At 40.3% G+C, this 142,833-nt stretch overlaps 8 protein-coding genes and 2 long non-coding RNA genes across 23 annotated transcripts; 6 read left to right on the top strand and 4 right to left on the bottom strand.

Moving 5' to 3' along the window:
• Positions 1–5,634: 5,634 nt before the first annotated feature.
• runx1 (RUNX family transcription factor 1) lies at positions 5,635–19,063 on the top strand. Of its 3 annotated transcripts, none has more exons than XM_086038163.1 (8): positions 5,635–5,960; positions 6,842–7,008; positions 7,090–7,200; positions 9,866–10,022; positions 11,739–11,843; positions 13,178–13,426; positions 15,044–15,190; positions 15,266–19,063. In XM_086038163.1, exons 1-8 carry the CDS (start codon positions 5,933–5,935, stop codon positions 15,796–15,798), a joined length of 1,497 nt encoding a protein of 498 aa, XP_085894289.1. In that variant the 5' UTR covers positions 5,635–5,932; the 3' UTR covers positions 15,799–19,063. The 3 variants fall into 3 exon arrangements, with proteins under 3 accessions (XP_085894289.1, XP_085894460.1, XP_085894379.1); XM_086038334.1 differs by having other exon boundaries at positions 15,341–19,063; XM_086038253.1 differs by having other exon boundaries at positions 6,869–7,008.
• A 1,717-nt stretch (positions 19,064–20,780) lies between these two features.
• Positions 20,781–28,534, top strand: donson (DNA replication fork stabilization factor DONSON). 3 transcript variants are annotated; one of them, XM_086038926.1, is made up of 12 exons: positions 20,781–21,322; positions 22,465–22,539; positions 23,499–23,699; positions 23,766–23,944; positions 24,172–24,247; positions 25,146–25,248; positions 25,313–25,400; positions 26,204–26,365; positions 26,856–27,054; positions 27,418–27,487; positions 27,575–27,705; positions 27,781–28,534. In XM_086038926.1, exons 1-12 carry the CDS (start codon positions 20,840–20,842, stop codon positions 27,919–27,921), a joined length of 1,908 nt encoding a protein of 635 aa, XP_085895052.1. In that variant the 5' UTR covers positions 20,781–20,839; the 3' UTR covers positions 27,922–28,534. The 3 variants fall into 3 exon arrangements, with proteins under 3 accessions (XP_085895052.1, XP_085895126.1, XP_085895215.1); XM_086039000.1 differs by having other exon boundaries at positions 26,225–26,365; XM_086039089.1 differs by having other exon boundaries at positions 26,228–26,365.
• A 54-nt stretch (positions 28,535–28,588) lies between these two features.
• On the bottom strand, positions 28,589–35,697 carry LOC147152888 (serine/threonine-protein kinase 24-like). Its single transcript, XM_086039219.1, has 11 exons — positions 35,020–35,697; positions 34,558–34,788; positions 34,391–34,447; positions 33,573–33,681; positions 32,921–33,078; positions 31,903–32,088; positions 31,675–31,823; positions 31,043–31,166; positions 30,633–30,701; positions 30,418–30,554; positions 28,589–30,336 (listed from the first exon to the last, which is right to left on the bottom strand). The coding sequence occupies exons 1-11, from the start codon at positions 35,053–35,055 to the stop codon at positions 30,300–30,302; spliced, it is 1,293 nt and encodes a 430-aa protein (XP_085895345.1). The 5' UTR covers positions 35,056–35,697; the 3' UTR covers positions 28,589–30,299.
• Positions 34,757–67,830, top strand: LOC147152889 (sodium-driven chloride bicarbonate exchanger-like). 5 transcript variants are annotated; one of them, XM_086038794.1, is made up of 27 exons: positions 34,757–35,740; positions 35,855–35,892; positions 43,673–43,702; positions 51,124–51,205; positions 53,671–53,814; positions 53,913–54,054; positions 54,441–54,601; positions 54,862–55,050; positions 55,424–55,512; positions 56,756–56,913; positions 57,007–57,094; positions 57,332–57,478; positions 58,649–58,749; positions 59,326–59,500; positions 60,936–61,069; positions 61,161–61,406; positions 62,047–62,152; positions 62,553–62,714; positions 62,807–62,920; positions 63,034–63,195; positions 63,280–63,531; positions 63,611–63,679; positions 64,316–64,489; positions 64,641–64,763; positions 64,895–64,959; positions 65,079–65,183; positions 66,624–67,830. In XM_086038794.1, exons 4-27 carry the CDS (start codon positions 51,169–51,171, stop codon positions 66,697–66,699), a joined length of 3,219 nt encoding a protein of 1,072 aa, XP_085894920.1. In that variant the 5' UTR covers positions 34,757–35,740; positions 35,855–35,892; positions 43,673–43,702; positions 51,124–51,168; the 3' UTR covers positions 66,700–67,830. The 5 variants fall into 5 exon arrangements, with proteins under 5 accessions (XP_085894920.1, XP_085894581.1, XP_085894666.1 ...); XM_086038713.1 differs by lacking the exons at positions 34,757–35,740; positions 35,855–35,892 and adding exons at positions 38,148–38,641; positions 65,778–65,815; XM_086038455.1 differs by lacking the exons at positions 34,757–35,740; positions 35,855–35,892 and adding an exon at positions 38,147–38,641.
• Positions 67,831–68,688: 858 nt separating this feature from the next.
• Positions 68,689–74,279, bottom strand: LOC147152890 (glucagon-1-like). Of its 3 annotated transcripts, XM_086039470.1 has the most exons (7): positions 74,208–74,279; positions 72,232–72,363; positions 72,042–72,139; positions 71,831–71,959; positions 70,070–70,186; positions 68,976–69,122; positions 68,689–68,907 (listed from the first exon to the last, which is right to left on the bottom strand). In XM_086039470.1, exons 3-7 carry the CDS (start codon positions 72,128–72,130, stop codon positions 68,883–68,885), a joined length of 507 nt encoding a protein of 168 aa, XP_085895596.1. In that variant the 5' UTR covers positions 72,131–72,139; positions 72,232–72,363; positions 74,208–74,279; the 3' UTR covers positions 68,689–68,882. The 3 variants fall into 3 exon arrangements, with proteins under 3 accessions (XP_085895596.1, XP_085895588.1, XP_085895577.1); XM_086039462.1 differs by lacking the exon at positions 74,208–74,279 and having other exon boundaries at positions 72,232–72,409; XM_086039451.1 differs by lacking the exons at positions 72,232–72,363; positions 74,208–74,279 and having other exon boundaries at positions 72,042–72,148.
• On the top strand, positions 68,769–73,253 carry LOC147152891 (uncharacterized). The gene is made up of 5 exons (XR_015088016.1): positions 68,769–69,009; positions 69,510–69,680; positions 69,959–70,131; positions 72,034–72,171; positions 72,248–73,253. It is a non-coding gene; the product is annotated as an uncharacterized LOC147152891 (long non-coding RNA).
• A 518-nt stretch (positions 74,280–74,797) lies between the features above and the next one.
• Positions 74,798–83,246, bottom strand: LOC147152892 (dipeptidyl peptidase 4-like). Its single transcript, XM_086039342.1, has 26 exons — positions 83,118–83,246; positions 82,950–83,037; positions 82,192–82,290; positions 81,999–82,090; positions 81,784–81,858; positions 80,364–80,416; positions 80,219–80,291; positions 79,940–80,060; positions 79,555–79,709; positions 79,297–79,394; positions 79,089–79,218; positions 78,476–78,514; positions 78,269–78,367; positions 78,109–78,179; positions 77,628–77,681; positions 77,440–77,552; positions 77,312–77,359; positions 77,136–77,234; positions 76,793–76,862; positions 76,512–76,706; positions 76,384–76,438; positions 76,210–76,309; positions 75,789–75,847; positions 75,645–75,717; positions 75,448–75,521; positions 74,798–75,372 (listed from the first exon to the last, which is right to left on the bottom strand). The coding sequence occupies exons 1-26, from the start codon at positions 83,118–83,120 to the stop codon at positions 75,280–75,282; spliced, it is 2,229 nt and encodes a 742-aa protein (XP_085895468.1). The 5' UTR covers positions 83,121–83,246; the 3' UTR covers positions 74,798–75,279.
• Positions 83,247–83,726: 480 nt separating this feature from the next.
• Positions 83,727–88,865, top strand: LOC147152893 (uncharacterized). The gene is made up of 3 exons (XR_015088094.1): positions 83,727–85,015; positions 85,099–88,016; positions 88,522–88,865. It is a non-coding gene; the product is annotated as an uncharacterized LOC147152893 (long non-coding RNA).
• Positions 88,866–91,100: 2,235 nt separating this feature from the next.
• LOC147152894 (grancalcin-like) lies at positions 91,101–96,708 on the top strand. Its single transcript, XM_086040085.1, has 9 exons — positions 91,101–91,463; positions 91,547–91,580; positions 93,395–93,613; positions 93,698–93,767; positions 93,844–93,887; positions 93,970–94,117; positions 94,806–94,919; positions 94,993–95,051; positions 96,075–96,708. Exons 2-9 carry the CDS (start codon positions 91,557–91,559, stop codon positions 96,099–96,101), a joined length of 705 nt encoding a protein of 234 aa, XP_085896211.1. The 5' UTR covers positions 91,101–91,463; positions 91,547–91,556; the 3' UTR covers positions 96,102–96,708.
• A 1,716-nt stretch (positions 96,709–98,424) lies between these two features.
• LOC147152895 (voltage-gated inwardly rectifying potassium channel KCNH7-like) lies at positions 98,425–124,089 on the bottom strand. 4 transcript variants are annotated; one of them, XM_086039784.1, is made up of 17 exons: positions 123,805–124,089; positions 122,355–122,585; positions 115,726–115,881; positions 114,687–115,166; positions 113,267–113,287; positions 112,165–112,379; positions 110,443–110,868; positions 109,253–109,484; positions 109,008–109,175; positions 108,465–108,664; positions 105,613–105,856; positions 103,779–103,984; positions 102,374–102,461; positions 101,878–102,144; positions 100,628–100,787; positions 100,344–100,528; positions 98,425–99,259 (listed from the first exon to the last, which is right to left on the bottom strand). In XM_086039784.1, the coding sequence occupies exons 1-17, from the start codon at positions 123,878–123,880 to the stop codon at positions 99,129–99,131; spliced, it is 3,486 nt and encodes a 1,161-aa protein (XP_085895910.1). In that variant the 5' UTR covers positions 123,881–124,089; the 3' UTR covers positions 98,425–99,128. The 4 variants fall into 4 exon arrangements, with proteins under 4 accessions (XP_085895910.1, XP_085895815.1, XP_085896076.1 ...); XM_086039689.1 differs by having other exon boundaries at positions 105,613–105,865; XM_086039950.1 differs by having other exon boundaries at positions 100,609–100,787; positions 105,613–105,867; positions 108,464–108,664.
• Positions 124,090–142,833: the final 18,744 nt, after the last annotated feature.

Here is a 142,833-nt window from a genome sequence, read left to right on the forward strand (position 1 = left end):
TCTTCACCTCATCCCCACTCGCCACACCACCGCCTCCCGGTCAATCTCTCGGTCGGTTTCGGCCAAGTTGTGTTCCGTAGAGCTGTTTGTGACGGTGGCACACCAATATTGATCCGGGTCCTGCCGTTGTCACTGCCCTCAGGCTGGTCCAGCCAAGGGGACACGTAGCTGCTGGCTTTTTATTGTGCGTTCAAGAAAAATCCATTCATCCATTTTCCAGCTTGTCCTCATAAAAGGTCAACTGGAGCCTATCCCAGCCGTCTTCAGGTGAAAGGTAGACTACACCCTGGATTGGTCGTCAGACCCCCCCCAGAGGGCACCTAGAAGCGGACAAGCATTGACACTTACATTCACACCGTTCGGCACTGAGTGTGAGTCAGGCGAATGTACAAATGCAATATCAGTGACTTCTGTGGGAAGTATTGAAGCACAAATACTTTGTTACTGCACTGAAGGAGATGCTTGCCTACGTTTGAATTCAGATATCTGTACTTTTTACTCCCTACTTTGTGAAAGTAGGCTTGTTATTTTTCACAACAGCCACAGCTGTCAACATGGTGTTAAAAAAAGAAAAGGATGTACACAGAGATAGGTAAGGTCAACTGTGGTTGAGATTTTGGGGTCTTATAATGCAGGGAAAAAAACTGGGATAGCAGCGACATGGAGGAACGCAAACCGGGGACTATTAATGATGATTGCATCAGATTCAAAGCAAAAATATTCCACATCCATGGCCTTATTTGAAATAATTGTTTGAAGTTGTCAGCCACAAGGATGATCTGCATTGTGTTTTGCGCCAGCCTAAAAACCACCAACTTCTGTTGAATCTGGAAAAAAAACCCAACATAACATTAGTTTGTATTTTTAAGTCGATATCATTGGCTAATTTCTCATTGCTTACTCAATTCACAACATTAGCAAAGCTATGGGAAAATATGGTTTTGATAGCATAAAAGTCGAAGAACCTGATTTTATTTTCTTCTTCTCATTAAGACCACTGCGAAAGTTATTCAAATAGAGAAACAATTTTGTGACTAAAAAAGTTATCAACAGTTATCAAAACTGGTATTGCACATATTTGATGTGTTGAATCTCAACTTTTTTTTTCACTTATGTTAAATTGAATTGAAGTTGAATCAGTACTTCTACTTGAGTCAGAACAGTCTTTTTTCAAGAAGTACTGCACCTGCTGTGCTCATACAGTATTAGAGCACCAATATTGTGGAAAATCAAGCTTTTATTATTAGGAAAGTACACTTCAAACAAGAGCATATATACCTGATTTTAACGCTACGATATATTACGATATCGATCAAATGCCCAACTCCTAGTCATCAGTGCAAACTCTACCTTCAGCACCATGGACAGCATCACACAAATCCATAGCCGACATTCATGATTTGGTGCGGATTTTACGTGGTCTCCCTGTGCTTGCACGGGCTCACTACGAGTACCAATCCCATAGTCCAAAACACGTATGTTAGCCTACCTCAGAGTCTAAATTTCCAACAAACCAAAACAACAAACAAAAACAAAAAAGAGTTTTTCATACCGCTGCTTTAATATAAGGTGTTTTTGGTGTTTGTATTTGTCAGCGTCCTCAGTTTTAAAGTGGAATTTCCAAATAGGATGAAAATGAAAGGGAAGGGCTTAGAGAATATGGGAGTGACCCAAAAAAAATGGAGAATACGGCCCTGACTGGCAAGTGAAAATGAAATTAGCAGCTGCGAAAGCGCCTGAGGGCAAAGTGGACTTGTGTCCCCTGTGGCTACGAGCTTTAGAGGCGAAGATGAATTCAGCTTGACTGGCTGCTCTTTTTCCTTCACATTTTAGTGTTTTTTTTATGCTAGAGGGGGAAGGATGGCGAGGTGAATGAGAGTATAAAAACTGCTGATGAAGGTGGCTGACCTCTCCTTCTTCAGAGTTGATCATCTCCCTAAATTTTTATTAATCTAATCTCCTTTGTTTTTGTCTCACATGTTCTTTGTCGGGTTTGTTAAAATCAGCTATTTTCATCGTGCTCGGCTTGGAAATTAGAGGAGCGGCCATCACCTGCCGAGGATCCCAGCATGAACCCGGGAGCTTTCTCTGGTTCCGGTCCGCTGTCCTTGGCCATGTTCTTGATGAGGAAGGGCCGATCAGGCAGCGAACTCTTTGGTAAAGCCGCAAACTTCTCTCATTGATCTGATTTTCTCATGCGCATACTGAGAATTTTCAAGTACGATAAAGCCTTGAACGCTCTCTCACGGGGGCGGCGTGCCGGGGCTTTGTTTATGATGCCACCAAAAGATGAATAACTCAAACATGATCAAATGCTGTGTATTTTAAGAATCAATGACAGATGTAAGGTGATTTTAGTTAGTTCTTTTTTTTGTTTTGTTTCAGGAGCAGGAAAACTTTGTTGTAACTTCACTCATGATACATACAATATACTCTTCCGCATTACATTACACACACCTCATAGAAATTAGCACATACATTTAGGTCACACTAAACATTCTCATGTCATCTTCATATTGTCCGCAAGTTAAATAAGCCACGGGACGGTAACCCTAACTTTACTTAGTTCCCACCAGTAATAAAATCTTGCTTAAAAAGCTACATTTATGCTGACACTAATCAATGGGGGGGAAATGTAAGTAATGTTTTGGAATGTGCAATTTGCACGTTCAAACTACAGATTCATGTTGGACGGAATGATTTCCATTAACAGGCTACCAGACGGCAGAAGTTCAAAATCCGGAAAAAGAATTTGGGAGGAATGCTCACAGATTCTAAATGACTGCTTTGCCACATTTTCCTCAAATGTGTCCTTATTCCGATCACCTTCATGGTAACTTTCACGCCTTTCCAATTGGTGTCTTGTGTTGGTTTGAAAGGTGATAAAACAGGGTGTTACTTTGTAGAACAGTATCTGATCACTCTGCCCACAACAGCACTGTAGTAAATTTGCATTTTAGTAAAAGATCTAATGGTCAAATTTAAAATGTTATCAATAATTGCGCAATCAATTTGTGTTGTTTTCAAATACATATAAAGACTACATTATAACTTCATTTTTCTCTTTTTTGTGAGTAAATAGGGCCGTTATCAAGATAGTAGAATATAAATATTTCCAAAGGCAAATCACATCCCGTTCTGCTCTAGGCCAGACAAGAAAAGAGGCGTTTACATTTTTTATCATTCCCCTTTGGCCACAGGGGCAGACTGGCGTTTTCTCAAAACTCTTCCGACAGCAGCTGTAAGGCAATAGAATGTTGACTTCACTGAAATCATACGCACTCACTTCAATGATGTACTCAATATAAAGTTTGGTGTGCCAAATATGTAATATTTAGCGGACAAAGTACTGTCAACAATCTGTTCAACAAAAGTTTAGATCGGAAACTAGGACAAAGCATGTTTTTGAAATTATTGACCCAACAGTAATTCTTCATATGATGTCTGTATTTTTTCATTTAGATATGTGTGTATCATCAGGAACAACTACTACCACCAATGCATATGGTAAAACTCTTTCCACAGCATACTGGTAACCGAACGGATCACTCGCTGTATAGTTTGTGGGGTAGAAAGATCTAATGGTGATGATCATTTATACATATTCATCAAATCAGCATACCAGTAGATGTCTGCTCATAGCAATACAAAGATATATTAAAACTTCTGTGTGACGGAAAGGATTTTCAGACTATAACCATCTTCATTGGCCACTGTATTTTATAGCAAATGTGTTTTTACACCTCAGAATTTCCCAACACAAATGTCAATAAAATAGCTAAGAGGAAAACATCACAGTGTGTAATTGAATTTAGTACCATATGTTGACTTTGTTGAACACAGCTATGCCTTCGATCCCTCACTGTCCCCTATTGGCCGTAAACCGGTATTGGTCTGCTTTAACTGCAGGGCAGAGGCGTTCAAATGTGTGCGTTTGGGGAAATGTAGACAAAAACAAAAAACAAAACAAAAACAGATTTACCCTCACCTTGCCTTGTGATATTTCATCCATGCACCACACATGTACCATTGTAGACCAATAACAGAATGACGACTTTGATTGAAGCGAGCAGTTGAACAGTGTCAATTGGAGCTCTCGTGTTGTTTCCTTAACAAGAAAGCCGCAGTCGATTTTTGGAAGCTGGCCTCTCTGCTGGGAATTGGAATGTTTCGCCCCGTCTTTGCATGGATAAGCCAGCTCTATTGCACTCTTCAAATTTCTATACATTAGCTTCTCTGCAAACTTTCTATTTTATATTATTGTGAGCACCACAGGGGTTCCGCATGCTCATTCAAAAGTGATATGACGTTCGGAGAAATTATGAATACAGAAGAGCTGATACTGAACTGAAAGGCCATATTATTATATGTAATGTGGAAAATGATGAGAAGAATTACTGAATTATAGTAGTAATAATGTAACTGTTGTTAAATTCAGTGATCTTGATGAGGATTTGAACACATTTCCTGAAGGAACAGATCAATTTGAAGTTGCAATTGTTAATTTGGGTTGAGAAATGTGGAAGATGGAGGTACATATGTAAACTGTCTCTTCATTTGTGAATTTTAATGTGGAAATGTGGAATTCTGAAAATGTGGGAAGTTTAGGAATGTGGAAAGTAGCTCCATGTATGTCCTGAATGAGCTAGCTGCTCATGGGAATGGTTGGAATCAGTTGAGAAATGTGGAAGGATTTGGTACATTTCTGATATGTCTCCATTCATTTGGGTTTTTTTTTCATGGAAAATATTGAATACTGAACATGTGGAAATTTAGGAAATATGCAAAATAGGTCTGTAGATGTCTGGAATGCAGGGAACATTTGAAGGTGGACTGGGTTGAATTGGTGGAGAAATGTGGAAGGTTGAGATAAAACAGTTAGCATTCCTGACTTAATTTGATTTTTTTTCTTAGGAAATTGTAGACTACATAAAATGCGGGAAATTTGGGAAATGTGGAAAAATAACTGCAGGCATCAAGAATGAGATGAACACATTGCAATTCAAATGGTTTGAATCGAGAGAGAAATGAGTAACAGATAGCTAAAATTGCAATTTCCATTTATTTGGGTACTTAGTCAAATATGTGAAAAATGTGAAATACTAACAAAAAAGTAATTTTGGGAATATGAAAATGATTTTTTCAAGAAGTTATGAATGACCTGAAAGTTGGAATGGTTTGGAAAATAATTGAATAAGTAGAGCAAGACGAAAGTGTGAGGTAAACTTGAATAATGTCTCCCATATTTTCAAATGCATTTTTTTTTTTCAGGAAAATGTGGAACTATGGGAAAAGTAGGGATTTCGGGAATGTAAAAAATATATATAGTTGTCTGCATGTCGTGTTTTAGAAGGACGAAAGTGGAGCTTTCTTGATGCTCTTCAGTGGAAGGACATTGTCCGCCCCCGCCCCGCCCCCCTCGACCTAGCCAGCCCACTTCCCCATCCTTACGGACGGACATGAAGCTGATTGGCCCCTTTCAGCTTCCATCTTAGAGCTCGGCAGCTCAGCAACCAATTAGATGGCAGCAGTGAGCAACCGCCGCACTTGCCCGGATGAGACACAAACGTGGGGTGTTCCGGTAAAAATTCAGTGGCTGTGAGCGTCAATAGTCATTTACTGGGAAGACACACACATACGCACACACGCGCGGGTGTTGGTTGCTAATATGACCACTTTTCCATGTTGAAACAAGCTACGTTCTCGTTCTTCGCTATTGTTGTCGTCTGCGTGTGCAGCAGGCTTGAGGTCGTTTCGAAGATTGTGGCAACTATATATATTTTTTATTACTGGCGGCGTGGAGGGGGAACAAACTAAAGGAAGTAGTTTTTGAAAGCCGCACCGGTTGTAACGGACTTAAATCATCCAGAAGAGGACAGAAAAGGAGCAAAAGGAGACTTGTCTGGACGTTTATTGACTGAAAGTCGCACAAATGGTCTTCCTTTGGGACGCCAAATACGGTACACCAGTCATTATCTTTATTCATTATTATTTATATTATTACATCATACAGAGTTGAAGAAAAATGTACTCACTCTATGACTGATCGTTACTCATATATTGCGTTTCGAGTGTTTTTGACAGATACAATTGCTTAATGAGGTAAATTGAAGGACAGGCATAAAATTTAACACAAAAGGAAAAACACACAAAATATATAATGGGTATCTAAACAATGATTATTCATCACACAATGTATTTGTTACTTGGGGGTGGGGGTAAAAAAATCTATTTTGACATCATACTTAAAAATAATTCAACCTCTTGACGCTAATGTGTTAAAATATGAATTAATTCAAATTAATTGAAAGCAGTGTAGGTGCTAAGGCAGAACTGAATTAGCTATGCTATGTTAAAATGAATGTACTATTTCTGTAATAGATATCTATTTTATGAATCTTATGAGGTAGTACAGTAATATTTATTATAATAAGTACTATATTATAGTCTCATGTCAAAGTTAAATTGTGCCCCACTGCAAATTACACCCACTTTAATAAACATATTGCAACTGTCAGTCAGGATTGAGTACAGTATTATTATCTTTGTATATGAAGGAGGTTTTGATGCCGATGTATTAGTTGTCATTATGATATGATATATGATATTATGTGTAACTAATATTGTGGGCAGTTTGTACTGTGCGCCAAGTCTGTAGACTGAGCAGTAATTTTAGCTCTGAGTCACCAACATGACTTAAAAAATTTTTTTTCAAATGTCATGAAATTGCTTCAAATTGTTGCCTTCATTCTGAAAACGTCCCACTGTTTATATTCCATGTCGACATATATTTCTTGTGTTTATGTTTCCAGCTATTTGTAATTTTTTTCTATTTTCATAGTGATTTGCCAATCAACATTTCTTCCAGACCCCTGCCCTGGCCGGCGCTACACGCCCCCATCCACCACCCTCGCCTCCGGGGGAAAGATGGCTGAGGCCCTGGGTGCCCAGGAGGCTGGAGGCGGAGCATCCCTGGTGGGCAAGTTGCGCATGGCCGATCGTGACATGGTAGGCTGAACGCTTGTGGATCCTTGTTCATGCTTTTATAATGTTTTAGAAAAACTAAATACTCGATCATTTACCTCGCAGGTGCTGTCAGATCATCCGGGCGAGCTGGTGAAGACAGACAGTCCCAACTTCTTGTGTTCAGTGCTGCCCACACACTGGAGGTGCAACAAAACCCTGCCTATCGCTTTTAAGGTCAGAAAGCCCGTGTTCTCTATTTTCCCCACATTTGGATGATGATATGCTGTTTGTTACAACACCTTCTATCAAGAGTGTCATTTGTTGTGAATCACAGCAGTTATTACAGGAAACACGTCATCGTCTTGTCATGTTATTACATATTGCTGGATAAGATACATTTTTCTGAAGTCACAAAAAATATTGTTCAATTATTGTTCAACTAATTTTAAAAAGAGGTATGGTCAACAGTTGCTAACAATATAGCAATGCTATTAAAAGTGAAGACTATTTACAATTTATTCAAGCAAGGAAGCACATGGTTTGCTTTAGTGGGCCGTATCAAGTGATGTGATGTGCCGCATCTGGCCCCCGGGCCTTCAGTTTGACGCCCGTGCTTTAGCTCATTGTGATTCCAAACTACCATGTCAGTGTGCTGTGAGAGATCCTCATGCATGAAATCATCCAATTTCACTTAATTGATTTAAAAAGTCTCTATTTAGCACAAATACTGCAATTGATCTTTGTCTAACTGTCTACACCAATGACATATAGTGACAGGCAAAACAATTATATTCTCTTCCACGAGATGGTGTAAGATACATTCAACCCGTGGATCCACCTATTAACGTTCACACACCAGAATATTATCTTTGAGTTTTGTAGTTAGTGTGTTAGTATATCGAGACAAAATCTGTATTTCCCTATATATATTTTTGTGTCATTTTTCTTTGCCATGAGCTATTCCAAATGTAAAATATGTGCCTTAGCTCAATAACGGTTGGGAAACACTGGTCTACAATGTCCGAATTTGGTAACAATATGTAACAATCCAACATTTACCCTGATGTTGTTAGAAAGAGAATAGTCTCTCTGTGTTTATCATGGACACCATCATCATCATCATCATCATCAACTTAGCTTGGCTATTACCTTGTCAACGGTCGCTTAACAGTAAACTACAAGTAACATATAGTAACTGCAAAAAAAAAAAAAAAAAAGCAATAATTTAACTGCTACGCTATCAAACACACATTTGAGTCTCCATTTTATGTATGTAGTGTATTCCAGTACTTATATTTTCATGGGTTAATGGTCTCGTAATATCCTGTTGATGCTTGTGCACGTCTTTCCTGCACTTTCAGGCCAAAAATGCATTTGTGGCAAAAGTGGCTTTTAGCCGCAGACCCGACTCATTTAGTGGGTTTGCTGCATTAGCTCGCTCGCGGGCCCTCACACTTGCGAACATGTGTGTGCTGTGTTATGCATCCTAATGAAGTGCCACTTATATATTCCTGATAACAGATTATTGTTATGATGCACATATAACATGGATATATATATATATATATATATATATATATATATATATATATATATATATATATATATATATATATATATATATATATATATATATATAGAGAGAGAGAGAGAGAGAGAGAGAGAGAGAGAGAGAGAGAGAGATGTATGAGTATTCAACAGCCACACTCATGTGTCCAATTAACTTTGTTTTCTTCATACATAAAAAAAAGGTCACTGAAATTGTTCACCTTTAATTTATTGCTAAAATATATATATAGCAGTGTATATAAATGTATGCTGAGTAATTATACATGACTTTTTATATAATATACTGTATTCATTTGGAAACAACTGTTACAATATAGCTTTCTGTTGAATGTGATAAGGCAAATAGTTTAAGATTTGTCATGATTTTGTGGTGGCCTGCAGCCCTGTACCCCACTTGGAAAAATCGACCACTGCACTAAGCAGCCGTTAAATCACATCTCCACGTTCAAAACCAAAACAGAAGCAATCTGAATGAAGCCTTGAACCACACACTTGAGCACATTCAGAAAGCAAATTATCAGCTTTTACGATGGTTGATGCCGCTACCATAGATGTCAGCCCAAATGTTTGGCAGACAATGTTTTTAAAGAAAGTGTTTCATATTTATGACACATTTTGTTATTGTAAAACTCAAATGAAGTATTGATGAGATGAAAACACAAATCACTTCGATAATGTTTCATATTTTTGAGAAAAACAGCAATTAAATAATACCCAAATATTAATATCCTATCTCTTTTTCTAAAAATCATCAAATTGACATCTCAAACATTGGGCAAAGGCTGATATTTAAAAGATTGGATTTTTGTGATACTCTGTTACTGTCCTCTTTGTATTGGTTGTTGAAGGTTTAAGCTGACAAGTTGAGTGTTTACTTCATCAGGATCACCTGCGTAATGTTTTTTTCACAAATCTGACCTTGACGCAAAGCAGAAAATGAAACAATCATGGTTTCACATTTTTACTCTGAAGCGAAATAATCTTTCCTTGCATAGCGAGAAAAGCTAATTGAATTAGCTTTCAATTAATGCTACAGTATTAAACCAATTTACTTTTTTTTTTTAATTACTTTTGTCATAGTATTAGTGGTAGTTGTTGTGAGCACATCAATGGAGGATGCTGTTTTTTTAATCATGACATAGGGCGAGTCAAATGCTATTTATAGTATATTCCAAGGACCGCAAAAAACTGATGGAGGGCCTTATGTGGCCCCCAAGCCATAGTTTGAACCCCATCATTCAAACACATTGACCATTATGATTCATCCTATGCCCAAGTCATTTGTTATTCATTGATGATCGATTAAACATTTTTTCTGGGACGTGATCAGGTGGTTGCGCTTGGCGAGGTCCCCGACGGTACCATGGTGACAGTGATGGCGGGCAATGACGAGAACTACTCAGCAGAGCTCCGGAACGCCACGGCTGCTATTAAAAACCAAGTAGCCCGATTCAATGACCTGCGCTTCGTCGGCCGCAGCGGGAGAGGTATGATGTTGCTTACTTGTGCAAAACTAGACGCACGTGCCAAAACACCTTTTGTGCACAAATACATACCACGCTGACATATACACGGGGGAAAGTGCAAGTGAATAAAAGTCAGTTTTCAAAACTACTTCCCGACTGGGCCCCCCACCCCCATTTCCTCCTCTATTAAGAGACATACACACACATGCACGCACGCGCCCAACAGTTAGGCAAATAGTTCAACATATCTATTTAAAACAGCAGTGTGTGTAGGTACAATATGTGGCAATGTGTTTTAAAACAGAAAAAGAAAACAAAGAGATTTTATTTGCATACATGCAAATGCACCTAGGCTTAATATTACTTTTTGTCTTCACTTTTTGCAAAGGAATAACACATTGGATGTTTTTCTTCAGACTTTTGTTTGGAATAGAATGTGCGCTGTTCCCATGGATTTGCACACACAGTAATCAAAGCTATAAATATTTATTTTAGTTAATCATACTGTTTCAGTGGTAACCAGCAAATTTTAAGCAGAGACGATTTTATGTGTCACAAAATGTATTTTTTTTTTCCTGATTTGATTTTTTTTTCTAGCACATCAGGTTTTTGAGATGTTTTCATTTGTTTTGTTTGACCTATAGCTGACGCATTACAGATTTTTACCATGCATTGTTATTTATAGCTATGACGTTTTAGAAAAAAAAAAAACCTGTTGTCGAACGTAACCCTTTCTTCATACATGTTACAACATATGTATATATGACATTATATTTTTGTGTGAAACCTGATGTGCTGGCGTAAAATCGAGGACAGATTTGGAATCAGCGCAAAAAAATCGTCTAGAAAAGTTTACTTCCACCTCGGATTTAAAAATGTAAAAAAAAATTGTTGAGCAGTGTTACTACTCCAAACAAAACTGTATCCATTCACTAAGTATAAATATCTACAGCCCATGAAAGACATGGTTCCCTATAAAATTGTAATTGTTAAAATTGTTAGATAAATTACCAGGTAACATGAATTCATGTATAACATTTGTTTGGAACTTTAAAAGACAAGACAGGCATTTTATCCCAACATGATGAACATCACTGCTTAAGAACAATTAAAATGAACGCATATTTCGCAAATTCCAACCATAATGTGAACACGCAACATACAAATGTTCAGGAATCAGGATGGGTCACCAAAAGACGACTAAAGGAAGTAAGCTGGCAATTGGAATGAACGCATTTACACATTTGTAAACTGTTTTGGTAGCTCTGATGACGTTAAGATGATGAAGGAAAGATGAACTTAGTCATCATTAGTCAGAGCTTCCTGTTTTGCAAAAGTTGTTAGTGTCACGTCTTTGTTTTTTATTGTTTAAATGCTACCAAACCTGAACCGCGTATTCAAGACAGACAGACGCTATAGTGCGAAACAATCACGTTTTTGTCATTAAGTGTGGACGCAGCATGGTAGGAAATTTTGATCTGATAATACTAGCTGATGTGATTTTTGCTGATCCATGTCGCCCCCTTTTTTTCTCTTCCTCGAGTTCGATAAACAGATTTTGGTAACAAATTTGTGTGTATGTTAAGAGACACAACTTCACAGCATAATTAGGACTATTTAAATCAAATGTGATCAAAAAGCGTTTCAACAAATAGAGGACACTTGACAGATGTTCCCATTTTGTTATAGATACACTAATTCACCTCTTGATATCTTTATTCCCTTCACTTTTCACAGGCAAGAGTTTTACCCTGACCATCACAGTGTTCACAAACCCCTCTCAGGTGGCGACATACCAGAGAGCCATCAAAATCACAGTGGATGGTCCCAGAGAGCCACGACGTGAGTAACACATCAAATATCACGTGGCACCCCTCTGGGCTCTTTGAATTCTCCATTACTTTCGTAACACGTCATTTTCAAACGGTCATTTCAAGGTCAAGACCACATTTTGTGGCATCAATTCTAGTGTGAATAAGTCCCGTTGTTTTCTTGTTGGCTAAGCTACAAACTTGGAATCGTTGCTTCAGAATCGACAGCTAAGTGAGTCACCGATGCAAATGCCAACTTCCTCTATCACTCCAGCTTTGCTCTTTCAGTTTGGGCACGACCGTCACTGGTCTCTCACGCACTGCAACATACAAGTGCACGAGCATATGCAGTGAAGCCTTGCCGATTCGCGTTTCACTATCCGCAGTTCACCTTTTCGTCAGTTCTTCTGTGGAATCTATCCTCAGTCATTCACCCCAAAACGTTTGTTTTTTTTAAAGTTGTAAGATGAATTTGAAATCATATTAAAGTGTTTTGGGGTAATATTTTGTGGAATATTTACGGTTTAAACTATTAACATATACAATTACAGTCACTTTAGATTGGCGTCAATCACTCACCCTTTACCACAAGTTCAGAGTTACCCCTCGACTGATTTCACCAATTTGTTCCAAAACCTTCTTCTGTTATTTTCTGAAGAACTTGGCTATTCGCTGTTTTTGTACACTTTCTGAAACACGATGAGATGTCGCAAGATAGCGCCAAAGCCATGTCTAGTAGAAAAGTAGTTCTTTGGCACCATCTTGTGACATCTGGGTGCCAAGGAACCATGTTGAAGTGAGGAGACGAGACAGGTCTCCTAGAAAGGTAGTGTTTGGGCGCCATCTTCTGGCATCTATAGGAAGTTATAAACCTTGTTGTGAGAGTTGGTTAATCACGGTCTCTTTTTAACTAATCATGGCCTGCCAGTTTTGTCCCTATCGATATAAGGAGGAAAATGGTTTGGCCAGTCTAGAAGAAAAATTGTGATTTGGTGCCACTTGTGGCACGCATAGGCAATTTCAAACTGTTTAATGGGGTCGCGTCAATTGCGCTTTTTCACTATTCACGGCAGGGCTCGGTCCGTATGCATATAAGGAGAAAGGGGCTTTGACCTGTCTAATAGAAAAGAAGTGCTTTGGCGCCATCTTGTGGCATCAATTTCAACAATTCTGAACTTTTTTGGTGTCAATTACTCCCAGTTTTTCACTATTTGTGGCAAAGCTATATAATAGCGGGGGGATGACTGTACACACACACCCATTAGGAGCTTTGACGTGCAACCAGCACCACAGACAATGTGCACGTGCGCATAAACACACAAAGCCAGAAACTGTATTAAGCTCAGTAATAAAATCCTCTCTTAGGTCATCGCCAGAAGATGGATGACATCAAGCCTGGATCGTTGGCCTTTTCGGAGAGACTCACAGAGCTGGAGCAGCTGAGGCGGAGCTCCATGAGAGTGACTCCCCCACACCACCATCATCCTCATCCACATCCTCATCATCATCATCATCATCATCATCAGCCCTCCGCTTGTAACACGCGTCAGTCGACGGCGGCCACATTGCACTCGGCTTCGTTTTCCAGCCCCGCCCACACCCAGATGGCGACTGGTAAGAACTACAACGTGACACAAAATAGCCATTGGTAATGTCCACGTTTTCTAGGTGTAGTTCTCTGTCACAGAAAGAGATTTTTGGATTTGGAAAGGCTTCTGTTGCAAGCTAGGAGCTAAGTTCAAAAGTCAAAGCTGCATCTGTCAGCAGACATGATGAAACAATTTTGTTTATCACAACAAAAGCAGGTAGGACTCAAATGAATGCCACACACACATTCACACACAAATGCATCAAAGTTAATCTTTTCGTCAATCTCGTTGTTCCCCGTTACTGTTTGCGTTTGTGTCATCACGGAACCTCGCTGAGACACTAAACGATGGTATCGTTTCCTCTTATTTGCCCGGTAGTGACGCTGATAATATCAACCTAAAAGTGAAGTCACACACGTGCAAAATATACATGTCCAACAAAAAGGGAACACGCTCATTGTTGTGTAACTTCCAGCCGGTTACACTTCCAGGTTAGCAACCTGTCCTGTTTTGATGTAATTAATCAATTCAAGAGATTGCTCACAATAATTTCACAATCAATATGTAACACTTTGGTTCTCTAAATCTCTGCCAGTGTTTACATTTTCCAAAGATCGATTCTACAACCATCCTAGGAAATCACAACATCCCATTATTGTTGAGCTATTTTTAGAACAGACCCACTGGCTACTCACGTGGTCCCGGGGGTCTACCATGTGCCGGCAAGTAACATGTTTGTGACCCCTGCACGACGGTGCACTATTCTGCAGTAAGGCGAATACTGTAATCAGTCACGATTTTCAAGTAGAATATGTCATTCACTAAAGGTGCACTTTGAAGGGGAGGTCGAGTCAAATGCGTTCTTTACAATAATATGCTGGATGCGCCCCACTAGTCTAAACACGGCATTCTGATAAATATTGCATTGCATGTCTGAATTAAGCAGCAAAATCCAGTCGTTTTTAATCCATCTCAGGGGTTGTCCATTTTGCCGCTTGCTGTCGACGGAAAATGACACCTAACGGACGAACGATGCCGCTTACTCGCCGTAGAGAGAAGTGAAGTCACCGGCGGCCATCTTGCATTGCCACTCACTAATCGTGCCTAATTTGAATAGAGTGATTTCTCTGATTTCTCTCTTATAAAGTATATCTGTGAGTGCTACTCAAAGTTTCGTCAGCATCATATTGTCACAACCATCAACAATGAAATGAAGACAAAGTCCATCAGAACAAAAGTCGCTGCAAATATTATTCCATCATATACAGTACACTGTACGCATACACAGTGTATGTCGGTGCTTAGGTCTAAGCTTGCGAACGTCACATGACCAAAACCAGAAAACAGTTGAGCCGTGATTGGTGATTGGCCCTAAGGCACTGTGACGTCATGTTCAGTCGACAGCAAGTAGCAAAATGGCCGCCTCTGAGATGTTTAAAAGCAGATGGATTTTTGCTGCTTAATTCATATTCCACAAATACAATATTTTCAGAATGCCGAGTTTAGACTTGTGGGGGTGCATAGAACAATATTTATTATCAAGAAAATATTTGACTTCCTCTTTTAGAGTTGATAACTCAGAAACTAAAATCCAAATGGTGTGGCAAGTAATTCATATCTTGTCATTCTGTCCTTCTCCTAGAAGGGCGACAGATGCAGTCATCTCCATCATGGTCCTACGACCAATCCTATCCCTATCTTGGACAGATAACCACACCTACCATCCACTCGACCAATCCCCTTTCACCAAGTCGCTCATCGCTAAGCGACCTGTCCTCGCGTCTGACAGGTAACATACACATCCAAAGCTTACGATAACACCAAAAGAACCAAATCATCAGCCTTGAACTTTGCCCTCATTCAGGTCCCGACCTGACCGCATTTAGTGACCCAAGGATGACCTTGGAACGATCTTTCACCTCTGTCCCCTCCTTGCCAGACACCCGCTTCTCGGACCCGCGCGTACATTACCCCCCCACGGCTGCCTTCACCTACACGCCCCCCCACAATCCCGTCTCCAACGGCGCCCTCGGCATCACCATGGCGACAGCTATGGCAACCACACCCGCCGGGAGGTATCACACTTACCTGCCGCCTCCATACCCGTCAAATACGCCGCACCAGGGCCAGAACAGGCCTTTTCAATCCACCTCCTCGCCCTATCACGTGTACTACTCCACGGCTGCCGGATCGTACCAGTTCTCCATGATGGCCGGGGGAGGCGGCGGCGACGCTCGTTCACCTCCGAGAATCTTACCTCCTTGCACCAACGCCTCAACAGGCTCCCCGCTCCTGCACCCGTCTTTGCCCAATCAGAATGAGGGCGTGGCTGTGGAGGTGGAGTCCAGTCATAGTAGCTCCCCGGCAAATGCGGAGGCTGTTTGGAGACCGTACTGACGGCTATTCAACAAACATTTTCATCAACACCAAATGTGACTGTGCCATCATTACTAGGGTTTGATGGTTGTGCGAAGGTCAGCGCTCAGCAATTCTACTGATTTTCAGGACTGTCCAAACAAAGATGCGTGAGGTCAAAGCTCATATTTGTACATTTATATTTTTCAGCTGATCTTCAAGCGGATTATATTATTACAGTGGTACATTGACTCCAGAGTTGACCAGACTCGTATCTCAGACCACTTGAGTCTCAAATCAACTTCCCCCTTAAAATTAATAGAAATGGCATTCAGCCCTTCTAAAGCACCAAAAAACACCCACAATTTTTCGGTGTGTGTTTTTAAAGGGGCCTAACTCATTAATCGGCCGGCCAATTTAATCAGTTAATATTGGCTGAGTCGCGATTGTGGAATAAAAATTAAGAAGACATATCCACCTATTTTCAGCCAAGCAAGGAGGTTGACATTTTATGTTGACTAAAATTGACATCAAAGTAAACATGGGCTCGCCTTGCGAACATCATGTGACCAAACCCAAAAAACAGGTGAGCCGCAACTGAGCGTCACTTGACTTTCCTCTTTAACACATTACATCATAAAACAAAGATAAATACCTTCAAACATCCCCCCAAAAAATAATCAGCCAACCTCTGCCTACTTTTCCCTCTGTTGTAAAGTTAAACAAACACTAAAGGGCAAAGTATTGTAAAACAGTCACATGTTCTGCCTGTGTGTCATATCTTTATTGTGAGGAATCAGAGACGTTTAGGAATCAGAAAATAATTTGTTTTATTCCCTTATATATTTTTTTTTTAATTAATCGTCCAATTGTTCGGTTATCGGAATTGTATTCTGACAAAATCCATCGGCCTCAAAAAAATTCAAATTGGTCGGGCCCTTGTTTTTAATAAGAAATAGCACTGTACTGCATTAAAAAAAACATAGAGAGATGATAATATTAAAATAGAAATTAACAGTTTTTCCTTAGATAATCTAAAGCCTTTAATTTGATTCTTTTAAATCGGAAGCCAAGTCCAAAATTGTTTTCGCTATAATATGTGCCCCCACTAGTCTAGTCACCTGTTTTCTGCGTTTGGTCACGTGACGTTCGCTATGCAAGCCAGTGCCGTAAATCGGTGTTTTTCAAACCGTGTGTGTGCCGCGAGATATTGTCAGGTGTGTCGTGGGAAATTATCTGATTTGTGTGCCTGTGCGGTCTAGCGCCTGGCAGCGTGCGAAATTATCTAATTTGTGTGCCTGTGCGGTCTAGCGCCTGGCATCATAATCATGTCTTTGCTACACTGTAGTGCTCTTCCATACCAGCAGGTAGCAGCAGCAGCAGGTAGCTAATTGTCTTTGTTTAGAGAAAAGAGAATTAGTGCCACATGTTTTTCCAAACAGGCCCATGTTTCACATTGCGTAAGTATCAATGTGAAACATTAAAAAATATATTTTCTTTGTGTTTGTTTAATTCCTATTCAAGACGTTATAATATAACGTCATTCTTCAATGTTAAAAAATGCTTATATAAACAATATAACACTTACGGTGTATTTCTAAAATAAGCTTTTTTTTTTTTTACAATTTCAGCTGCTGGTGTGCCGCAGGATTTTTTCAATGAAATAAATGTGCCTTGACTCAAATAAGTTTGAAAAACACTGGTGTAAGTAAGCCCTGGCTGAAGAATGTAGTTCGAGTTCATCGTGGGGTGGACCTAAACGTTTGATTCCGCCTACATGAATTCTCAACATTATTGCCTTCTGCTTTTCTTTTTGTTCAACTATTTCCTTGGCAGCTTCAATGATGGGCCGTCTTATGACGTTACATTTTAAAAACACTTCATTTCACATTGAAAATGACAAATTATCAACTGACTGAAACCTAAAGATTAACCTCAACTATACAGGGAGTATGCCCTCTGCTGGGAATATGTCGTACTACATGTCCCACTCATTTCAGTGAAGGACCCACAACTATTAAACCCAGCCGCCTCAACACTCAGAACCAACATCAACTCCCCATTTTTAGGGCCCCTGAACACGCTTTACAAGCCTTCGTGGCTCTGCAACTCTCTGTTCACCTAGAATGGACGTCAAATGGCCGTTTCGACCACTTTCGCCCAATATTTCATAGCTCCGTCTCAACTGACTGAGGGTTGAGAGTCTATGTTCTTTTTTTTATTTTATTTTTTTTTATAAATATGTCTTTATTTAACATATGCCAAATGCAAAAAAGTGTCAAAAAGTAAGCGTGACGTCATAAAACGCTGCATCATTAAAACCGCCAAGGAATTAGATTAACAAAAACGAATAGAAAAGGTGCTTAGAATCAGTGCAGCCGGAGTCAAAGGTTTAGGTCCAGCCCACGATAAGCCACGACTCTACGTTCTGCAGCCAGGGCTAGCTTTGACGTCAATTTCAGTGGACCACAGGGTGTATAAAAAGTCAGCCTCCTTGGATGGCTGAGAATGGGTGTATTATTCTGCTTAATTCTTATTCCACGAACACAATGTTAATCACAGTACCGTGTTTAAACTAATGTGAGCACATGGAACATATCATTGCAATGAAAATTTCTGACTTAACTTTCACTTTACTGTTTTCACTGATTTTTGTCTTTTTCATCACGCTTTCCTCACTTTCAGCAGCTTCTCCATCTTTTCAGCATCAGCGCTTCAAAATAATTTTACCGCCCTTAGCTGGTGTCGACTCATTCTTCTGCTTCAGCATAGAAGACCAACTACGCTCCATTGGTTTGCCACGTTGACTATACTTTGATCATGTTATTCTGTGGTTTGACACTATAATACAATGGACGTCATCTTTATCTTCCCACAACCCAAATTCTGAGAATCCATGCTTGGAACATAGAACTTTGGCAAAAAATACCTGCACAAAAACGTAGAATGTGAGCACAAAACACAAATTATCTGTACTTTCACTTGCACAACTGGTGGAGGAGATGTGAAGTTCGCTGCCGCTATCTAGTGGCGTAATCGTTGCGACACCAAAAAAATGGACCAAGCGACGTACAAGTTGGGGCACTGGTAGGTCAACGTACCACTGTATTAGTATTATTATTATTTTGTTGAATTCAGGTTGGGCAGCACAGAGTGCGAGTGGGTAGCACGTCTGCCTCATTCTGAGGTCTGGGCTTAAATCTGCTCAGGCCTTATTGTGTGGAGTTTGCATGTTCTCCGCATGCTTGTGTGGGTTTTCCTACCACCTTCTAAAAACATGCATGTTCGGTTAAATAAAACTCTAAATTAAAAAATGCGTAAAAAATGCTGTTTTCTTACAAATAATGCTATCTTGTAAATTCTGTTTCCAAGTCATGTAAATACCTGGAAATAAAAGCCGAAATGTTGGTTTGTTGTCTCATATCATCATCACGCTCTTATGATAATGGCCTTTGTCATATTTTATCAAATAAAATAAAATTAAATTAAATTAAGCATCTCTTCTGGATTCTGGCCACCCCTTGGCTATATCCTCAAACAGAGGAACATCCTTTATTGTACCCCTCAAATGAATATAATCAGCATTTAGTTCCGTTTTTTTCCGCTGTCTGGGGAAAAAACGGAATCAATGTTAATACTGGCCATTATTTTAGGAAGGGGCACGGCAATATTGATCTTTTGACGTCAAATCCAAATGTCTTCAGTCTACAACAAAACAAAAACAAACAAATAAACAAAAGGAAATGGACTCATACTTTCCAATACTTTGGGAGGGAAGTGTAGCCGCGCTGGTTGATATAAATACTGCTTATATCATGCATGATATACAGTACATGTACTGTAAATGTTGCTAATATGTTGTGAGAGGACCCATCTGATGATGCGCCTGGCCCATGCCCAACTTACTTCAGCCCCTCCAGAATTTTATTTGATATTCTTAAATATATTAATAAATTAATATCAGACCCCCTGTATATCAGCCAAGCCTCCCTTTACTCCCGGGAGAGAAAAGCTGTTCTGCGCCGAACGAAATTAAACTTTCGGAAATATGGCCAAGAAATTCACTGTTCATCATACCATATTAACACATTTCCAGTTATTGGTATTCAGAAACAGCTAAATAATGATAATAATATCCATCCATCCATTATCTATACCGCTTATCCTCACAAGGGTCGCGGGTGTGCTGAAGCCTATCCCAGCTGTCATCGGGCAGTAGGCGGGATACACCCTGAACTGGTTGCCAGCCAATCGCAGGGCAATAATAATAATATCCATCCATCCATCCATTATCTATACCGCTTATCCTCACAAGGGTCGCAGGCATACTGGAGCCTATCCCAGCTGTCTTCGGGCAGTAGGCGGGGGACACCCTGAATTGGTTGCCAGTCAATCGCAGGGCACACAGAGACAAACAAACTACCGCACTCACAATCAAACCTAGGGGCAATTTAGAGTGTCCAATCAACTTACCATGCATGTTTTTGGAATGTGGGAGGAAACCGGAGTGCCCGGAGAAAACCCACGCAGGCACGGGGAGAACATGCAAACTCCACACAGGGAGGCCGGAGCCGGGATCGAACCCACGACCTCAGAACTGTGAGGCGGACGTGCTAACCAGTCGTGTCATCCATGCCGCCTAGTAATAATAATAATGATAATAATAATAATAACAATAATAATAATAATAATAACAATAATAATAATAAAGGGTACTATTTAAAACGATAATTTCCTACTTAAAACTTTTCACAGATGGCTCCAAAACCAAATGTATGGATATTCTAGTGATCATAGAGGCATTGCATGAGAAAACAATATATCGCTGGCGTGGAGTCGAAACCTCTTATGTCACAATTTGGTAAATTTAACATTTTTTCACAAATTAACGGTTGGGTGGATAAATGATGTATATTAATTCACACTCCGAGCCGATTGGTGGCGATAATGCGCATGGACGCTGGCCAACCGCCATTTTACAAAAAATAAGAAGACGACGAATACGAAGAAGAAGAAATGTTCTACGTCATTCCGTGAGGCGCCAGGTTTTCAAAGCATCGATTGGTCTGTGGACCAATTTTTCATGACTTTTTCGTTTAAGTTTTGGATTTACCGGTCAAACTTGCTATCGCCAGTCGCCACAATGTCCGAAGAGTTGGGCTATTCTCCCAGCTTCAAACGGCCTTCGGACATTATGCGAATGCGAAGGAAAAGAGCCCGAAGCGAAGCTTTCTCCTCTAGCCCGAGCAGTGACACCAGCGGTACCGAGCAAAGTGCCTCTTCACCGTCATCGTCTTGTGTCCGGCCCTTCTCGCCCGGGCCGCTTTTCTTCAATAACCACACACGCTCCGGTGGTGGGGTGAAACGCAGGAACCCGTTCGCAAACATTGAGAACAGACACAGCCCGAGGAAGAAATGTCTTATTTTCGACGACGAAGCGGGTGGTCAAAAGGCAGAACCGCCGACAACAAGGGACGGAGATTTCACAACAAAAGTGGACGACTTGACTTTCTCCGAACTGATGAGCAAAGTCGAAGATGTGGGACGACAAGAAAACGACCAACAGGTTATTGAGTCAAGGCACATATTTTACATTCGAACAGTCTCACGGGGCACGTACACTTCCAGACACAAAATGTCACAAAAGTACGGATATAACCTCGTCCTAATATACTCACAAACATACAGTGGTGCGTTGACTACAAGAATACAGTAGTTCGTTTGTAACATAAAATACTTGTATACCAAGTCATCTGTCCGCATTAAAATGGAAATGCCAGTAATCCGTTCCAGCCCCCGATAAAAGACCCCGAAAATTACAGTATTGCACATTATAAACCACAATTTAAAACAACTGTCAATCATGATGCCATGGTTCTTTATACAGGTCAATGGCACGGTCAGGTTCACCGAATACAAATATTTCCCTTTTATTCTCATTTAGGTTAAAAAAATTAAATATCAGCCCATCTCACTTCCTTCAAACAGTTTTGAAAAGACTGGAATGAGCCACCTTTGAATCATGTAAGCAACATTTATATCTGTATTTTGTCAGCAAAACAATGAAAGGAAATTTGACATTTCCTAAAAATTGAGCCAAGTGGTAACATATACAGTATAAGAAAACAAAACTAGGCCTAGTATACTAGTATAATATATGCAAACGTACGTAAATGAAGAACGTGGTAACATCAGTAACGTTAGTCATTTTTTGCAGAAGATAAAGAATACATGCATGTGACTTTTGTTAAATTAACCGTCTGTGTGTATTTCTGCACCATTTGTGCTTAAATGGTTTTAACATCGATGATAGTTTTGTTTTCCTGTCTTCTCCATGCTGTTTTGCATTGTGTGTTGGCATTAAGCTTGTGGACTTTTTAAGGTGTTTGGTTAAGTACAGAAAATGGAATGCTCTTTGTTTTATGTTTAGTTTGACAGTAAACATCAACTGGGAGTGGTGATGACATCTCAATTTACTCAAAAGTTCACTTGGTGTGAATTTTCTGGGACTGTTGAATTGAACACAAATCTATGATCCTGTTGTATGAATGGCAACAGGGGGATACGATGGTTCATTTGACCTCCTGCCATCTGGTTGAGGAGTACGAATGTGCCAGGGAGCCCCAGTTTGAGAACTAAGCATTTGGTTATGTGTCATTGCACCTGCTGTACGTTTAAGGTCGTCTCCATCTTTCTTTCCCATGCTAGAAATGTTTTTCTCGCTCTGAAGATGACTCTCTCTTTGAGGAAAGCGAGGAAGATGTTAAAACACCACTACTGAAGGTAAATCGGAAAAATATTTGCTGGTATGACTGATTTATGGGAGCTTTTATTGGTTAGATTAGAACATAGTTTTGTTCATGTGAGCAATAATCTGTTTAATTTGGTTGTGTGGGTGTGTGCATGGTTTCTGTAGAGCACAAAGTACGAATAAAATAAACATGAGCAGTTGCATGTAATGTTTCTCCCCCCAAAAATTTAACTGCACTAATAAACTAACCACCAGAAGGTGCTGGAACTGCACAAATGGAATAAAACTTGGCTTTTAAACAGATTTGCTGCTATTAATATCGTGACATGACGACAAGGATATAGGGGCAAATTTAATATCGCAATACCACAGTATTAGCGATATTGTGACATCCCAAGTATTCACCCACATGATTATTCTTCCTCGTCTCTTGTACATCTTGTACAAAAGAATTACAAAACCTTTTTCTACGTCTATATATTTCCTCCTTTTTACATGGTGCCCCTAGTGTCCAGACTGAGACATCACAGTCAGGTCTTCAGAACCTTCCGACAAGTTTGTGTTCCTAAAATTCCTCCTCATGGACCGCTTTAGTGGTTAACCCACAGGTGTGAAACTCCGGTCCTTGAGGGCCACTGTCCTGCATGTTTTATATGTTTCCCTTCCTCCAACACACCTGATTGAAATGAACTGCTTCATCAGCAAGCTCTGCAGGAGCCTGATAAAGATCCTGATCATTTGAATCAAGTGTGTTAGAGCTCTGTGTTGTATTTATTTAAATTATTTATTATTTTACACTTTCCTGCATTGATTAAAATGTGCTTATACCACCTGATATTTTCAGTCGGATTTAATTTGGCCACTGGAAATTTGTGTTTTTATTTTTATTAACTTTTTTTTTTCTCATTCGAATTCAAATTTCTTGAGGGTCATCAGAGTTTGGAGGTTCCAGTGCATTTATGTTACGTGTTTCTCCTGTCTCTTCCTCCAGAGTCCACAGGCCATTTCTCCTCTCTCCATAGCGCCCCCTGTGTGCACAGAGTATCCAGCCGACTGGAGCTTGAAGACCCGTCTCCTTTTTACATCCTCGCTGTCTCTGTCTTGGTCCGAGCAGCCCAAAGCTCAGGAGGAAGCCTCTGGGCTCAGCCAGCACTGCCGGGCGCAGTTTAGCACATGGCCGCACAATCTACAGGTACAGCAACATGATCGTCGTGTCTTAAGAAAAGTATTGTATTTAGTTCTGTCGTCCCTCCTACAGGATCCAAAGTCATGCACGGAGCTTCGCTGTGCCTTCCAGCAGAGTCTGATCTATTGGCAGCATCCCAGCCTGTCTTGGGTGCCGCTGTTCCCCAGGATCAACGCTGAGCGCAGGTTTACTGGAAAGAGCGCCCCCTGGGCACATGACGCAGAAGTGCAGCGGGCTCTAATGATCGAATGGTAAGGATGCGAAACCAAACAAAAATGTCACAAAAGTCACCTTCCCTGCTGCTATTTGGCAGAACAAAATTTCAAAAAACTGATTAATCATCTACTTTGGTCCTTTAACACTTACAACACTTAATTTGTAGGGAAATTGGTTAATTTCCCACAGTATGCCTAATGTGGAATCACTGGTCTTGGTTGATGGGGTGCACATGAATCAAATATTTTCTGTGTTTATGCAGGTCAGCCAGTCTGTCATCACTCTACATTCTACTGAAAGCCAGAATGTGTCCTTACTTCTATATCTGCTCCTACCAGGTACTGATGTCCCTCATACTTTTAGAAAATGGCAACTAAAATCCAGGAAATGTACCGATTAGCACAGCCCAGTAGAGTGGTACTTTGGCGTACAAGTTTAATTTGTTCTTGATCATATTTGTAAATAGGGCGTCAACTAATGATTATTTTTAATAATTGATTACTCTGCTGATTAATAGATGGATTGGGTAAAAAAAAAGAGTTTTAGTGTCCATCCCTATATTAAAAACATGACATTATTTCAAATTGACAATGCAGAAAATGCATAAATTAAGATTCATTTACTGTTTTGGTCTGTAACATGTCAGAAAATATGCAAAGATGTTAATCAGTATTTTTCAAAGTAAAAGCAGATATTTGCAAATGTTTTATTTTGATTCAACACACGGATACCATAAGAAGCGTGTTTTCATGGAAGACTACCGACATCGGAGGATATTTACTGTCGAGAGGCTGAAATTCCAAGGAGTTGGACAATTTGATATTGAACAAGGGTCGAATTAATTTGATATTCCATTAGTTATCGATTAATTGTTACAACTCTTCCTGTAACTTCAGTCACTAGTATCTCAAATTGACTTCCCCACTGAAATGAACAAAAATGCCATTACCGGTAATCCACCACTTTTTATGCAGAAAGTAGCACTGTACTGTATAAAACATGAGTTAATAAAATAATTAGTTATAAATGCAAAGAAACAAAGTTGACTTTCACTGAACTCCTCAATTTGCCTTTTTCATCAGACTTGCCTTACTTTCATCTGCAGGAAGTTTTGATAAAAATGTGTTTTGAAAAGAGTCAAGCTTTAATTCAGTGGACATTATCTGCTTCTTCTTCTCAATACTCACCTAATTCAGCATTGTGTGTGTGGGGTTGTGTGTGTGCATACACGGTCAGTTCACGGTGTTGTTTCGGGCCGCTGGACTCGGAGGCTCAGCCAGCATTAATGCCCTTGTTTCCCCAACGACCAGAGGTCTCCGCGAGGCCATGAAGGCTGAAGGTGAGTTGTTGCCGAGGCCAACTGGGTGTTTGTGTGATTAATTCTTGTCATTATTGATGGTCAGGTATCGAGTTCAGTTTGCCTCTAGTGGAGGAAAGGGCGACGAGCAGAGAGCCACCGGATCTTTGCCATGAGGAACGACAGCACAAAGAGTGAGACGTGATATTGTACCTTCTGTTTCATTTCTAGGAAAATGTTTTGTTGCTTTCCTGAATTCACTCCAGTCTTTTTTAAATTTTATTTATTTTTCTAATTGATAAAAATAAATGTGTAAATTTGATTCACTGGACGTAGTTATGCCCTGCCGTGAAAAGTAAAGCACTGCAAGTAATTGAAGCACCCCTAATAAGTTGGCAATATTAATAAACCGTAAACCATAATTGTAGTGCGAACTAAGATCCAGTAACACTTCAATGTAATTTCAAACACATCTTACATTACCATAAATAAATGGTATACAGATGATTTGATTTTTGAAAAACTATGTACTCATAGTACACGTTTAGCACAGCAGAAACATGCACATGCGATTAAAAAAAAAATCTCTATAATATGTGCTAACAGCCCAGGCTAATGTTTTAGATATTATTTCAGCATGCTTCCTTGACACCAATTACGACTTCACTTTTATCTAGGGCTTTGGTGCCATCTTTTAGGTTTTTAAGACATTACAGAAAGGGTACAAAAATTCTGGAGATCTTAGTTTTCAAAGTTGACAAATAATTGAGTCCTGAGATTTATTCTGTTGTCTGTTGTTACATTTATGTGTTTAAAAAAAAAAGAGACTTGTACAAATACCATACATATGATATTTTTCATATTAATGTTCGTAATTTGGCATGCCTGCTTTGCCTTTTGTTTCAATTTTGGAGACTACTGGAGCAATGAATCTATCTTGCAATCATATCTTTTGTATCTATTCATGTACTCTAATCACCCACACATCCATTTATAGATCCAAATCTTTCTATCACAGTAGCTGTGACCACAAAGAGGACGAGTGCTGCTCGGATGGCCCTGAAGTTGACGATGACGACGAGGATGAAGGCGGCAGCATCTTATGGCTGAAGGAGATGGGAGTCCAGGACAAGATTAAGAAGCCAGACAGCATCCAACTGTATCCTCTACAGGTGTCAAAATGAATTGTTTAATTGATTATGAAATGAATCAACAACTATTTTGATAATAGAGTAATAATTTAGAGTCTTTTTTTACCTTAACATTGTCCAAATTCTGATTTCAGCCACTCAGCAGTAATTATCTGATTTGTGTCGTCCTTCAATGAAAGCAGACAGATTTTATTTAATCAAAAGAAAACATTTGCAAAAATCTGCTTTTACTTTGGAAAACAATGACCGCAGCAAAAACAATGTTGGCGAGTAGAACATCAATCCCTCTTGCGTGATATTGCTTAATTATTGTTTAGTTATTGTTTTTTTTTACATCACTGAAAAAAATACCAAATAAACAACAATTGGTTAATGAACAGTAATCAAGCAAAAATTGGCTTTGCAGTAGACTATTATAAAATAAAATGTTATCCTCCGGCTTTTCAGCGCGGTGCCTCGTTTCCCCGTCGTGTGTCGTCCTTAACATTTTGCGTGCAGTTGCAAGGAGGGCCGATCGGTGAGCGTGGATCACAAGCCCGAGTCAGTGGTGTGCGTGGAGGGGCAGCACACGTTCACGCTCGTCAACTTCCTCATCAACTGCAAGAGCGTGGTGGCGGCGGCCGGGACTCAGGCGGGTCTACCGCCGACAATCCTCGCCCCTGTTGCTTTTAGAGGCGCTGCAATGCATTCGCTAAAGGTAACCGCAGAGGGCAAATGTAACCGTGTCCATCGCCATGTACTTAAGTAGAAAATATTCATATACAGTGCATTGAAAAATATAGTGAAAGTCAATTCTGATTGGCCCCGTGAAGTGAATTTACATTTGTTGGTAAATACAGATAATTTCTGAAAAGTAGTTTTGACTTAAGTTTAAGTCCTGATATTTGTTTAAAATAAAACTGGTAAACATAGAATCAGGGATTTAACTCAATTAAAAAAAAAAAAATCACAGGCAGAAAAATGTAACAAAGTACAAATCCCAGCAGTGAACATAAAAGACCTGAAAGGACACTACTTGCGACCCCAGTTTATGAGCCCCAATGTGTTGTGATCCTGTCAGGCCCGCTGTGTGAACGTCAAGAGCCAGGTTGGTTCTGCCTACCAGAACATTAGCAGTATGGAGATAACAGGTGCGTAGCGGACACAGGAACGGCCCCAAGCCAAGAGGGCAACTGAGACTGCAGGAAATTATATATTTTTTCCCCCCACACTTCAAGGGCCCATCCTGCCATCCTCTCTACACGCCATCACAACCCTGCTCCGGCCCGCACAAAAAGGAAACTTCTCGGCCACTCTTTATACACACGCACCCACAGCCATCCTGAACATCCATGGAACCAAGCAACAGGTAAAGTGCCCGGGGGGGGAAAAAATCCCTGAAATAAGCATTTTCTTAATGTTTTTGCATTTTTATTTGGGATAGTGCGTGCGTGGGTCAGAGGACCTCTCTGCATTTGGCCTCCATCCGGCCTCTGTCCAGCATCTGCAGCAACCATCCAGCCTGGGGAAGATGGCGCTCACACAGATCACCATGAACAACTACAGCTACACCTGGAAGAAGTGATTTGGTGCTGGGTCTTGATTCAGTGTAGCCAAAGGGGTGCGTGCTATCATCTTCTGCTTTTCTTGCTCAAATGAAGTTGCACTTATATAATATCCTCCCTACTCAAAACAGTGACTTAATGGCATGAAAATGCACTACGTGGAAAAAAAATGCTGGTGTTTATCAAAAACAAGAGCAAGGCTTTTAATCATAAAAAGTATATTTAATATAATCCACTGTAACATGTAGTTTGAACATTAACACTTTGCCTAAATAATTAGAAAATTAGTATGGGTTTTGGGGACTACTTAAATGAATAAATGCAAATGTGTTGAACTGAAATACAGTTCAGTTATATTGAACTTTTTATGCAGTGATTGTTTCGCGTACCACTAGAGGGAGCCTGTGTGCCACTAGCACACTTGGAGAATAACTGCTTTCAATTGTCCATTGGTGCAAACGTGGATGCTTGATCATCTACTGTATCTGTGCTGTGATTGGCAGCCAGTCCAGGGTGCATGCCGCCTGTTGCAAAAGTTGGTTGGGATTAGGCTTCACCTCACCCAGCCGCCTCCATCACAATATAGAAAATGGATGGTTTGTGTATTGTGTATTATATAAATTAATAAGCAAATACATGTTGCACTGTTTTTTTTTTCCTGCACAAAATACCAGTGGAGTCAAACAATCTGCAGTAGCATCTTTATTTCTTATGCCACTTTCAAAGCTTACATTTAACTTCTCAAATGACTCGAGCAAATATTATATATATACAGTACTATAAACTGCCAGCTATGATAAACAAATGTACACAATTATTTCCTTAGTTATTTTTTGTGTGTAACTTTTAAATTTTTGCTAAGCATCTCATAATTCCATAACTGCAGTTATAAAAATACCATATATTTCTTAATTTGCTTCTTACCTGTGCTGACAAGTGGTATAACTTATCAACATTATTGCTGCATTAGCACAGTAGATTCTGGAGCTCTTAAGTAAACATAGCAACAAATGGCTATTAGCAACTGTGAAAATGTTTGCTTTCAGTTCTCTTGCAGTAAGTGCCACATTTTCATGGACTTAACAAAATGAAATGGAGACTATAACAGTTTAAAAAAAAGAAAAAAAACACAAACCATGGCACTTTTCATGTGAGGGCATGATGCATGGCATTGTTTGGCTGTGTTGTCCCATAGTCCCCTCCATCCTTTAAACATAGTTGCACTATGCAGGCCATTGAAAGGGAAGGATTGCAACTTGGAACGCAAACAGAGAAAACACTTAATATTTACTCACTACGGAGCACCAGACAAGACACGGGGGCTTGGGGGGACACTTGTGGCCATAATTTAGAAATTCTGTTCGCACAAAACTCTTAATTTGTGAGCACCAAGAGCCGTGGCTCCATATCATCCAGTAAGCGCATATCAAGCGCACCTTCTCCTGACACGGTAAGGTAGAGGGCAGATTTAAAGCTTACACAGGTCAGGGATAAGAGTGTGATTGAGTTTTAGTTTGGGCTAGGGACCAACTACAAAAGATATCCTAAAAGCCTATCATTGCAAGGTATCATTATTAACGAGACATTTTTAAATAATAAAAAAGAAAGACCTTAAGGGCAGTTCCTAGTTATGGTGTGCTCTCTTTGCTTACTCAGATATACAAGTTGTTCTTGGAAATATTAAATCCACAAATTAGCATTTCGTGTGCATGCGATACACATTTTCCGTGGCCACAAATTAGTATTTTGAGTTCCTAATTCGAGGTCACATTTCTTGCCATTTTGTATACGTTTCGTGGCAACAAATGACACACATACGGATTTGTTGGCCCCAATTATGTCTGGGGCTTCGTAGCTCACAGACTGATGAAGAAGAAAACTCAAATGAGGAAGTGACGTGCATCTTAAAATCCTCCCTCATCATTTTCTGCTCATTCTGTTCCGTTTCAGTAGAAGCATCTACAAAATGTGTGTGGGGGGGTCATTTTGTACACAGTGATTCAGCTCCTGCAAACTGACAACCCCACCAACTTGACAGTCAGCTTAAAACACTTTACCTGAGTTTTTTTTCCATGAAGAATGCTGTTTACCATTAGGCATGTTGGTGCAAAGAGGACGTTCACACCATGCATGCTTTGTCAAAAGGTTCCGTTGGTATACGCCGCAGGCTTGGGTTAAAAGGGAGGGCCTTGATTTAAGTCTTGCCTTGGGGCTTTGAGAGCCTCAGCTCTTGGCCGAGCAAAATGCCACATAGCGACAAGGTCAGCACGAGTCCCAGCAGAATAGATGTTGATCGAGATCAGCTGCTACTGAGTGAAGGAGTCGATAGCAGAGCGCAGGTGCTTTTAGGAGGGGAGCGGAGAGAAGGTTCCGTGGGTGGGTAGCAGAGAGCCGCTCACTATGGGAAAGAAGAGGATGACCTGCTTGTGGAGAAACTGCAAAAAAAAACAACACAAAAAAGACATTAAAAGCAGGTCAATTCCAATCAGGAAAATAGGAGGTGGTGGTTGTGGTACCTCTGAAGCCTGTGGATCATGTGCACCACCAGGGAATCTGAAATGCCGGGGTAGGCTTCCTCAGCCCGCAAGATGGCCTCCTTCAAGTCGTCCAGGACCACAGGGTTCCGGTTCACTTGCTCATGTCTGGCCTTAAGCTGGTAATGTTAACAATTCTTTAGTACCGACGTAAAGGGCTCTTGATATTTTTGTGGATTTTGAGGCTGCATTGTTACCTCGGTTAACGCAGGCGTGATGACTGTGGACAGGCTCTGTGAATAAGGCCTCTTTGGAATGTCTTTAGTCTGCACAGAATAATAGAAGGTGAGAGGAGACCAAGAAAGTAGGCAACTACCTTGTACTGCAAAACGCTGGGCAACACTAAGCTCTGCTGGAAGCCAAAGCGTAATGAAGGCGCAAGTAGGAGAGCCTGAAAAGGTCGCCTACTAAGCACAACGTTTAAATGTGTTTTAAACATGTTGCATGGGTGAAACTTAGATAAATGGAACTGGAATGTTAAATAGTAGATGTTTTTTTCCTGACTTTTTCTATGTCAAAAGTTCAAAGGAAAAGAAGACAATGCACATTAAAAAAAAAAAATGTTGCACACAATCGTTTTGGAAGGTGTAACTACTTGGCATAGCACCTGCTCAGTTGCCCCTGACTGCCCCTCGCCGTTTTGTAGCTTCTTTGGATCCTTCTCTCGGATGGTAAAGATCCAGTTGTCACTGCCAAAGTCGTTTCCACCTGATGCCTGCCCATCCTGCTCCCTAACGTACATTTCAAACTGGTCAGCTTTAAAAACATACTTAGAATATAATACAAATACATTTAAACATGTATAATCTATTCAGAGAGAGCAAGATCAATGAGTAACAAAATTACTGTGTAAACAATGTAACAATGTGTACTCACGACGACGACAAAGATGCCCTAATATAGAATATTACCATTTCAACTGCGAAATAAAGATTTTATTTGTAAAAAAAAAAAAAAAGAATAATAATTGTCCGTGGAAAATGTTACACCTGCATGAGCATATAGTACAACTGCGCATTAACATGATCTCAGCCCCTCTACATTGGTGATTTTTTTTTTCCCCCGGAACATGGCTATGGGCAGTTGCTGGCTGGCTCTGTTTCTTCTTTTGTATACCTTCAAGTGATGAGCAATGCATGCAGCACTCTGCCAGCAAAAAAAAAAAAAAAAAAAACCTGCAAGGGAGTTTTTGTTTTTTTCCCCTCCTCTAACAAGTATACCATAACAGTAAACGCTTACGTGTCTGACTCATCTGAACTGGACTCTGTGGTTCTTGATTGCTCTGCCTTCCACCGTTTGTACTTGTCCACCAGCTCGGTCAAGTAGGATGTCTTTTTAGCGTGGCGTACAATCAGCTTATGCTTCAGCAACTCCTTGGCAGTCGGCCTCTGCAGAAATAAGGCGCGCAAAAACATTTTTAAATGCAAGGCTGAGAGGAAACAAAAATGGCCGGATGGAAATACCTACAAAACTGGGCTCCTTGTTGAGACAAGCCTCAACAAACTCCTTGAGTGGCTTGCTGTAGTTTCCCTCCAGAGTGGGAGGGTTGTTCTTTGGGATAAGAAACAAAACCTTCATGGGATGGAGCTCCGAGTGTGGCGGTTCACCTTTTGCCAGCTCAATGGCTGTGATGCCCAGGGACCAGATATCTGCCTGAAACGTACACAGAGATGTTGCCACACATTCTCCTTGAGATGTGTTGAAATATGTGGAACATCCTAAAGGTCGAACAACATTCATGACAAAAGTTATATAGTGTTATATAGCTATATAGTGACTTATCACATAAATCAGATACTGTATACCTAGATTCATTTTTGTTTCCCATGAAAAGGCATGTTTTTGAGAATATAGTTCTATTTTTAGAGAATAAAGGAGTCATTTCCAGAATAAAAGGTGTAATTATTATAATTACAGTCGACCCCTGCATACTCCTGGCTATTATTCAATTTAAGTTTTGGATTCAGTGATACAAACATTCCATCGCTGCCAATTGCAATTTGGATCTTTCTATGCATCCTCAGAAGTTTACTGCCCTGCCTCATCCAGCATCACCCACTCAAGTCGCCTGGGCTGCCACTAGGTACTCAACTGTAATTTTCCATCACACAGCCTGTTATCAGCTGGTGGGCAACGCTGGCTACTCCTCTACTAACATGGCACATTAGAAGGAGAAGGGTGTTAAATAAAGAGTGCAAAAATATGCAGATAGGCACAAATACTTTTACCTATGTTCTTCAAAAAAATGTGCAAAGTACTTGAGCTCTCAAATTGTAATTTACTGTAATGGTTCAAAAAATTTTTTTTACACTTGTATGCTATTAGGAATGATAACATGTTGCTCAAATTATTGCCTTTTCAGTTAAGATGGGGGTTTAGAACAGTAACAGTTTGACTCTGTCAGGGATTCACTCAATTTCATATTGACAAAATGGTTTTAAAATGTAAAGAAATCCAGGTGGAGCACGGTCCCGACAATCCTCACCTTAGAGTCGTATGCAGACTGTCTTATGACCTCAGGAGCCATCCAGAAAGGCGTGCCCACAAACGTGTTGCGCTTGATCTGGGTGTCGGTGAGCTGGCCGGCCACACCGAAATCAGCCAGTTTCACCTCGCCTTGCTCAGAAAGCAGAACGTTGGCGGCTGGGGTGAGCAGAGTTGAAACAGAATGAACGTTTAAGATTAAAGCCACCACAATTATACCCATTATTTTAATTAGCACAGTGAATTTAAACAAACAAACAAAAATAAACACTGCAACATGTTTTATTTTGATTCGAAAAATAAGATAAAAAAATAAAAATCTCCCAGCCTGTGCACTTTTGGACAGTTGAAAGTATAAACGCCAACAACCAAAGTAATTTTGATACAAGCAAGACCCCAATAAACTTTACTTACAATGACTAAGACAACAATTTTTGGGAGTTGACTTCCCTTTAACAAAATTGGAAACAAAAAAATGTGCATTCTAGCGTAATTTCTAATTCCATACAGCATAGGTGACAAAGCTGTCCAAAATCATTACTGTAATAGTTATTTATTTAGGATATTCTTCTGACAGTAATCTGAGTCTCTTCCAGTGCGTGCATATGGCAGGCGCAGGGTAAGCAGCTTGACCAAACTGCATGAAAACGTACCTTTGATATCCCGGTGGATCTTCTTCTCAGAGTGCAGATACTCGAGCCCCTTTAAGATCTCTCTCAGAATGGTGGCAATTTGGGTCTCATCCAGAGCACCCGGCTCCATCTTAGAGGGACAAAACATTAAAAAATAAATAAAAAATGTTACTACAAAATGCAATACTTAGTGCTAATTCTAAAATTATAACTCTAAATTCCAATTATTACAAAGATTTTTACAAAAATGCTAACAAATGGAATCTGGTATCTTCAGAATCAGGCCTCAGTCGTAGACATTATTAATCTGATGCGAATGGTATATACACAACACCCTTGCGTAATTTGTGATTTCCAGTACAACAGACGCATTAATATTCCGCCGCCTTTAGATTAGAAATAATTAAAGGTCATTCGCACAGACGAAAAGGACCCTGCACCCATACACACAAGGGTCGCGCTTTGATGATTTGCATGGGTATACTGACTTGTAAAGAAATCAGAGCATCTGGAGTGGAATTAATTAATTTTCTTCTACCAGGAGTGGATTTCAACATGTAGGCTGGAGCTTGATGGCCACCATGACTGCTTCGCAACCAAAATGTGCAATTTACAGCACTCTCGTGTGCATCTAATCATACTCCAGCTGTCTCCTTCAATTGCATGCCGTAAAGTCTGACTACAACCGTAACTGAAAAAGTTTTACAATCTCAATATTTATATTCATATAATGTTCTTTTGATGATCACATATCTATTATACTTTGTATAGTTTTGACATACTTTTATTTTCCCCCCACAACAAAAACAATCAATTAAGAGCTCAGCAGGGAGACTCACCAAATCTAAAGCTGAGCCGCCTCCTAAATACTCCATGATGATCCATAACTTGGCATCCTATACAGTTGAGGCACATCACAGGAATCAATCACACATCTGAGAAACGTGGGTGACGAAGATGTTCTGTCAATCCCCAATAACAGGAAAGTAATTGGCTGAAGCATCACCTTCAGGTAGGAGCCATAGTATTTGGTGACAAAGGGGCTGTCGCATTGGCTGAGCACAGTGATCTCCTGCTGAATGTCTTCGATCTCGTCCTCGGCTTCCTCCAGGTCAATGATCTTGATGGCCACCACTTTCTGAGTCCGATTGTCAATGCCTTTGAAGACCTCGCCGAACGAACCCTTGCCGATGCGTTCCAGCTTGGTGAAGAGCTCTTCTGGATCCACTCTGACATTCTGACCAGGATGGATGGATGAGTATTGGCATATGCACAGTGGGGAGGGTTATCAGGGTTATCACGACTTTACAGATTCATAACCTTCTTAGTATTTGTCACAGAAAAATGAGACTTATCACTGGAATTGTATTTGAGAGAATAGTCTGTTGGCGCTGGTTCTAGTGATTCGATTTAATTAAACTTTGAAATGTTACATTTAGTATTAAAGACAAAAGAGGGCTGGGCTTACCTGCATGCCTGGTAGGTTCCCTGGAGGGTGGGCCATGGTGGGACTGGCTCAGAGCTCCTTAGCTAAACTAATGTCCACCACTCGTTAGGTGACGTGAACGAGGGCGGCTGGGCCCACGGGACTACAAGGGTCCGGGTCCTATTGGGCAGCTATTGTGGAGTTCAATTAGTGTCAGACCCACTCCTCAAAATATGATGCATCTAAACGGCTGGACAAGCTAACAGACGTTTGCTAACAGTGAGACAGTAAACAAGCTTCGAGTTATTTAACCCCTGCCTTTAATTCGACGCCCGTACGACGGTATGAGATGGCAGCAATTACTCATGTTGTTCAGGACCCAAATGGAAGTTTTTACAAAGCCCTTAGTCCGCTGTCACTTTGTAAAAGTGAAGTCTTTCGATAACAGTTTTAGCTCGCTGGACCGATAGCATTGTTAGCTCGCTACCTTGCTAGCCAATCATAGCAGACAACCGAACGTTGTCTGCTAGTCGCGGCCTCAAACAACAACGACCACGGCATGGCACATATGGAATTCGAAAGAGCAGAGTCTTAAAGAAATGATCCTCGCAATAACTCTTCGTCATGTGCTCGAGGCAGCCAGTGTTTTGTTTTCCTTCCTCACTTTAGCCCCGAACTCCCGGCCATCTTGTCAGAGTCATGACGTCGGACGGGAGGGCGGTTCTGATCCGGACGATAACATCGGACCGCGTGAGCAGCCGAGGCAAGTTTATTTTGTAAAGTATACTTTAATTGAGCATACTATACAATTCAAACATGGTTTACTAATTTGCTGCCTTGTGTGAAAATATTTACTGTGTGACTAATTCATTTACAGGACGTGGTGGGGTGCTGAATGATGGTTGAGTATAGTTGGTACGTACATACATTTGAATTTTTTTTTATTTGATCAATCTCGATCCATGAATGTCCTTCAACATTGTTAAACGATTTTCCAGAACTGACTCACAGCAACACACAAATTCCGATTCGTCAATGATTGCAACAAAATTTTTAGAAATGACATTTTTGTACTAGCAAGTGTTCCAAAATATTGTTTCAGGCAAGCGTTGGGGTTCTATGAAAGGTTTGGGATTTCAAAAATCAGGTTTCAAGACAGGATTAGGGTTTCAAAGTAGGGGGTTTCTCATTCAGACTTCGGATTTCAGTTTAGGGTTTCACATTATCTATCTTCCTACCTTCCTTACTTCCTTCCTTCCTTCCTTCCTTCCTTCCTTCCTTCCTTCCTTCCTTCCTTCCTTCCTTCCTTCCTTCCATATCATCCTTCCTTCCTCTTTCGTCTTTACACCTTTCCTTCCTTTCATTCATATCTTCATTTAAATCCTCCTTTAGCTACTATCTTTCATACATCCTCATTTCATTCCTTACGTCATCTTTCTTTCCAATTGTCCATCCTTCCCTTGTTTTTATTTCCATCCTTCCTTCCAGCATTCTTTCCAATCTTTGATCATTTCCTCCTCCTTCCTTTCACCCTTCTTTCCTACATTCCATCCATCCTTTCTTCCATTCTAACCTTCCTTTCTCCCTTCCTTCTTTTCTTCAACCATCCATGTTTCATTCCTTACTTTCGTACATCATTGTTTTCTTGCATCTTCCTTGCCTCATTTCCATTCTTTCTGCCTTCCTCTCTCATTATTATATCTCTTTCTTTTCCGATCTTTCTATCCATCTTTCTTTCCGACATTCCATCCTTTCATACTATTTTTCTTCCTGAAAGCTTAGTAATTTAAAATGGACAATACATCCCTATCGTACTTTTGGCCTGCCATGTAATTCCCCCCTTCTGCAGCAAGTATGAATCAGAGTACTCGAGCTAATGTTAGGTCAATTAAATACTACAGTACAATATACTTAATTACAGTGACTGAAGAGCATAGCAGTACTGTATCGACTTGAGTAAATGGGTAAATGGTTTGAATGATGATTATAGCCTTCTCTACCAGTGTTGTTTGAATGTGTGACGTGTCAGTCGAAATGAAGATGTAGCCTGAGGTCAATTGCTTCCAAGGGAGAAGAAACGTTGGCTGTAATTTACATGTCAACAGATGAATTGATTTAAAGATAGACATGGTGGAAACTCAGATATAGTTAACAAACATGATCATTGACTGGCTAATTAAGTGACTCCCTGTTGATCTTATTAATGAAATAGACATACTCGTTTAATGGTGGATGGATAACGCACTGCAAACTTGAAGAAAATCCAAGCCATCATTTTATACATAGCTGTGAGAGAATGCCTTCCACAAAGCCGGTAATGGAGGTTTTCATCATTTCCTGTTCAGGTCAACGGTATTCACTTACTTGTTTGCCACCAGGAAGTACCTTGACACCTATTGTTTACAGATACAGTATCCTGAAGTTTACAGTGATTCTCAAAGTGTGGTTAATGGATGGATGGTGGTGCTGTTGCCTCCCTCTAGTGGTATGAGAAAGTATCATGATTTAAATGTTCTCTCTAGGGTGGACAGGTGGCGGAAAATCGCAATGTGGAACACCCAGGAGTGCCTGGGACGTCAATGTTTAAACTATGCATGATGTTACAGTGTTTAAAACAAACAAACAAACAAAAAACTACGAGAAATGTGCTCAGTACAGATCAGATGTATTAAGTGCTATATATTTGCATTGAATCGTTTAGGACTGTTTGTGTTTCAAACATTTATTTAGGTATTTTTTTAAATTACATTTATGTGCAGTACAGTGCATTTTAATTGAGTAGTTAAGTACATTTTTTTTTCTCTGTATTTAACAACGGTGTTGATTTTCAAACTGCACGATGTTACGGTGGCGAACAATATTAAATATACTGCTTTGCTTCGGTCTCGTTTTGGATTAACGCGTGTGTCCACTAAGCTGTAATGTTGGCCTTTATAGTGGTACTTGCTGTAAAATTTTGAGACCCGAACCACTGTAAATTAGCACAGGAGTCAGATATTACAACTCTACTTGTACTGTTATTGCCGGCAACAATTAACACTTCCCACTTCTGACCAGATGGAGGCACCACAGTACAAGAGTTATGCCGCAGCATCTTTCGTCATGATGCGCGATGGCCGCACTTGATCGCGTGCCGCATAGACTGAAATGTGGACACGATCACATTCGGTTGTGACTTGATTTCCTTCATATCACCACATGCAAGCTACATATAGATGAATTAGCTACATGCTGCTGCAGGAAATCCTACGTGTATCTTTCTCGAGTGTAATTTTGAAACACAAGGTCAATGAACCAGTCGCGGTTTCTGCTGCTTTATTTTTATTACATATTATCAAATTACGCGCGTATCAGTGTTAAAATGATTTCGCACGGAGACTCTCTGGCACGATCCCCCTCCCCACATTTGTGTGGGCAGGCGCAACCTCCCTCCTCCATGCGTAAAATATGTAGGGCATGCTTTGCCACCTCCATTTGAGAAAACCCGAACCGGTAAATATACTGTACTGCGACTGGAGGGGAGAGCGATCCTTTTTAGCCACTCTCCTCATCGTCAAGCTTAATCAGCGTCTCAAGTCAAGAAGAGCAACACATTTGGAAGGAGGAGGAGGAAAAGATGGACATTACCGACCAGGGTGCTCAAATGGAGCCTCTGTTGCCAGCGGTGAGTTGTGTCTCCATTCGTGTGGGAAATGTCCGTGTTTGGCTATTTGCCTTAAGAATGAATCACAAGACAGTCGATTTATTGGTTAATCTTCCTTGACTATTATCACAATACTTGGATTTCATAAATGAGCATTTTTATTCTTCTAGTGATGCACTAGGGGTAATAAGAATTTACAGTCACAGGCCAATTCATTAGTCACACATACCAAATTCAGTGTCATTTATGGTAAAAACTGCTATGCTCGGATTCACATTGACGTAGATTTAGTAATATTTTAATTGTGGTTGTAAAGTACCGGTGAGAACTGCCTGTTGTTTTGCCTCTAAAGTAACCAACTATGGTAGACAAAATATTAGACACACATCGCAAGATGTAGTTCACTTATACATTAATACACTACAATAATAAATATATTGTTAAATCGATGAAATGCTGTCAATGCCAGTCAAAACAGAGCAGAGGACCCAATGCTCAGTGAGTGTACTTCACGCGCCCTCTACTACCTGCAGCCCCTTATGCAACCTGTGAGCTAGGATGAGGCATCTTTCACTTCATTTTACCTCGCATACTTTCATCTTACAAGAAGGCCTGTGCTAAATTCTCTGAGATCCATCATCGTTTTGGGTCTTAATATTCTTTAGGTGATGCAGAGTCAGTTTGAGCACCTGCCCACTAAGGTCAGAGGCCCACTCTCTATAGCCAACTGAAGAATCCAAACAAGAATGTCTGTATTAATTGTGAACCCTGGCGATAGCGGCATCCCATCAGTATTCAGGTGCTCGGAAGATAGAGGAAAAAATATCTGTCACACTTGAGAGAGAGATGGCAGATGGTGACTAGATTTTTGGGGGGGGGTACATGGCGTGTTTGTTCTCCCTGTTCTTCCATGGGTTGTCATAGCGTTAGCAGGATGTCATGTCTCTATGAGGAGCAGTAGTGGCGCGGTAATCTCTGGGAAGCGAGTATTGATGCGATGCAGCGTGATTTAAGGCAGCAGTTCCCAACATCTATAGAGCCAAGGCACATATTTTACAAATGTACGGTACACTACCAAACAAAAATGGTGGATATGTAGGTTCATTTTGTACTTTCTGCCTGCTATGATATATGTTGTTGTCATTGATAGATCAGCAAAGATAAATTTGTTGTAAATAGATAATGTTCAGACCAGTGAGGTGAATCACTGCTTTAAAGTAGAAGTCAATGCCCACAAATTCTTTGCAGTAATATGTTCTATGTGCCTTCACTAGTCTAAACATGGCATTGTGATTAATGTTGCATTTGTGGTATGTGAGTTAAGCAGCAAAATCCACCTGTTTTTAGCCATCTCAGGAGGCGGCCATTTTGTCACCTCTGTCCACTGAAAATGACATCAGTTGCTCAGGACTCAGGTAACGACCAATCACAGCTGACATGTTTTCTGAAGCTGAGCGATGATTTGTCGTTACCAGTGTTGTTTTCGTCAACGATGACGAAAATATTTCGTTAACGCCCCCTATTTTTCATGATGATAACGAGACGATGACGAGCTAAACGTGGCTCTTTGATGATGAAAACATGACGTGATGTACATGAATTTTCGATGATGAGAAATTGTTAGCGTGTGGTCCGTCAGACATTCATAATTTATGACATCCCTTCCTACTGTACACCCTAATCTGTCTTTCAAAAAAATTTAATGCTGGTGCAACCAATCCTCCTTTGGGCACGCCCACCGCCGGGACAACACACATCGTCGCACACACCGACACAACAAAACACGAACACGTCTGCGGTCGTTGGTCTCGGCTCACGCACACTGACACGCGTTCCTTTGACGGACCATGGCGACAGTGACAGCAAATGGGTTTGGTGGTCGGAAACGAAGGAACGATATGGACATATTTTCTGTACAACCCAGCAGAAAGAACAACACGATGCATTGTAGACAGCGGCAACGGTGAATGTGGCCACAAAGGAAAGAATGACAAATCTCAAGCGACATCTGAGGGCTCACCATGCTGATATTTTGTCCCAACTAGTCCTGTTAACATACCGGTATACTGTATACATTCACTTGCACTCTGTTATTAAACAATTGGCTTGTGATCAATTTCATTGTGCTTAAAGTTTTCCACGTAACTCGTGGCGCAAATGGGCTGAGTTAAGGCATAAGTTATTTTGGTTGAGCTAATGTCAAGGCTAACGTCAATTCATTCGCTTGTTGTGTGTAAAGTCAAATATTAAAAGTAGATTAAGGCAGTGGTCGCCAACCATTTTTCTACCACGGACCGGTTGGTCCGCGTTGGTGTGTGTGTGCACAATAATAAACGCGAATCCACAGGTTTTTTTATTTCACCAATATTTAATTACTTTTTAGCATTAGCAATGCGGTTAGCTGCCAAAGTACTTACATTTTTCACGAATCAGTTAAAAAATGTTTGCCTTTATGTACGGAATGTATTTATTAACTATTGTATGCCTATTTTTAACTAAAACAAACTAAAACATTTTTGAATTTTCGTCGACTAAATTTACGAAAACCAGATTAAAACTTTTTGGGGGAGTTTCCGTGAACTAAAACTAGACTAAAACCTTTTTGAGTTTTCATCGACTCAAACTAGACTTATCACTAATAGGAATGACTAAATGTGACGAAAACTAATCAGCATTTTCGTCCAAAAGACTAAGACTAAATCTAAAATGCCTGCCAAAAACAACACTGGTCGTTACCTGAGCCCTGAGCAACTGTGATGTCATTTTCAGTTGACAGCAAGTGACAAAATGGCCGCCCCATGAGATTGACAAAAATGGGTGGATTTTAATGCTTAACTCATATTCCACATACAATATTAATCAGAATTCTATGTTTAGACTAGTGGCCTGTATAGAACATATTCTGGTAAAGAATGTTTGGGGGTTGACTTTCCCTTTCAAGATTAACAAGATCAAGAGTGAAAGAATGTATAGGTAAGGAAATTATCTGTTGACGAAATTCAGTGCTTAACAGATGTATTGACCACCACTCAATTTAAGGTTTATACCACAGCTGACCTAATTATACCACTAATAATTACCAACCACACTCAGTTCATCCAGCTCAAAACTTTCAAATCCTGCTCATTTCTAGTCACTCCCAATGTTCCACATGGTTCTGTTCTTGGCCCCCTTATTTATCATTTGGTTCCCCTTGGTAATATCTTCCATAAATATAATGTCAATTTCCACTGTTAGGCGGATGACACCCACCCAGCTGGCAGAAATGTGCCTATAAATGAATTGTATTATTATTCCCCAAAAAGTCTGCTCCACTCATCATGGTAACGGAAACCGTACTTGGGTGTGCCGTCGATCATTTTCATGAGGCAGGACCGCCCCCTCAAAACCGGCTAAGTTTTGGGAGGCTTAAATAATGAGCTGAAAGGTAGTGGGGATATGATGATGAAAAACAGTTACAGACACCTGGAAACTGTTTTAAATTGTTATAAACAATTGTCTCTTTCCAAGAGACCACATAAAACATCTTCATGATCCCGAATGTGGACTTTTTAAAAATGTTCCTTAATCTTGTACCCGCTGTTGTGAAATGCACTATAGAAATAAAATTGTATTGTATTGTATTGTATTTTACAAGTTTTAACAGGGAAGAGGAACTTAAAACTGAAGTCACCCTTTTTTTTTATAACTCAAATTGAGCTTGGCTTCTCTGATAAGTCAGAAATTAATCAAACATGCCATTCAACCATTAAACAATTTCTATCCGTTACGGAATACAAGTAAACAAGTACAATTTTACATATAAAAAAAAAAGAAATACAGAGATTAGCCTCCATGTGACTATGTGTGTCGATTCAGTCAATTACGTTTGAAACCACAACTGATCTATCAATTACCACAAAATTGCGTTACCAGTGATCTCTGCAACAATGATTGGTTCTGCACTGGTCTGAATGTTTTTTTGCCGAGCGGAACTTAATATTTCACGTAAGACTGTGGCTCTCCATTCTGGTGGACTTCCATTTTATCATTCTACAAAAGCAACATTGAAAACCTGAAAAATGGAGATGCGTTTTGGAAGTCTGTTCTTTGGTGTGCTGAGTCCAAATTTGAATAGCTCTTTGGAGATGTAATTGTGGGACTTTCAACCTTCAAAATGCTGTTCCAACAGTAAAACAAGATGGCGGGAGCATAATGCTTTGGGGGGCTTCAGGCACAGGAACTTTATTCAGGTGCACAGGACCATGAAAAATGATGATTATGTTGATATTTTAGGAATAATCTCAAGAAGTCGGCTGTCAGTCTAGCTGTAGGTCGTCGCTGAGTTGTGTAAAAGAGAATGACCTAAAAGTGGAGTACGTCAAGAAAGAGCCACAATTGTTGAAGGAATACCAAAACCAAAGTTGTGGAGTGAAACTCTCAGTGGCCAGATCACAATCCTGTCAAGAGCCTGAGGAAGGAGTTTAAGATTGGGGTCGAAGGCCAAACATTTTATGATCTTGAACAATTAGTCATGGAAGAACGGAATGTGTCAAACTACAGTATGATGTTATTTTCAGTTTTGAACCATAAAGGCTAAACTACTGACAATCAATTGTCCATGTCTAATCATTTTAGATTTTGTGTTTTTGTTCTTGTTGTCTTGTTTCAATTTAGCAAACCAAGATATAAAGCTCATCAACTGGGTCATGAAAGCGGACTGATTACCTTTGTGTTGAATTTAAAAAAAAAACAACAACAAAAAAACAACAACATTTGCTTTAACTTTGCAAAACAATGATCAACATTTTTGCCTATTCTTGACATGTTATGGACCAAACCAGTAACTGAATCATCATCCATTTGTCAATATGAAATAATGTCATGTTTTTCACTAAAGGTATGGAAATTAAAACATGTTTTTAAAATCGGATTAATCGAGAAAATTATCGACAGATTAATCGATTATAAAAATAATCATTGGTTGCAGCCCTAATACCAATTGTTAGCATGTTAATATTTTTGGCATTTGGTTTTCTTTTTGTCCTATTGACTGATGTCCTTTGATTGCAGGAACAAAGTTCGCAAGAAACTAAAAATGTGGTAAGTACACTGCTTTTATTCCTTCACTTGATTAAGCAACACCATTTGCAATTAGTACACCCTGCCTTGGATTCCTTAAATCCATATCCCACTGAGTGGCAAATGTTTGCGAGGGTAGCGGATGTTGATTTTCTGTCAGGGTTTGTTCAAGGTCGCAAACGATTGCAAAGATGTTCGCCAGACATTCAGCAACAGTTTTTATTGGTCGCAAACAGTTTTTGTTTTCACAAGCAAATTTTGAACATGTTCAAAATTTCTAGGCGAAGAATGTCATGCTGTACGGTTTTGCACTTCAATTTATTTTCAACAAAGACTAATACTCAGGGAGTTGTCGGTTTTATTTAGCGCTTTTGTTAATTTACTGTATTACAGAAGAATCCTAAATCACAGTGAGTTGTTTGTGTTTTATTTTGAACTTAAGTTCTGTATTGCAGGGTGACTGTTCTGCCTTTTGTTGGAAATAGACAAAAGATATTTCTTTAAAATGATCTTGAATTGGTTAAATGGAGATTTTATGTGTCAAAAGTACTCATGGTATCGGTTACATGGTGTCGGTATCGGTGATTCCTTAAGAGTTGAGTCCTCGTAAAGGTATCGGTCTGTAAAAAAGTGGTATTGAAGATCCCTAAACACAATCCGAAAGCATATCCTATAAATCAACAGGAACACAGATTAGGATATGTCTACTGTATGTACATTGGTTGTAGTGCTACCACAACATGAGAGGTAGCCAGGCGGTACCAACAATATTCCAGCCACTTAAGTAAGAGATTTGGCCTCACAATGGCATTGACAGAGATGTGTGTGAGTGTAGCAAGAGTGAAACACTGAAGTTGTTATTTTTGGGTAAAGCTGGTTTATTTATGTTTCAGCATGGTCTTCGTATTGATTGGTGCTGGTTGCGGTTCACTCTGAACCAAAGTTGTTTTAGTTAACGAAAACAAACAAAATAACGGAAACTAAAATTTTCGCCAAATACAATGAAAACGAGAATGTTAAAAAAAAGTTAACTGACTGAAACTACAGTTTACATTGACAAAACGAACAAAAAATAATATAACCATATTTATAGTGGATCTATCCATCTGTCTCTCTGACTTTCTTCTCTGTCTCTCTGCCCAAAAAAACAAATAAAAACTAAACTAAAATGGATTTTTGAAAAAAACAAACCAAAAAATAATAAAAACAAACACACCAGCCCTGAAAAAAAAATACAACAAATTAAAAAAAAAACAAAAAAAAAACTCAAAATGAAAGAAAAACGAACTATCATGAAAAATCCAAAACTACTATACTACTGATGAAAGTCTGACGGCGGTTTTACTCGTTGTTGTTTTTATTTCTCGAAACCTTTTGGTACTCCAACTGTGGCGCAGTCCCTGACCCAAGACTTGAGGTAACAAATCTCCCAGGCTCGGGGAGAAACAAGCTGTGCTCAAATCATGGTAGCCTCGCTGATGTCACAGCGCTAATCCCCGTTGAAGGGTGGGGGTGATGGGCGATGGGCGGATTGGCTGATGGATGCGAGTCACAAACATTTGACCCTGGATGAGAGGCAACACGACTGAATCAAATCTGAGCTGAGCTCCATATCTATCTTATCTTCTTTTTGGATGTGAGCTCGCCACCTTGTAGTCCACGCTGACGTCGGTGTGAGCTACGTCATCTTTCCGAGTGGGACACATAACCCTTCTGACCCTCATCCTGCCACTGCTCAAAGAACAAGGGCGCTTAGCGACCATCCCGTCCCATTCCAAGGGACCCAAAATGCTCTCGGTGGACTGCAACAAGAGATTTAGTTACCAGGTAGGCCATCGCAATTCATTTTATTTGGAAAATTCTTGCCGAGGCGATAGGATCTGCTGTTATGCATGTGAGAGGTCCCGAGGAGCTTGGCAGAGCTTGACAGATGGGACTGTTCTCTTCCGAGATTGGGGTTTAGACCTGCTGCACTGATCCCGGTTACTTCATAGGGATGATAAAAAAAAAAAAAGAAAAAGAAGGAGAAAATATTCATGTGTTTGCACTGTTTTGACAGGCTTTTGACACAGAAGGAATATTTCTGCTTTTGTAAGCAGTGATGCTCTCAGCAGTTATCATCGCCACGGTAACCATCTGTAGGGATGAAAAACCATGACAACTAAAACCAGTCACCAATCACAGTGGCCCTTCCAGCCACCGATAATCCATCTTCGTCTTTGTAAACTACAAGCCACAGTATCGTTCTGTATGTAGTGTACACACGAATGCAGCTTGAAAGTTAATAGATTTGCATGGCTCTGTCTCGCAAGCGATTTTCTTCAAGCTTACGTAATGTTGCCAACCTTTTTTTATTTACAGGTATGCCTAATGCCGTGGTGTATTTTTTTTTGAAAAAGAAGTATACTGTATACTTTCCAAAACAGCTCCCGCAATAGTAATTTAACCTTCATTATGTTGCTCCCCAGGGAACACCCATGAATAGCTTACTGCAGAAATGAGGTCACACATTGTACCTGCGTCCCAGAGAGTTACATGATATAGGGAAAAAAATACTCATAAGGAGCATGTGTGAAATGTATGACTTGAAGTAAGCTGCTTTAGAGGTGACACGATATGGAAAGTGGACTTTTGAGTCGCTTGTGTACAAATAGTCGGGGCTCTGGAGTGCATCAAATGAAACAACCAATTCAATGTTTTGAAAGCAAGTGAGCTGTTGTTTACTGATTGTGATGTAACAGTGCGGCTAATGCACATAATACCGTCCCCAGCTGCCCATGACTTGGCGGCTAGGGTGGGTGAAGATCAGCCATTGTGACGTGACGATATGGGTCCGGCTGCCGCAAAACATAGACGCATTATTATGTGAAAGTCAAATGTAACTAGGGCTGCTGTGTTAGCAAAGTGTAGCAATAGCCAAAGCAGTTATTACATCTATTCGTGATAACCGACAAATACTTGAATGTTCGGTGAAGTAGTTGCGCTTGGCGATGGGTCCACCGCATGTTCAACATTATGAAATGTTGCAGCCATGAGTGAAAATACATTTATTGTTTTGATGGGCACTGGCGTTTTGTTGTCGTTGTTGCTGTCAAACTTTTGGCTCTGCTTCTCCAAGGAGAAGCTGCTTGCCATTTTCAACCCCCTCCACCTCCGGTCGCTATGGTAACGAAAGTCATAATTGGCATCGGTTCCTTAGTTGTGGGTCAGTTTAACTCATTCAGTACCAGACTTTTTCAGACACATTGTGAAATGACATCTAAATATGTCAGTGGGATAAGTTCATGAGACAGGACTGCCCACCAAAACATGCTAAGTTCTTGAGAGGCTTTAAAAAATTATATGTAAAGCGTACGATAATTCTTGAGCTTTTGGTGTATTCTGCTTCAAGCATGTCGCAGACACATTTTTGAGATCACTGTGAGTAGTTTTAAATTGTGAAAAGAATAAATGGTATGTGTCATTTTGGAAGTAAATGTAGCGAAATTAAACATTATGTTTTGCTGGGTCACACTTCCATCATTCGGATGCTCCACGACCTAGTAATACGATGAATATCATATTTTGTTGTTGTCACAGCAACCCCAGAACCAACAAAAGGATTAACCAAATATTTTAATTACATTACAGTAGGCCCAGTTAGCACTTACCAAACATCTTCATTGTAAGTATATTTGATTCCTAAGAGAAGACTCACAAAATGCTTCACCTAGTTAAAATACAGTCATGTGTAAAATACAGAATTCAAAGAATTAGCTTAGCTTCATACAGTTCCATACAGTTTATAGTGACTTTAAAAAAAAGGATACGGGTGGAGTATGTGGATTGTGAATTGTGTCTTGGTCCCTCGCCATGTGTGCTCATGTATATGCAACACGTATGTGCAAGCATCATGACCTTCAGGAGAGCAATGTGACATTGGACTCATTCTGGAGTCATTTCTACCAGAGCAAAACTGTTTTTAAGGACAGAATATTTGAATGGGCTATTGTATTGGATAACATTTTATTGTGCCAGTGGTCGTAACGTTGTGGCCGGTTGGCACGTAATGATTCTTCTGGAATGATGTTGGACTGTACATAAAGAAACACGTGAGCATGTCTCTTTATCACGCTTGGTCGCATGTCCTCCCCTCCTCCACCTCATCCATCCCGACTCCCCCCCTGCGGTCTTGCTTACATGCTCCCTGTTCTTCCCTGCGGCCTGCATCACACAGCGCAACTCACGGAATTCATGATTTGCTTTCCTCTACTCTTGCCCAGTATTTCATATAATCATTCAAAGTCTGTCTGATCTAGCTGAAGTAGCTGTATCATTGCGGCCTATAAATAGAAACAGAGGCCTGCCGGGTGGATAGTTTGACTGCTCATTACATAATAGGCGTTATGGTACATCTATTTGTATTGGGATTTTTCAGAAGGAAACATTCAGTCAAGTACAGAGGACGCTCGAGGCGTATGCTAGTCTGTAAGCATACATTGTAGGGATTGAATGACTTTTTGTAGTCGACGGTAAGGTGATGATAGTCAACTTTGATTATTTGATGACATCAGGAATATTTTTTTGAGGCGTCAACTCACTGAGCGCACCTAAAAACACAAGCGTGCTCACTGCGGGATTGCCGCTTGCTACATTAGGAAGCAAAACTTTGCAATTACGTATTGTAGCAAACATGCAGTTGTGTTATGTGGATTTTTGTAAATTTTATTAAAAAAAAAACATTTTTAAAAAGCCTTTGATTTGTGAATCAGTGAGTCATTGGATGGGGACAATGGAGGGAGAAAGAATATTGTGAGCAGGAGTTTGCGGTACGAAGGCTGATGTTTGAGAGAAACGCTACTTGGATGGATTTTTTGTTGTTGTCAATATTTCACATTCATTTTCACAATGAAGTGGTTAGTGATCAATCACCGCTTGTCTTCATTTTGTCATCCAAGCAGATGCTAGAGTGTCTTTGTGTTGTTAAACGACTTGAGACGATACTTCAGACTCGTTTCGAAGTTAATTTGCAGGTCAGCATTACAAGAGTTATTTATGGATGTTTAATGTCTAGTTTCCTTACTCGGCTACATAAAAGGAAAAGAAAAAACAGTAACAGACGCAGTGCAGTTCAACATTCAATACACGTTTTACATACTCAACGTTGCAGTAATGTGATGTACATGTGAGACGAGCCTTTGTGTTCTTTTTTTTGTCAGAAGTCATGCCAGTATCATCGTAGTTGAGTGGCAGTCTCATGAACACTGACCTGAACTGAGGCGAATGAGAGCTGCAGTTCCTTGGTCGTTGTCTTGGGTTCTTCTGTAACCTCTTGAATGAGTCATTGATTCACTCTAGGAGTAATTTTGGTTGCCGACCAATCCTGGGAAAGTTTTCAGTAAATCAATTTTAAAAAACAAATTTATATAAGCATATGTACATTTTATTTTATTTTATGAATACAGTAGTTCAAAAACTACATTTTGTATTTCCTTTGTTTGTTTTTGTGAGGTATTAAAATTGGCTTGATAAGATGAAACTTATTTTAACTCATTCACTGCCATTGACACATTAATTTGTCTTTTCACAGTCCAGCCATTCAATCCCAGGAATTTATTTATATTTTTTTCGAACGTTAGGGTAAAAGAGGGTCTAAAAATGTCTGGCAGTGAATAAGTTAAGTGTGGTCAATTGGCACAAAATAACCTGAAATCAGGCCACTGCATCAAACATTTTGGCAGATAGGACATGCATGCTTAACTGTAAGATTCATGCATCAGCATCAGCTTGCCGCGTGTGCCCACCAAACACTTTTGATCTTTCGGCTCATGATCCACGTGCTCGTCGGTGTGCGAGAGAGTGACGTGCCACCATTTCACTTGGCCGTTAATCTTTGCGGGATAAGCGTCAGATGCTCAGCAAGTGCCACCCCAAGCTTGTCACGATGTACTGCATGTGTACTTATTTAGTTTCACAAAGCAGAGATGCAATTTCGATTGGTGCATGACCTTTGACCCTGACATTTGGCATCAGATAAATATCTTAAAAGGCACATACTACTTATTTCATCACAATTTAAAAAACCTCTCTTAATAACATGCTTTCATCGAAATACCCCAAGGATAAACAATTGTAGACATTCATGCTGCAAATTTCTTGTCATACTGGAATTAGTTTGTATTAAGGGCAGATCTGCAGTGAGCCAGTCCTCATCCGGACCTTGCTTGGCCAATGGCGAGCCTGGCTTTCGTTAAATAGTCAACCAGGGGGCCGGATCTCGTCATTGTGCTCCTGCTGGCGTTTTGCGCTGTCTCTTCTTCCGCCTCGCTCGGCAGCGAGTGTTCATGGCTGTCGGCCGCTCGCTCCTACTAGCGTACGTAGCGCCCAGAGTGTGGAAAACAAATCAGCGCCCGGAACAATGAAAGCATTTTTGTGGTGTATGTACAGAGCGCATTACATAAAAACATGATCATTTAAAAAAAAAAAAAAAAAAAAAGACCTCATAGTTTCTGTGATTGGCTGTCAACCAGTTCAGGGTGGGCCCCGCCTACTTCCCAAAGACAGTTGGGATAGGCTCCAGCATCCCTGCGACCCTCGTGAGGCTAAGCGGTTAGGATAACGGATGGATGGATGAGTGGATGGATGGACTTGTTAGCTTGTCAGAAGTTGCTGCAGGCACTTGAAAAGGCATGAAGTAATGAGTTAGGCAGTACTTTTAAGGCATTTGATGGGACTGTGAAATGAGGGGTTTTTTTTGGAGGGGGGGGCTGCTTGGGAATTTTTCTTTCTTTCTCAGGGGATTGAATCGATTGCAACTGGACTGCTTCCTATTAGCTTGTTGCCATTTTAGTCTTTTGCCATTTTAAGGCATAACAGAAAGAGCACAAAGATGCAAGTATGTGACTTTTTCAGTGAATAGCTGAAGGGCCAGTTGCACAGAAAAAAAGGCGGTTGAATTTGATAAACAACGAGCTGCAGTGTTTACAAAGCTCACCCTGCTGTCATTCAAATTGAATCGGCTTTTGGGTATTGTTTCATTGCTGTATTTCAGTTGAAATATTTAACATTTGTTGGCTGTGTACTTTATTTCAATTTTTGTCCTTGTACAACACGCATGCTAACAAGCATCCATTATCCTCACACCTGATGGTTCTTATTCTTGACAAATGCCTCTTTTGAGAGGTGGTGAAAAGCATTTATTTATCAAGATTTCCAAAGCCTGACTAAACGTGTATGGTTGACCTTGAGCAGAAGAAAGCAACTTCCAAATACTAATTTCTAATTGGCTGGCTTTGGTGTTATGTCGACAGCGAGTGATGCAGAGTTTCACACTTTGGGTGCAGTTTTGGACATATCATCCCACTTTGTAAGAAGAGTGTAAGGTTGAAAAATGTTTGATTTTAGATTATGTATAGTTTCAATTGAGCCCTGAACCCAGCCTTGTCTGTGCATGTTTGTGTCAGAGGACTGATGAGGAAGCAGTGGTGGACCGCGGCGGAACCCGCTCCATGCTGAACACCAACTTTGAGAAGGAAGAACTAGAAGGTAACAAGCCTCTCAGTGTTATCAAATCCTTCTTTGAAACGAATGCTAAATTTAGCGTGAGGCAAGGTTTGCGCATCAAAGATTAACATACGCTCCTTGCGTAAACGAGTGCAGCTGGCTTTGGTTTACCGAGCTTGCCAAAGTCTCGTGGGCCAGTCAACCAATCATCAGTGTGTTTCTTCTGACCTGATCACAGCGTCAGTTGTGTGATGCGGCCAATCGGGTGCCTGTAAGACAAAGCATGAAAGTGGAGCGCTAACAAAGCGACATGCCAAAGAAAATGACATTTTGAGCAGATTCGCACTTTATTTTGTAGTGAAACAAGACCACGACATCCCTAATTAATCCTTTTTTTCCATCATCGCCATCTTGAGGGGGCAAGATATAATTGGCGGCGGGCCAATTTTGGACGGGGGCTGAACGTTGCAGACTGATGTTATATGGTCTGTCTACATGTTTTGCAGCACCATTTGAATCAACACTGCCACATAGACGCTAATTGTCAGCCTATGTGCCTATTGCCTTTCCCATTGTATGTTAGCATTCAGGTAGCAAAAAAATGAGCCGACCATTGGCTCGTATCTCGAAAAACGTGTAAATTGTATCGCTCGTATCTCAAGGCACCACTGTACAATACACTTGACAAATGATACAGAATTCTGGGATGAATATAAATAAATATATGTGTAAAATCTATGATGCAGATCTGATTTTACTGGATACTGTGGCACCTCATATGGTGCAGGAGGCAAGAACAGGGCATTCACAGTTCTGTGACCACTCAGCTGAGGGCCAGGGAAGGGTGGAGGGTGGGGGTGTGCATCACTGGCCAGTCAGCTCGACTGCAGTAAAAAAGGGGAGACAGTCAGCTCGGATTATCTTCACTCTAACCTTGTGCATGCATGCTCAAGTTCTGCACGCACAAGTGTGGCAGCTAAAATGTGGGAAAAGCTTTCTGGAGGTGCCACTGTTTGGTCTGCATTCAAGGTAAACAAACAATAAAACGCACAATGTGCAATCCTAAGTATGATCAGCTTCAAATCAGATATGTTCCTAATATGAACATATCCAACCCCATCCTCAACATGTCTATATTGACTTTCTAAGATGTATTGTATATTCAGTTAGAAATAAGGCAAAAAATAATCTGAATCTAAATGGACTTTGGTTGGTCCATGCTTCAACTGTCAACAACATTTTGTGGAATTTTTTTGCACGTTTTGCGTTATTCCAGGCTACTGGCAAATTTTACATCAGGGGTGGACAAAGTTTTGTGCTCAATTGATTTTTTTATAAAATGGACAGTTGAGCAAGATCATTTGGAGATGATTTATATATATATATATATATATATATATATATATATATATATATATATATATATATATATATATATATATATATATATATATTAAGGCTGTCAAAGTTAAAGCGTTAACTATGGAGATCAATAAAAATTTTATAACACATTAAAAAAAATCAACTCAGTTAACTCAGTTTTACTTAGTTCCTGTGGCAGCTTCCCTCTATTCTCTTTGTAGCCAAACATAGAGGAGGGTCGCTATCACAAAGACGGACTTTTGCTCGATAGCTCATTGGAGAAATCCCAAATAATTTGTGCAGTCTGCAAAGCCAAATTCAAATACCATATTAGTTGTAGGTCTTTGGTGTTTCGCTCAACAATTGTATTTTACAGGAAAAGAATCATACTCAAAGATCAAAGAAAGCTATTAGAACAATCTTTGAATCAAAATATACTTTTAATTGTTTTCCATATTAATTCCAAGATTTTACTCAACTAAGTATCGGTTCCAAGCTTTGTAAAAAAACTGTTGTTGAAAAATAAGATTAATCACGATTAATTGTGGAAACCTTTGCAATTAATTAGTTAAAAAAATCTAATCCTTTGACAGCACTAATATATATATATGTATATATATATATATATATATATATATATATATATATTTCACAAATTAACACTATAAGCAGCAGATATTTGAACACGACCAGTGCAGCAACACATGTAGACAGACAATACAATGATACTCACAGACATATATCCTCACTGAAGGTAATGAGTCACTTGGTGGTTGTGAAAGTCTCCTTCGTTTGTGTCTTCATGGCAGTATCATACTGCCCCCTGGTGGCCAAGTAGCACACAATAGCAAGAGATGGAATGAATTAATCATGATGCACAAACTGACAATTCTTGACATTCTGTTTAATTGATGTTACAACCATGTTTTATCAATTACCATATTATAGAGTGCATTTTTTCTTATTTAAAAACATATTACAAACATTTGTGTTGTTTTCAGTGGAGGCTTTAATGGATTAATAACATTTCCAGAGAAAGTTCCAGTGACAGTTCCAGAGCAAGAGAGCTGCAGTACTAAAAGCTCTCTCCCCAAATGTCTGCAGTTGGAATATGACGTGTTTCTTTTCCCTTATGTTGACTCCAGGTCACCGCACTCTGTACATTGGGGTACATGTTCCTCTGGGTCGGAGATCACATCGCCGCCACCGTCACCACGGCCACAGACACAGGAAGAGGTCCAAGGAGAGGGACTCCACGGCTGACGACGGACGAGAATCCCCCTCACACAGTCGGTGTCCCTCCGTCCATCGCATTACATTTGCATGTGGCTTTGGACATACTGTAGCTGCAGTTTTAGCAGAAATGAAGCTTTGTGGTTTGCTGCAGCAGACACACCAGCCCAGAGGGTGCAGTTCCTGTTGGGGACAGAGGATGGCGATGAGGAGCACATCCCGCACGCCCTGTTCACAGAGCTGGACGAAATCTGCCTCAGGGAGGGGGAGGATGCAGAGTGGAAGGAGACTGCCAGGTGGGTCTGTTTTTGTTGCACCACATCCTACTTTTGCCATCCCTGTAGACATTTTCATAATGTTTGTAAACAATGGCAGAAAGTGATTGTCTACCGCTTACTTTAACTGAAAATGGTGACAACCTCTTGTTGTGTATGGGGTTGCACTATCAAATAAACATTCAACATTTTGAGTTACTCCCCCCAAAAATAAAAAAATAATTAGCCATGGGTGAGTACTGAGAATAAGAGAAGGTTATTCCTATTCAGCACATTAATAAGGTATATTTTACCTGTTGAATGCAGTACATGCAACATAGTTTGTTTCCTTACCTGTGTATATTCTACAGAGAAATATACTCACCTGCCGCCTAATGTTTTTAAATGTTCTGGGTGCGTGTGTGAAGGTGGCTGAAGTTTGAGGAGGACGTGGAGGATGGTGGCGAGCGATGGAGTAAGCCCTACGTGGCCACGCTGTCCCTACACAGTCTTTTTGAGCTCCGCAGCTGCATTATGAATGGCACGGTTATGCTGGACATGAGAGCAAATTCGTTGGAGGAGATCGCAGGTAAAACGTTTTTTCAAAAAAGAATGAATGTGATTCTCCAGATCATTTTTCAAAATCAATTAATTTAACCTTTTTTTTCCCCGTGTAACCTATCCTCAACTATTTGCGCACCTATTCTATTTTTTCGCGCTCTTTCTATATCCATCCATAATGTTAGGTTGTTTGTGGCTCGTGTAACACAGTCTGCCCTGCACAATGAATTGACAATATCTTAAAAATACTGTAAAGCAAAACCAACCCCATCTTGGTTTATTTTTCAGATATGGTCCTGGATCAGCATGAAGTGTCCGGCCAACTGGGTCAGGATGCCAGGAGGAGGATCCGTGAGGCCCTGCTCAAGCAGCATCACCACCAGAACCACAAGAAGCTTGCCAACCGCATCCCGATTGTCCGCTCCTTTGCAGACATTGGCAAGAAACAATCAGAGCCTCATTCCATGGATAAGAATGGTGAGTATGTGTCCGCCATACACAGTTAATATATACACAAACAAACTAATGAGGTCCAGTACAAGCGTTGTAACAATTAGTCGGATTTAGTGGGAAGGCAGACCAACGACCATCAACATGTCTGTCTGATTGTTTGATTAAAAAATAATTTGATTAAAAAAAAAAAAATCACAGTAACATTGCTTCATTTCAAGATTGTTGGATTGTCTACTACTATGCCGTTAAAAGTTCTTTGCCAAGAACGAACTCTTTGTTCTACTTTTGTAATTTTCGTTACACAAATAACTAGACTAAAAAGACTTTTTTTCATTGTTTTCATCATGATCCTTTTCCCATCATTTTGGTTGACCTGACATCAGTGTTTTCTTGACAGGTCAAACAGTTTCATCGCAGTCCCAGTCAGCCAGCACAGAGGGAAAACAGGACGTCAGCAGAGAAAACAGCGCTGTCGATTTCAGCAAAGTGAGCCACCGCTGGTTTTGCTGTTTATCTGTGGAAAGTGAGACCGAGTCAAATTATTGATTCAAGATTGGGTACCGTGTAGAACAGTCAACTTTTATAGCCTATCCTGGGAAACTGGACAACATGTAACTGGAGGACCAACCTACTTTGTATTTACATAACAGCATAATGATTATGCACTTACAGTTCTGTGTTGCAGTTTGAAAATAGTGAGATTTTAGAATTCATTCATCCAATAAAACTTGTTTTTATTCGTATCATGTAGTTTTATAGGGGTGGTGTCTAAGATGATTTTCATAAGCTTGTCCAAGACGTACTGAGTCCTCACACCCGAAAGAGAGCACCAGAATCAACAAAATCAAAGCCAACGCTCAGTCCGCTTTGTCTGGTTGGGTCCAAATAGAGCGCGAAAATACATCCTCACTATGCTTGCGTGGGTTTTCTCCAGGTTCGCTGACTTTACCACAGTTGTTAATATGAGTGTGAATGCTTTTGTTTATGAGTGTCGAGTAAAATCATAATATGTTGTATCTACCAGCACAGCCTGCAGGACGGAGGAGTGTTCCTGGAGACAGAATTACTGTTCCTACAACTGAGAGAAACTAATTATTCAAGTGGAAGTCAACCCAAACATATTTTTTTCCAGAATACGTTCAATGCAGGCCCACTAGTCCAAACACGGCATTCTGATTAATATGGCGTTTGTGGAATATGAGAGGTTTTAGCTAGCTCAGGGGGCTTGATCTTCATTCGACAGAAGTGATAGAATGGCCGCCCCCTGAGATGGCTACAAGTGGGTGCATTTTGCTGCTTATATTCCAAAAACGCAACATCAGTCAGAATGCTGTATTTCAACTAGTGGGCCTGCATAGAACATATTCTGGAAAAAAAACATATTTGGGTTGACTTCCACTTTAACATATATAAGCAGCATTGTGGATGTGAACAAATAGAGATTCTAGATTAAAATATAAACTCTTCTGCCAAAAGTAATTTATAAATCGTATTGTTCCCAGTATAGACCCTTGTGGGACTCCAAGGCTAACCTTAGCTTTTACAGAAATTGTACCTGTTAATATTGATAAACAAACAATCTGTGAAGTTGGAGGTGCATATCCCAAAGTATTAGCATTGCTATTATATGATGATTGGATTTAACCAGCATCAAAGTCCTTAATTCCGTTCTGTCCATTCTCATTCAGACTGCTGATGTCAACAGTCATTGAAAAGTTGTATTTGTTAGATTGACCTGCACTTCATGAAGAAGATCCCACCTGGTGCAGAGGCTTCCAATGTCCTGGTTGGGGAGTTGGAGTTTCTCGAACGCCCTGTGGTGGCCTTCGTCCGCCTGGCCCCCGCTGTGCTGCTCAGTGGCCTGGCTGAGGTTCCCATCACCACCAGGTTGCTCCCGCTGAACTCGATGTTTCTTCTTGGACAGATGATCCAGCGCACACCCTGACTGTGTCCTCTATGTACTCCCTGTGCATTTCACAGGTTTCTCTTCATCCTGCTTGGGCCTCTGGGAAAAGGTCCGCAGTACCATGAAATTGGACGGTCTATTGCAACTCTGATGACTGACGAGGTGAGGTTCTGGTCCCGGCAATATGGAAGCAGCAATAATGACAAATTCTGTCGCTTCCTTGTCCTTTGAATTCTGCCCAAAAAAGTGAGCTCCAGAGGGATGAACACACAGCACGCTATGATGAGCATCGGGATTTTCCACAGTGCAGCTATTATTAATGCCAGATGTTGATTTTCCACCCCGCGATGAACTTAAATAAAAGCGTTTGGATAACAACCAAACTTTTTACCTCCCCAGGTTTTCCACGATGTGGCATATAAAGCCAAAGACAGAAATGACCTTGTGGCTGGTATTGATGAGTTCTTGGACCAAGTGACAGTGTTACCCCCTGGAGAGTGGGATCCCTCCATCAGAATAGAACCTCCCAAAAATGTGCCCTCTCAGGTAAACCCCCACACTCCCACATAAGGTAGGCCAAAGGTCTTGTTTTTACCCGTTAGGAGTTTGGTTTGTGTTTTAGCAGGATTACATAACAAACAAAAACTGGATGCACAGGACAATTGCCATATAGTGAAAGAGCAGTTACTTGTTCTGCCAGTCACTATATGTTGCTGGCTTAAATAGATGAAAAAACTAAGTAAGTTGTTTCTAATGAATTAAATAATATTTTTCAGACCAAATAAATGAAATTGGATTGACACACTTGAGAATCACTGAACTACACCATTGATGACCAAAGAATGACCACTGAAGTTTTTTGTTCATAAATGAATGTAACCTTAATTTCAATACTGTACACATAGCCAGATGTGGAGCGAGGATTGAGATATTGTACTTTTACTTTTACAGTGGCGTTACGTTGTAAAAAGTACAAAACTTAAATCAAGTCACTCAAGCTCCTTTTCCACCATGTGGTCGTTATTCGTCACAGTTGCTTATTGATGCATCGTCAAAAGCAAGTACCGGTGTTCTAGGCACTCGATACTCAGATACAAGGTACAATTTGTACTATTATATACAATTTGGCCTTCTCTGGATTGTAAAGGCAGGCACTTGCAGTAAACAGCAAACTGCATTGGTAACACAGGTGCGAACAATTCTGCATTTGGAGAATTTTTCATGTGACTTCTCTTCACTGATTTTCTCATTTGGCAATTGAAGAGAATTTAATGAATGGAAGAGGAATCGATGAATGGATGTAATGTAATGTAATGAATTGATTTTTATGGATGAAAATGATGTACAATGATGGAGTTGAGTTCAAATAGTGTCCACCTATCCTTAGATATTGTTTATCCTTATTACTTGGGGCAAGCAACATTTTTGGTGAACTGTTCATTGCAAAATTATGAAGCGTGTATTGAATATGAATTGATCCCTTGACAGCTGCACAAAAAAACAGCAAAATGTATCGCTTCACAAGCAATAGCTCTGTGTAATAAAGGATAAAATGGATACACAATTATTGTGTACTACAATGTCACACTTTTTATATAGGAATGCTTTTGGGTGAGTGTTTTGAGTGTAACACTACACTGTAATTCCGCACTCTTCTTGAAGTGTGGAGGTTGGATTTAAGAAAAACACTTTTTTTTTTTTTTTTTAATCACACAGGAAAAGCGGAAGGTTCCTCCTCTTCCAAATGGAGTCACAGATCTTGTTGAGTCAGAGGAACATGGAGGCCATGGTGGCCCTGAGCTTCAACGCACTGGAAAGTAAGTAGAAGAGACAAAGACACCATAGTCGCTTTCACTCTGGCTTTCCCATAAAATGTTTTATCAACTATGTACAAGCAGAATCGCCTTTTCCATTATGATTGCCAACTCACGTGTGCAGGACATTGCCGTGTCCCAAGTGTGCCTTAACACAACCACTGCAACTTTGCGCAATGAGACTATTAAATCCGCGGTGATGTCAGAGTGACAGAAACAATTGCTTTCAATACAAAGGACCGTTGGCTGTGAGCCTCTTGGTCTTAAACTTCACATTCTGCTTACACACTGGCAGCTTTCCTTCTCTGATGCTACCTCAGAAGATGGAAAATTTGACTTAAAACCCTATCCCGTATACCTTATATACCTTAAAAAGATTGGTGACAAACTGGCTGAGATGGCCAGTGTGTTATCGGCTCATGACAAACTGCCTTGAGCAGCGCTGGCAAGTAGTTTCTCTTTTGTCGCCAAACGCAAAATTATACATTTACCCACAGGTATGATTAACCCCAAATTATTAACAATGTCGTTTTATAGCAAAGTTTTGCACCTAAAATGTGTCTTTCCCTCCCCCCAAAGGCTGTTTGGCGGTTTAATCTTTGACATCAAGCGGAAGGCCCCTCACTACCTTTCTGACTACACTGATGCCCTGAGCCTGCAGTGTCTGGCCTCCTTCCTCTTCCTTTACTGTGCTTGCATGTCACCTGTCATCACCTTTGGAGGTCTTCTCGGTGAGGCTACCGAAGGACGCGTGGTAAGAGAATTAAAAAAGAATGAATACATACAGAATAAATACAGTTGAACCCCTATTCATCGCGGTTTATATATTCCAGACCCACCCTGCAATAGGTGAAAATCAAAACATTGCCTGTCACTTCCAGTTGTGCTTTTACTGAAAAACCGACACATACAGCAAAATAGAATTAAACATTCTATATTTAAACACCAAAATGTTCAACCAAACCTTATACTGTAATGTAGTTTAATGCTAGTATCTAATGTAACCTGCCATCGACAGGAATTTAGCATAGATGTTACAGTCATCATGAACCTTTCGTCTGCTGCTTGTAACATATATGGAGCATCATCACATTCAAACACAGTACATAATGTTTACACATTAAATAAAATATACTGAAGGGATGCAGTACTTCAATAGGAAGTCAACCCAAACATATATTTTTCAAAAATATGTTCTAGGCAGGCCTACTAGTCTGAACACGGCATTCTGATTAATTTTGCGTTTGGGAAATATGAGAAATCCACCCATTTTTAACTAGCTCACAGGGCGGCCATTTTGTCACTTCTGTCAACTGAAGATGACATTGAAATTGCTCAGGGCTCAGATAACGACCAATCATGCCTCACCTTCAGGAAAGAGATAAGCTGTGATTGATCGTTACCTGAGCCCTGAGCAATTGTGATGTCATCTTCAGTCGACAGAAGTGGCAAAATGGTTGCCCCCTGAGATGGCTAAAAGTGGGTGCATTTTGCTGCTTAATTTATAATCCACAAATGCAATATTAATCAGAATGCCGTATTTCAACTAGTGGTCTTGCACAGAACATATTGTGGAAAAATATATGTTTGGGTTGACAAAAGCCAACGGCATTCTGATGAATATTGCGTTTGTCTATGGGCTTGCATAGAGCATATTATGGAAAAATATATGTTTGGGTTGACTGAAGCCAACCCAAACATATTTTTTCAAGAATATGTTCCCAGCAAGCCCACTAGTTGAAACACAGCATTCTGATAAATATTGCATTTGTGGAATAAGTGTTAATCCACTCGTTTTTAGCCATCTCTGGGGGCGGCCATTTTGTCTTCGGTCGACTGAAAATGACATCACAACTGCTCACAACGACCAATCACGGCTGACCTGTTGTCTGAATCTGAGCCGTGATTGGTCGTTGTGAGCAGTTATGATGTCATTTTCAGTCGACAGAAGACAAAATGGCCGCCCCCGGAGATGGCCAAAAAACGAGTGCATTTTGCTGCTTAATTTATATTCCATAAAGGCAAAATTAATCAGAATGCCGTGTTTCAACTATTGGGCCCGCTGGGAACATATTCTTGAAAATTTATGTTAGAGTTGACTTTAAGCAATACTTGGATACTGTCCAAGCATCATTTCCTATGATAACATAAAATTTGACCCATAACAATTGTTCCTCCTGTGTTTTTAGAGTGCTATCGAGTCCTTGTTTGGGGCTTCCATGACTGGAATTGCCTACTCGCTTTTTGCTGGGCAGCCACTTACAATCCTTGGCAGCACCGGTCCGGTCCTTGTGTTTGAGAAGATCCTCTTCAAGTTCTGCAAGTGTGTCTTTTTCTTTGCATATATGGTTCTTCTCATTTGAGGCACTTTGCAAAGTCATGTCGTTTCTGAAGACTTTCATATGCATTTGCAGGGACTATGGCCTCTCCTACCTCTCCCTGAGGGCCTGTATCGGCCTTTGGACGTCCTTTTTCTGTCTCCTGCTTGTGGCCACAGACGCCAGCTCACTTGTTTGTTACATCACACGATTCACAGAGGAAGCCTTTGCTGCCCTGATCTGCATCATATTCATCTACGAGGCCCTGGAGAAACTTCTCCACCTGGGCGTGCACTATCCCATCAATAAAAACAACAACCTTCAGAAATTAACACTGTATTCGTAAGTGCCTTATAAAGTTATTGCCTTAAAGTGGAAGTCAACCCGATCATATTTTTTTCAAGAATATGTTCTATGCAGGCGCACTAGTTGAAACAAGGCATTATGATAAATATTGCGTTTGTGGAATAAGAGTTAAGCCACTTGTTTTTAGCCATCTCTGGGGTCAGCCATTTTTTCACTTCTGTCGACTGAAAATGACATTGCAGTTTCTCAGGGCTCGGATGGCAACCAATCACAGATCACCTGTTTCCTAAAGCTGAGCCATGATTGGTCGTTACCTGAGCCCTGAGCATCTGTGATGTTATTATCCGTGGACAGAAATGACAAAATGGCCGCCTCCTGAGATGGCTAAAAGCAGGTGTATTTTGCTGCTTAACTCATACTCTACAAATGCAGTATTAATAAGAATGTCGTGTTTCAACTAGTGGGCCTGCACAGAACATATTCTGGAAAAAAATATGTTTGGGTTGATGTCTCTTTAATAAAAGCAAGAAAGAACCCTATTCACTTCAATGTTTGAGTGAGCTGAGACCAAAGATAAAATAAATGTGTCTTTAGGATAGTTTTTTTTTCCAAGTATGAAACCTACTAATTCTGAATAATCTGGAGGTAACTTAATGGTCTACATTGTATTCCGTAGGTGCACTTGTGTGGAGCCCAGAGATCCCAGCAATGAGACTCGGCTGTCCTGGGAGGAGAGAAACATCACAGCCTCGCAGGTCAACTGGACCATGCTGGAAGTTCAGGTAAATAATCTTTAAACTCACTGGTCGAGTTCACCAGCACAATCCAATTATATCAGGCCAATAGTTTTCCCTTTAGGAGGACCACAATTCTCTGCGCTGGGAACACCACAGAGCAGCTGTTTAGTTGTGTCATTACCGAGAGACAAACCATCCCACTAATTGTTCTGTTGTCGTCAAAAGTGACAGAAAAATGCGTAGATGATTGAATGTGTTGGTCCGTCTCAGCCCAATAAAGTCATACATACTATAGCATTTTTAGCGCTAATGAACCAAGACCCCTAAATGATCAACTAAAACATGTGGGCAAGACTTTTGGAGGATTAGGTTAGCACTCATTAGATTGACTTGCTTGCCATCATTGTTCCACTATTATCCTCATCGTGTCCTCTGGTGCCAGTAGGAGTGCGAAGAGCTGCACGGTGAGTTCGAGGGCAGCGCCTGTGGTCCCCACGGCCCTTACATACCTGACGTCCTTTTCTGGTGTGTGGTCCTCTTCTTCTCTACCGTCTTCATGTCCGCCTTCCTCAAGGAGTTCAAGACAAGGCGCTACTTTCCGACCAAGGCCAGTACCAACGTAGCCACCTGGTGGTCCAGCTACACCGAAATCGATGCCGTTTTTAGATAAAAGAGCATCGTGTCCATGTTTGCCTTCAGGTGCGTGCCATCATCAGTGACTTTGCAGTCTTCATCACTATCCTCACCATGGTTCTGGTTGACTACGCTCTGGGCATTCCCTCACCAAAGTTACAAGTTCCCAACAAGTTTAAGGTGAGTCTTATCCAGTCCACCCAATCCTTTTTTTTTTTTTTTTAAACAAAATATTCAAAGCAATGATAATAAGTGTGAAAAATCGCCACAGTTCTGACCTTTTGCCTTTTCAGCCAACCAGAGATGATCGCAGCTGGGTTGTAAACCCTGTGGGCCCCAACCCGTGGTGGACCACCATCATCACCTTCATCCCTGCTCTGTTGTGCACAATCCTCATCTTCATGGACCAACAGATCACGGCTGTTATTATCAACAGGAAGGAGCACAAACTGAAGGTACACCTATCCACAAATGTAAATGACTTCTGAAGTTCTTGGACCTGCGGATAAAATGTCCTGGTCTTGGCTATGGTCTTTCAGAAAGGTTGTGGCTACCACCTGGATTTGTTTGTGGTCGGGGTGATGCTGGGCGTGTGCTCTGTGATGGGCCTGCCGTGGTTCGTGGCCGCCACCGTGCTTTCTATTTCTCACGTGAACAGCTTGAAGCTGGAGTCCGAGTGCTCTGCACCCGGAGAGCAGCCCAAGTTCCTGGGCATCCGTGAGCAGCGCTTTACTGGCCTCATGATCTTCACCCTAATGGGCTGCTCTGTTTTTATGACCTCTGTGTTGAAGGTCAGCTAAATAAACAAATAAACACATGCCGTGCAAATATGGATAGCTCAGAAATGACTGGTCTGTGTTTTAATTCCAGTTCATCCCCATGCCTGTGCTGTATGGAGTGTTTCTCTACATGGGGGCGTCTTCCCTTAGAGGCATCCAGGTGAGTTTTGGGAGTCTTTCAGCCATTTTTGTTGTGAATCCAGTGGACTACAAATGATTTGGGTCTGGTTGGTTCACATATTTTTTGTTATTTTTTCTTTACCACCAAAGGATCATCTCAAACTTTAGGGGACTAGATCAGTGATTCTCAAAGAGTGGCACATGGGCTCCCTCTAGTGGCATGTGAAAGAATTACGTTTCAGTACAGTTCAGTTATCTTTCATTTTTAGGTTCAATACATTCACATTTGGCCTTCAAGAAATGTTTGTTTTAAAACATTTAGGTATATTTTTTCTTTAACGTTTATGTGCAATACATTTTAGCCACATCATTATTTAATTACAGTTTTTTACTTTCTATGTTTAAGCACATTGTTGATGTCAGCAGCTTATGTGCGACAAATATTAAACATACTTTTAAGAAAAGGTAGTTTCCTTTTTTAAAACACCTATTGCTGCTAGATTTTAATTTTGGTCATGATGGTGATACTGAGTTGAGTATTTGTTTAGGTGTTACCTGGTGTAAAGAGCTAGAATAGATAGATAGATAGATAGATAGATAGATAGATGGATATCAATCGTGATGTTTTTGAGAAAAGATGCAGCTGATTAGTTGTATCCGACTTCTCTGTTGGCAGTTCTTTGACCGTCTCAAATTGTTTGGGATGCCGGCCAAGCATCAGCCTGACTTCATTTACCTTCGCCATGTTCCGCTGAGGAAGGTGCACCTCTTCACCATCATCCAGCTCAGCTGTTTGGTGCTGCTATGGGTCATCAAGACCTCCAGGGCCGCCATAGTTTTCCCAATGATGGTAAAAAAGGAAAAAAAAAAAGGCATTTGTTCTGAGAGAGTCAAGCATTCAGTGTGATGTCATTGCGCATGAACCTTTTTTGTGGATGCAGATTCAAAGGTGGTTGTTGAATATTACATACAGTGTGTTTTGTGTATTTGTGTTGCATAAGGTCTTGGCACTCGTCTTCATCCGTAAGCTCCTGGACTTCATCTTCAGCAAGAGAGAACTGAGCTGGTTGGATGACTTGATGCCAGAGTGGAAGAAAAAGAAGCTAGAAGATGCTGCACAAGAGGTGCAGCGATACATAAAAGATGATGTGAAATCATTTGTAGTTTGAACCCCAACACTTTTCAAGGAGAATTGCAACTCTTTCGTAGAGGTGACAACAACTCCTTGCTGACAATCACTTGTGTCTCTCCTCAGGAGGAACACAGTATCATTGTAGAAGAAGAAGGCATTGTGCAAGTTCCACTTGAAGGCCACTACAAGTACGTTAAGAAGTCATTTTGTAACTGCCACATTGTCTTAAAACACTGAACTATCCTATGCTTATCTTTATTTTTCATTTTTATTTTATTTTTATTTTTTTTAATAAATGTATTTCAAGGAGCGACCCAGCTACAGTGAACATCACTGATGAGATGTCTAAAGGTTCCTTTGGGAATGTTTGGAAGGGTGTGAACCCCGTGGAAAAGGATCCGGCTGCTAAAAGGTATGCCCTCCCAAAAAAAAAAAAAAAGAGAAAAAAAAGGAATTTTGTGTTTTTGGTGAACCTGCCATGTTTATTACTTAGAATCTAATTTTCCCAGACTATTATGGAGGCGGTATGTTTAGGTTCAAGCAGTTCATGTCCATACAAACATGGTTATTAGACTTTTGCCCTCACACAAACTATGTTTTAGGTCACTGAAAACCGAGGGTTTTTTTGCAAACTTTTCTCATTTCTTTTTGTATGTTACCATTACCTCCTTGGATCAGCGGGTTTTATTTTTCTTTGTTAACTTTATAATGAAATATGATTTGTCTCCTCACTTCAACACACATTGGTGCAACCCCTTCACTCCAGTAACTATAAACAAAATGAATACTTGCTTGTCAGCCTGTTCTACGCAGTTACATTTTGTTAAATGAACTTTCTGTGACCCTGGAGTTGTTGTTTTTTGTTTTTTTTTAATTCAAACAAATGTGTGTGTGTGTGTGTGTGTGGACACGACTTATGAGAAACCCTGTCCTAATGGTTGTCCAGCCAGTAGACTAACATAGAATCTCCTGCATTGCCTCCCTCTGCCTCATTCCACCCATCAAGCTCCCCTTCCTAACCTCTCAGAAGCTGAGAAGCCAAAGGTGAGTCTTGTCCTGTTGCTTGTTTAGGGTTTGGAATAGCTGCAAGTTTTGACCCAGTGATCTCGAATGAATGTTTTTGGTTTGAAAATGTACACACCTGGCCTGGGCACGCATGCTCTTCTGCTGCCCGTGCATGTTAGGAAGAATACAGCGGGACCTTGAATTACCACTGACCCAGCTTCTGGGTTTTTGTAGTACAAATTGTCGCTTGGCTGATTTTTTTCCTTTGACTTGCGAGCCAAAATTTGCCATACAAGTGTTGCATGGTGGCAGTGAATTCAACTCACTTCACTTCACAACATGCAACAATTGTTCAAAAAAGAACCTTCTAGATGTTTATCGCCATTCTAAATTAAGGTTTACTGTCAGACTTAACATAAAAAAGCCACATAACTGTCTAAGGAAAGTCTAAGGAACTGCATATATTTACTTCAACTTGACAGTGATGTCAGCATTTTAAAGGGTAGTACCTGCCTCCAGGTTTCTTTCTATCTATCTATCTATCTATCTATCTATCTATCTATCTAGCTATCTAGCTATCTAGCTATCTAGCTATCTAGCTATCTAATCTAGCCATCCAATCAGATCGCTCCATTGTGATAGATATGCTGCTTACAGCCACTAGGGGGCATGTTTGCATGATGTCTTGGGACTGCGACAATAGCTGTGCTGTATTACCCAGTGATTTAGTTCTGAATGCATTTGTTCCTTTGGCATTTCCCATCAGCCTCTCTCTACATTTACAAAAAAATGTATATATATGGTTTTTCAGTTATGTTGTGTTTTTTTCCCCCTCTCACCTTGCCAGTTTACCCAAGAGAGTTGAGAAGCGCCACAAGCGTCGGAGGCACGACAAGAGCTTGGACCGGGAGACAAGTTTGTGATGACACACACTGGCAGACAATGCCATCGTTCTGTCTGTTTTGTTCATTGAAAAAAAAAACTGTGCCACACTTCACCACCTTTGTACTGTGATACACTGATTTTTTTTTTTTTTTGTAATGCGTGTAGTGTGCAACTTGTGAATAATACATGAAATTAGAAACAACATCAGCGACTATATTAAAGATCCAGTGCACATTTGTGTGAAACCAGCAACAAACGGGCCAACTAAAATACACTTTTTGAAAACTATTTAATTGTATTTTATATGTTTCGCAAAATCTGTAACCTTTACAAAATCCTGCCTCAGAAAAATTGTTAAATGGCTTAAATATGTGATGGACACTATTGTAGAATTTAGGATTTCTGTGAAAAGTGTGTCTAAAGCAAATCTTTTTTGGGGAAAATATTATATTAAATCTCATATATATTCTGTATATTGAATTTTTTTGTGATGTTACAGCTGGGTTTTTTTCCCTTCATCTTTTTCAAGGTAGCAATGAGCTTAGCCTTCTTCGGCAATTTGCTACTTGGTCTTTTTCTTTTCTTGTTCATCATTGCTGATCTTTCGAGTGGCTTGTTCAAAAATCTTTACCGCTGTCAGTACGTGTCATCCACGGACCTACGCTGTCCTCTGTGTTGTGTTGGCGTTCAAAATAAATTTTTTTTAAAGACACCATTAGTACTTCTAGGGATGCAATAATACTTTTTTTCTGCAAAGGACAACCTGTAATATGTGCTGAACAGTCTTAACACTGTACAATATATACTATATTTTATTTTATTCAGTGTTACTAATATATTACTAAAAATGATGTCCAAGGCATTTTTCTGATGTAGATGTTTCTTTCCCAATGTCTGATGCTTCTCACGATGCCTCGACAAACTAATAGAGGTCAAAATTATATCAATATCACATATTTTGACTGTATCTGTGTGTATTTTATTTGTATTTTTTTTTTTGCCTTAAACTTTGATAGACGATAGCCATGTGCGTTTGGTTGGCAGGTTGACTGGAGATTGTGAAGTAATCAGTTCGAATTTGTTGTTAAATTGTGATTTTGTTCAGCAGAATGAGAAGGATATGATCAAAAGAGTGTCAATAAAAAATTCAATAAACATACATAAAGTTATTATTTTTCCCCATGTCTATCTTTGCCTTTGAACAACAGAAGATCATCTACCGGAAGAAAAGAAAACAATAGATTGTCTAAACAAGCAGGTGATTTGGGAATAAGTAGTTTGAAGATGAGCCAAGGAGTGTGTGGTCTCTTCATCTATCTGTCCACAGTGGTGCGATGAGATTCAGGTCACCTGACTTTGGAGTTTTTCAAGATGCGAGCCGTCGTCCGGCTGATTTTTTGCTTTGACGAGATAAGAGCACAGTCTGGTGGCTGTGAATTCAACTCACTTCACAATAGGCAGCAGTTTGGCCGATAGTGAACAATTCTCCACAGAATAGGCTTCAAGCTCTTTGCCAAAATAAAACAAAGAGAATGACATGTATGCTTTGTATTTAAAACAACCAAATAGATTTGTCTGATAGCTTAATGCTAACAGTAAACACAATGCAAAATGCTATAGACTGCGGGCTAACGAGTGGCTTCGATAGTTGCTGCGTTATAACCTTCTAAGCAACAGATAACTGAACGCAAACAATACTTGGCAGACAATATAACAAGGCATTTATCCTCTGCAACAACGAAAATACTCTTTTGTAGTTTGCGGGGTCACTAAAAGGGGTGTTTTATGACGTAACATTGTATCGTATGTAAGGCACCACCGTGTCGATCTACTACAGTCCATCCATGGTTCATGTGCAATACCGTCATTATCTTTGGTTATGATGATCAACAGCAAAAGAAATATTGTCATCTCCACTTAAAAAAATGTGCAATGAAAGTGTCAAAATATCAACATGTTTCTTATATGTGCAGTGGAACTAATGCAAAATCTCAATGAAAAAACATTTATTTTGCAGTGCAGAATTGTTTATACCTGAGCGTTACATTTTTTTGTACCTTTTATAAATAGAAAATAATTTAAATGTGTACAAAAAATATTCTGGAGGTGCTTTCAAAACAATGGAAGAATCTGCTTTTTTTTTTTTTTTTTTTTTTTTTTAACTATGGCTTCCTGTTCCTCATGTTTGTTTTCTTACGTCGTCCTCACAGCGAGCTTGTCCTCAGTGGTCGGCTTGGCTTCTCGTACTGGAACACACAGAACATCATACTAGGATCATGCTAGTTGACCAAGGCAACTACTGAGTCGTCTTTACCTCTCCCCTGAAGATTTGGAGTTCATGACCCAGAGTAAGTATTCCTTGGCCGCCATGGAGTCCAGAACTTTGTTCACGTCGCTGGTGAAGCTTCCGTCCACGTGCCTTCTCCGGTTTAACCCCCGATCACGCATCTTGAACTCCCATCTGGGTACATGCAAACCATGGAAACCATTACGGGTCCATTACTGGCCCATTATGGTGTCCAGATTTGTGCCCGTGAACAAAACACAGGTGTTTTTGTTTTTTTTTTTTGTGAATGTTAATTGTGTGATTATTATTGATGATTAAATGCATATTTTCAGATCAACTTAACAGAATAGGAAACATTAATTAGAGTTCCTATTGTGTTATATTGATCTGAAAATATGCATTTAAACAGTCAATAGTAATTATTTCTTGTTCCCCATAAAAATACTTCCTGCTAGAGTTGTTTCTGCTTTTAGATGAAAAAAAAATACAGACTTCATGTTCATTTGACTGTCCTTATTTACAAACCATCCATGCGTTTTCAATGCCATTTATCCTGTTCAGGTTCACGGGACGCCGGAACCTATCTCAGCTCACTTCGGGGCAAAGGGCTAACTACCCTGGACTGGTTGGCAGTCACTCACAGGACACATAAAGACAGACAACCTCTTACACTCTGATTCAGTGAGAGTCGAACCCATGCTACCTGTGTGGAAGTCAGGCAAATGAACATAGGTAAGCATTTACAAACCAGTGCACCAGAAACAAAAAGCTGTTATTTTTTTGTTAAAATGTATACAAATGTATAGTGGACACTCATCTCATTACAGTTTGATAGCTGAATGACTTTGAAGCTGCTAGTTTTAAATGTAAATATGCATGTATTATGTTATTCAAAGCTACTTATTTGATGCTAAAGAAGCTAATTCTTAGCTAGCGTTCTTCATGTTGTAAAATGCAACTTCTCTTCACTCCACTCAACGCATTCATGTGATTTATTATTGCATGAGAAGAGAAGAGAGACATCAAGGTCGAACGTGAAGGGGGCAGGACAAAGCAGCCAAGATGTTGTCACAGTTGAATCAGGCACCGGAGGAATGCAAAGAAGCAGGAAGTTCCCCTACTCTCTTCGGATCTGTCCAGACATGAGCCCGGTGACAAAGTCTTTCACGGCCTGGTCCTGGAGGTAAGAGCTCACGTCGCTGGTGTAGGTACCCTCGGCGTGGCGCTTTTCCATGGAGCTAGGAACAAGGGCGCAATCTTCTGTCAGTGTATCTCAAACTGTAATAATCGCAATCCAAGAGGAAATTATGTTAATAAAAAAAAAAAAAAATCCTAAATTTGGGATCAAAAACAATGTGTGCTTTGTGACTATAGCAAAGTACTTAATTTATACAGCTGCACATCTACAGTAAACATTGTTAGCTAATTGAAGTTAGCCCTACTACCACTAGTTAGGATGAACTGTAATCAATAACAGGCAGTTAGGCTAGAATGAGGATGGAAACAGCCGCTGGTGCTCTTTCAATCACATTATTGAACCAACGGTAACCAAACACAGTGAACACAAGCACATTCTTAGCCAGAGTGCCAGGACGAGCAGTGATCATGCTATAGCTAGTTAACAGCCAACCAACTGGACATCCTCATTTGCTCACTTTCTATGTCACACAACCAGCCGGGCCAACCTTTTAAAGACGCATCCAACGTCTAAGATTCTACATTGTAGAAAGTGGAGATGGTAACCCCGAGTGGACATAAATAACTACACCTCACATTCATATACTGTATGTATTGCAGTACAGTATATGGATGAAGTTTTCTCAACAATTAAATACGGTAAACGTAATTTGCCATAATACCGCCACTATCAAGCTGCAATTATAGAAACCATAAGTACGATACAGAAACTCAAGATAACTACATACAACTGTGCCATGTAAAGTACCGGTAGATCATCTGGTCAGTTCTTAACATGACATAAACATACAAAATTTAAAGCAAATAAATCAAACTCACCACATAGGCTGGTTATTAAATGTATTAATGTGCGCAGATCGGTCGGCATCTTTTCTTAGTCAAAGTTGGCTGTAACAAGTTATGCTCTGACCGACCAATCAGCAGATAGAAAAATTGCTGCGAGGCCCAATTTGAAATATGAGTGGTTAAAGAATATAGTTTACGTTACATGGGCCAGCATAACTGATTCTGAATGTCCTGGGCAACCAAGAGAAATGCGAACAAATGAAGTGACTATACTTTTGGAAATACATCATTTTTGTTTTCTCGAAATATGAATTTGTTATTGTAGCGCTAGTTTTTCTTCCTCGAAGATTGGCAACTTTTTAAATCCCTATGGCATTTATGCTACATGTAGTAGGAGGTTTTGGGAACACTAGAGAGCCCCACTGTCAACCTACTACAGTAGTCAATCTGTGCTGAACAAGGATGCTAATTTCTTCATTTCGAGCAACATGTGTCAGTTTGTGAAGCTGTTGGAGCTACTTTCAAGCAACACATTCAGGTGGATGTGAGTTTGAAACTCCGTTCAGGCCTTTTTGTGTAGATTTTGTGTCTTCTCCCTGTGCTGGTGTGGGTTAGTTCTCCATCCTTCAGTGCCAAAATGTGTAGGTAAGGTTAATTGAGTTAATTAGCAATTCTGTGATTCCGAAAGGGTGAGCACTAGGACAACTATTCTCGTGTCAATAATAATGCGTAAGAGTTGTCTGAAATGGTCCATCCTTAGACTTTTATAAAGTAAAAATTGTTGCTTTCTTTCAATATTTGATACGTCTAGCTCTAAGAACAACTCTTACATTCAGTCAATATAATACAAAGTGATAAATTGTCACGTCAGATCCGAACAAGCCATAAGTTGTACTAACCCGCTCCGCTTGTTGTTCATCAACCAGCGGACAAAGTCCTGAGCTTTGCGGTCTTCAAGATATCTGCTGTAGTCGTTGGAGAACGTTCCCTCCGAATGTCTCCTCACTAAAGCATCATCTGTCTCTGAGCTTGAGGAGGAAGAACATGTCCTTCATAAAGAAACGGAGGCAAATGTATTCTCACCCAGTATATTTCCGGTTAGTGTGGTACCTTGAGATGTCTTGAAGAGGAACCTGCCAGCTACTCTGGACAAAGCTGAGGACGACAAGGAGGCCAACCAGGGAGCGAATGTTTGTCATTGCTACAACCTGTCCCATAGAACCAGAACAATACATAAACAGTAAGTACGAAAAAGCTTGCACCAGTGACCGGAAGATAAGTTGACTCAAACGCATCTCACCTTTTTCCTCTTTCAGAAGAACGATGATAGCTCTTGAATACCTGACGGTGGATCTGCTCAGGTGGGTAGGTTCCAGCCCTATTTACGGCCCAACAATTACTCTCGAGCCATTAGTCAAATGTGTTTCAGCCCCTGTTGGGAAAGTCAGTGACGCGTGATGCCAGTTGGTGCTTAGGTGCGAAGGTCAAACAAATAAACTCAGCACTCCTGGCAAGCAGAGAGGATGTGATCCTTAAATGGGCTACCGTGATATCCCGTGTGCAGTGTGTGCGTGGGTTATTATGTGGACACAATGAGTCAGTATGTGAGGATCCTTGATAATTCATGGTAAATGGGTAAATGGGCTGTCACTTGGACAGCACTTTTCTACCTTTGGTACCTAAAGCGCTTCACACTGTACCTCATCTACCTACTGATGATGCAGCAACTGGAGGTTCACGTATCTTGTTCAAGGATACTTCAACATGGTCACAATTAGGGATAGACCGATTATCGGCCGGGCCGATATTCGGCGTTTCGATGAATATCGGTAACGGCCTTTTTTTTAAATCTGATGGATGGCCGATAATAAATCGACTTCAAAATGTGTTAATTTCAAGGAAGTATTTGTTTCAATTTTCAGTTAAGTTTATTAGAGATTCTACTGACCCTGGGAACACTTTGCACCTTTTGGTTTTGTTTGAAATCAAAACAAAGCTAAGTGAAATTTTAACATTTCTGTCATTTTGAAATGTTGGAGAACTTTATTTACTGTCGAAAACTATAGGGAGCAATTGTTTAAGTTTTCTTGTAACTTTTGAAGACATGCTGACGATCCTGGGTGCTCCCTGAACTTTGTCAAAAATGTATAATATTAAAAAAAAAAAAAACAGCAAAACTATGCAAATCTGAAAAAATGTTCAACAAACACGCGTAAAGGCACTTCAACAAAGTTAAGAGTTTTGTTTTATTTTTTGATGCCAATATTTCGGCTGCAAATATCGGTTATCGGCCCCCTTGACTACTAATAATCGGTATCGGTATCGGCCCTGAAAAAAAACATACCGGTCTATATCTCTAGTCACAATGGCCGGGGATCGAACCCACAACCTCTTGGTTGGGAAACGACCACTCTCCCACTGAGCCATGACATTGAATATGGTGGATGCAAGAGATACAAACATGTAGTGATTTAAATTTTGGTTATAGCTTGTGAAAGTTTCTCTACAGTAAACCACTGCCTATTAGTGGTTCAAGAGTCATGAATTCACCTAGTCTTCATTTGTTCGCTCAAAAACGTGTTTTTCCCAGATTTTGTGCTCTTTCGGCAATGTCCTGTGATGCCACAAATTGGCGGCAAAAGCCCTGGATAACAGCTAAGTACTAACTGATGTCAAGGAAGTAACTTAATCATACATTTTGACTGGTAGATTTTTGTATGGGGGGGGAAAGAGCTAAATTAAGCCTGGTTTGTTTGCGGAAATGGTCATTAAAGGTCAATGCAGAGTATCGTGTGAATAATAACTGTCAAGATCTGTGATTTTGTTTGACCTTTCGATTGGTTTATACTCGGGTCTTACTTTTATCTGTTTTACACGCCTCCCTGTCACTTCACTATGTTTTGTCTCCACCATTTACGGAGCAGGCAGAGCCTACAGTTCATAACATTATAGTCAAATTCTGCAACAAGGCTCGGGCCGGCTCTACTTACAGTTTGACGCCAGCTATGTGCCACACAAAGTTGATAAAAAGTAAATAGAAGACCTCACATGTGTTACAGTGATACGGGCCCACGCAAACATTCGACAAGCAGCTGTGTTTACAGAATTATCAGTTGATAGGAAGGGTAGCGACTCAAGTGAGGTGGACGGGACGCCGACAGTGCCTCCGGAAAGTATTCACAGCGCTCCACTTTCTCCACATTTTGTCATGTGACACCCTCATTCGAGACCCCACAATGACAACGTGACACTTTTTCGGCCCTCGGCTTTGTTTACCAGCGTTTCCAGCTCACATTTTTGTGAAGTTCCTCTTTTTTGATGTGTGACGCATGTCTTGATAATCTGATTATCTGATGGCGCAGAGCAAGGAATTCTCACTAACAGGTCCCGTTTATACTAACTTGCATATTTATATGGGGGCGTGGAGAGGGAGGAGTCTGGTAGTCTACACGTGCAGTCAGTTACACATTGAGATGTACAAAAAGGAATGTGCTTGGATTTATACATACGCACAGATTCATACAGATGGATTTTTTTTTTTGTGCACGAGACGTTTTCTGGATTTGGCCATACGCCATGTTTCAGTATGAACGCCACGCGAATCTTTTGAATCTTTGTATTAAGAGGGCCTACGATCTGCCTCATCGCACTCCACGCAACTTTGCGTTTTGTGCTCCAGTTTCTGCCAGTAGACTTGTTGGCCTCCCTCAATCGCACCTTGATTTGGCAATGGGTCCTCTTTTTAACCCTACCTTGTCACTTTGTGCGACCTGAAAGCCACCCATCTTGTACTTGGGTTTCTTTCTTTCTTTCTTTTTTTTTTTTTGTACAGCTACATGGAGGGTAGAAAACACATAGGCAACCAGTTTAAAGGAACACTGATTTTATAGAGTGGTCTGAGAACATCAGTAGGAACTCATAAAGAAAAAAAATAATAATAATTATACCTTTCAAACGCTATTTCTTCTTCCCTGCCCAGTCGATAACTAACACATTTTGAAATATTAGAAAGATAAAAATACCTTTATTTTGTTTGTACATCACATGATGTCCACCGATATTAAGTGGATATCTGGGCAACGGTGGCGGCAACATCAGAGATCATAAATACAAGATAATGTAGCATTCAAATGATTTCAGGGTCACATAAATAGTCAATTGTAAATGGGCTTATAAGTACCGGTAGTCATTGTTCCTGGGTGATATTATTGGGTGGCAGTTCCGAGATCATGATCATTTTTTGATACATTACTGCTACAATGTTGGCCACCATTCAAATGACAGTATTTCAAGAACCAAACATTCTATATACAGTCCGCTTTGTGCAATTGTGTTGATCCAGTCGACTTTATGCAAAGCACCTCTGTAGGAAGTGGCTCATGTGGGTATAGACGTGCTGATAGGCAGAACCGGGAAGCCCGTGGTTCTTGTCCGTGTACCACTGAAGGACAACATCAACACATTCAGAATTTCATTTTCACATCCCGCATATCAGCAGCATGGCTAGTTTCCTTACCATTGCTTCAAAGTCCACCTGCTCGTTCACCAGAGCTTCAGAAATCTCAGCCGCCTGCTGGAAATGCACGTTGTCTAGAAAGTGGAAGCATATAAACGGACGAACCGAGGACCTTTCGGCTGTCAGGCAGACGTGCTAAGCACTTTTCCATCATGCTGGCCTTCTTGTTCTAGATCACCTTAAATAAATGGACTCACCATCAGCTGTTCCATGAACCAGAAGATACTGCACTGAATGGAAGTTCTTGGCCCGTGCAGTAACTGTTGAGTTCTGTGCAGAATGGGGTTGGATTTAAACACGTACAATAGCTACACAGCTGGCGGGTGTGCATGCAAACTTACAGTGTAGGCTGTTGGATTGTCAATTGGCTTTGTCATGTACCGCTCCGTGTAAATGGAATCTGGAAAGAACCCAAAGTGAACCGTTGATATTTGATCTATTGTAATAGAGTAAACCCCCCTTCGGTGTGGGTTCCGTGTTCACGGTCCTTTTATTTGTGCAGTTAATAACTCTAATTTGTTGTAACTCTTGTCGGTTTTTGGTGAAATTCAACCGTCGACCACTAGGCGGAGGCACACTGTTTATCTCGACACGGTGTTAAGTTTGAAAGGAGAAAAAGGAAAACAGGACATATTTCAGCACAGTCTAGTTTTTGTTGAAAATTGTTGAATGCAATAATTATAATGGTATTATTACCTAGACTCTGTTATCCTGCTTTTATTACTGTCATGTGAAATTTATAGATAGAAAAATACAGAATACCATAATATTCCCATTTGGAGACTGGAGCAACTGCCATCCCACATTTAAAGACTCCACTTCCAGATCCTAAGGCCATGGAAGCCACATATCCACCATAGGACTGACAAAAAAACCCCGAATTAGAGTCCCACCAGGTGCAACGTGGCTGAAACATTAGCTCATTGGACTACTCACCCATCCCCATATAGCAACTCGATCTTTGTCAATAAATCCCATTTTGATGAATTCCCTAAAACAGAAATTGAGTTAAGGCCTTCTCGTAGAAGGAAGGGAAATGATTGCTGCGCCTTCAGCGTCCTTACCTGGCTGCTGTTATCTGATCTTCCACCTCATAGGACCCAAGATGTTTGTAGATTTCGTGCATTAGCTTGTCGCCTTGGTAACCGCTGCCTCTCCCATCAAAGCTGGCGACGATGATTTTCTCTGTGCTAGCCAGGTATGTGGACCAGCTCACGCTGTAGCTAAAGTCGACCTTCTGGCTGCAGGGACCAGCATATCTGGAAGGTTGATTTAGCGGTTTGGTCTGCGAGGCTACGTTTGTCGCCTACGAGTTTTATTTGCGGGGCTGGCGATGTGCTCTTACACGTCCAGCAGCAAGGGGTACTTCTTGGACTCATCGAAGCCCGGTGGCAAAAACATCTCGTACCAGAGCTCTGTCGCGAGCGAGAAAAAAAGACAGATTTAATCATACTCACAATCACACCTATATGGGCAATTTCAAAGCCTAGTTAATAATGCCGATCATTAGTATGATGGCCTCATCTCATAAATATCATCATGCCCCTGCACGATAGAAAAGCATTTCACGAGTCATTCTTTTCTATTTTGAGGCGTGTTACCAGCCCGCGTGGCCGCACATAATGCGCATGCCGGAAACTGCCACCGAATGCAAATGACGGAAAAAATAGCCAGCTGAATGAACTCACTGTATCCAGCAATCTTCACAGTTCCTCGACGCATAGTGGGCATTTGGATGTCAGATATGAGTTGGCTGAATTGGCTATTATCCTCCAAACGCATCAGTTCTAATGATGAAAGAAATGACAGATTAGCGAAGATAAGCTTTGTCTTGTCTATTCCTTATTTGGCTAACTGCCCTCACCTTTGCCTTCCTTGTTATCCATAAGAGAACTGTAAGGAATGCCAGGACCTTTGATGAAAAGTAAACAACTTTATAGATATGTCACGCAACATTTGAACATGTTTTGACACAAAAACACAACAACTGACCACGGCAGCTCATGAGGTAGAATCTCGCATTCTGGCTGAAATAAGCCGAATTATACTGGCACTTTTCAGCGCTCAAGTTGCAAGTTAGACACTTGACCTCTCCCTTGGTCCATCTGCAACAAGCACACGCTGTATAAGCTGCACATTGAAAAGTAAGCACATAAATCACAGTGGCATTAAGACCTTACCTATAAATATTCTTTCCTCCGGGTTTGCCTCCCTCTTGGTTGCTAGAGTAATACCTGTGGAATATTCAATCATATATTATATTAAAGAATATTAAAGTGTTCAAGCATCAATAACCTTAATGGAGGTTTGGAAAATACCTAAATATAAAATATCACACTTTGTTTTATTTTTTCCATAAGCACACGTGCACACCGACGGCCAATTTACGGACTTCAATTCCTAATGTGTATGTTTTGCGGCATGTGGGAGGAAACAGAAGTAGACGTAGAAAACCCACACGAGAATGGGGGGAAAATGCAAAGTGCACGCTGGAAGCCAAGTTTCGAACTGTGAGGCAGACGCGCTAACCAGTAGCAACTCACTAACGTCAATCATCTTTCAAAAAGATTAACAAACCTAAAATATATATATTTTTCCTGAGGGGTCCCTGCCAGGCAAATTGGAATACCCAAAAAAAAATCAAAATTAAAATGAACTCACACACTATCTGCAGTTACTTTCTGAATGGCAATGACTTCCCATTCTCCGGTAGTAATTGCCGTCGCGTTGCCCTGCCAAAGAAAAGTTGGCATCAAGTTGACCCCAACACATCATTCTAATACAGTACATTTGTTCATGTTAGTTTGTCTACGTAGCCAACCTCCACAACGTGATGTATGTGCTTGTAACCTTTGGAGTCACTCATCAACAAGTAATAACTCTTCTTATCTTCGGAAAAAACTGGAGCTGATGGAGAAAACTAGCCAGAAAAATTATGTTAGCAAAATTATGTTAGCAAAATTATGTTCGCGTAGCTCAAAATGTCTTTCTGTTTTATAGCTACGGTATGTACAAAATTTATTCTTACCCGTCCAACCCAACCAGTGGTACTTTTCACGTCCAGACGCTACAAAAAGCAAGACCGTGAAGACATTTTACAATTCTGACATAAATATTTTTCATCTACAGTATATAAGTATTTTAATGCCGCTTTATTGATGTATGTATGTGTTTATGCGTTATGTATTTAATGTTGTGATTTTCTTTTTTGGGCATCATGGCGGCATACAAAAAGTAGCACTGAATATTATTGCAGTTTATTAACACATATTAAAATAGAATTTAACAAATTAAACTGTTTTTGCCACATTTTTTGCTTCCCTTCAATGGACATTGTGCTGCTACTTTTGTTGTACAGTACATCTATTGGCAACCGGTGGGGGCACGGAGGCAGTACAATACAGACAAACATGGAAACGGTTGCCACAACTCCACAGAAAAATACAGAAATACTGTATGTCATTTTTGCTGAGGATAAAGAATATATGCCTGTGAGTATTATCCCATTATTGTTATACCGCTTGTGTTCAAACAGCATCAAATATTGTTGAATAACACTACCGCCTAGATGCTATTTTTTGGGCTGCTTATGACATTTTGCATTATGTGTTAGCATAAATAGCACGCCACTTGTTTTGTACCTCAACGGGGACCCACTTGAAGCCCTGGAGGTCATAGATCAGAAGGATAAGGTGGTTTTGGAGTCTATTTAGCCACTGGATGGCAAGACGCTGGTCAGTCCCCCAAGTCACTGTGGCCAAGTAATGCTCCCTATTTGGCCAGAGATGGCAAAATGTAATCTTCAACCGACACATACTGTAACTTTACTAGCCGCGAGGGTTCTCTTACTGTGAGCTGAATGTTTCTGGAACAAGGACCTCGGTGATATTTGTAGTGTTGTCTGTGTCCACAACAAAGAGCTTCACCTTTGGGTTTGGGGAACCTGCCTGAAGATGGCAATGCAAAACACTTGACATTGGGATTAGGGTTAAGGCCATGGATAGGGTATCCATCTTTGGATATGTGGTAAGGCTTAAGGGGCTCACACTATATGGATATCCAGGATTGGGTATGTGTGAAGGTTTAGGCTCAGGAATGGGTACCCACCTTGGGATATGGGATAGAAACAGTACTGGAATACTGACGATCCCCGTACCAGGAGAACTCCACAATGGGGACCTCTGTATCATTGAACTCGACATAGGCCACATATTTTCCTCCTGGGGACCACCAGAGGCCCTGATTGGATGAGAACATCTCCTCTGGTAGCGTGAAGGAAAATGTGTGTTAGGAGCCTTTGGTAAAAGGAAATCCCACAATGGTCATTGAAATACAATAACCAGAAACTGGCAAACATAATAATTAGAATTAGGAGTGAGCATTTTTCCAGTAAAAGACGATTCCTTACATTTCTTGGTACGTGGGGTGCGATGTGATTCAAGAACGGCTCATTGTAAGTGGAATGCGTTGTTTTATATTACTTCTTACTTACCCTCATACACCCAATCGGGAATTCCATTCATAATCTGATTCTCCTTGCCATTGAATGTCACTTGCTGGTACAATGAATCTGGGCTGGTCTTTAAGTACACATTATTTTTCCACACAAAGGCCTAGAAATCCGAAAGAGAACAAGTGTATGACGGCTCGATAATCCATCTCTGGCTGGGAATTGACATAAGTGTTTGGGAAAGGCAGATCAACGTTTCACTAAACCATCACGCACCCCAAAGCTGACATTGCAAGTTCAAACTTGATTAGTCACACTCACCAGTTTGTTCCCTGCTGGCGCCCAAGCCAAATATTGGATTTCTTCAGGAAGGTTGGAAGGTTCTACAAACTTGCTGAGGTGCCATATGACAGTATTAAAATAGAGTAAGAAAAATAGCCAAAATACAAGATCTCTGGGTACTTACTTCAAAGTCCGATCATAAAGTGAGTACGAAGCTGTGAATGAATGCCTCCACAGCTATCAAGGACGGAAAATGTTCAGTGTCACAATCAAGTGGAACCCACACAAACATCTAAGTCAAAAGAATCATGGGGTACTTTTGAGACTTCCCCATTTCCTCCCACAAAAGTTGAGATTTTCCATTGAACTAATTGCGTTAAGTAGAATGTCAAATGTCCATAGTTTTGTAATAAATTACCTGCAAGCAGACAATGTACACACAAAAATGTGACAGGGTGGACATTTTGGACATTTTGGCCAATGAGCACATGATTCAGTGAGCACCCGTGCAACACGATTCCGTTAGCAAGCTGACTGTGTACTGTTTAACAAATCTACTTTGAATTTTATGACAGAGTGGACAGGTTAAGCTGAGCTAAGGGAAACTAGGAAACACACGTGTAAATATTGATCACTTAGCCACTCTTTCAACCTGCGCTGAAGGAAAACAAAATGCTGGTTATGTCACTGAAAACATCAGAGGGTTTCTGGGGCAATTACCCCAGTATGACAGGATGGACAGCATTTTCAGGCATATGCGCAAAATCTTCAATGATTATGAAAATAGAATAAACAGTGAGGATAAGCGGTTTGGATAATGGATGGATGGATGGATGATCAAAATGACTTGAAAATAACTGGTTGTGGACAATAAAACGGTGTCATTTAACCACTTGTTCCACATAATGTAATTAGCAGATCAGTATGTGGGACATGCTAAAATCACGTAAATCACGCAATGAAAAAAAAACATTTAAAGGGGAAGTCAACCCCAAAAATGTCTTTACAATATGTTCTATGCGCTCCCACTAGTCTAAACATGGCATTCTGATTACGATTGCGTTTGTGGAATATGAGTCAAGAAGCAAAATCCAACCGTTTTTATCCATCTCGGGGCGGCCATTTTGTCGCTTGCTGTTGACTGAAAATGACATCGCATTTGCTCAGGGCTCAGGTAACGACCAATCACGGCTGACCTGTTTTCTGAAGCGGAGCCGTGATTGGTCATTACCTGAGCCCTGAGCATTTGTGATGTCATTTTTAGTTGACAGAAGTGACAAAATGGCCGCCCCGAGATGGATAAAAACAGGGGGATTTTGCTACTTAATTCATATTGCACAAACACAATATTCATCAGAATATCAAGTTTAGACTAGTGGGGCTGCATAGAGCATATTGATTGTAAAGATTTTTTGGGGGGGTTGACCTCTGTTTTAAGACACTCATTATTATAGTGGTAGGTTTGCAAAAGTTTGGCCACTTATCATACAACCTGAGAGTTTCATAATTCTATTACATTTTCATGGTGACTGAGTGATTCTAATGAGGACGCCATAGGCACTTTAGAGTGACATTGACCCGTATAAACAAAAGCCGAATCTCACCATTGTGTAGTTACTCAAAAATGCCACGTATCTGCGATCCGCAGATAGCTGATAGTCGGAAGCGCCTTTTTCATTCTGTTTGAATGGGAAAAGAACATTTTATGACCAGATGTACTGACAATGTCAACTTATTCTCATGGGCACAATTTATTGAGGTAAAATTTAGGTCGGTAAATAGGTCATATCCAGTTACATGACTGACTAATGTGACTTACAAACGTGTCTGCGCTCAAGAAGACGGAGGACTGTCCCGTGGTCGCATTATGAAGATAGACTGAGCCTTGTCGGCTCCGCAGATACTCATCATCTAGAGATAGATGATGAGATAGATATGAAAATTAGCTGACAATTACAAACAAAACAAGCTTGAAAAATAAGATGCAGATGATGACATTTCAAATGGCCCACCGGAGAGCCACCAGATGTTGTAAGATTTGGGTTTGAGGGAACTGTTGAACGCGTCCTCCAGTGTGAAAGTCCTCCTGTCCGTGATTTCGACCTGCTCCTCTGAAAAATACAAGAAAATTGGATGCCGCACACTCGGCACTAAATTATACTCAAGCTTCTTCTCAGATTCATTGAAGAATCAAAATCTCAAACTTTTTGACTTCTTTACAAGGAAGATTTTTTTCCTTGCAACTCGAGTCTTCAATCAAGCCAATGAAACATGACCACCATGTCGTGTCCCTCGAAACGCTACGGGAATTAAAATGTTGCCTATTGTCGAGAAAATAAACGTTCCAATTACAAATTCATGTTTAGAGACCAAAAGTTATGTTATGAGAATAAAGGTTTTATTTTTTTTCATAAAAAGTTGAATTTATGATGCCAAAATTGAAGTTTAACATCGGTAGAATCTTATGTCTTCTTGACATTAAATCTGATTTGAACTGTTTCTATTGCCTAATTTAGGTACTCGGTTGCTTTACTGGTGTTCTAATGGTAAGTAAAGATCTTCCAGTGTTGCACATTCATCTGGTCCTCATGATAACAACCATAAACAAAGGGAGGGACAGGCTAGATGCTGGAGAAGCTTGGAAACAACTGAGAACTGCTGATGGTACATACATGTTAACTATTAACTTAACTCCTGTTCTGTGTTTAGCCTTGAAAGATCAATTCAATCGTGTGCACACCCTCAAAAAGCGATTGACAAAATGACTTACCGTTTAAATAAATCACAGTTGGTACGGTGATCAAAACAACTACAACAACCAGTCCAAGAATCCCGAGGACCACCTTGGCAATGGAGACCTGAACAGAGGAAGCAAAATGCGTGAGTACTCATGTAAAACGCCAACTAAAAGAAGAGCGTGAGCTATCAATGAACTAACCATAATTGAAAACAAATAAATGAAAGAAGAAGAATCAACAATATGGGTCCCAAAATCTCACAACAGCACACATTCAGCGTCAGGAAATTGTGCTCGCAGGTAGTTGTGTGTGTATCCTACTTTGCTGTTAAATATTACCTTAGGTTTCAAAGGTAGACCAATAAATGCGTAAACAGCAGAGCAAAGTATGATAAGTTGAATCAGCTTTAGAGAGACTGAAAGTTTTCTTCCATTCAAGTCATTTAAAATGATAATTAATGATTTGCCGCTCCTAAATTGTCATCCAAGATTTTTCAAAGTGTGCTTGTGGTGTTTGTTCATAGTAACATCCAAGACAAAGGGAAATTGTCTTCACCAGTCAACGAGTTTGTCCTGTCTATTGTATTCTATTTTATTTCATAACCTTGCTTCCTCCAAATTAAATTCCGTCCTTGGTGAAGAATTTATTGAAATCATTTTCATATTTTACTTGGTTGTATTAAGAACAGTTGGTAGAAACAACTTCCTGTCAAAGGCTTTCGCTTTCACTACCACAAATAAAACAAACAGCGACATCTTGTGGTGGTCGGTGTCCCTCTCTATGCATCCATCCATCTATCTATCTATAGATTGTGGAACATCACTTTACTGCATATCGATGTCGGGCATGTGACTTGTATAAACCATAATTCATAAGGAAATGCTATTAGTGAGTTTTATACACACACATACAAGAACAGTATCCTTTAGGTGGGATTTTATTATTCGACTGAACAAGATAGGACGATACTAATATTGCTTAATGCTATTTTTTTTTCAAAATGGGTTGAAATTGTGCTATTACTGTGGCAAACACATTGTGTAAATAGTGATAATGGAAGTCATTTTGTAAATGTTGTCGAATAACAGGACAACATTTTGGTTATCCAGTTAAAGTGCATGACTGGTGAAAAGAACGAGCTGCCCTGTAAGAAAAAAAAAAGAGAGAGAGACAGAAAAACAAAAGACCATCCGTTTGAAATTCTGTATGGAAGACTATTTATGTTACCCATTATAAATAACCCAGTAGCTCCTGGGCAATCTGCGATTTGAACAAAGGTGGGCTGTCCTTCCCTTGCCTTTCCTGAGGGGGCAGGAGAGGGAACTGGCACAAGAGCAGTGTGCGCCACACACACTTGATCAAGCACAGGAAGAGAACACTTTAAGTTGCACCACATAGAGTGGTGAAGTGCTGGTAAGCTCTCCCTCTTGAAGGTAGAAAGATGATTGCAGCCAAGAGGGGACAGCTGGTGTTGGTGCGGAGATGCTCGACTGTATGAAAAAAAATTAACAATCAATGTAATGGACCTTTGTGCCCTAGTGACTTTGTTATTACCTGTGTCTGTACATCCCATGCCTGTACAAGAGTTAACAACTAAATGATCCACTGCCAGGACAGAACATTGGCAACATCAGAAAAGTGCAGCAAATTGGTGTTCCCCGTGGGGTTCCGAGTGCGTACAAATTATTAGTGAATCAGATAACAGCAGGATTTGGGTCCTTCCTTTGTTGGTGGTGTAAAAAACATAGCAAGAACGTAGACAGGATCAATTACATCCATTGCAACGTACAAAAATTGGGCAATTGGACGCAGAGCGGGTTTGAAGCTGTGCATGAACAGCTATCAGCCACCTCGCTTATGGCGTTCCAAAACATGACGGTTGTTGACGTGTTGTTGGTGGAGAGAGGGGGAGTATGTGCTATTATCGGAGAGCAGTTCTGCACATTCGTTCTCAACAACACAGCCGCAGATGGCAGCCTTACCGAGGCCGTAGAGGGACCCTGATCCCTTGAATGGCAGAATGAAGGAACACTCTGTCATGTGGGACTCCTGGATGAATGCCTTGGAAAAATGCAAAGCTCCGGTGTCCTCAATTTCGGTATCAATCGCTGTTTTTGCAGCTTCTTGACCTTGTGTGGATGTTGTTTGTTATATTCCTTGTCTGCGCTCTCACCTTACCAGATTGATGACAATGGCAATCTCCCCCATTTGGAACCGAATGGCTGAATTGTATCCTTTGCTGGATCGTGACATTAAAGGTGATGATGGCGAACATTGTTACCTGGCAGATTCGTTTCCAGATTTAGGTGACTATGAATACAGATTAACAGTGCCTGTGAGGGTAAATATATGTGTTTTCATAATAATGGGTGCATGAAATTGGACAATGGGTTTGAGCAAACATGTGATAAACAGGAGGGAATGATAGAATAATTGTTCATAGGTTATACCATATTTACTCTTATAATTATTGTAAGGTATTTTTTTCCAGCATTATAAACTTGTTTTAATCGTGTAATAATCGAAGTCGCCTGTGAAGGAAGTGGAATGTGAGTAGGACACAGCCGCGAAATAGGAACGATGCTCTTATCGAAGAGCATCCCATGGTAAGACTCTGAGTCCTTGGGACAACATAAAACAATAATAATGGACTGTGCAAATGTGAGAAAACAGAGGGGAATGTAAGAATAATAATGAATATCATGATTCATGTATTAGATTTTTTATGATTAGGCTTGTTAGCTTTATTAGCTTGTGGGTTTAGCTTTAGCTTTTTCCACATCTAGGCCTTGACACTTGCTTGGTGTGCTTTGCTTCCACATATGTATGATAAAGGCTCACACACACATAGACAAAACAAGTTCAGAGTGTTCCAGCTGCTTTCGCTCCCCTTTCCCTTAGAGCTGGAACACCTTTGTAATCAGGGAATCCCAAGAAAATAAAAGGGAGGAGGTGCAGGAGCTAGCCAGAGGGTTTTAGGAACTGTAATCGTACACTTCCCTGCGCTCTCCTTGCAAGTAAAAAAACAATATTGTGTTGAGTGTCTTCTCTCCTCCTTGTGTGCGTTGTTTACTAATGTTTCACTTGGTGTGAACCTGACACTATCTATCTATCTATCTATCTATCTATCTATCTATCTATCTATCTATCTATCCATCTATCCATCTATCCATCCATCCATCCATCCATCCATCCATCCATCCATCCATCTATCTATCTATCTAGCTAGCTAACTGGCACTATCTAGCCACACACATGCAATGTTAGCATTTAGCAAACTTACCTTTAAACTTGCAGTAGTGGAATGAGTTGTAAAACGTAAAATAAGTAAATGGTATTTCCAGCGGGCGGCACAGTGGTCGACTGGTTACCACGTCCGTCTCACAGTTCAGAGGTTGTGGGTTCGATCCCGGCTGCGGCCTCCCTGTGTGGAGTTTGCATGTTCTCCCAGTCCCTGCGTGGGTTTTCTCCGGGTACTCCGGTTTCCTCCCAAATTCCAAAAAAACATGCAACTAATTGAGGGTGTCCCCCGCCTATTGCCCGAAGACAGCTGGGATAGGCTCCAGCACACCCGCGACCCTTGTGAGGATAAGCGGTATAGATAATGGATGGATGGATGGATGGATGGATGGATGGATGGTATTTCCAGCACAGTGAGTGGACTTCTCCGTCCTTGCCTTGTCCAGGAAGTTGACATGTCAATACTGAATGTGGAGAAGCTGCATGGATAGAGACAGAGCATAGACATACAGTATGTAGGCATCCATTGACAGTGATGGAGTCCTAGCTACGACTGTCGTATGTGACATAACCGGCTTAGGGACACTGGTATTTTGTGCCCCACCTTGGTCCTATTGCATTGACGATGTTCTACTGCATATGTCCAACTTTTAACGAGAGGCAATTGATAAAGATGTTTACGACGCATGCAAAGAAGATGACGTACATCATGAAATCAGCACGTATGAATGAAACAATTTTACTACCTATTAACGATACATTATTTATCCTGCTCATCTAAAATTAGATATACATATATTTTGATTTTTTTTTTTCCCAAATAAATCTTTTTTTTTTGTCTTCAAGGAAAGTAATGCGATGGCCACCATGAGTGGTGAGGCGGCCCTGGTACCCTCTATTGACCAGCCGCCACTGATGTCCACAGGAAGGAAGGAGAGAAGGGAGTAAGGATGGAAGCTTGGAAGGAAGGAAGGAAGGAAGAGGGATGTAAACAGGAAAGATGAAGAAAGGCAGGAGAGAACCATGAAAGGAAGAAGAATGGAAGAACAACGGACAGAAGGAAGGAAAGATTGAACGATGAAGGAAAGGAGGAAGGAATGGAGGAAAGAGAGGTACAAGAATGTATGAAAAGAAGGAAGAAAGGGGCAAAAGAGAGGAAAGAAGCAAGGATGGATGAATGGGAGGAAGGAAGGCAAGAGTGCTGCTAATATTGGTTTCATGGCCTGCAAGTCATTGAATTTCCTGAAAGTCTTTGTACATAATCTCCAATGTTGATTATATACAGTTATGGCTTGTTTTTTTTTTTCGGCTTTGAAAAATTGCATCATTCCACATGTGGTATTTGCAAGACTTGGTCAAACTAACCGTCAAAAACGTACTGTACATCGTTTTTGTAAGTCTTACTCCATAGCACGGCGCTCGAAATTAGAGAAAGGGGTCAATGCCTGCCACTTCTCACATCCACGGATACAAAGATAAGTCAATATTCGATATTGGTTATCAATATGCCGGTAAACAATCCTGGTAGTTAGTGACAGGATACGCTATGTGTGTGTAGTAATGCATTAATGTATCTTTAGCATGAACATTCCCAGTTATTTAAGCAGAAAATATTGAACATTGTGTTCCATGTGTATTTAAGTTCCTGATTCTTAAAATCTTTGGTTTGCAGAATTTGTCTTAAATAAAGAGAGAAAGAGAGACAGATGAGCAGACAAGTATTGGCTGGCTACGCTTTGTGCTTCAGATTCATCAAGAAGCACAAAAAAAAGGAAATGCAAATGTGAGGCTACTCACATTCCAGATAGCCACCCCCCATCTTACCTTTCGGATGTCATCCACAGATCCGTCGAATCTCGGTAATCCAAACGCAGAGCTCATTTTTAGTTCCCTGACTTGACCTGTTTTCATGCAGTGCCGTATACAGAAAATCAGGTTTTGCGACAGAGCTATAAATGTGAATATGTGGCTGTTACATTGCACAAAATGAGACAAGGGTGAACGGTATTCAGATGTGGTCATTCCCAGTTTGCTGACGATTGACAAATGGCGGGACACTTTTTAAACATGACGAATTATGACGGACTGATGGACTTCTGACGGACTAACTGATGGATTTAAGTGACGAACTGACGATTACAATTCGGTTTGTCACAAAAAATGACGGAATGACGAATGACAGACCAGCAAAATTGAGTAAATTGCCCATCTCTGACTGCATTATCCGTAACGGATATGACGTCACGGCATTATGTGGAAAGTACCTATTACCGATTGTGCGGGAAAGAGTGGGGACTGAGTGGAATAGTTCTTTGGGGATGCTGAATCAGGTTCTCGATCAGACGCAAAATCTAACTTTTACAGAATACTGCCAAGCACTGGAGAGCCCGAACATCATGGACTGTGGGGTCACCAACTTTTCTACACATGGCGGAATGTTGCATAGGCCCCCATAACTACATGACGTCATTGATTTACCGCTGGGTGACCTTGTATGGATTCAATGTGGTGTCCGACTATCTTTGATGGTACGCCGTCCCACATTACGCATCTGTAATGTTTTTGTGCTAACACTGACTGCTATTTCAAACCGTTCATCATTCCCTCCACCTTGACTATATCCCAGAGTTTGAATGGGATTCTTTAATTTTGAACACATCCCAGATATAAGACAGTGTGCACATTTGTGCAACCGCATTATCGCAGTTTTTATTTTTACTTTTACTTCTCTCCAAAAATTAAAGAAAAACTCAATTGAGTTGTACAGGTTACAGGTGACAAAACTTTTGAAAGGCTTTATCTTTGTCTCATTTTTTTTTAAGATCACAAAAGCCTGGCATTTGAACAGGGGTGTGTAGACTCTTCATAGACAGTGTATTTACATTACAAAAGTTATAAATTAACCATTAAAAAAAGAAAGACATAAAACAAATTTGTGAGAACGGCATCATTCCTCGGAGCAGACGCACAAGCACGCAGGTCTATATCCGTCCTGCCAGAAGGTGCGAGGCGATGATTAGGCACAGTCAACAGTAAAAGCCCGTTGAAAGCTTAACAAATAGAAAAGCTCCGCATTTATGGGAAATAAACACCATTTTCAACACTTGTTCTTCTCACAGCGGACTTCCTCTGCAAACAAATCTTCCCTAATGCAGCATGGCTTGTTTGACGAGTACAACCTTTCCATTTACATGCCACTAACCCGAATCGTTTATAGGTGACATCTTGAACACATTTAGTCTCAGTGTGACAGTAAATGTATGAAAAGTGTGTAGGGCTTTTTTTTTTCTTTTTAACTGTGACTCAACCTAACGATTTTGTTTCTCTTTCACAATGAGCCAACAGTCTAAACTGCAGGAAATTTGTACAGCAGAAGGCAAGCCTCAGATTATTTCAGTTTTGACATAAGAATAAACAAGCATAGTCAGTTACGCCTTTTCAAAAATATGCACGTTTTTAAATGGTCATTTAAGCACACGCACAAAGGCAGTCTACACCTCACTGGGGCACCAGACAAAATTTCAGAGCCCTCAATTTCTACCAATAGTATTCATATTGCTTTATTTATACACCTATAAACTCAGTGTTACACTGCTTAAACTGTGCAGCTCTGGCATTGTAATGTTTACGTTGTCCGATTCGAGGTGGCACAAGTACTCTCACTGTGTACTTGAAGTAGGGTAAAAAAAAAAGAAAAAAAAAGGGAAAAGTAGGACTTCCAATTCAATTCCTTAAAGAAGAGGTCAACCCAAACATATTTTTTTCAAGAATATGTTCTATGGAAGCCCACTAGTTGAAACAAGGCATTCTGATAAATATTGCGTTTGTGGTTCAGGGTGTCCTCCGCCTACTGCCCGAAGACAGCTGGGATAGGCTCCAGCACGCGCCGCTACCCTTCTGAGGAGAAGCGGTATCGATAATGGATGGATGGGTGGAATAAGAGTTAATCCACCCGTTTTTAGCCATGTATGGGGTGGCCATTTTGTCACTTCTGTCGACTGAAAATGACATCACAACTGCTCAGGTAACGACCAATCACGGCTGACCTGTTTTCTGAAGTTGTTCATGTACAGTATATTTGTTATTTGTAATGTCTTTGAAAGTGACCCCATGTTGGCTCTTTTCCCTGTTGTTCTTTTGAATGCTGGTAGACTATATTTTTATTGTTCCATTTATAGCACTGGTCCGGATTTGGTCATCTTGAAAAGTTAAAACGATGTATCGGGATCACGGTGATCCTATCCACTGTTGCTTTGAAAAATCGGCATTAAAGTAAAACGGATTACCTGATCCTGGATAGCAAAAACTATAAAAATAAAAAAATTAAGATTTCCATATCCGGATCATTTTGATCCAGATAACAGTTTTAGAACAGCTATCTGTGGCTGTAGTAACACAAAACGCATACGGGACTGCGGGTACATCTCAATTACCAATGAATCTTTCCTCGCTCAGAAATTTCGATAGCTCTGTCAAATTGGCCCAATCCTAATACCCACATTTGCAGCCTTGTGCACTTTGCTCGCGCGTTCCCGCCGAGGGATCGTACATTAAAAACAGGAGAGTTTGTAGGGTGTCCCAATTCTGCATGTGCTCTCTCGCCGCATCCCCTTAGCGCCCTTGTACCACACTTCGGCTGAGCCAGCATCTATGGCCCCTAAACCGAAGTATATTACTCACAATTCATTGCGGATTTGACCAAATTAGCGGGAAACAACGACATCCTGTGGAATTCCTGTACCTGTGCCGCAAAATGTCTCTTCAAATATAAATATACGATTATTACATAGCTTATCATTTGTATTTGTGTATATTCAATCGACGTTTTAACGTTACCGTTTACCCGTTACCTCTATATTTTGTCCTAGTTTCGATGCCGTACTTAGCAACCTTGTGCGCATGCGCCGCATATCGCGCAGCGCCACAAATAGTGGAAATAATGGAGCCATAGCTTCCATCTACTGGAAGACTGAGTTTTACTTTACTGAAGTTTGAATATAATTTTGAACAGCAAAATTGGCAAAACAACAACCCGTGCAGCCATGCTCGCTGACGCAGGGCATAAATCGATGACGTCACACAAAGTGTCCCTGTTCTGCAATTTTTGTACATTGTAACCTGCGCCCTCGAGCTCTTCGACTACATGCGCATTTCAGCGAAGACCGTAGGATGCAAGTGTGGGTTTTGGGATTGGGCCATTATTTGACCTAGAAGTGGAGGAGGTTATATAAACCTAAATGTACCCAACGCGCGGGGCGGGTCTAATGACGTCACACCTTGGCTTGAATTTCCGCTGGCATCTGGCTGTAAGTTACCGGAAGTAGAAAAGGTGTCACTTGTGTTATTCACGGCTCAACACTTTTCAACTTTTGTCTTTTTTCTCGTTTAGATCAACGTAAATGGCTTACCCGGGATACGGTGGGGTGAGTACATTAAGCGTGCTCACGTTTGTCTTTATAATCGAGTCCGTGGCGTGACTGTCGTTCTACTAAGTATTTGGAAGTTTTTAAGCACAACAATGTTAATGTGTTCGTCGTATTTTGTTTGTGTCACACTTAAAACCAAAATAACATTTGTGCCGGGTTGAAATGAGTGTTGGTAAATGACTTCCGGGTTGGAAAATTTCACCACCATCCCCCAACCGCCGTTTGAAAGTGGTCCGTTTTTTTCGGAATGTCATTTGGATGCGAACCAAATAATATAATACGTAACATTGTATTTCTGTGGATGCTTTACGCACATTTTCGTTTGCCCGTCGCGCACCGCGAAGTAGAACGCAGGCTAGCGCAGACATGACTGCGGAACCGCGCAAGCATGCCCATATTTGTCGATGGTTGCTAAGTCACCGAACAGAAAGTAGTTTGGTGCCTTGTACGCTTTGGAGGCAGCTCAGCATTGAGTTTGACATTGTTACAACAGAAAGCACTGTCTTTGCTTAGAGTGAGTGCAAAGGAGGAGGGGGAGACGAACAGCAGCTAGAATGGCCATCATAGTGAAGAAAAAAATCATTTGCATTTTTATTTTAGAATTGTATTAATAATTAATCAATCCAATTATATTTGATTAGCCAAAGGTTGATCAAATAAATAAAGATCTTTGATGTATATGTCAATTGTCTATTTTACTATTATTTAAGTGTATTAAAAATGATAAACACGTTCAAACCAACCAATTTTAGGGGGAAATTGTTACATTAATGTAAAAAGTGTATACGGACTGTAAAGTAATTCTCATGTTAGGTAGAATATCAAGGGCGGAATGCTGCTTGTGTGTAAACATAGTAATGGGTTGGACTGTGCGTATGTCGAGTAATCCGAGGGTGTGTCTTTGACAATTAGACTTGTAGCCTGTGAGATAGATGGCATCCCCACAGTTTCAGAATTTGTATTGTATGTAGCGGGCCCTATAATGGCGATAATTACTATGTCAACTTGAAAATATGACACAATAGTTTTTTGGGGACTCGATAACTGGTCATTTACATTGTGTAGGCTGCGCAACCATGCACATCGGCTCATAGACCTTTACGGTGCTCATTTTGTCCTACATGTATTTCATAACTTGTTTATGCATCATTGGTTCTGCAAACATTCGTTACGCCCACCGGGAACTTGAGGAGATTGGCGACTGGCACCATATATCCGTTTCAAGTGCCAGAATTGACAGTGAGACCATCGTAACGAGTCAATCACGGCTCAGCTTGCGAATGTCACATGACCAAACTCAGAAGACAGGTGAGCCGTGATTGGTCGTTATCTGAGCCTGTTGAGTCGACAGAAGCGACAAAATGGCCGCCCTATGAGATGACTAAAAGCGGATGCATTTTGCTGCTTAATTTTTTATTCCACAAATGCAATGTTAATCAGAATGCTGTATTTCAACTAATGGACCTGCATAGAACATATTCTGGAAAAAAAAATGTTTGTGTTGACTTCACCTTCAATTCAAATTCCACAAAAGCAATATTAATCAGAATGCCGTATTTAGACTAGTGGGTCCGAGTTGAAGAAATTATTGTCAAGACAATTTTTGACTTGACTTCCCTGTCAAGTGGATGAGACTCAAATTCCAAGTACTTTGGGTAAAAAGCAAGAATGTGTTTATTTAGGAAATTTGTCCTGGCCCGATTGAGCCAGCGTCTGTAAGATATTGTTGTATGTGATGGCCACTGGCCTGACACAGTTTCATATGTCGGACCCTGAATCATATACCTTTGTGTGACTCTTTCCTTTCGCAGTATGGCAGCCCAATGCCACCCCAGGGAATGCCTGGAGGACCAATGGGGAGACCAATGCCCAATCACATGAGTGGACCAATGCTTGGCCCAATGGGAGGCGCGCCGCCCCAGGGTGGTGGATATGCCCCCTATGGAGGAGGCTATCCGGGCACATATGGCGCTCTGACCCCAGCTGCCAATGACCCAATGTGGGGTTACTTCACAGCCATTGCTGGCCAGGTATGAAATGTTTTCCTCTTGGACAAAACAGTGTCATTTAGCCAGCGGGCGCAGGTGCAACTAGGTCTGATCACTTGCGTACAGGACGGTGAGGTGGATGCAGTGGAGTTGCAGAGGTGTTTAACTCAGTCCGGCTTCACTGGAACCTACAGCCGTGAGTGGACTTCCCTATGCTCGCTCTATGCAACATCGTGCTTGTCTGTACAATTTGTGTTTCCTTCTTGTTGCAGCGTTTAGCCTGGAGACATGCAGGATCATGATCGCGATGCTCGATGTATCCTTTTGTGTAACCGCAGTGGTGAGGTCAATGTGCGCGTCCATCAGAAGCGATTGAGCCTTCACCACGCCATCACCAGAGAGACTTTACGGGCAAGATGGGCTTCAATGAGTTCAAGGAGCTATTTGTGGCGCTCAACGGCTGGAAGCAGAACTTCACAATGTTTGACCGGGACAGGAGTGGTACTGTTGAACCCCATGAGATGAGCCAGGCAATTAGCTCTATGGGTGAGAGACTGATCATGGTTCGGGGTCCGAGCAAAAGTGACAAGGCGTACTGGGAATGTAACAAAAAAGCCATTCGGTTTAGATTTAAAAGGCGTAAGTGCGTCCGATCGAATCGTTTCACTTTAAAGTATATCAAGATAGGTATCGAACTGGATTTATTGGAGAGAGATAGCTTTGAAGCAAATGTCACATTTACAGTACTGGCACGTTCATTTCTACGTACGTATGTAAAATGACAACAAGAAAGTCATCGCATAATAACTTATCGAATCGAGCCGTATCATATCAAACGGAAATGTAATCCCACCTAATTGAACCAAATTGAATCATTCCACTTTAAAATAATACAATATCCGGGATATTATATCAGGTTAAATGTACCCGACCGTAGTGATGCTGTTACAAATTTTAACGCTAGAGTATCTAAGGATAATTATATAAAGCCCTTTATTTATTTGTGTTCTCTTTTAGCATTATTTTGTTTTCATATTTTTCTTTCACAATACAGTGTGATTTTTCTGTATTGGGAAAAAAAGTTTTTTGGGGGGGCTGGAACATGTTAATTTCAGTTCATTTCAATGAAAATTTGATTGTATGAATAAATGGAGTCATGAAGTGACCAAATGAAACATGAAAGTCAAGGTAGCGCTGTGTAACTGTAATCGCCCCCCTCCCCCACTTAAAACAGGATACCGCATCAGTCCTCAGGCTCTGAACGCCATCATCAAGCGCTACAACAAAAACGGCCGCGTCTACTTTGACGACTACGTGGCCTGCTGCGTCAAGCTCCGTGCGCTCACAGGTACCACGCTCACAAGATGAGAGCCTTCAAACTGTAGCGCCGACATTTACGTTCACTTCTATTCCTTCTGCAGATCATTTTAAGAGGAGGGACACCATGCAGCAAGGTTCTGTGCACTTTGGCTATGATGACGTGAGTCTCCGACGTCCGTTTGTGTGCTCGCCTAAATCTCTGGGGTTCCTAATCGTACGCTCTTTAAAGTTTGCCGTGTGAAACGACAACACGCATAACACTCGACCTTTTAATCACTAGTGACAAACTTAGGACAGCTAAGCAGTCGGTGGGTATGAAGCTAGCATGACAAGTCTTAACCATCCGTTTCCATCAGCTGAGCCTCAGTGGTTCACCTCTTAAGAATGCAGTACTTGTAAGTATTTGTATACAATCAATGAAAAGCTTATTTTCCACATTATGGATGTCTTCATTAATTCATTCGCTGCCAGTTGTGTTCAAGGCAGAGCTCCGCACGCCGCAACTGTTTTGGAGCATTAGTCATCTTTGAAGACTGACAAAAAAAAAATGTGCTCTGTGACAATGTAATAACCAAACCGTTTCTGACCAACTGTGGAGAAAAGACATCAAGCCGAACAGTGATTTTCACGCTTATCCCACGGTTTTCTGTGGGTCGCAAAAATCATTAAAAAGATTTAGTGAAAATTAACTCATTCACTGCCAGGCATTTTCAGACCCTCTTTTAGCCTAACGTTTGAAAAAAAAAATGAAAAAAATGTAAATACGTTCCTGGGATTGAATGGCCGGACTGTGAAAAGACAAATAAATAAAGGCCTTAAATAGCATTAAATACGATGTGCCGTGCTGCTGTTAAGTCATTGTCGTGTTAAAAACACAACCCAAACACTTTTCTTCTACATTCTGACTACTTTGTAATTGGACAGAAAATCAGGATTAGAAAATGATGTTTTAGAATTCAACGCTACTGTGTGGATCGGAGAAAAAGCACTCCTAAAACAACAAATCTCAATTAATAATTTTGGCATACTCAGTCACCTATTCTATTATTAAGCAGCTTGTTCCGACCAGTTCCCTTTGATAGTTGGTACTCTGATAAATAGTATTGCTGTTGTTACTCTTATTATGATTGTTTAGTTGTGTTTGAACCATCTTGATAGTTTGCTTTGTTCTTTCTTTGGACAGTTCATCATGTGCACAATGGCCATTTAGGTGGTGTTGGTGGGCGGAGCTCTGAGTCCAAAATCCCTTGGGGAGCCAATCAGGGATCACCCCTGGACCAATCACTGTACAACAATACCAATCGTGGCCAGTCGGTCCATGGGGGGATTATATAGACGTGACCCTATGGCCTATAAAGCTTGCTATCACATTTAGAATGTTTTTGCTTATTGATGTACACATGCTCGTATAATTTTAAATGTATACGTCGAAAGGTATAGTAATTGTTTGAATAAGGGATTCTGTGACACCTGTGCCATATAACACTTGCATATATGAATGGTCTGAAATGTATTAATATAGTCCTAACTTTTATAAGTATGTCTATATTTCAGATACAAAGGGCATACATGCAATGTGTATTTTTTTTCTAGTCCCAAAAAAAGAAAGCGCACATAACCGATGTAGAAGAGATCATATTTTGTTACTCACAAACTGTTTTATAAATCCTGTGTGCTTTGTGTTTATTAACTTTGTACAATACACATTTGTTCAATTTCATTAAAGGTATATAGACATTCAAATTAGCTGTGACGCGTTGCATTGCATTGTATCATATTCTGGCACTTGATTAAAAATGTGCCGCTTGTATTATCCAGTACGGACTTTTTTATTTTTTTAGAACGTGCAAACAGTTGCAAATTCTTCAGTCAGTCATCAGTTGTACGCAACCTTTTTTCTGTATCCCCTGTGAAATATTTTTTTTCAGCCAAGTACCCCTAACCACCGCAAAGCAGTTTTGGATGAGGAAAAAAAAAAGAAAAAGACTTAAAACAAGAGTGCTCTGCCGTCATTGTCCGACTTGATTAAAATGTGGACCTCATTTTGAATAGTGTTCTCTCAAACTATTTAGAAATTAAAAGATATAACTAAAAAAAAAAAAAAAAAGATTTTTTTCAGATGAAAATGATCAACAAAGTTTCCTCATTCGGGATCATAGTAAAGATCTTTTCTCAAAAAGAAATCATTAACTTAATTTTAAATAAAGTTGGCAGGTTGGGTTGAACCATTCTGGAATGGGAGAACTGAATTGAATAGCCCACCGAAATTAAATTCAAAGTTCATTTTATGAACTTATATTTTCCTGAAACATTTACATAATTTTATCATCATTTTTTAAAAGATGTTTGCCTGAATGCTACTTTTAAAATAAATTTAAAAATCTCACACACCCCCATTTGAGAACCACTCTTCTAGATGACTAATGATGGATTCTGGCAAATCTTGTGAAATTCACAAGTGTCCCAGAAAAGGAATCCATTTACTAGCAGAAATGCCCTCGTTATCACAAACACTTGTCACCATCCACTGAGCTCGAATTGTCATCAAACTGGTTGCAACATGGATACAGAGACTGGAAGAGTTACAGAAAGACCTGGAAGTGGACATCCTTGGCAAATGTTCATGGCTCAAACAAACACCTGTTGTGAATGTTGCCAGTCAGCTTCTTGATACAGAAAACAAAGTTCAACAATTGCATGTGTATTGAAAAGTTGACCGGATGTCAAATTAAGTTCACCTTTTTGTTCATTTTAGATTCATCCTGAAATTTCACATAAAAGCCCATCATCTGTAACCTTTTTTTTTATTATTACTAGTGTCATTTCTAAAACGACACATTCAGTAGAATACCTAAACGTGTACGTAATTGAACAGTATGCTGCCATAGCAACCACTACAAGCCTCCTTGATTTGATACTGAGTGATGTTGATGGCTTATTAGACACAGTGGTGCTACTAAACCAAGGGTCACCAAGTCCGGTCCTCAAGGGCACCTATCCTGCATGTTTTCCATCTCTCCCCGCTGCAACACACCTGATTGAAATGAGCAGCTCATCAGCAAGCTTTTCAGAAGCCGGATACAGATCATTTTAAACAGGTGCGTTGCGGCAGGGAGAGATGGAAAATCATGCACGATAGGTGCCCTTGAGGACCGGACTTAGTGACTCCTGTACTAAACCAAGTCAAGCTTTAAAGAAAAAAAACCCAAAAAAACTTTATATTCTGGGTCATTAGTCTAACTGAGAAAATGTCTGAAATTAAAGCTCAATCTCACAATAGGTATAAATATTACATATTACATATATTACCATTAACTACTAGAACAGTCTGGTGAAGTCAATGCGTCGCAGGCTTGATGTTGCAAGTACAAGTTATCCACCAAATATTTAATGTTACTCTAAGTTGATTTAATCATGTCCTTTCCAATGCTTTTGCTCACTGGAAAAGTGGGTGGCGCCAAACAAAAGGTGCTCTGTCCGGATTGTTGAACACGTCAAGACGGAAGTAATAGTGATGGACAAATGAAGCTTCATGAAACACTTGCGATATATATTTTTTCCTCTAGATGGTGCTGTTGGTTTAAAGGTGAAGGCGAGTGCAATGGGAATCTATCAAATTTCCACAGCATCTTTAAAATTTGAATTGACCTTGCTGTTCCAATACTTTTGGAGGGGACTGCACTGACAAGAAACTTGTGATTGAGTTTCAACTTTGTGTCCACGTGAAGCTGCGGTGAAAAACACATCAAGTTTGCAAAGTGGAAAGCGGATATGCCCGGCCAGGACTTTCTCTTATGTCCCCTGTGAGGAAGGCAAATAGCAAAGCAAATTGGACTTTGCTAGCTAGAGTTATATAACTGCTGTGGGAATTGATATATTAAGGAACATGCGTCAGAAACCAAAAATACTTCAAAAACAAAACAAAAAAAAACATGCACGTCTCATGTCACTGACAGCCTTGTACTTAAAATACTTTGAAGTCGATTATCTTCATATATGTTCAATATATAGTGTATAAATGGACTTAAGAACTCCAAGTTACAACTAGGAAGGGATATTCTATAAAGGTGTGGGGTTTTTTTGTTCCTTTGCATATTCAATTTCTTGACCCTGAGTCAAACTTAAAAGTAAGTCCTTAGCCGCGGGTCGGATACGGACGGGTCCAAGGAGTCCCGCTGGTACTGAGCTGCTGGTGACATTGGGCAGCGGAGGGCCGGAATGCTGCCGCTGGCGTCATTCAACAGAGGACACGTTTCCCACTGGGAGTCCCTGTTCCAGTCCAGCTTTGTTCACACCTGGATGAGTCTCTGCTGTGCGGCGCAGGAAGGGGGAGGTTTCTCCCAATCGCGCCTCTTCTGGGCCAGGAGTCTGAAAAAGAGACAGAGAGAAAGTCAGGGAAGTACGTTTAAAAATGCAGAGGAGAATTGTACTGCGGTTCTCAAACTCGGGTCCGCAAAAATGGATGACTAATCTATGAATATTCAATTCCATCCCTAATTTGGTTCAGTGTCTTGCTATTAAACAGATTGTGAATACAAAGGTGGAAAATATGCATACAGTAATTCCTACGGCATTTAGGAGCACACAGTGGTTATAAAAGGTCTACACACCCCTGTTCAAAGGTTTTTGTCAAAAATTAGCCCAAGATTACAAAACTTTTTGTACCATTGTGATTGATAATTTGCACAACTTATTTGAATTAAAAAATAATGAAGAGAAAAGAAAAACTAAACTGAGATAACTTGGTTGCGTAAGTGTGCACACCCCCTTACAAGGGAATGCGACTTGCGCTCCGAAGCAACAAATCACATTCAAGCTCATATTAAACTGGAATCAGCACCCTACCACCCTTTAAAGTGCCTCTGATTAAAGTTCACATATTCAAGTAGGCTTTTCCTGGCTTTTTTTTTTTTGCTTTCTATAAAAAGCCTGAAGGTTTTGTACGAACTGAAGAAATGCAGCCCCAAAGCATGATGCTGTTCGTTTGTTGATGAACAGTAGGATGAGATTCCTGCAGCGTATATACAGTTCCCTCCATAATTATTGCAGTGAAATCTCCAAATCACTCAAATTTGGCATTTCAACAGGGCTGAGTAGACTTTTTATATCCACTGTATGCTTAATTGCCGTTTGGATTATGAGGGGGTCCTTGGAATAAAATTCTCACTGGAAGGGGTCCCGGGACCCAGACAGCATGAGAACACTTGTCTAGTCCAGTGATTTTCAACTAGTGTGACGTGATCTTCAGGTGTGCTGCGGAAAATTACCAAAGGTCAATTATTTTGACCAAATAATATATTTTCGAATGACTTTTTGGGGGTTCATTTATCTATGCCAACCATGGACAATGAAATGCTCTCCCACTAAATGTGGTGTGCCATGATTTTTTTTTCCCCGAAGTGAAAAATGTGCCTGGGCTCAATAAAGGTTGAGAAACACTGGTCTAGTCTACCAGAGGTGGATGTGGAGTAGGACTGAGACCGGGACTCGTCTGGATGCGCGACTCTGGCTGCACCCTGAAGCTTGGTCTCTGGTACTCCGGTCTGGACGGTGCTGTAGGCAGGCGGGAAGGCAGAAGTTTGCCTCTGGAGGAGCTGGAGGATGGCTTGTATATCGGCCGTCATCTGGGACTCCAGCCTGCAGTCAAAAACACGGCACAGAACTGGAGATGCAGCGTCGTAGACGACCACATGGTGTCCCACCGGGCACTCGTAGACCTTGGCTTCCCTCCCGCACCTGTCGAGGTGCTGTTGCAGCCTGTCCAGCCGTTGCTCCACTTCTACGTAGCTCAGGTCAGTATCGGCGTCATCCTCCCCGAGTGGCGTCGCCTGACCCCGGGGTGACTCCTTGCCCTCGACGCGGGCGCACGCATATGTCCGCCGGTCTTCGAGGAGCTCTGTTGGAAACAGTCACCATGGTAACAGTTGACTTGATGCCGACCTCGTCTTGAGGACAAGATGTGCTGTTGTGGGATGTTTGTGTACACAAGAAAACAGGAATTATACATGAACAGACTCTCAAACAAGTAAGGTTAAAAAAAATGTGCGTTACATAAGCACAGAAATAACAGGATGCATAGCCAGATAAAGGCTCTGTTTGCACTGATTACATGATCTGAAAATATGTTCCTCTATAATTTGGGGTAGGTGATTCAAGAAATGATGACTCGTTTCATTTAGGTATGTTATTCAACTTTCTACAAATACCACCTAAAAAAAAATATTGATGTCCTCAAGTTTACGGGAATAAAGTCGAGATATTACAAGGAAATAAATTAGCAATATATGAGACTAAAGTCAGAATAATCCAAGAGATATTAAAAAAAAAAAAAAAAAAAAACAACTATTAGGTCATACGCAAGTTATATGTCAATATTACATGTCAAAATATGAGCAAAAACTCAAGAACTTGACAGGAATATTTTTTTCAATCTGGCGGGAAATGACATCTCTAGATTCCAAAACGATTAAGTTGTAATATTATGAGAACAACGTCAACATTAGGTACATTTTTGGCGAAAATAAAGTTGTCTTCTTATGTATTATGATTACAACAAGAATATTACGAGAGGGGAAAAAATGACAAGAAAAAAAGATGTAATTTTACAACAATACACATTGTTTTAGAATAGATCAACCAAGCCACTATAACATTCTGCAATTTGAAAAATGGCACTGTGCTTGAAAATAGGAAAATGGAAAAAAAAGAACAAATATATACTTTTTGAACGTAATCGTGAAATTGCCGCTGTGACAATTTAATTTCCGCCAGGGGATGAATCAAGTATCGATACATCAAATGGTTGAATGAAAATATACCGCACGTAAAAAGTATCTTGACGATGAAAGGCAAATGTCCAAAAACAAAAAATTCAGCGCAACTGAACTGTACTTGGGCAGTGAGTTGTTTGTGTGCCACTAGAGGGAGCCGGCGTAGCCCACTTTGCGAGCCGTCGGCCTAAACGTTGCATCAGGCAGCGCGGTCACCTTTTGCATGGACGTGTGCATCATGTCCAGAAGCGCGGAGCCCAACGGCAGAGCAGCGCTGCTCCGTGGCCACTGCGTAGGAACACCACGGCTTCTCTTTCCCTCCCTCCTCCTTCTCCACCGCCTCCTCCTTGCGCTTATCGGCTCCCATTGCAGAATCTTGCCACTCTTTCGCTGTGGGGGAGGAGGAAGAGGAGGATGAGGTGCAGATGATTTGCTCCGGCGTGGGGTCGCAGAAAGTTGGCGCAGGTTCCTTTTGTGGAGGGCCTAGAAAAAAGAAAAAAAGAAAGGTGTCAGGAATTTGGCCAATCATCAAAACTACAATCAAAGGAGAGTCAAGACAAGAGGTAGCGCTGGTTGATTAGACGATATACAATGAAATGAGTTTTTAGGTTTGTTTGTTTTAAATGGACGTGCTGATTTGATTGCCAGACCAAACCGATATGACGATGTAAAAAAAAGAAAGGGGGGGGAAAAAAAGTCAGGTTGAGCATACCAGTGGAAGACTTCCTCCTGCAGGACATTCTCCTCCTTCCAGTCATTCGAGGCTCCACGTAGGACTCGGTGTCTTGGGGGTAAGGTGTCTGTTCAAAGGGGGTACAAAAAGACATGCGGATTATAAGGAAGCGTAAAATGTGCTGTATGACTCGACAAGTGTTGGAATGTTGAACTCTGCAGTTTTGGGATGACAAAATGACAACTAGAGAATGGAACGGAAAGAGGCCTCGCCTGCTTACATTATTAGCGTTTCATGCTTGTTACGTCACAGTGGTGGACATGATTTGGATGCCAACCAGCTTCAATTACAATAATGGGGTTAGGGCTTCAAATTGGGGTTAAGGTTTCAAACCAGAGTTAATGTTTCAAATTAGGGTTTAAAACTACGGTTATGGTTTCAAGATGGAGGTTAGGGGTTCAATTTAAGGTCAAGGTTTCAAACTAGGGTTAGGGTTTCAAATTAAGTTTCCAAACTAGGGTTTGGGTTGCAAATTAGGTCAAGAGTTTCAAACTAGGGTTAGGGTGTCAAATAAGGTTTTCGATTTAGTGTTTCAAACAAGGGTTGGGGTTTCAAATTAGGGTCTCTAACAAGAGTTTCAAATTAGGGTTTCAAATTAGAGTTAGGGTTTCAAATTAGGGTTTCGGACTAGGGTTTCAAATTATGGTGAGGGTTTCAAATTAGGAGTAGAGTTTCAAATTAGGTTTTCAGATTTGGGTTAAGGTTTCAAATTAGGTTTTCAAACTTGGGTTAGGGTTTCAAATTTGGGTTTCAAACTAGAATTATGGTTTCAAACTAGAATTATGGTTTCAAACTAGGGCCAAGATTTCAAATTAGGGTTTCAAACTAAGGTTCAAATTAGGGTTAGGGTTTTTAATTAGGGTGAGGGTTTCGAATTAGGAGTAGAGTTTCAAATTAGGGTTCCAGACTACAATTATGGTTTCAAACTAGGGTTAAAATTAGGGTTTCAAACTAAGGTTTGAAATTAGGGTTAGGGTTTCAAATTAGGGTTAGCGTTTCAAATTAGGGTTAGCGTTTCAAACTTGGGTTAGGGTTTCGAATTTGGGTTAGGGTTTTCAAATTAGGGTGTTAAACTCCGGTCCCCGAGGGCCGCTTTCCTGCATGTAAAACAACAGATTTGAAAAATTAGGGTTCATCTGTATTTTCATGCCACTGTAACGTGATGCACTGTTTCAACATTAAAACTGTGCCTAGACAAAAAAAAAAAAACTTAAAACGTGTCAATGAAAATTGAGCCTAAATAAGTCTAAAAAATAACAGTTTCATATAGATTTAATGCCAACGCGTTGTACTAAAAATTTAAAATACAACCAAACTAATCGTTGTGATTCTTTTGCATACCGCTCATCACATCCAGCACATTCTTCGCAAATAGGACCCATACCTTGACAGGCTCATCACAAAGGTCAAAGGTCAGCTCCAGGTTGGTCATGAAATGACCTGCAAATTCGGGATACATGTCCAGAACCTCCAAGAGCTCCCCCCGCTGGATGGTGTGCAGGTCGCAATAGCTTAGCACCCGCACATCAGCGCACGATTTTCCCGGCTTGGCGTACGGGTGGACCATTTCGCCAAAGATATCGTTCTTGCCTGCGGGCGACACGCGCAGCTGAATGGGAACTTCGTCGTACTCATGAGCATCTTTATCATCGCATCAAGAGGACTTCAATCGCTGATGGCAACATTTGAGTCCGTCTTGAAAAACAAGTAAAAACATTAGCACTGACTTCCAACATCGTCTTTTTTGGGTCAAAAATGTCAAAATGTTATAATCTCATACAAGACATCTTGTGGAAGATGGCTTCAGAGAAACATTTGGATTGGGGGGGAAAAAAAATAGATGACACCGATCAACAATTTTTTCTTGCCGACTCATGCGTATCTTACAAATTCTTCAGACAACGACATGAAAAAAATGGTTAATCTGTTAACTTCAGCACTGTAAGAAGTTTCATTGCCATTTTCAGCAAATTTCACTTTGAAGATGACGAAAACGCTTCATGTAAAATACATAAAAAATAAAAAAATAATATTTAAAAAAAAAAACACCGGATGCAAGAAAATGTGGTCAATCCTCATCAAAATGTTGGACATCTCTGCTTATGCCAGCCGTTATGTGTTGGAATATTTTTTAAGACATTTAAAAAAAAAAAAAAAAAAAAAAGGAATAATTTAAGACATTCAAAAGCAAAGTAGAGAAACAAAAAGTACTTTACTAAAATCAATGAAAAGAATGCACAGCGTAAGGATATGATTTGGGGAAAATTGATGACAGAAATGCTTTAAAAGACCTTAATCATTCATGTAGGCGGAAAAAAGCATCATTTTTAACGTAGACTTAAAAACATTTACACTTGTACGTAACTTCAATTCCGTTAAGCATGACTGTCCTGTTATAGGTTCACGAACTCAAATGGTTCATATGTGTACAGTTATATTTTTCCCCCTCCAAAATCTGTGTTTGGCTTTGTAATGCATGCCAAATAAAGCCCAACGGACATGGTAAATGCGGGGCCGGGTCTAGACCGGCATGTATGAGGGGGCAGCCACAAATGTTGAGGGAGCATTGTGCTCCAGCACCTTTTACCATGTCTAACTGACAACACGGGCTCATTTGCATACTGAAGGGAAAGTGAAAAGGGGAGCTGGAGCAGAGTCGAGACACGTGACACGAGAAACAATTTGATACATTTTATATTTGAGGGGCAAGCAAGACATTAAGAGAGTAAGAAGTGGAGCGGAGGAGAGAGGCATGAGATAATAAAAAAATTGTGAAATATAATATATTTGGGGGGGGCGCAACATTTATTTGAGCGGGCCAGGCCCCCTCTTGCCCCTGCCTAGACCTGGCCCTGGGTAAATGTACGGCTATCTGCTTCGGGTCCATAAAACATTAGGAAAGAAGCCACAGTTGGGACACAACAATGTTCGTGGTATTGTTTGTGTTGCTTTTGGAGTGGCAAAAAAATCTTTTACAAGGCTCATACTCTGGGTTTTCACTGTAGACTGCATCGAGGGCTGTTTTTGGGCAAAGAGCCCATTGCTCCGCTCTTAGACTTTGTCAGCAGGTGCTGAGAGACTAAATGGAGGACAGACGTGTCGTAGCACACAGCTGTAGAAGTCATGTGGTCCAAATTCTATTTCCTATTAAAAGGGACTTGAGATCAATTTTGTGTTGCGAGCAGGTGGGAAATAATGTCTAATAGTTTCGGACTCACCCAAGATGGCCACGACAACATCATCTTTGAGGATCTCGATGGAGCCACGTGTGACAAAATATAGCATGCTGAGCACGTCCCCGCCATGGACCAATGTGTCTCCAGGGGGTGCGTGCGTGGTCTTGAACCTCATGGCCAAGGCTCGGAGGCAACCTTTCGTGGCACCCCGGAAGGCCTTACAGCCCTGCAGGAGGTTCTTGTTGAGGTGAAGGCAGATATCCGCCTGTAGGCACTCTGGGAAACCCTTCAGGACCTAAAAGCAGACATATTTGTGGTGAGCGCGAGTGCGGAGTCGGAGTTCTCTTTTATGTCCTGTGCAAAAAAAAAAACAAAACAATTACTGCTTGTGTTCTTTGCTTCTCCAACTGTACCAATGTTGCAGAAACATCGTAACGTTTACCAGTCAAGACAGAACTGAAAACTGAAACTGTAAACTACATATCGCATTTAAAAAGTCAATGACCAAACTACTCTATCAACAGCTAGAAATAAAATTAATTTCTTCGGGTTTGTGATGATTACCTTTATTCATTACAAAACTCAGCTGAGTTACCTCATTAAAAAACTGAACAAAAAATATCATTGCTCCTACCATTACTGTATCATATTATTTATATATTATCTACATATCGGCTCAAGCATTCGGTGAACATCAAATAAATTCCTTGGGCAATTTATAGCCCATAGCATAATGCTAACATAATATTTCGAGACAAACTCTATAACCTTGTGCTAGTACCAAACACAGCTACTGATGCCGTATTAAAAAGCTAATACATCAGTATTTTTTTCCCCCCAATTCTGCCAAAGGCTGAAATAAACATACTAGTATTACAACTAAGCATTTTGAAACCAGAGTGATGCTAACATGCTGTTTTTACAGTAAAGCTAAAAGCTACATTGTGAAATATGTGAACAGTAACGAGTTATGATGGTAAACAGTTTTTCTCTTGTATAGCACTTTTCTACCTTTGAGGTACTCAAAGCACTGTCTCTTCATTTTACCTATTGATGACGCAGCATCAGGAGCAACTGGGGGTTCAATATCTTGCTCATGGACACTTTTACATAGTCACAAGGGCTGAGGTTCAAACCCACAACCTTTGGGTTGGGAGATGACCACTCTACCACCTGAGCCATGCCGCCCCGATTAACAATCAACAAATCGTACACATGTACCTCCTGCTCTTACCGGAGTGGTCCATTCATTCCATTTGGCATGAGGCAGACATGAAAAAGACAAACTTAAATAAGTACTATCAACAGTATTGTGATGAACATGACTTATTAGGAGAAACAAACATGTGGGTAAGAGACAAACTGTAAGGAGACGTATTATGCAAATGAATTGCACGTCATAAAGTTATATAATAAAAAACAACCCTTAATGTTCTGTGAAATACTTTGGTTGAAATCAAGACCACAGGGCACACTTTTCACCATTGTTTTAAGCAGATCTTGAAATAAGCCAATGTCGGTGCCTTGGTATAGCTTTTTGTGTTACCATGACAACCAGTGGCAGAGCTTGTATGTGCCCGGTAGGCTTGTCAAGTGCAGTTGACTTATTTTCTGACATAGCTAGTCCCCCACAAAGCATACTTGGTTCACTAATTTTGCACTTGATGAGTGGGGCCCCTGGAGACATTTTTCACAATGCACATTTTTCAAGACCTTTACTGATACGTCTCCTTAAAGTGTGTCTCAAAACAGAAATAGAAGAGGAGGACAATTGTGATCAGTGTATTCAGCTGATTTATGACTTCAGACATTTTAGGACACCCACATTTCCTATTCGCCAAATACTTTTGTACAATACCGTAATTTCCCGTGATTAATACACAATTATTTGGAAAAAAAAAAATTTTAATTGTCCCCTGGTATTGTACAAGGGTCGATAAAAATTAGGAAAATTTGTCATATTTAATAGATAGTTTTTTAATTTAATTTAATTTAATAGTTTACCAGTATCCAGAGGTTGTTAACAAAAAATACATGAATAAAAAAAATGTTCTTACTTACCTCTCTGTTGTTCTTCTCAGGACTAGTTTCATGACAAAAAGGCATGGTCATGCATCAGTTAGCCACATTAGCCTGCTAGCATTGGCCATAAGCCGTTCGTGCCACTTATGAGTACCACCTAACATTGTAACGATTGTTGCTCCTTACTGTGGGAGGGTGTGGAATTTATGTTCAAATATACCTGAGCTTTTTCTAAAGTCACTTATTGTATTTATTTTTTACGGCCACTAGATGGTGTCATTACGATATTAAGATCCTATATACTATATGAGGGGGCGTATTATTCACGATAAATTACGGTACTTATCCTGTTTAGGGTCACAGGTGAGCTGGAGCCTAGCCCAGTTGGCTTTGTTCGACAGGCAGAATACATCCTGGACTGGTCACAAGTGAATCACAGAGCACAAAGAGACAAAAAAAAAAAAAAAATCATGTATTTCATGTAATGTATCTTTGGCTACATTACTATTAATGGATAATGTCAAATTATAATGATTTATTTACATTAATTAATAGTAAAACATGTTTTAATGGTTGAGACGTACTTGAGCTGTACTTGAGTAGATTAGCACGTGACTCACAGTTGAGCGGTTCGAAGTTTCAATCTTGGCTTAGGCCTTTCCTACATTTCCAAAACATTCATGCAAGTTCAATGTTTTGAGTCTTCAATTATGTAGATTCTTAATTCTCCAAAGGAGCAAATCTGTGTGCAAATTGCGACTGACAGGCGACCAGCACAGGATACAAAGCACCTCTCACCCTTAGTCAGACCGAAAAGGCTCCAGCTCACTAAAAAAAAAAAAAAAAAAAATCAGAACGTGCTGCTCTCATACCATATTCATGTCGATGCCGTTGGTATACGTCCAGGCATGCTGAAAATATTCCTCGAGCCGCTGCTTAAGTGGGTTTGGGATCTGGTGAAAGCGAATGAATTCTTTGACTCGGAGCATCTGGAGGTGATAACGAGCCGTACTGGAATACAACCTCTGGATGATGGCCGATACATTCCCGAAGATGCTGGCGTACATTAGCGCTGAAAAATACAAAGTCAAGTCAAATGAGGGGTTTGGTCAGTATTTTAAACAAACTGGAGTTGATGGTCAAACTTTGTTTCTCGCACTTTTTGCACGACTTGCTGTTCACTAACAAGGATCTATTAAGGAACAGGTGATCCATGACTGGACCAATATAAATCCTAGTTCAATTACAATTGTGTATTAAAACAGCCCCCTCTATTATGACATTTACATTTTGACATTATGAGACCAAGACAATGCATAACAATTGATCAACGGTACCCTGTTCTACAAAAACACATCGCATATAATGTTTACGTAAGTGGGAGTTAATGAGAGGATTCCTATGACGTCACTCACATCCAATGAGCATGACACAAATAGAAAAGATCTTCTCCGAGTTGGTATTGGGGGAGACGTTGCCAAAGCCCACGCTGGTCAGACTGCTGAAGGTGAAGTACAGCGCAGTCACATACTTGTCTTTGATGGACGGCCCTGAGCCTGGGTCACTGTAGTTATATTTCTTGCCTAGGATGAAAAACCATAGTAATTATACAACGACAAAGGTCACATGTTTCAGGATATATAACTAATGAGACAGTCACCTATGGACAAGCCCAGGTTGTCTAGCCAGCCAATTTTGTGCTCCAAATAAGGCTTCTCCACATTGCCGATGGCATACCAGATGCAGGCCAGCCAATGAGCAATGAGGGCAAAGATACACATTAGCAGCATTAGCACGGCGGCGCCGTATTCGGAGTAGCGGTCCAGCTTGCGGGCGACGCGTACGAGACGCAGGAGACGGGCTGTCTTCAGTAGACCAATTAGCGTGGTGGTCTGCAAAACAAGACAAGGACGGTGTCAACCACTCAAAACTATTTCGAACTACAATGAAAAGTATTCACAAATGGCTTCTACTTTTATGAAAAACTCTGCTCTTTCTATAATGTTTTAGGATGCCACAAGATGACGCCATAGCTAATAGGAAATAGGTGGTAATTGGTGTCAAGGAAGTATGTTGACGGAGAGACTTGCATCTTTGTATGCTATGATTAGCCAGGGTTGTTAGGGGACGTTATGGAGAGTCTTTGCTGCATATGGATTTCTGGTGCTTGTTTTGGAAATCAAATACTCTGTAAGCCATTTATTTTCAAGAGTAATGTTGAAAGATGGCTTTGAAAACATTCTATTGAATAAAGTGTTTTGGTGAATTTATTTATTTTTTTAAATCAATACTATTGGTCAGGCCACACGCGTGGGTGTTAATTTTACACATTATTGACCATTCTAAAGTGTTGAAAATGTCTTGCTTTCTTTCACGATGCAATGGTTGAACAACGATTATATACACCGGTATATATATAATTATTATTATGAATATACAGTATACTGTATCAATCTAGCGGAACCTATGGGTGAGGAGGATGAATCAAGTTGACGTCATCAATAGTTTTGGTTGGATTTTCTTCCTTTGATTACTTTAGCAAAACAAAACAGCTAACCTGCTAGCTAGCGTTTGCCACTTTACGCAACATCTTTCTTTTGACTGACACATTGCACATTCAAACTGCTGACCAGGAGCTGGAGATGATCATTTGAATCGGGTGTGTTGGTGGTGTGCGACATCTAAAACAGGCTGCGGACGGGGACTCTTGAGGACCAGACTTGGGCAACTCTGATTTAAGTTATTTACCCTGTTTCCCAAATCATTCTACCTTGGTCAAATGACATGTAAAGGCTTGTTTACTAGTAGTGCCATTGTCTTTTGCTACACTACGCACGATTAGCGTCTCACCTCATCAGATCCCGATCCAAAGATGAGCAAGTCAAAGGGGATGGCGGCCACCATGTCAATGAGGAACCAGCCTTTAAAGTAGTGGATGGCTATCTTGCCTGGGTGGCTAACCACCTCCTCATTGTTGTTAACATAGGTGGTCCGGAAGTTTATGAGGATGTCTACGATGAACATAATGTCCACCATCAAGTCCACCACATTGAGCGGCGAGCAGGAGTAGCCGCACTCCCGTCTCCTCTGCTCCTCGATGTCGTTGAGGAGGAAGGCGGCGGAGTAAGGTGTGAAAATGGCCGTGTAGATGACCAAGAGTAGGATGAGCCAGTCCCACACTGCTTTGAAGGGACTGTAGTGAAGGATGGTGCATTTGTCCATGCGCTGGGTTTGGAGTTTGTATTCAGGCAACACATCGGCACCCAGCGAGAGGACCTGAAGAGGGTGACACATGATTATGACCCCTTTTGACAATCCTCATTTTAGTTTTAAGCGTAGGATTACATTTTTGCGCCTGAGCTGCTTTTGTCTGCTTTCCAATACTGTACACCAGGGATGGGCAAACTTGTATACTCAAGAGTCATTATTTGATTTTCAAATCAGCAAGGCAAGGTAAAAACAAAAAAAAATTAAAAAAGGATGTAAAATACTTCAAATGTTTTTTCATATTTAAAAATGCAGACTGCTACTAAATAGAGGCATTTTACCCCCAAAATATGCAAAATAGGTCATTTTAATCATCAACTAACAACTCACTCATTTTTAAACCCCAAGTCTTTCCTTACAAGATTATGTTCTATGCAACTTCACTAGTCGAAACATAGCATTCTGATTGTGGAATATGAGTTAAGCAGTAAAATCCACCCGTTTTTGTACATCTCAGGGGGTGGCCATTTTGTAGCATCACAGTTCTTTAGGGCTCAAGTAACAATCAATCATGGCTCAGCTTCAAAAACAGGTGCGCCGTGGTTGATGGTTCCCTAATCCCTGAGCAGTTGTCATGTAATTTTCCGTCGACAGCAAGTGACAAAAAAGCCACCGAGATGGCTAAAATGGATGGATTTTGCTGCTTAACTCATATTCCACAAATGCAATATTAATCAGAATGCCGTGTTAGCGTAGTAGTGGCGCATAGAATGTATTATTGTCCATATTTTTGGGGGGTTGACTTCCCTCCTTAAAACAATATTATTTATCACTGATCCAATCATAAATATTTAACCAAATATTCAATACAATAAAGAAAACACAAAGGTGCAATTAAATTATTTCATTATTTTTTATTTGATCATTTCGAATAAATCAATTATTCATGGAATAAATTAATGCCAAATCAAGAAAAATGTATAAATACAGTTTAGCTAACACAATTAGTGTGTGTGTAAGAGTGTCCCGCGACCCCTCTTTTGCTCCTCCCCTGCTGTCCACTGCACTCTGCTCATTTGTCACAGCTATATTTCTCCCACAAATTTGTCCGTGTGGTAGTGAGAAGTGGCTCTTATGTCACTAGTTTGAAGCCACCTGACAGACACTTACAAACAACAATCGAGGAGCATGTTTTTTTTAATTCATTTCCCAATTGTATATTCTAAACTGTAGACTCGCAATTAATATTCGAGCACACAACCACGTTCTAATAAAAGCAACCTGAACACCATCTATTACAAAAAAAACCTTGAACTTATCCAGGAATACATTTCTGTAATAACTTCTGTATTAAGATGACCTCACCTGTGTGACCTTATCAGTGACGTTGTGCGTGCGGTCCTTGACCTTGGGTGCAATGACTGTTTTCTCAGAAGATGGGGGCGAGGTGCACTTCTTCTCAACGTCGGTATCCGAAAAGTTTAGCGTGATGAGGGGAATCTTGTTGATTGTGCTGTACTTGTTGAGGTTGGAGTCGGAGGTGGAGCAGAGCAGACTGGATTTTATCTGGATGAGAGGCCCTGAGGAAATGAACCAAAGGGTGCACATCAGAGGTCAGTCCATATGGACAGCATTGACGTTTTACTTGGCTACATCGTCAGGCCTCGTGTGTTGGGTTATTTAAAGCAGGTACCAGAAGGCACAATAAAAAAAACAAAAGTGATGAGAGCAGCAGAAGCTGGTAAGGCAACGTACGGGATTATGCGCAAGTACAATACAGTGGTACCTTGACTACAAGAGCCCCAATTTTTTGTCACGAGGTGTCACTTGGTGCATTTTTTTCCATTAGTGTTGTAAGTGAAGGTACCACTGTTATGTGTTGACACGTTGACTCGACAATATCCAGCACTTCACCTCCTTTTTGAAAACACATCACACAGTGACATGAGTGACCAGATGTGAACTCTGGCTGACACAGAATCGCCCCACATCGTGCGCCCGCCCCACTCCTGCCGCTGCCTTGACCATACAATATTGTGATTGAGGCTATAGGACAGCGGAACAGACAGTTGAGGATGAAATACGCATACACAGCTTCTAGCCACGGTGAGGACACATGCACTGGAAGGAAAAACAGCTAAAGCCATACCACCAGCCATCCAAGTGCGGGGCACTAGAGAGGTAAAGGGGGGGGGGAAGTGGCATTATAGAAATAGCACATTAGCATCTCATTACTCTTTGATGGAAGGTAGTTATATCTGAAGTCAAATAAGGACATTTTTATTTTCCCACAATCAACCAAGTCATATTGACAAGCGATTAGAATCTGACCAAATCGAACACAAGCTCATTCAAAAAAATAAAATAATCATTCAGCACAACTCATGCGGTAAGCATGCTTTAATTGTGCACTGAATGTGTGTTAACCAACAGATCTGTTAGCGATTTGATACGATGAAGATATTACCTTTGATATTGCGGCCATTGTCTGCGATGGCAGCAATTAATATCAGAGAGGGTGGAGGGGACAAGGAGCGGAGGGCACGTAAGAAGGGAGCATCTGTTTTTCCATGTATGCAAATTGGATCTGACATGAACCCACCACCACTGCTCTTATGAGCGACATTCATTATTTTGTAGGAAACATATCACTGTGTCGGACCATGATATGGTAATTGTGATGGAGCCGAGGTTATTATAGTTAAGGAAAACAGACAAAATACCTAAAATAATAAAATTGAAAAAACATTTTTAGTAATAAAATAAAAAAAAATAAAAAATAAACCTTCAGCTTGCGTTCATAAAAATAATACAGCAATAATTATAGTGAAAATGTCCTTCATATTGTTCTTTGTTAACCCTGTTAATGGTCTTGGGCCATCTTATTTATCTGATTTGCTTTTATCATACCAGCCCTCGCGGATCCTGAGGTCCTCTGGCGCCGGCCTTTTATTTATTCCAAGGGTGAGGACCAAAATGCATGGCGAGGCTGCATTCAGCCATTTTGGTCCTCACCTTTGGAATAGCCTGCCAGAGGATGTCAGGTCTGCAGAGACTGTTGATATTTTTAAGAGGAAGCTCAAGACACACCTTTTTAGTTTGGCTTTCAACAACTTTTAAATAATTTATCTTTTCTTTTGATTGAAGATAATTCTATGTTTTGCTTTGAATGTTTTAAAGCACTTTGAGTTGCATTTTTATGTATGAAAAGTGCTATATAAATAAAATGTGATTGATTGTGATAAAATAAAAATGTGATTAAGTAATGAGGTTTCGGGGTTCATTTTAAATGTTTTTTTTCTTCAATATTGCTGTACAGTACTTCTATAACTACAGAAGAACGAACGTAAGTTGTTTGAGAATTGTACTTTACTTTATGACACAATACTTAGTATTATACGTTTTTCTTTTTTACTCCATATTAAAAAAAAACGAACACAAATCAATTTAAAATGAATTATTTTGGAAAAAAAATATGAAACTAATAAAAACTAACAAACTTGCTCTAAAAACTAAAACCAACTGAATTTAAAAATGAAAATGAAATAAAAACTAACTATTATGAAAAATCCCAAACTATTATAACCCTGGTTGGAGCCACTATATATTCCATTTTAAGAAATATATAGTATTATGGAATACTCGACCTTTTCATTAGTTCAATTCAAAAAAGGGTAACGGCAAGAAATTCCCAGAAATGTCGCAAAACGTTTCTGTTCAACGAATTGTCCTCAAAGCCACAGATTTCCAAAATTGTGTCGGAAAACTTGGACTCACTGTTCCAATACTTACAGTAAGAAGAGGAGTAAATTCAAAGAAATATAGAAATGACATAATGCTTTTACTTTTACTGTTGCACTGGTACAGCAGTACGGGTGCAGTCCTACCTTCGCTGGCGTGTCGATCCCTGAAGGTCATCCTGGAGTTGGACTTAAAACCATCCACGCTATAGAGGGAAGAGGCTCTACGAATACTGCATACGCTCTCCCTGGATGCAGTTGGAGTGAGGCCCGGGATGGATGGCGCAGCACCAATTGTGTCCCCTTGTCTCTTGTCACGAGTCTGGACAGCGGCCTCATATGGGTATAATCTGCAGCAAGGACTTTTGGGCGACGAGTGATCCAAAGGGCCAGAAACAGGAGTGGAGCAAAAGCTCGGCACGATGAGGGCGTGGGTGTCGTTGGGGTTCGAATGACTCCAGCTCTCCCGGATGTTTGCCAGTTGGTCGTCGCACATTGTCATTGAGTCATCGCTGTGGCAAGGAGATTCCACCTTCACATCGTCAGGGTCTGCCTGAGGCAGGGACTGCTTGCTGATGCCCAGAAGTGGTAAAACTGGCAAACGGAAATGGAAGAATCTCCTTTTCCCTGAAGGGGAGGTAAACAATAGTAACTGGTTACAGTAATACAGTACTGGGGATGGCGGGGCTCTCCAGTGAGTAAATGATGCCCCCCCCCAATGTTTATAAGTGGCTAATAATGAGCGAGTATTAGCCATTTGATTATGTGGCTGCAATGGGTATGAAAAGAGAAAATCTCATGGTGCGGCTAACATCATCCCCTGAACTCGACCCTATGGAGAACAAGTCCGGCATCCTTATAAAGAAGTTCTGTGAGGGTAGATGGCAGTATACCGCCACAATTTCAACGATCAAAATATCAATGGACAAGAGAGTTGTTGAGACGATGTCAAGGAAGGGCTCCTACGTCAACGTGTAACTTGATCATGTTGTTTTTCTAGCTTACTTTGTTGACCTTGAGGTCACTCTTAACTCATTCACTGCCAGCCATTTTCAGACCCTCTTTTACCCTAACGTTTGAAAAAAAATTTGAAAAAAATATAAATACATTCCTGGGATTGAATGGCTGGACCGTGAAACGACAATTCGTCAATGGTAGTGAATGAGTTAAATGCCTTTTGACTTACGTAGCTCCTCTTTGCAAGGGGAGGCACGGTTGAGCTTCTCCACTGAGTCACTGTTGCCCTCGTCCAGAATGTAATCAAAGTTGAGGATGAACATCATGACCACTCCCTCTTCATTCTTCACTGGGATGATATGTGTGGCACACAGGAACTTGGAACCTGCCCGAAAAGAGATTGAATCATTGTTGGTGAAACCACCCATCCATCCATCCATCATTATCTTTTCACGTGACAACACTTTGCTAGACTTCTTCGGAAACGGCTAAAAAACTTACAATCACCTCAATAACTTAACAGACAGCCATTTATGTTCAAACCAGGCAACAAAAGTGAGCAGAACCTTAAATGAAAATGTCCAACAGCATATGAAGGAAATCCCAGGTGATAAAAACAGTAACCAAGATGCAGAATAATATCAGTCAGTTGCAGTTTCTTGCAGATGAAGAAGTGTCACTCCCAATATAATGACAAAGAAATTGAATGCAAGTCATATTTTTACATCTGTAAAACAAGACCGCAACATTTATGGTGATGATTTTGTGGCCTTATTTAATTTGACTTATTCATTCCCTTAACAATACGCTCTGGAATACACTTTGCACATTATATGTGTACTGTAGATTCACGTTTAAGAGCATGACCTTTGTGCTTAGTGGCTTGGCGCGGTGTGACCTCGATAAAAATGGGTCATAGACAAATGTGGGTTTCAGGAGAGAACCCCTACTCTACTTAGTAATACTTTCTTCTGGATTTTTTAAATTATTTTTTTTAATTTCTCAAACCTGCTTCGGTGGGAGGCTCATCTAATGACAATATTTTCATATAGTTTTCTATGCATGGCTCATTAATGCTCAGGAAGCTCTGCAATGCATATTCAGTTGTAAAATGGACATTTGTAGAAGATCCTCACAGTCAAATCAGGCTGCAAGTGTACTGTCGACAAGAAGTTATTTATAGCTCACTCTGCCTCAACTCATACAGCAGCTCTTCTCGAGAGGATCTTACAATTCTGGCCACACATTCATTACAATGCAGAAATGGCCAATATATATATATATATATATATATATATACATATACACACATATTTTTCTCATCACATTTCTAGAATTCATTTCTTAAAAATGCAAATTATTTTGGACAGCAAGATAATAAATCAAGCGTTTCAGCTGGCTTCAGGCAGCAAATGGTTGATTTATGCATTGAGGAGTCTTGGTTCTGCTGGGCTAAGCAGTATGATGCCGCTAATCGTACATCATTGTCACCAGGACAGGAAGGAGACATTAATAAGTCATATTAAGTCTGCTGATATGAAGAGGGAGCAAGCTTTCGATGGGGAAAATCATTTGATTCCCTATTCGCCCAACTTTTTTTTTACAAAAAAATAAAACAAAAACCTGTGTCTACTGTTTGTATTTATTTTGTCATTGAGAGCTATATTACAACAACACCTCCTAGTAAAGTCATCAGTGTTTGATTTTACATTCGAACATCGTTGTTTGGGGTTTCTTCAGATATTCTGGTTTCCTCACACACCACAAAGAGTCAAAATCAGATTTATTTTCAGTGCCTGTATGTTAAAAAAAACAAACAAACAAGAAATTCGTCCCCGGTAGTTGGAGTCAATCTGGTAGGATTGTGATAAAGACGATTAGTATAGGTTAAGACAAAACAACATGTACATTTACGCAAATGTACAAAGTACAGCAGTTAGTCATTCAAGTCATAAAAAGTGTGCAAGAGTGCGGTAATATTACAAACAAGTTTTCAACTTAGGTAAAGTGAGAGGCTACAATGATGTAATGCACTAATGGTAACACTACAGAGATGCGCAAAACAATGAGTGCTTCCTGTTTGGAACTCAAAAGGCAAAAACACAGAAATCCAGCTTGTGATGAAGGTACTCATATTCGTGAATACGCAGGTACAATTACATGGGTGTGAAAAAAAAAATACCCAACTGACTTGATTTAGTACTGCAATAAAACAATTGTTTCTATGTTACTAATTAAGACTTGTTCAGATGGATAATTTTAATTAGAAATGCAGCATCCTAATGTACGGCGCCTATAATACATTTCACTCAATAATTTATTGAGGAAATAAGGACTCTTGAGCATGTCATCCAGTTTCAGTTTCGTTTGATTTCATTTCCACTATCAATAATTAAGACAGTGCAGCTCAGCGCGCATTTGCAAGCAGGCCAAAGTGCAGCACACACATCCCCATTTCGATGTGCTGGTCAACATCAAAGTTCTATTTTGCAAACTTTCAACGCCTTTTCTTAGAACAGCAGTGGCTTCCTCTGTGGTGTCCTCCGATGACATTCATTGTTGTTTACTTATCGTAGATTTGTCAAGATTTCCGTAAATCTTAAAACAACCCTACAGTCAGGATTATGAGGGTTATTCTAATTAATTAAGATAATTCTAATTATCTGATTATTGTAATTATTACATAATTATTATATTAAAGTCATGAGAGTGATGAACTTTCTGTATTTATAGACAATCTGCTCTACCTTGGACTGATGAACGTCAAATATTTTCGAGATACTTTAGTAAGCCCTTTCAAGCTGTGCGCAAGTTTACAACTTCTTTAATTATCGGTCTTTTGATAGCTGCATTGTGTGAGAATGATTCTTGGTAATAGCATACTCAGAACTAGTCTTGTGTGTTTTTAAAAGGCAGAGCAGCTTTAACCAATGGTAATTATGAACATAATTTGTATGTTTCCAAAAAGGTTAACATATCAGTATGCAGAAGTTTATCCGAAATGTAATTTTTATTGCTGTGAAGTGTGTTTATTGTTAACGAAGAATTTTCAAATATATAGTTTTACAAAAAAAATGTCCACCATTTTGTCCAGCCGGACCAAATAGTAATCACCTATTGGCCGGTCCGACTATCATTTTAAACGGGGTTCCGTTAGCGTTTCCGACTACCACCTTCGACAAACTACCACTAGCACCTCGTCCCCTGATTTTTAAGTGCGCCGATTGATGGAGAAAAGCAATTCATTTCGGAATTGCCACCCTGTAATAGCAAACGCCATTAATTTCGCCAAATCAATCATTTAGACCCGAAAGTTAGGCAGTCAAAATTCCAGATTCTGTGCCGTCTTTTTTAACTTGTCATTGACATAACCTGCGCGTACTTCAGTCATTTCATATTTCACGCAGTTATCGACTTCAAAGACATGTCACACTGTATACATGTGTTTTGTTCATGTCGCATTGCAACCGCATGTGTAAAGCGATAATACACCAAAGAGCTAATCTGCCCTGATACAGGACTTATATGTAGCACATGCTTGACATTCCTTAGATATACAGTACAAGAGCTATGAAGTGTTCCAGTGGGCAGAAGACAGACAATGCTTAGAACCACAAGACACGTTGTTGTCGCTTCAACTTCTGATAGCCTGTGACAAAATCTCAAGGTTTCTCATTTTTCCCCAGATGTGTTTTTTTGAGTTTTTCCTTGCCCTCCTGGGGGTTAAGATCAGGGGATGTCGTTTATGTTGTCAGCTATGGGCATGTCAAGACCTTTGAGACTTTCCTGTGATTAAGGGCTATACAAATAAATTTGACTTGACAAAATGTGTTCAGCTATTGCAATAATCTGACGTGATTCAATATTTCTAATAATTAAAAAAAAAATGTCTGCCCCATTATGCATCAGTAGCATGAACCTCATTCCCACAATGGGAAACTTTTGAATTTTACAGGAGTGAAGCGATAGATAACTCCTTTCAAAATGATCTGTGAACGTTTCCCACGAATAGAAACAACGAGCAAAAGTGGCTGATGGGAGGCAATCAATTAAATGAATGGAATTAGCGCCCAACGATTCTATCAGGAGTCATCAACTCAAAGAGGGCACAGGAAGGCAGTGTCAATCTCTTGAAACATGATAGAATGTTCTATGAACACATAATAAAATCTGCTTGTAATCAATCTCTCTTGTTCAGACCTTGCACACTAATAACTTGAGGGGATGGAAGGTGGCCTGCTACACACTGAGCGCCTCATTATGGGGTGAATGACAAAACCCGAGGGGGTGCAGAAGAAGTAGCTGTGTCACATAATGGCATTGTGTGTGGGCTTTACTTCATGGATACAAGTTTAATGTAACGTACATGTGTCTTCCGGAACCATACCAAAAAATTACTGCTGTAAAATCGATGATTCCAAACGCTCTGGTTGAAGGCGTTCATTTCAATAATGCTGGAACTATAATCCGGTGTATGAAGCAAAAGCTACCAGGCAAAGTTCATGTCCTGTATCTGTCGATGCCAAATGGGGGTTTTGTTCAAGGTGTTATCTACAAACCTGACGCTAGGTCACTGAAGGACAAGCAACTTGAAGATTTGTTGCAGCATCAAAAATATCATGAAAGTCAACCGAAGGTCAATATTGTGATTATTATTTCAAAAGTTACAGACGGATGACTTTACTGTTCTTTTTACCACCGGGGTCACCAAAATCAACTAGAAAAATGCAAAAATTAGTCGTGGGGCAAAAAAGGACAGTTGAAATCGTAAAGATCTATCCAAATATTTTGGTGATACAGAGTCTCACTTCAACCACCACAGTGTAAATTACTTTTGACCCATGGTGGTAAACTTGAGAGCTATATTGAAAACATTAAAAAGTTAATTGGCAACAGATTCCAAGAACAAAATCAGTCATCTCTGTGCAGAAGAGCCAAGATACTATTATTAACAATCTTAGTCTGACTATGACCTCCAGATCTTAAAGTGAAAATCAGCCCCAAACATATTTTTTTCAAGAATATGTTCCCAGCAGGCCCACTAGTTGAAACACGGCAATATGAGTACCGGGAATATTAAATATGAGTTAAGCAGCAAAATGCACCCGTTTTTAGCCATCTCAGGGGCGGCCATTTTGTCACTTCTGTCAACTAAAAATGACATCACAACTGCTCAGGGCTCAGGTAACGACCAATCACGGCTGACCTGTTTTCTGAACCTGAGCCGTGATTGGTCGTTACCTGAGCAGCTGTGATGTCATTTTCAGTCGACAAAAGAGACAAAATGGTCGCCCCCTGAGATTGCTAAAAACTGGTGTATTAACTCATATGCCACAAACACAATATTTATCAGAATGCCTTGTTTCAACTAGTGGGCTTGCATAGAACTTATTCTTGAAAAAAATATGTTTGGGTTGACTTCCTCTTAAGGACTTGAGCGCATAACCGCGTTTCTACCACTAGAGCCGGGAGCGCTGTTACATCTTTCTACCTTTAAAGCCGGATACGTCTGTCTTTTTTTAATCCAATTCTCCGTCTCTTTGCCAATTTAATGCATTAGAATATACACGTGACGGTGTCACGAGACCGCAGAGGATGTCGCAGAATTATTTTGAGCCGTAGGCTAATGGCGGACGCCGTCGATTGCCGGGAGCTCTGAAATAAGTAACGGCAGTGATATACAGACGACGCGCATATGGACATTGAACCAGTGGAACCATTTCAACGTGATATGATCGGGTTTGTAGACATGACGATATTGATGTCTTTGTAACAGAATAGAGGATGGTAGTTACCACTCGATTTTTTAAAAATTAAAATAGTTCTTCTCTTGTACTGACATGTTATTTTTACGTCTTCGATTGACACAGCAAATAATAATAAAATCTGCCTGTGTGAAAGCCACATGCCTAAGACCTCTAATTATTTTGGAATTATGTTTCTGACTGCTACAGGGGCTCAGACATTAATCATTTTGTAGGTATTGAATTTCTGGGAGAACTTCAGGTTTTTAAGGGTAATTCCAAAGTCGACCTTAGGTTTTGGGGAGCTGTTGAGACGGGCGCTTTAGGCCTTAATGGGTTAAAAAAAGAACACACGAGATGCCCATATGGAGGTGACTGCGGGGTTAATATTTATTAGGGATATGCTTTGTGTTCAAACTCACACTGGTCTTCAGCAGGGCTGCATTTTGTCCCCTGAGCTTTTTTTTCACTGGCCATAAAGAGGAAAGCATAAAAAAAGAAATAAATAAAAATCAAGCTCAAGATGTGGGCAACCCACGGACTTATAGTCAGATCTGGGTTTTGCTGACGTGACATTGCTAGGGAATAGCATCACAGGCAAATATCAACAACCCTACTTCAAGAATCTGCAACTCAAGGGTGGACTCCGAATCAGTAAAAATAAGACCAACGTAATGCAAATTGGCGGGATAAGCCACAAACTGAGCCAAGACAGTATTGAAACTTGGTCGAAGAAGTCAAACAGTTTACTTATTTGGGTAGCATTATTTTCCATTGAGGGCCTTACTGAAACAGATCAAAATTGAAGACTGCAGCAGTATTCCAGCAGCACATGAATCATACATGGTCATCAAAAACCATTTGCATCCCAATAAAACTGCAACAGCATTATATTGCCAATAGCCATTTACTGTATGCCAGTGAAACAATCGTCCATCAGGTTGCCAACAGGTCTCCAGTCCAGTGACACAGGTAATTAAGCTATGTAAGTGAGATGAATGCTTTCAAGGGTGACTTTCAAAGTACATGATAAAAAGAACATTTAGAGAAACAAAAGAAAGCAGCACATCATATTTCAACCTTTATTTGTGTAAAGGCAGTCAAGGTCACTCACCATCCTTACGTTGATACATGATCTCCACCTTGCGTTCCTCTGAGCCCAGGAGGGCCTGGGCCACTTGGGTGATGGCGTACCGGCTTGTGGACTGACCGTGCAGGAAGTCGCACGTGCACGACTTCTGCATGACATCCGGCCTGGAGAAACCGGTCATCTCGCAGAATCCATCGTTGCAGTAGATGATGGCGCAATTTTGCACACAAGCATTGGCGATAATGAATTTTTTGTCTGTCAACAAAAATTTGAAATTAATTGTCGGTTAGACATGTTGCGAAAACAACAGTGTTGTCTGATTTTATAGATATGGAGCCAAAGTACCAACACCATTGACTTTTTGGCATTGAATATCAATGTTGCCATTGACATTAAAATAACGATAGGCACTGAAAATTCTTCATTTGAAATATAAAACCCGGACACAATTGTATTATTTCAGTATTTCATTTCTTGTTATGAAGACTTGTGCCTTAGCACACTTCACACACCTAATCAGGCGCGATATTAGGTGCACCCGGGGTCATCTCCAACACCTGATGGTAATCAGACTATATGAAGTTATATAAGGAGGGGATTTCCTTCACTTCATTTGGTAGCATTTCTTCAGGGAGTCAGCGCTGTTGTTTGTCTCTTTGAATTTGTTTTGGCTTGAGAAAGTTGAACGTTTTGTGTAGAGTGACTCATAACTTTTTTTTTCATTTGATTTAAGTTCCACTTCTGTTCCTCCATCATTTTTGATAGAATTAATGAGTTGTCCGGGTGAATTTTACACAATTTTCAAAAAACTAACTTTCACACCCCACAGAGCATACTGCCTTTTTGTATTTTGTTAGTGTTGGTGCTTTCCCAGCCAGTGACCCCATATGATAAATAATTATTGGGGTACTTTGTTCTTGAGGTAAATGTAATGACTGAAAAAAAAAAAAAAGTAAAACTCATAGAGACACAGAGTGATGTATATAATGTATAATTTTGGTGATTATACTTTACAGCTAATAAATACTCAATTTAAAAACTACAAATTACATAAGAAGCAAGCAAAGTTTAGGTTTGTATGCAGTCAATACTTGGTTGGAGCTCATTTAGAAAATGCATGTAATTCTAGTAATATTGAAGATGATAATGGTGGTGATAACATGATTATGTATTTTCCAATAAAAAGCGTCAAATCACAACAGAAAGAAGCAGTCTCATAAGAAAAAACGTGTCAGGTTTAATTACGAATAACGACGAATGAGTATCACTCGGGTAGAATTTATTTGAAATTTAACGATATAATTCTTACACCTGTTCCAGTGACAGGAGGTCTCGGTCCGCTCAAAAGGACAAGAAAACACATTTTGGACGACATTAAAATCAAGTTAACGATCATGAGACTCATGCTTCAATTCAATTTAAGGGCGCAGCATGCAAGACAGCACAGGACACACACATCGTGCACTATACTCACTTTGTCCTTCGAATTTACGAATTATTACTCCGAGAAATGTATTATGTGGCGCCACGTGACCCCTACGGACCGGCATGATTTTCTCTCCCCCCCACCCCCCTAAAATCCGCTCCTTTTGTCACCAGTCAGTCATGGTGGTCAAATATCCCCCCTTGACGCACGCTTCACGGGCTTGGCTATTCGCGTACATGCGGGAGCCAAGCAGAGACAAAACCAATTGCTTCTCATTTCCGAGACACTCTTTTGTGTCGACGCAAAAGTGGGCATGCAGTCACAGAAGCGCGGTGCATTGTTGGTGTAAACGTGTGATGGGGTGCGGGGTGGGGGTGGGGGTGGGGGGGGGGATTTCAGTGATGGATGGTCGGAGGCAGTGAGGGAGGGCGGGGTGCTTTGTGGAATAAAAAGTGCTGACGGAGGTAGGGTAGGCGTGTCCTCTGCCAAGCTATTTTTTTAATGGAGACTTGAGCATTCCACACCCCCAAAATTTTTAAGATAATTCCCAGGCGTTTAAACCCTTACATGTTCATTTTTCCCATGCACATGTAGTACAGTATGCTCCAATGGGCATAGCATTATACAGTATCCTTTCAAAATGTAGCAATAGCGTGCTTGACACAAATAAACAGAAGATTAATCTTGAATCAACATTTCAGAGAGAAGTGAAAGTGTAATTTGTTATAAACCACTCACTGTTTACATCCATGTTGCTACATTGCAGGTACATTATTTGGTACCTCAACTTCAGGGGCAGCGCTATGTGATGGCCAGGGGTGGCCACAACCATCCCCTGGCAAACACGTTGATATCAGTGAAAAAAAAAAAACCTTTAAAGGGTTGAAGTCAACCCAAAAATTTTTTTTTCAAGAATATGTTCTATGCTAGCCAACTAGTTGAAACAAGGCATTCTCATAAATATTGTGTTTGTGCAATAAGAGTTAATCCACCCGTTTTTAGCCATCTATGGTGGGCGGCCATTTTGTCACTTCTGTCGACTGAAAATGAAATCACAACTGCTCAGGTAATGACCAATGACTGACCTGTTTTCTGAAGTTGAGCCGTGATTGATCGTTACCTGAGCCCTGAGCAGTTGTGATGTCACTTTCAGTCAACAGAAGGGGTGGATTTTGATGCTTAACGCATATTCCACAAACGCAATATTAATCAGAATGCCATGTTTCTACTAGTGGGCCTGCTGGGAACATATTCTTGGAAAAAAATGCTTTTGGGCATTTCCACTTTCAATAAATTATATTTGATCTGTGTTTTGTAGGACTGAGCCCCAATTCAATCATATACCTCTCACACACTTACAGTGAGCGCTAAAAGATTCCATTGCATGATCACTGGTGGATGCACCATTGCATCATCAAGCCGCCAAGTCACACTTGTCAATGAACGTAGCGGTGAGGTGCATGTAACGGATAAAGAAACTACCCCACCGACAGACAGACAGAGCTGAACATCATCAGAAGCTAATGCTGGTAATGCTGCAGCTCTGCTTACCTTACAGCTTTGCCGTGATCGCGCTTCAGCAGTCCCGTTAAAATGGTTCTTTTGCTTTGGAATTTTGGCCTACCAAGCTGATCAGGTCATTGGTGGAGAAATCAGTGTTGTTTTTTTTAAATTTTTTTTCCTTTAGTCTGAGCGCTACTGTTTCACAACAGATGTGAAGAAAACAGCTCACTCACAGACACATTTTCAGAAATAGGCAGATGAAAAGATTTACTTAGTTTAAATCCATACAAATCCAAAGTCAAACAGTTCCAGGTCCCAGAATGAAATACAACAACACGCCATTCACGGGTGGATGATGGTCTACAAGCCTCAAAACCTATTTCAGCACAGCGGACAGCTCTACTTTATTGACCTTTCGGGTCCACTCAGTTGATAGGCTGTTAACAGAAGATGGCATGTATTGGATTCCGACCGTCCTAAATGGCCATCTCAGTGTTCCATTACATTTTACAGAGTGTACAGTATATTGCACACATTTCATCTTGGCTACAATGGCTAAGTCTTGGCTAAAATACAATAGAATGCAATACAACTTTTGCAGTCACCGGGGATTCTTCTTATTTTTATTGCTGCTGTTTGTTGGAGGTGAAAACAAAGAGTCTGGTCATCATGACCTTGCACTACTCTAATGTCAAAAAGAAGACAAGAAATATCATACCACCCAGGGCTCTGTCCTGGATGATTTTAACTTTTCAGTGACACAGATGGCTTCTTTGGAAAACCCAGGCACAGATCGACTACCCACGGAATTTTAAAAACAGTTTTAGAAAATTTAAGGACAAGACTTTCTCAACATTTTGGATCTTTTACAACAGGAACCTTTCCGGCTTCATTCACGGATGTTGCGGCATCTCTACTATCCAAGAAAGGAGACTTCATAAAACAATTGCATTTTTGCCTGCATCCATCGCCAAGTGCTTGCTAATTTGGGGTTGGTTGTTCATATCTACAAATATAATGTATGATGAGTGTCATTCTTGACAAGCTCAAGCCCTTGAGGCAACTTCTGTTGTGAATTGGCACTCCATAAATACTGAAATTGCTTTCAAGTTACAACAATTTATGAAAAAAAGGTACAGTTAGGATGTTTGTTGTCAGAAAGTCAAGAAAATAGAATGTCAAGGGCCCTTCATTATTCTCACATTTCCTTGTGTATGTTTTTGCTATCTTTTGAGAGCTTCACCGTTCATCTTGGCACTCAAGGAAACTTGGCATTAAGTGGCTGCTTTGTCTTGTTTGTCACACTGACAGCTCAAACGTCTGGCAAGTACAGCCCACAGACCCTTGTTCATGACCTGGGTTGTCCCTTTCAAGCACTTTTTGTGTAAGATTAGATTACTTGTGGAGTATGTTCCTCTTTTTCCTTTCATCAAATAACACTTCCCTTGGGCTGAAAATCCATCCATCCATTATCTATACAGCTTGTCCTCACAAGGGTCGCGGGCGTGCTGGAGCCTATCCCAGCAGTCTTGGGGCAGTAGACGGGGGACACCCTGAATTGGTTGCCAGCCAATCGCAGGGCACACAGAGACAAACAAACGACCGCACTCACAATCACACCTAGGGGCAATTTAGAGTGTCCAATCAACCTACCATGCATGTTTTTGGAATGTGGGAGGAAACCGGAGCACCCGGAGAAAACCCACGCAGGCACGGGGAGAACATGCAAACTCCACACAGGGAGACCGGAGCTGGGATCGAACCCACGACCTCTGAACTGTGAGGCGGACGTGCTAACTAGTCGGCCACCGTGCAGCCCTGGGCTGAAAATGAACTTGGAAAATGCAAAGTCACAGCCAACAGGTCAAAACCTGTCACAGTCAAGAACAGTCGATTAAAAGTCTACACACCCCTGTTCAAATGCCAGCTTTTTGTGATTTACGGCAAATAAAATGAAACAACATATATCATTTAAAAAAAAATCTACTATTAATATGACCTGTACAAAAAAAAGAAAAAATGTCAATCTTTTTGAAATGGGAAGTAAAAAAATGTATTACATTGAGCTAATGTAATTGCACAAGTTTTATAACTGGGATGTGGTTGTGTTCAGAATCACATTCAAACATATCGTCGCTGTCCTGTGAAAAACACTTATGTCCAATTTTGGAAAAAAATAAATAAATATTCACATTAATGTGATGGTCCGCTGATAGTGTAGTGGTACACACGCCTGAGTTGTGTGCGGGCAGCGTGGGATCGATTCCCGCTCAGTGACAGTGTCTATGTGTGCCCTGCGACTGGCTGGCGACCAGTTCGGGGTGTGGTCTGCCTTCGCCCATTGACGGCTGGGATAGGCTCCAGCAACTCCCCGCGACCCTATATAGGATAAGCGGTTTGGAAGATGACATGACATGACATTAATGTGATGTCTAACGCAGAAACACCATTCACATAAAAATAAAAAAAATGACAAGTGTTTTTTCACAGGACAGCGACGATATGGTAAATGATTAACCCCACCCAAAAAATTCTGCTGTTATTCTGCTTGTCCTGCCTGACATTGTTGTTTTTGATTTCTAGATTTTGTTCTAACACTAATTGCTATTTCAATATGTTCAGAATTCTTTCCGCCTTGTCTAAAGCCCCAGTTCCAGTTAAAGTCAAATGTCCGCAAAGAATAACGCTGCACCCTGCTTCACTGTAGCTATGTTTTTACTTTTGGTGATGAGTAGTGCTGTATTTGCAACAAAAATATCTTGTGGAATTATAGCCAGATTCTGTATAACACATTTCCCCCATGTGTTTGGGAGATTTGTTATGGTCCAATTACAGAATTTTTCAAGATCAGACATCATTTCAAGTGAAATAGTTCCAATATGTCGATTCATACCGTTTTTTTTCCCCTACAAATTCTTGATTTTACATCAAATGATAATGTTCAATTCAAGGTCATTATTTATATGATTGCTTTAAGGTCTAATTAGTCATTGGATGTCCTCATCAAATCCTGCAGCAGCCAGAAATTCTGGCCTCCACCTATCGAAGAAATCCCCCAATGTCTCTCTTGTTGATCCTTTTGTTTCGTTTCCATGCAAGCACCTCAGTCTTCAAGAGTCCGTGAGCCACAGTTGCCATGGAAACTGTTGTATACTCTGACCATGAAAATTCAAAAGAAAAATGTACAGATTCTTTTTGACATCAACTTGTTTGACCACATTACATCGAATGCCACTCAAAATTAATAAGGTTCTTGTTTTGTAGCAGGTCAGTTCAGCTCTGGGGGCAAAACATTTCATCTCTTGTCACATACTGTTGAAAATCTGCGCAGGCATGGAGAAAATATGAGAAACTTTACAATGATAACCTCTGCAGTTCCTTTTTTTTTTTTTTCCCCCAGGATATGATCCAAAATATTTCCAGTGCCTGAGGACATGCTAAATCTGGACTCTGACATGCAGACTCCATCTTTCCAATACCTTGACAGGACAATCAATTTAGTGGCTGTCTTACAAGGTTAATTAGCCCACCAATCAATAAGATGTATTGATTTATACCTAATGATGTTGAGAAATGTTTCAATTAAGAATAATGCAAAAAGCGGATACATTTTTAGCTGTCTGAGCCTCTGTAGCTGCGTCAGGATAGAGCAAAGGTACAGTACCACCTAAACTTCTCTCCAAACGTATTGGAACAGTTTGGGCAAATCCTTTACTTTTGTGGACTGATGACATTTAGATTTGATGCCAAACGACAAATATTATACAAGAGATTAACATTTCAGATGTTATTTCCAAATGTTTCCATCCGGAACTTGGAAAATGTAATGAAATACCATCTTAGCTGCTCAACTGTTTTGCACATAAAAAAATACATAAGTAAATGCGGCTTAATATCCAGTTGCAAATCCTTAGAAATAACCGAATCAAACCATGTGACCCAAAAATGCAAGCTTTATAGGACTTGATTTACAACGTGAGGTACTAGTACCACTAAATGTATGCCGGCTTTCTCTATCACTCCTCTATCAGAATCACTGAATTAACAATCTACTTTATTTAAGATATGAAACTCTTTCACTGTGTTTCGTCTACCAGAGTTATTTTCTTTTATGATGTTTGTTCTTTTACGCTTTCAGGTATTTTACACATGACTGCTGCTGTACTCGAGTCGTTAGTTGTTTTGGTCAGTTATCTTGCTGCGATGAAGGATATCTCCCTGTCAGTGAGTCCGTCCCAGGAAAAAACAACAACAACAACAACATTCAAGTCCATGCCATGACCTTGCCTCCATGTATTCTACATATTTCAGCCCACAGTTTAGGATCAACCCAAGTAGATTCTGTCGTTCTTCAAACATTTACATTTTTATGCCTTGGCTATGATGCCGCCAATTTAGAAGACAAACAAATGTAAATCTACGCTGCCCTCTGCTGGCGATACCGTAAACACAAGCATTACAATTTATTTTTTTTTACACAAGCATGACTGACTCGAGGAGAAATCTTCTGTTCTCAGCATTACCATTAAAAATAAAGGGCTTTGAGATGATTTGGTTTAATTTTTAATAGCAACTCAGCAGAACAAAAATGTAGCAAACCTATCAACAACCCAGGCTAGATAGACATAGCTCCTGCCCGACATATAAGATGACAGCCACTTAGATACATCATTTCAACATACTTCTTTGACATTAACTAGTTTCTGATCGGCCACAATTTGAACACCTTGCGGCATTTCAGAAAGTGCAGTGAGCCGGTGCATATATAGAAAAACAAGCATTCACACTTACATTCACACAATTTAAAGTCTTCAGTTAATCTCAAATGCAGGTTTTTAGTTTATGGGTGGACTTTTTGACCATTTAATTCTCCTGCTTGGTTGCTTTGGGAATCTGCGGGGAAGCCGGAATATCGATGAAAAAAATAAAATAAAATGCAAACCTCGGGGCAACATGTGATCGCCATACAGGAAAGGTTCCAAATGAAATCAATTTTATCAGGGCTTACTGAAAAATTTGAAATTCAACATAGAGAGCAGTATTTTTGCACAAATGTCCAAATTGAAAACGGTGGTTTTATTTCAGCTGCAACATTTAATTAGTTAACATAAATGGTTAAAACTTAAATTATTCCCTCAACATTTTTTTTTTACTTTAAGTGATGTTTTTTCTTTCATTTGGTAAATCAACGGAATTTTAACTGGAATAAAAAATATATATACTGTAAGAAAGTTATATCTTAGTCAATGCGAATGTCATGACAGTTTAATAATGCATGTCTTTTCTCGAAGCAGGTACAGCCAATGCTCTTAGTCTCTAATTCATTAGAAATCTCTCCATTCAGATAGAAATTTCCCAGATTATCTAGAATGGTGCATTTGTTTTGATCTCTTAACACAATTTATTACAAGACTGCCACATTCTAGTGTTATTTTAACAGGCGTCCATTGTTCATTTTCATCATAAAACAAATGTTCATTGTCATTGTTGCACAAAATACAAAAGAATGTCAAAGATATCCCTTTTCCCAGCACGTCCACTGGATTATCCTTCACAACATGAAGATTTCCTTTCCTGGTGTGTGGGAGTTGTTTTTTTTTTTTAGGAAGATTGATCATATATTCATGAGATTTTCTACTAATTACATGATGAAGATGCAAAAGTCACTACAAACCAAGGGAAAATTCACCTGGATGCACCGAACTGAACTGTTTATTCTGCTGTTCCCTCCTAAACATACCGGACAGAGATTAACATGTCGCAGTGACATCTAGTCGCCTGGAAAGCTACCTTTGGTAATCTTTTAGGGCATAGTGCCACCCAGTGGCTTGTATATCATTACACCTCCTTCCTGGTTGTAGTCCTTGTTTTCACTTCGAGGGCAATTTGCGCCTGTCACGCACGAAATCTGTACTGTGCGGTCCAAGGTTCCTCCTCTTCTTTATTTGATCTCATGTGTCAAAACCATTCTCAAGAGCTCCTATTCCAAATGAAGTCCAGAAACAAAGGATCACAATTAACACAATTATGAACAGGTGTTCTATACTGCAAGTTTCTTTGCCATAACATGGCAACATAACATGCACTGAAAAAAAGGCGGTTGGATTTGTGTAAATACACTTACAATTATTTAATTATATTTATTGTGGACTGTAGGGACTGTAGACTATACATTTACTTAAAAAATGTATCAGGTTACAGATGATTTTATTTTGTGCATCCACCAAAAAAATGTAGTGAATTCAACACACCATTTTATTCAGTGTAGTTGTGGAGTCACACACTGTCACCCCGACTTTCGTGGGCGTGGCTAAAATAGTACAACAATGAGCAACCATTTTGGATAGATGAGACATTCTTCCGAATATGGCTGTGTACCTTTTGAAGTTAGGAATTAATTTTCATGTCTGGCAGCAATGAGTCCAGGCCCAGAGGATGAAAAATCAGTCTCAAAATATTTTGATGAACAATAATTAGCATGCAGAAAGTGCCAAACTCTCTAGAGCTCATTGGAAATAACCAACTCTGCGTGCAGACACATAACTCCTGTCAGTGGCTGTCATTCTGCAGCGTATAAGTAATTAGGTTTACCAGCTTCAACAGACAGCCAACACGCTGCAACAACTTTCACAGTGTGGTCCCGCTGACAGTCAAAGGCTTTAAATCAGATGGATGAATGTTTACCTGAACCTGGCACTCAGAGAAGATCACGTCAACTAGTCCGTGGCCTTCATCTTCAACAACCAAAGACTGAGGACAAATAAGAGAAATGAGACGAAACCCAAAAGACTAATTGTGGAAACGCAAGCGAGAGGATTAGATGATTTATCCTCTGGCATTCAAATCCTGTCAACAGTCCCAAACTTTTCCTCATTTAATGAGTCAGCCGGCTATTTCAACATTGCTCCCCATAAAACCCTTGAGGCCCACGCACCTGTTAAATCACAAGTGGTCACTTTATCAGAACTTAAATCCAAAAGACTTTGATTACACATTTCACAACTAGAGTAAACAGCCAGACTGTCTCCAGCCCACCACCCCTGGCCACTGGTCTATCTTTCACAGTTTATCATAACCACAGTGAGAGAGGATAAGTGCTTCTTGTCCACCTACACATGTCCACAACTCTGTAAAATTGCATTTATTCAGCTCACAGAGCTATGCGCAGCCTCTCTCTCTCACTCTGGGGTGCTGAAAAGTTGGCGAATGTCTTTGTTTCTTCCAGCCTGCTGTACTGTAACACACACGCACTTCAAAATCTCAAACTGCTAAAAGTCAGATTTGAATCAATCAGCACACAAGGTTTCGGACTTGGTCTTTAGTCGTTGAAGACAATGAATCTAAGAGCCCTATTTTGGTAAACCGGTGCACTTGCGCTCGGTGTAAAAAGTGGCATAAAAGATGGAGTCAACCTAAACATATTTTTTTCAAGAATATGTCCTATGCAGGCCCGCTAGTTGAAACAAGGCATTCTGATAAATATTGAGTTTGTGGATTAAGAGTTAAGCCACCCGTTTTTGGCTCTCTGGGGGCAGCCATTTTGTCTCATCTGTCGACTAAAAATGACATCACAGTTGCTCAGGGCTCAGGTAACGACCAATCACAGCTCACCTTTTTTCTGAAGCTGAGCCACGATTGGCCGCTACCAAATCCCTGAGCACCTGTGATGTAATTTGCAGTGGACAAAAGTGACAAAATGGGGATCAAACCTTCACAACAAGCTCTATGTCTCCGGACTGCTATGCTTGAGAACCTTAGGGCACCATCGTCTGACTTTTTCTGTTCAGTACAGCACTACTTATGATACAGCAATCAGCTGGAAGTCACCACTGATGGTGATGGATCACTTGCCCGACTTTGGCTGCAGTTAGCTTGTATTTAGTTACAAGTTGAGACAATGTGATTTGGAGTGAATGCTTGTCTGCATGGCTCTCTATGTGGCCTCTGATCAACTGGTGACCAATCCATGGTGTAATCTGCCTTTGCCCAAAGTCAGCCGGGGTAAGAATCCAGCTCCCTGTGACCCTCAAGGGGATGAGTGGTACAGGCTAGAAAATGGATGGATAATTAGCTGAACAGGTGAAACTAAGTGGCACAAGATAAGTCAGTCAAGGATTACTCACAAGTAAACCGCAATTCAAATCCAAGAAAACCCCAAAGGATTAACAAATATTGTCCATAAGTAAAACATGGACAATGTTCCTTTTGTAGCAAGGATTGCAAAGTATTGTTGAATCTCTATGATGCCTTTATTGCGTGGTAGAATTTTGACCTGACTACGTCTAATCTTTGCACTGTGCGTTCTGATGCTCTTTATCAACTTCTCGTATGCTCAGCTGAGAGGACTGCTGGTCTCTGGATGCCCCTGGCCTGACATTTAGAGATCACAGCGGTGACTTGCTACATGTGCCCGTGTGTGTGCCCATAGAAGGTGAAACGTCCTTGACACAACTGAGGCGAAAATCCCCTCTTCGGATCAAACTCCAGGTCATGTGTGTGTGTGATGTCTTGCAAAGATAGCATCACATTTCTATTGTGAATAAATGCCGTCCTTGTTTAGTGCGAAATTGGCTGCGACAAAAAAAAAAACGGGCAACAAAATGACATAACACCGTTGAATGAGGAATCTTTAAAGGCAGCACCTGGTCTTCAGGCCACAAATCAGATTTTCAAGTGGAAGTGAGGCTGGAGGTTGTAATTGTGATGTGAGCCTACCTTACAGTTTTTATGCCCCCGCCCCCACCCCTCCTCCCTTTGCCTCCGGGCCAGGCTATGAACTTTCAAAAAGGCAGCAGGGTAAAGCATCCATGAAAACATTGGAGACTAGAGGGAGTAGGGCAATGGATTTTAGCCTGTGGGCTCTGGGAGAAAACAAAAGGGATGAAGGTTTGGGGAATGAGCAAAAGAGGCAATATTATCAGGGGCATTTCCAAAAGCCAAATTAAATGCGGGTCATAACGGGGACCGACAAGGCCACCTACCAAGAGGGATGGGGAAAGGTGACAAATGAATCCGACTTCCCATCGAAAGCTCTCTGCATGAGGCCATTATGCCCATGAAGTAAGAAGCCCTTTCTTCAACATTCAAGCCATTGCTTGACATTTGCTTGGCTCTCTCGAACCTTCACAACAAGCACTGGGAAGTATCGAAGTACAAATACTTTGTTACTGTATTTGAGTAGATGTACTTGAGTTTATTGTTTTACCTTTACCTGCCAAATTTGAACTTGTACGTTCGACTGTGACCAAGGTTATTGTAGTTAAAGAAATTTCATGAAATAACTCAAACTAAAATTGAAAAAAACATTTTTATTAAAGTCAAATGTTTTTTAAAAAATAAAAAAAACTAAATGAAACTGCAGCTTATGTTTTCACTAAGTAAAACTAACTATAATAAGAGCAAAAAAGTCCTTTGTTTTCATTTTTGTCAATTAATGTCATACATGAGCGTTCACCGTACATAGGAATTTTTTTTATTTATTTCGGTATTACTTATATAGCGTAAAGAAGAAGGAAAGTTAAACAGCAATTTGAGAATTTTAGTTTACTTTATTACACAATACTTAATGACCTTTTTTTTAAAATCTTGCACTTCACAAATACTCTCTCTCTCTATCTCTCTCTCTATATATCTATATATGTATATATATACATATATACATATATATATATATATATATATATATGTTAAAAAAACTAAAACTAATACTAAAAATTAAAAAAAAGGAAACTAAAGTTAAGCATTTAAAAGCAATTAAAACGAACTGAATTCAAAAAAACAAAATCCAAAATGAAATAAAAATGTACTATAATGAAAAATCCGAAACTACAGCAACCCTGCGGCTAACTTTGTCAAAACAGGCTTGTTACATCTTCCAAGCAACCACAAATTTTGAAAAAATACACAAAAAAACCACCTGACAATTAGAGAGAGGTAAAGTCAATCATGGTTGACATCTTGATTAATTGAGATTTTGGGGTGCAGGCCCAAGAACGAAGGCCACGATTGTTTGATGTCTGCGTCAAGAATAATCGTGGCAAATGTGCCAGCCAAAAAAAACACAAACTCCTTATTAAGCGCTCATTTTACTTTTGTTTTTTTTGTTTCGTTTTTTTGTGAACATTAGTAAAACTATACAGTATATAACACATTTTGATAGCATGAAAAAAAATTGTCAACCATAGCTCTCAAACAACATGCAACGTGATGTGATTATTTCCATTTGAATCCTCTTCATACAAGCATGATTAAAATTAGTAAAAGAGGGAGGCTCCTATATTTTGTGCATTTTTTTAAGCGATCAGAGGAGGTTTTTAATATTTTTTTTTCTTTTCCTTTTCAGTACTCTTCTGTCCATATATTTATTTATTTAATTATTATTATTTTTTTTGTATTCTTTTGAGTACTGGAGTTAAATAAGTACTTTTACTTTGACCAGACTATTTTTTTTTTTTTTTTAACATAAGTACCTCAACTTCCACTTAATTGAAATCTGGAGAGACACAAACACAGAGGGAACACAGACCAAAAAGATTGACAGGACCTGACGACAATAAAACAAAAGAGGAGAGACACTGAAGGTTAGATGCACTTGTGATACCGTGCTAGTTGTGCGAGAGGTGCTATAAAAAAACGTACAAAAAAAACCAAAAACTGTCAAGGTTATACTCTTGTCAGTTTTACAGGCCAGCCTTGCACTTTAAAGTATCATGGATATAAGGACACGCAAGATTCATCACTTAAAGGAAATCTGTTTTAACTCAGGCACTTACGATCCACATCCCAACTGTACAAATTAAACTCTCTTTTGTGAGTGTTCAAATAAACCTCATCGTCAAGAATCTTGCTTTTAGAGTTTGAGGTGGGTGTCAAGCAAGCAATTACCTGGCCTTGTTAGAAATGTTTGCACAGTATTTGACCACTCATTTCTTTGCAATAATGGCCGTCTAGACAGTGTGTTCAAATCTCTAAAAGCCTTCCTGACTTGCCATGATTAAAATCCCCTCACTCGATTACATGCCAATGTGCCGTCCCTGAACTTTCAAATGCATGCCTAGTGAAAAATGCAATCAAATTAAAATTGAGCCTGTGGAAAATTCCGATCTTGCATCGATACGGTTAACGTTAACATAAACTACAAGCAAAAGGATGCATGGCGTGTTCCAGCCATCTCTTTTCGATACAATTTGATTTTCATTTGATTATCAACATACTGTAAATATGAACCCTATCCCCCTAACTAAACAATTCAATTTTTGTAAGAATTCAAAGTGAATCCTATAATGCGCTGTTGCCAGGAGAAAATACCAAATAAATGAATTGAGGAGCACATAACACATCATATAATAAAATGTCAGGAAGTTTATTTTTCTTAGCTCCCCAAAGGCCGAAATGTAGCTCAAGTCGTGTTTGGCTCTTATGTGTGCGACGTTTTTGAGACTCGTCAACCCCAATTTACACTCAGATAGCAATTACAAACATTTTGAAAAAAAAAATATAAATACATATATACATAGGAGGATTGTCTGACATTGGTCTCCGAAAAGGAACTGATGTCCGACCACCTGTAATGTCAGACCAAATTAACATGCCTACGTAATCAAAACAACTATGACATTATAATTCACTCCAAGTGTATAATGAGGGTGCGTTATAGATTTGATTTTTTTTTAAATTGAAAACATGGTGGAAAAATATTGACGGCAAATTGTTTAAATGACGCGCTGTGATCGATTTTGGACACACACACCTAAATGTCACCCATGAGGTTGTTAATAGATGTGTTTCAATTAAATCTATAATGCCATGAAATTTGGTTGAGTGTAGACTAAGCTAATTGCAAGGAAATCTAAAGGTGATTTAAATCAGTGAGGCACTAGGCGAACAATTTCTTTTATAATTAGATTTAATAGGTTGCTTTCTCATTACAGGAAAACTGGACTGAGATGATCACAGGTAGAGACGTTCCCTGAGCGATGAGTGCAGGCTATTCAATCTCATAGGGGATAATATTTAGTTGGCGACGCACACGCACAGACGTGCACGCGCATACTCACACATCTTTTCTTTATCTCCAAATGCTCCAACACCTCCGCCCAAAAGTCACAATACAGACACGGTTCATTTTATGGCCTCCTCATTACGAGTTAATTTCCCATTCCAGACACAGGGCCATCAGCCTGGTCCGAGACAATGAGATAACACAGAGGTGGCGGCACATGACAATGAGGGCCCCCGAAATGATTAAAACATCAGCAGCTCTCTAAATAACGCTGATGGCCAAAGAGAGAGAGTGGACATTGGCTCATTAAAAACTTACTTTCCTTTGTATTTTATGCTTGGCAAGAGTATGGAAAACGTGCAAGTGCCCAAGACAATGAAAGCTGGCAAGTTTCTGAATCAGTGGGGCTAAAGTGGGGAGATACAAGTGATTTTACTTACAAGCATGGTCATGGAGTGAATTAAACTCTTATCTCAAGGAACGACTGTATTTTATGTCCAAAGGTGCTAAATTACTTTAAAAAGCATAGACAATGAATGCTGAATGCAATTTGACTGGACAATGCTAATTTTAGCAGATGGCAATTAAAAAAAAAAGTATTGTTTATATAGTTAAAGCCCAACAAAAAGGGGAAAAGATATGTTACTTAATGAGGAAGTCAACCCAAACATATTTCATTCTAGAATATATTCTATGCAAGTTGAAAAAAAGGCATTCTGATAAATATTGTATTTGTGGAATAAGAGTTAATCCACCTGATTTTAGCCATCTCTGGGGGCGGCCATTTTGTCACTTCTGTCGACTGAAAATGACATCGCAACTACTCAGGGCTCAGGTAACGACCAATCACGGTTGACCTATTTTCTGAAGCTGAGCCCTGAGTAGTTGTGATGTCATTTTCAGTCGACAGAAATGACAAAATGGCCGCCCCCTGAGATGGCTAAAAAGGGGTGGATTTTGCTGCTTAACTCATATTCCACAATGGCAATATTAATCAGAATGGCGTGTTTCAACTAGTGGGCCTGCTGGGAACATATTCTTGAAAAAAATGTGTTTGGGTTGATTTCCGTTTTAAGTAAAAAGCATCCGATCATCTTAATCTGCACAAGGTAATGTATAGTTACAATTAGGGAAGCTCCGATCGTGATCGGCCGATTTTCGTGAAAAATTACGTGATCGGAATATTCGATCAAAGCCTTTTATTGCCGATCAAAACGTCCGATCGCCCGCAGCTCGTGCTTGGCTGCCGCGAGAACAAATGGCAAGAAAAGTTGATTTGTTTAATACGCGACGACGTCCCTCCGCCCAAAAGCATCACTCGCGCCGCCCTGCACGCAACCGCGCCCGCCCGCCCGCCCGCGCGAGCTACATTGACTCCAATTGAAAGGCTCCCTAACGAAGCCGCGCCTCCGCTGCGAGCAGAGGGGAGGGACGCAACACAAGGCTGCGAAGCATGAGCTGCGGGTGATCGGATGTTTTGATCGGCAATAAAAGGCTTTGATCGAATATTCCGACCACCGCAGTTGGTGTGAACGTAGCATTGTCTGCTGTGTGTGTGGAGTTTGCGTCTTGTAGTACTGTATATGCCATGAAAAGGTACCTCGTGCGGGGAGCGTGGCCAAAAATTTCAACACAACCAACTTAATCCGACATTTGAAGGACAAGCAATTGGGCGACTATGGTGAGTTTACGAGGCTCACTGCATTAAATAAAGTCGAGGAGGACACAGCGCAGTATAAGTGGCATTATTGCCACAGGGAGATGCATTGTAGGTCACTTGTGGGCAACAGACCCACTATATCATTTTATAATTCACAAAAAGATGAACAGTGACTTTTTTCTCGTTGACAAATGCACAAGATAGTTTGTCTATGCACAAGACAATAAAGTTCCTGAGTCGTTTCAATTTAGGAACTCGTTGAATAGTTTATTCAAGTGAAGCCTGCATGTGACTATTTTTTCTACTTTGATTATATTCTGAAGTACGCAATGTTTAGGTGGCATGTTATTTATTTGACTTTTTGCATAATGAAGTCTTTTGAGACTGCTGATTATTTTGATCTGTTAAAAACTGTCTTACTAAAAGCTGGTAAATTGAAGTTTTTCAGTTATCTTTGTGACTGAGTAATTGTTGTATTGTGACGGCAACGGTATTGTATTTCTACATGCTTTTGAAAATATATATAGATTTTTGTCAAAATGACGGCAGTAATATGGCTGTTTTTTAAACAAATGGAGAAATATACAGATATTCCATGTGATCGGCATCGGTATCGGCCGATCTCACTCATGCATGATCGGTATCTGTGTCATAAAACCTGATCGGAACATCCTTAGTTACAATGCATCTAAACTTACCATTACATTTGGCGTTTCATCTTAACCATACAAAATATGAAAAGATGGATGAACGGATAGATAGATACTTGGATAGCTACGAGGAAAACCGAGAATAGCATTTGGAAATGTGATCATTACATCTACATAAAGTGAAAACTGAAGAAAATATAATTGGTCCTATTTTCACAGTATTTCTTGGGGACAGCTCATTATCACATATGAGGCAACAGCAAATTAAATGTGCTGGTATTATTTAATGAAGAAACAGTTGTAGCTCTCTGGCCCTGATAGACCAAAGAGACGCTGGCCAACAGTGACAGACGCTTACCCCCTGTGACGTCCGGCCGGCTGTCTGCACGTCACGCTGGAGGAACACACCGCAACGACAGACAGCGACGCTGACCATTAAAGTAACTTCTGCGCATGCATAAGATGTAATACCCTTCCATACCATTGGCGGCGGTAGTCACCATTTGTCATGGTTAGAAAAATCCAACCGGAAAGCTGTTGGCCGGGTGCGGATTATAAAAAGGTAAACAATGCATTCAGCTCTATTCTTCGCTCACGCGAAGTAAACCCTCACGTTCGTGACACGGTATTGTGAAATACTTACATTGTCAACCCTCGCTTTTGTACTTGTAAGAAGATTAAGGCAGCGGAGGCGCGCTCACTGTTTTTCCGCATTTGTCACTTCCCGTCGGTGCTCCGAGCGCTGATCTGCTGATCGGAGTCACTAAATGTCAAGAGTGGCGACGCCGATTCAACATACGTAAACGCCCCCAAGACACTTACAGGCGGGTTACGACACTACGACGGTGGCCACTACACCAATCAGACGGCGCTTAAAGACGCCACGACGCTTCACGACCTCCGACGTCGGTTTGGTCTCTCAGGGCCCGTGAAGACATCAAACAAAATTTGATGATAGAAAAATTGCATGGGAAGGCCTTGATTTAACCCAGCCAGCGAGTCCAATTTAGACTATGTAATGTAATGTACGTGGTGGTGATACTGTCAGTTGAAAACTGATCAGCCTCCTCACTCATAGATATAACATCTAATTAGAATTTTAGTCATGCTGCATTAACTAATATAATGTTATTAACAATTCAAGGTTCAGGTGCAAATAAATGTGTGTATGTGTGTGTGTGTGGGGTGGAAGACTTTTGCCATTCAAAATTAACAGTGGCTGGGCTTGACTTGTGGGCCAGCCAATGTGTAATCAACATTAATAAACATTTAGATTTAAAACCTAGTTGGCTAATATGCACATTGCAAATTAGCCAAGGGATATTTAGTTTGCCCTCCTGGTCTCTCCAAGATTCAGTTATCCATCCATTCATTATCTATACCGCTTCTCCTAACAAGGGTCGCGGGCGTGCTGGAGCCTATCCCAGCAGTCTTTGGGCAGTAGGCGGGGGATACCCTGAATTGTTTGCCAGCCAATCGCAGGGCACACAGAGACAAACAAACATTCGCACTCTCAATCACACCAAGGGGCAATTTAGAGTGTCCAATCAACGCATGTTTTTGGAATGTGGGAGGGAACCGGAGTACCCGGAGAAAATCCACGCAGGCACGGGGAAAACATGCAAACTCCACACAGCTATGCCGGAGCCAGGATCGAACCCACGACCTCTGAACTGTGAGGCGGACGTGCTAACCAGTCAACCACCGTGCCGCCCAAGATTCAGTTATGTAACATTTAATTTTCTACCTCAAAAGTGTATATTGTCTTCATTGCAGTTGAAGCTCGAAACTGAGGGGGACTCGTAAGTTAAGGTACCCCTCTTGAGGCCTGTCCCTAAAAATGTTTAGAATTGCCTGTATTAATAGAGTCAAATGGAAATGTACCATAAACTATAATCCCTAATATTATTTTTAAATGAATATTATCTTGAAAATAAATGGTTCACAGAATATTTGATTTAAAAAAAATGCACCTTAAGTGTACACATTCCGTAACATCCACCAACAAGTTGTTGGATTGAAATATTTAATCGCGATTAATTGCATTTTCGGCGGCACGGTGGTCGACTGGTTAGCACGTCCGCCTCACAGTTCAGAGGTCGCGGGTTCGATCCCGGCTCCGGCCTCCCTGTGTGGAGTTTGCATGTTCTCCCCGTGCCTGCGTGGGTTTTCTCCGGGCACTCCGGTTTCCTCCCACATTCCAAAAACATGCATGGTAAGTTGATTGGATACTCTAAATTGCCCCTAGGTGTGATTGTGAGTGCGGTTGTTTGTCTCTGTGTGCCCTGCGATTGGCTGGCAACCAGTTCAGGGTGTCCCCCGCGTACTGCCCAAAGACAGCTGAGATAGACCCTTGTCAGGAGAAGCGGTACAGATAATGGATGGATGGATGAATAATTGCATTTTCATTGTTAATTCGTAGTTAATCACGCATTTTATTTATTGTAAGACAAAATCTCTTATTTTAATCTCTTATTATTTTCTTGAATTTTACTACCCTTAACATGAATAAGAGGATTGATTTTCTTATGCTAATATTTTTTTTTCAAGAATATGCTCTATGCAAGCCCACTAGTTGAAACAAGGCATTCTGATAAATATTGCGTTTAATAACGCGTTAAACTGACACCCCTAATAACAACCCAAACTAAATTTAGCTCTTCCCCCAAATACAAAGATGTTTGTATGTCACTTGAGCTGTATTCCTCTAATTTGGGAGGGAATTACAAAAAAAAAAAATGTTTTTAAAGAACCAGTTCCCAGTAATTCGATTCTGAATCGTTTGTGTGCTTGGCTGGCGATTCTGCTTACCAATTCCTCTTTGGAATTGATTGAAAAAAACTTTAACTGGGGCTCAGCTGTGTATAGCAACCTCACTCTTGGACGTGATTCAGCCAATGCAGCAGAGGGGAAAGCAGGCAGTGAGAGGAGGAGATATGGAAAAAAGATTTAATCAAAGTACCAGCGCTTTGACTGGGACTTGGTTGCTGGTGAAGCCGCTAAAAGTGCCTTGTTCTTTTAGTTATTTAGCAAAACCAGGTCACATATTTTTTTTTTCAACAGAACAGTTTAGTTTGAGTCCAAATTGTTTTTGATTTAGAATGCAAAAGGAGCACTGTAAATATCTACAAATGTTAGTGGTCAAAGTGTCATATATTGGGGAACATATCCAGTCGGTAAAAAAACCATACCTGGTGGATTAAAAAAAAGAGCTGAACATTTCTAGATCTCCTTTGACTGTTCTCAGTCACAATGTTTCAAGT

This window comes from Filicampus tigris, chromosome 1 (genome assembly GCF_054856515.1).
Source record: "Filicampus tigris isolate MCC_2025a chromosome 1, RoL_Ftig_1.0, whole genome shotgun sequence".
Taxonomy (NCBI): domain Eukaryota; kingdom Metazoa; phylum Chordata; class Actinopteri; order Syngnathiformes; family Syngnathidae; genus Filicampus; species Filicampus tigris.

Bases quoted from the DNA above. Each gene is read 5' to 3' on its own strand.
- LOC147152894 (XM_086040085.1), top strand. From the start codon at position 91,557: ATGGCTTACCCGGGATACGGTGGG. The intron at 93,768-93,843 runs GTGAGTGGACTT...TTCTTGTTGCAG, and splicing joins CTTCACTGGAACCTACAGCC to CGTTTAGCCTGGAGACATGC. The intron at 95,052-96,074 runs GTGAGTCTCCGA...TTCTTTGGACAG, and splicing joins TGCACTTTGGCTATGATGAC to TTCATCATGTGCACAATGGC.
- LOC147152895 (XM_086039689.1), bottom strand. From the start codon at position 123,880: ATGCCGGTCCGTAGGGGTCACGTGGCGCCACATAATACATTTCTCGGA. The intron at 115,167-115,725 runs GTAAGTCAAAAG...CCTCCCCTTCAG, and splicing joins CCCTTGCAAAGAGGAGCTAC to GGAAAAGGAGATTCTTCCAT. The intron at 102,462-103,778 runs GTATGGGTCCTA...CCCTTTGAACAG, and splicing joins TTTGTGATGAGCCTGTCAAG to ACACCTTACCCCCAAGACAC.
- LOC147152889 (XM_086038455.1), top strand. From the start codon at position 38,594: ATGGACATTACCGACCAGGGTGCTCAAATGGAGCCTCTGTTGCCAGCG. The intron at 57,095-57,331 runs GTGAGGTTCTGG...TTACCTCCCCAG, and splicing joins CAACTCTGATGACTGACGAG to GTTTTCCACGATGTGGCATA. The intron at 62,715-62,806 runs GCCAGTACCAAC...GTTTGCCTTCAG, and splicing joins GGCGCTACTTTCCGACCAAG to GTGCGTGCCATCATCAGTGA.
- donson (XM_086038926.1), top strand. From the start codon at position 20,840: ATGACTTTTTCGTTTAAGTTTTGGATTTACCGGTCAAACTTGCTATCG. The intron at 25,249-25,312 runs GTGAGTTGTTGC...ATTGATGGTCAG, and splicing joins CGAGGCCATGAAGGCTGAAG to GTATCGAGTTCAGTTTGCCT. The intron at 25,401-26,203 runs GTGAGACGTGAT...ATCCATTTATAG, and splicing joins GAGGAACGACAGCACAAAGA to ATCCAAATCTTTCTATCACA.
- LOC147152888 (XM_086039219.1), bottom strand. From the start codon at position 35,055: ATGGCCCACCCTCCAGGGAACCTACCAGGCATGCAG. The intron at 32,089-32,920 runs GTGAGGATTGTC...TGTACGTTTCAG, and splicing joins AGTCTGCATACGACTCTAAG to GCAGATATCTGGTCCCTGGG. The intron at 30,555-30,632 runs GTAACAATGCAG...TAACATTACCAG, and splicing joins TCACGCCTGCGTTAACCGAG to CTTAAGGCCAGACATGAGCA.
- LOC147152892 (XM_086039342.1), bottom strand. The intron at 76,863-77,135 runs GTGAGTTCATTC...CGCTCGCGACAG, and splicing joins TGTGAAGATTGCTGGATACA to AGCTCTGGTACGAGATGTTT. The intron at 75,848-76,209 runs GTATTCTGTATT...GGTTCTTTCCAG, and splicing joins CTCCAAATGGGAATATTATG to ATTCCATTTACACGGAGCGG.
- LOC147152890 (XM_086039451.1), bottom strand. From the start codon at position 72,148: ATGGGACAGGTTGTAGCAATGACAAACATTCGCTCCCTGGTTGGCCTC. The intron at 71,960-72,041 runs GTACCACACTAA...TTCCTCCTCAAG, and splicing joins CCTCTTCAAGACATCTCAAG to CTCAGAGACAGATGATGCTT. The intron at 70,187-71,830 runs GTTAGTACAACT...CCTTGTTCCTAG, and splicing joins ATGAACAACAAGCGGAGCGG to CTCCATGGAAAAGCGCCACG.
- runx1 (XM_086038163.1), top strand. From the start codon at position 5,933: ATGGTCTTCCTTTGGGACGCCAAATACG. The intron at 7,201-9,865 runs GTCAGAAAGCCC...GGACGTGATCAG, and splicing joins CCCTGCCTATCGCTTTTAAG to GTGGTTGCGCTTGGCGAGGT. The intron at 13,427-15,043 runs GTAAGAACTACA...TCCTTCTCCTAG, and splicing joins CCACACCCAGATGGCGACTG to AAGGGCGACAGATGCAGTCA.